Source organism: Anastrepha obliqua, chromosome 4, assembly GCF_027943255.1.
Source record: "Anastrepha obliqua isolate idAnaObli1 chromosome 4, idAnaObli1_1.0, whole genome shotgun sequence".
Classification (NCBI taxonomy): Eukaryota; Metazoa; Arthropoda; class Insecta; order Diptera; family Tephritidae; genus Anastrepha; species Anastrepha obliqua.
The window spans coordinates 26,803,109-26,947,287 of NC_072895.1; the positions used below are offsets into that span (position 1 = coordinate 26,803,109).

At 38.6% G+C, this 144,179-nt stretch overlaps 2 protein-coding genes across 3 annotated transcripts; one reads left to right on the forward strand and one right to left on the reverse strand.

The window, feature by feature from the left end:
• The first annotated feature begins 4,786 nt into the window (after positions 1-4,786).
• LOC129244743 (transient receptor potential cation channel protein painless) lies at positions 4,787-98,256 on the forward strand. 2 transcript variants are annotated; one of them, XM_054882552.1, is made up of 5 exons: positions 4,787-5,177; positions 91,372-91,513; positions 91,597-91,779; positions 93,116-95,083; positions 97,399-98,256. In XM_054882552.1, exons 2-5 carry the CDS (start codon positions 91,454-91,456, stop codon positions 97,966-97,968), a joined length of 2,781 nt encoding a protein of 926 aa, XP_054738527.1. In that variant the 5' UTR covers positions 4,787-5,177; positions 91,372-91,453; the 3' UTR covers positions 97,969-98,256. The 2 variants fall into 2 exon arrangements, with proteins under 2 accessions (XP_054738527.1, XP_054738528.1); XM_054882553.1 differs by lacking the exon at positions 4,787-5,177 and adding an exon at positions 30,503-30,580.
• A 12,289-nt stretch (positions 98,257-110,545) lies between these two features.
• On the reverse strand, positions 110,546-116,657 carry LOC129246306 (ras-related protein Rap-2a-like). The gene is made up of 2 exons (XM_054885008.1): positions 116,259-116,657; positions 110,546-110,890 (listed from the first exon to the last, which is right to left on the reverse strand). The coding sequence occupies exons 1-2, from the start codon at positions 116,655-116,657 to the stop codon at positions 110,546-110,548; spliced, it is 744 nt and encodes a 247-aa protein (XP_054740983.1).
• Positions 116,658-144,179: the final 27,522 nt, after the last annotated feature.

Here is a 144,179-nt window from a genome sequence, read left to right on the forward strand (position 1 = left end):
TCTGCATTCGTTTGCCCACAGGCAGCACACTTTGAGTAATAAAAAACAAAAATAAAAAACAGTCAGCATCAGCACTTTCATGAGAGCAAATCTCGCCGGCTAAAACAACAGCAACGTCTACAAGCGATACAAAAGGAGTTCAAAACAAGTTACTCTGCAAATAAAAATAAGCAAAAAAATATAGTAAAACACGCTTTTAAAGCAATTATCTTGCCACAAACTGCATCCGTATGTATTCGCAATAAAATCACACTGGATTCAAGGAAAAGGCAAAAGCAAGAGTAAAAGCAATAACGAGAGTAAACGCAAAAGCAAGAGCAAAAGCAGAAGCAACAGTAAAATCTAAAGCAATAGCAAAATCAAAAGCAATTCATCCCACAACAAGTGAGCGCACACGAGCGACTCTCATTGCGAGCGCTTGTGTAATGGTGATGATGATCATGAAGATCACTTGTTGCTGCTGTTGATTTGGTTGAAATTGCTTTTGCGTACTCAACACGTGTGCATACCGATATATTTGCTGATGTGCAAATGTATTTGTACGACAACCCACATCCAATTGAGTAGTGTTGATGTGTAAAATGCTTAAACGGTACGAGTACCGATGTGCATTGTTATGATTGCTTTGTGTGCAGTTTATTTATTGTTAACTAGCGGACCCGACACACTTCGTTCTGTCAAATAGATTTTGAATGTGGCAGTTTATATTTCGACGTTAAGACGTTTTTACTCTGCTGACATGGTGACGGTTCTGTTCAGGAGAGTTAAAGAAAAGGGTCAGCTCGGGTGACCTAAGTATCTTCGCTTTCACGAACTTTGACCACCCTTTTGGGACCCACTAAAAACCCCGACTGGGATGTCTGCCAGAGGGATTCAAACTAAGAGGATAATTTAAGGTTCAAACCTGATTGAAAAATAATCTAAAGGCATAGTGGGAACCTAAAGGTGACAAATATTTATAAAATGGGTTCTTTAATGACAAAACATAGAGGTAATTAATTATTTATTATTATTATTATTAACATTAAAGATAATAAACGCTTTTTAACGCGGTTTGTTTGACAGATGCAACGACGTGAAAACTGATGTTTATGCCGCGTTCTGAAACTAAAACAAAAGAAGGAATATTGCGAGGCCAATCAAATCTATAGATCTTACATTTTTTGACTTTTCAATTTGGTCGGGTTCACGATATTATCACTTTTGTGTGAACACATTAAATCCTCCAACGAGAGCACGCACACACCAGAACGCGCAATATTTGTATGGGAAAAAGAAAAGGGCTCTTTTATGGTTTTCCCGGAAATTAATCCAATTTTTCTCGCCATAAAAACCATCCTTGGACTTCAAGGAACATTCCAAAAAAAGAATTGTTAAGATTGGTCCATGCGTTGTTGAGTTATGCGCTTACCAACACATTGGGCGATTCATTTTTATATTATAGATTATTTTAAGACTCTAACCAAATTTTGAGTAGAAATAGAAATATACCTAGTAGAAATAAAAATATTTACACATAAATACAATAAATAAATTCTCGATATTTTTTGAAAAAGTTGGCATTTTTCTACATCAAATCAAGTCAAATACTGCTAGAAATCTACACTTTTTCCAAGCCCATAAGCTCATGAAATTTTCCGGCAGATGCTGCGTACCTTACGCGCTTTGGCTCAATTCCAGAGGCAGCTGAAGTTTAGACGAGAACAGTTTTCGGCTCAATAACATTCTCCTTTCTGAGTTCGACTGTATTTTGTTGGCTTATTCGCTATTGTGTTCATGATTGATTACTATCTTGGCCTTGAAATCCCGTGCAGAAAGCATATTGCAGAAGCAATCAAAGGAATTACTAAACTGGTACCTCGCCAGTAACATAAGTGCGGGGGTAAAGGTGTTCTCTGAGTGACACAGGCCAGACCCAATTATTGGTTAATAGTCGAACCATCTTGATTGGACTATGAATCTGCCTATGTCGTCTATTTTATTTTCTGAAATTTCTTTCAAGTTTACCATCGAGAATTCCCCCAGCATTCAGGGTAGCAGAGAATCCAGATTTGGGCACTCACACAGCTCTTTACTTAGGTTTTTTCTATATCTATCATTGTACGACCATCGCGTCTTCCTGAGATGGTTTCCCAAGGGCCAGTGGCCGAGTATTTTTTGACGTACATCTGAATATATCTACTCATGGCTTTCTTAACAACTCATCAATTTTGGATTTGCTGAAATTGAGCCACATTTGTTTGCTTTTGCAGATTTCCGTGTTAGTCCATCTGTCAACGGCCTGCTTCTGGGATAGCGAGAAAATCTCCCTTTTGCGCACGCCTTGGTGACTGTCTATTTCTATCACTTCGGACTCGTTACAGGATGCCCCCTGTTTTGGTAGTTCATCAGCTTTTTCATTTCTTTGTATGTTGCTATGGCCAGGTACCCAGATGACGTCTGAGTGATGTCTGTTGTGCGTACTAAAGCATTAATTTCTTCTTTGCATTGTCTGACGATTTTTGAATTGGTTATAGGTCACTTTGAAGCAAAGATGGCTGTTTGACTATCTGAAAAAATACATATTTCCGATAGTTTCTAAGATGTTATTTAGCACGCAGTCAGGCTCAGGACCAATGAAGGAAGTATCCACAATCCCCTTCCTTTCGTGCTCATCATGTCCCGGCGCCCACATCAGAGTAGCAAAGTTTCTTGATGCTAGAGTTTCGAGAATTTTAAAATATTCCCGGACTAACCTTGATTGGAATGAGAAGCTATCCAGCGATTTTAGAGCTGCTTGACTGTCCGAAGAATGTTTATATTGACATCTCACGTGCCTCTATGAAGACATTTCCTGGCACAAAGCTCTAAGACGTGCAGCTCCGCCTGAAAACTTGCAATTGCTTTCTTGAAGTGTGGTCCGACAATTCCAGCTCCGGCACTACCGCCTTGCATTTGGGGCCCTTCAGTAAACCACAACTGTGCGCCCTGTTTTAGGCGGATGACCACCTTGAAATTGTTGGAGAATTCTAGTTTTCATCCCATCTTGTCACAGACCGTCAGGCGCGGAGAGTTTAGGATTGAACCCAGAATTCTTTCATGACCTGTATGATTATCTTCTTTAAGATTAAATAAATTAGAAAGCCTTAGGACTGCACTACCTGCCGACCCTTTGGCTGCAAGGTGGAGTGGAACGAGTCTAGTGACCATTCCTAAGCCGTTGTGAGGCAAGTTCGCTTTGCTCCCGTTACGCTCAGTATGCTTTGTTAAGTGCCATATGAGTCTTAAGTTAAGTTAGGTTAGGTAGTGATGGTTGTCCAGAGAGTGGGCCCACTTGGACGAAAGAGTTTGGTTCATCCTTTGAGATACCATTGCAAGAGGGGAAAAGAGGTGAATGAAAAGGACGATAGAACGAAAGGAGTGGGGAGGGTTGCGTGTTTGTGGACTATGAACGGTGACTGGTCTGCGGTTGTGTTAACCTCTCTATACTGCTGATGAAGTTCACCGATTTTTGTTATCAAGACCCGCTATATCAGCAGGCGCAGAAACGAATTGAGATCCAAGATGCTTGAATCTTAGTCCCGCGAGAGCTGGGCAGCTGAGGAGCAGGTGCTGAGAAGATTCCACCTCATCCTCCATACAGCTGACGCAAAAAGGACTCGAAGTGATTCCGATTCCTACTCCTTCCAGGAGTAGAGCGCAGGTTGTCAAGGGGATCCCGATCCTCTCCTTTCGCGGGCAGACCGCCTCACACGTCCGTTGGCTGGCCAGCTCGTCGGCTTCGCAGTTTCCAGCAATGTCACTTTGTCCAGGTACCCAAATTATGTTTATACTGAAGAATTCTGTTGCAATCGAGTTGCATTCCCTGACCAGTTTCGAGTGCACCATAATAGAGCCTAGGTCCCTAATTGCCGCTTGGCTATCGGAGTAAATATTTACCTTCATAACAGTTATTACGCTAGTAAGCAGCCAGTCAGCTGCTTCTTTTATTGCGGCCACCTTAGCTTGGAACACACTGCAGTGATCCGGCACGATGAATTTGAGTTTGATGGGGAGCTCTTTGCAGAAAACTCCTGTTCCAACCCTGCCGTCCAACTTCGAGCCATCCGTGAACATGTTAACCAGGCCCTGTCCCCAAGTTCTACCCCCGGTCCACTCCTCCCTTGATGGAATATGGGTGGAGTCTGAGTCTTAACTTGGTCTACTTTTGGCCATCATACTGAGAAGGCTTAGGTAGTCATTGACACTATTATTGCCTTATAAGACCTCGCCATCATCTTTGGCCGCAGACGCCATGTTTTACAGGTTTTTGTGATTTACGATAAATGATTTTAATTTATCATTATTTTTACTTTTTTTTGCATTCAATTCAAATTCTTTGTTTGCAATAACCGCATCTCACTTTCCATTTTATTTGTTAACAAATCATCGCTATTTCGATATTCTTGTAGTTCTCTCACATATTTCAACACATCTCGGTTCAGTTATGCCAGCATCAGCGCTATTCCCTATCGACAGTCTCGATATACTTAACTATTTATGTTTTTATAAAAAGATTTGACAAATATTGTAGTTTCTGAACGCAATAAGAAATTAATAATTCAATAAAAATTATAAAAAAATGCATACGCCCTTCTGATTCTCAAGAGTTCTGAGTTTTACATGCTACGGCATGCCCACCTTTGCAAACTAAATTGTACCGCCAACGGTACGACTCTAACAGAATTTACATCACTGACTGAAGCCACCAACCAGCGATCGGCATCGGTCGCGCGAAACATTTATGTAGTTCGTATTTTGAGTTGGTGCATTGCGGATCGTTCGTTGGAAAACATTAGCGGAAGCGGATAAACGAAGTGATCACAGCTACATATGTACACACATACATACATATATGTATGTAGTTATAATTGGGGCTCAAGCTGGGGCTCAAAAGCTTATGTGAAAGAGTGAAAAGTGCGCGCGAATAATTGAAATTTGGAAATCAAACATACAAAAGAAATGTCATTGCGTTGTGGTAAAAAGGAAAGAGACAGCAAAAGCAATTGATTTAAATTGAATGTGCAATTACTTGTGCCTGCACACGAAGGAAATTGCAATAAAACAGCAACAACAAAACGAATTATACAGTTCTATAGGGGAAGTGAAGTGAAGTGAAGTAGAGGAAATAAAGGAAGGCTGCCAGGCTCAGTAGAAATGTTAGTATGCAAAAAAAAAAAAAAAATTAAATTAAATAAAAAAACTAAAATGCAAAAATAGAAATTTAATTAATTTCGAAATATTATAAATGAAAATTATTTTACATATTATTTTTGTTATTTCATTTCAACTGCACATTTCTATTGTCAAAAGTGTTAACTTTGTACGGCAGTGAAAATATGAAATGCGCAAAGTTTCAAGCTGTGATTCATGATTGGATTGACAGTTTTGAAAAACAACATTTTAATTGTGTTTGCTATGCGTTTTTTGTTTTGCTGTTTTGCTGGTGAATGACAAGTGCAACAAACCCGCAAATACCAGTTTTGCAAAGCAATGCAAAAATTTTAAATGCTTTGGTCAGCGCCATATTACAACAAAAACGTATTACGAAGTGCTTTTTAAAGCGTCATCAAGTCAAGGCTAATAAAATTTTGCAATGTGGAAATAAAAAAAGTGGAAAAAAATAAAAAAAACGAGAAAAAAAAAATAAAACAAAATAAAAAAACGAGAAAAAAAATAAAACAAAAGACAAAAACGAGAAAAAAAATTAAATAGAGACATGCAGTCATAATTAATCAAAATAATGCGCAAGCGTAAATTTAAATAATTTTTGCTAATGGCTCACAACACTCATTTTTGAACAGTGGCTAGTTTTTGCTTTCACCATCTGTGCGAGCTGTGATTAAAGAATGACTAAAAGCAACAAATTTATAAAAAAGAAGGAATTATGGGGAAATGTGATTAATTTTGTTTGTTTGGTGATCAACTTGAATGTGGGACTGACCCAATGTATGAAAAATTTCGTGTTCTCAAAATTAAGTGGAATGGCTAAAATAACGAAATAATGAAATTTTAGAAAAATCTTAATAATACATAAATAAAATGTATGAAGAAATTCAAAAAAAATATTGAATTACCAGCTACATAAGTTAGAATTGGAATTTTTTGAATGATACAGAAAATAGATTTTAGAATTTAGTAAAAAAAAACAAAATTTTTTTTGCTTTTGTTTTCAATTAAATTCTTTAACCGCCTACACAAACCGAACGAAAAAACTTCTTTTTGGTTTTTTTTTTGGTTTTTGTAAGAAATAAATTTTTTTACCGCCTACTCAACCCGAACGAAAAAAAAATTTTTTTTGTGTTTTTTTTTGTTTTTCTAAGAATTTAATTCTTTAATCGCCTACTCAAACCGATCGAAAAAAATTATTTTGTTTTGTTTTTTATTTTTTTTTTAAACGTCTACTCAAACCGACCAGAAAGTTTTTTTTGGTTTTCTTCTTTTTTTGGTTTTTCTAAGAATTAAATTCTTTAACTGCCTACTCAAACCGACCGAAACATTTTTTTTTTGTTTTTTTAATTAAATCATTTTTTTTTTTAAATTAACTGAATTGTTTTTTGGTTTTCTTTTCATTGATTTTTTAAAAATTAAATTCTTTAACCGACCGAAAATTGGTTTTATTTTTGGTTTTTGGTTTTTCTAAGAACCGCCTACTCAAAGAAAAATCTTAAGAATGCACAAAAAGAGAGAAATAAATAAAATATATAAAGAACGTCGAAAAAAATTGAACTACAGCTAAGCTAGAATTAGAATTTTTTGAGTGATACAAAAAATTTAATTTTTGAATTGAGAAAAAATAAATTCTTTAAACGCCTACTCAATCCGGCTGCATTTTTTTTAATTAACTGATTTGTTTTTGTTTTTCTTTTTTTTTTTGGGGGGTTTTTAAAAACTAAATTCTTTAACCGCCTACTCAAACCGACCGAAAAAAATGTATTTTGTTTTTTAATGAAATTCTTTAGTCGCCTACTCAATCCGACCGGAAAATTGTCACCCTTTTTTGGATTATTTTTTTAAATTAAATTCTTGAACCGCCTATTCAAACCGAGCAAAAATTTTGTTAATTCCATTGAATTAAAAAATAGATCCAATACTACATAAGTACACCCGTTTATGAAAATCAATTGCGTGCCTCAGGCTTGGAGTAACTTCAGAACTGCTTCCCTGATTTGGACCGATTTTTTGTTTTGCTCTACTCGTCCCAATACTGAGCTAATTTTGGCAAAAAAAACTGGAAAATTTATAACTTAAAAATTTTTATTTTGCTTCGAAATTTCGTATGAGAATGAATTCTTCACTTCACATTATCGATCAGAATATTATTTCAATATATTTCATTTATCTAACCACTTTCAATAGACGGCAATTGTGGCGAACAGCGGTACCATGTATACTAGGTTGTTCATCTTTACTAGGTTGCTCAATAAGTTTTACAATTCGATGAGAAAACGCAATTTTATGGTTGGGAATACAATTTATTATTCAGTGTAGTCTCCTTGAACATCAATACGCTTGTTCCAACGTTATTCTTCTTCTTACCATCCTCCTTCTTCTTCTTCTTCCCTTTCTCCTTCTTCATTTTCTCCTTCTTCTTCTTCCCCTTCTCCTTCTCTTCCTTCATTTTCTCCTTCTTCTTCTTAACTTAGCAGTGTGTAGTGAGCCATAGTCATCAAAAATCTTGGCCCAGTTCACTCTCTCTCCTGCCACATTCTTCCAATCACGAAACGTTCATCACTTTCAAATCTGCTTCGACGTCATCAGGCCATCTCCTTCTTGGTCGGCCACAGAGGCCTCCAATTGGACGTATAGAAAACACTTTTTTGTGAATTCTTCCAACGAAATTCCAATTAATGAATTCTATCGCTGAAGTGAGAGTCTCGAAGGGCTGCAAAATACGCTTCCACAGCTGTTATGACCTCATCAATTGATGAAAAACGCTTTCCATGCATGAATTTTCTTAGGTCTAGAAACAGATGGAACTCGCTAGGGGCCAAATCTGGTGAATCCTTTAATTCATGGATTTTAGCCAATGTCAAAAATGCGCTTGTGATACGACAATTGGCTTTATCCTGATGAAAAATAATTTTATTCTTTTGCAAACGGGTTTTTTTTCACGAATTTTTTACCCTTCAGCTGCTCTAAAAGGTTCCAATAATACTTCGGACTTATTGTTTTACTATTTTGCAAGCAATCCTCAAACAAATTTCTCTCTAAAATCAAAAAACTGATGCTACCACCTTCTTGCCCGATTTCAGGACACGAACTCGTTTCGGAGCCGAAGAACTAGGCTCAACCCACTCTTTAGTCTTTTGTTTTGATTTAGGATTATGGCGATGGACTCAAATCTCATCTAGGTGCTGAATCGACGCTCAAAATCCACTTTATCCTTGCGTAAATGCTCTAAATATTGCTGAAGAAGTTGCATTCGAATGTGCTTTTGTTCCATTGTTAGCTTTCTGAAGCCCAATACTTCAGTCATAATATTGGCTACTCTGCCCACCGAGAATCCTAAGGCTTCTACGGAATCGCTTTCAGTCACTCGACGACTTTCCAATATGACGTCCTGCATTTTTTTCTAGAAAGGTAAGAAAATTTAGTCTTGTAACAACGCCCTCTCTTATCAAACCGCAAAACTTAATGAACAGCCTAGTACAATAACCACAAACCTCTGATTTCGATTATCGAATCGAAACAACCTCTGATTCGATTATTCTCACTTTGCGGTTGTGCTCAAGCACTTTACCCTGAATTTGTGAAATTCAATAGCTTTGATATTAGAAATTGCAGCCAGAAATTGTTAAAGTCAGCAGCTCAAAAAACTTTAGAAATTTCGTTCTTAAGAATTTTCTGTGAATTACTGACGAAATGTGCACGCCTAGTGCGCCTAATATTTCCAATCGCAAAGAAATAGTGTTGAGTGATTTATTGGAATTCTTCTAAAGAGTTACAAGCAAATCAAAATTTAGGTTAAATATGAAGTGAACTGGAATATGAAGTGACTAAATACTCGCTTAAGTGTTCGAAATGGTAGAGTAAGAAGTGAAGTCCATCCATATAAATTTGCACAGTTGGCTCAAAGCTTGCTGGCAACATTGACGGCGCTGTATATTCCGAGCATTTGCGGTTCGCTTTTACCATTCGACTCTCTAACAATTTTAGTATATTCCAAGCTGAACTGACGGCGATATTTATAGCCATAACACTGGTACGGTGTGATACGTTACCTGGAGATGATATCCACATTTTCACTGGTAGCCAGCGGCGTTTAAATCCCTCACAAAGCAGCCGCACATATCTCAATGAGTTAGCTGAGTAATTTCGTCCAATATAAATATCTTATAAATATTTTGTGAAAACTTGAAGTGAATCCGACAAATACTTTTCAAGGGGTTGGTGTTGAAATTCTGTATGTACAAAATTCTAAAAACAAAATTCTGCTTTTTAAAATTCTGCTTTCAAAATTCTGTATTACAAAATTCTGTATTAAAATATAATGTTAACAATGTTAAAGAGGTAATGTAATTATTTAATTTATTATTATTATTCGAGATATTAAATAAAAAATAATAATAATAATAATAATAATTTTTTCTTCAGTTTCGATAGAATCCACAGTATTTTTGCGTAGAACTCCTTTTCGCGTGGGCGGCCTTTGGCCGCGCTTCAAAAAAATAAGAATTTTGAAAAAGCAGAATTTTAGAAAGCAGAATTTTAGAAAGCAGAATTTTAAAAAGCAGAATTTTAGAAAGCAGAATTTTAAAAAGCAGAATTTTTTTGTAATTTACAGAATTTTTTCACCCAGAATTTTGTAGTACAGAATAATGACGCGCTCCTCTTTTCAAGTTATTCAACAATTAACAAAGGGCACTCGGGCGTTCCGGAGAGTTCGCGAAACTTTAAATGCGTTTTTCTCAAAACTATGTTTTTTGAGCTGGGTATTACTCTAACTTAAAAACCGTTTGGTAGATTTCAATCGCCGCAAGGGACTTCTAGAGAAACGGGCTCCACACAAACACCGATAATTTTCACAATTATTAATTTTTTGAAGTGAAACTTCTTACGCGTCGATAGACGAGCGAGAATGGAGAGTAAAATTTCAAGGCCATGCAACGTTTTGGGCATTTTCGTTCCTTCTTCTTCTTCTTAATTGGCGCTATAACCGCTTACGCGATTTTGGCCGAGTTTAACAAAGCGCGCCAGTCGTTTCTTTCTCGTGCTAACCGGCGCCAATTGGACACACCAAGTGAAGCCAAGTCCTTCTCCACCTGATCTTTCCAACGCAGAGGAGGCCTTCCTCTTCCTCTACTACCACCAGCTGGTACCGCATCGAATACTTTCAGTGCCGGAGCGTTTGTATCCATTCGGACGACATGACCCAGCCAACGTAGCCGCTGGATCTTTATTCGCTGTGCTATGTCTATGTCGTCGTAAAGCTCATACAGCTCATCGTTCCATCGTCTGCGATATTCGCCGTTGCCAACGTGCAAAGGTCCAAAAATCTTGCGCAGAATCTTTCTCTCAAACACTCCAAGCGTCGCTTCATCGGATGTTGTCATCGTCCAAGCTTCTGCGCCATACGTAAGGACGGGCATGATGAGAGTCTTGTAGAGTGTTAGTTTTGTTCGACGAGAGAGGACTTTACTGCTCAGTTGCCTACTTAGTCCAAAGTAGCACTTGTTGGCAAGAGAGATTCTACGTTGGATTTCAAGGCTGACATTGTTATCGGTGTTAATGCTGGTTCCTAAATAGACGAAGTCTTTTACAACGTCGAAATTATAGCTGTCTACAGTGACGTGGGTGCCGATACGCGAGTGCGCCGACTGTTTGTTTGAAGACAGGAGGTACTTCGTTTTGTCCTCGTTCACCACCAAACCCATTCGCTTTGCCTCTTTATCCAGTTTGGAGAAGGCAGAACTAACAGCGCGGTTGTTAAGGCCGATGATGTCAATATCATCGGCATACGCCAACAATTGTACGCTCTTATAAAAAATTGTGCCTGAGCGATTAAGTTCTGCGGCTCGTACGATGCTCTCCAACATCAGGTTAAAGAAGTCACACGACAGCGAGTCACCCTGTCTGAAACCTCGTTTGGTATCAAACGGCTCGGAGAGGTCCTTCCCAATTCTGACGGCGCTGCTGGTGTTGAGCAACGTCATCTTACATAGCCGTATTAGTTTTGCGGGGATACCAAATTCAGACATCGCGGCATACAGGTAACTCCTTTCCGTACTGTCGAATGCAGCTTTGAAGTCGACGAAAAGATGGTGCGTGTCGATTCTTCTTTCATGGGTCTTTTCCAAGATTTGGCGTATTGTGAATATTTGGTCGATGGTAGACTTTCCAGGTCTGAAGCCACACTGATAAGGTCCAATCAGTTGGTTGACGGTGGGCTTCAGCCTTTCACACAATACGCTCGCTAGAACCTTATAGGCGATATTTAGAAGACTAATCCCGCGGTAATTGGCACAAATTGCAGGATCGCCCTTCTTATGGATTGGGCAGAGCACACTTAAATTCCAATCGGCAGGCATGCTTTCATCCGACCATATTTTGCATAGGAGCTGATGCATGCACCTTACCAGCTCCTCGCCGCCATGTTTGAATAGCTCAGCCGGCAGTCCGTCGGCGCCCGCGGCTTTGTTGTTCTTTAGCCGCGTTATCGCTATTCTCACCTCGTCATGATCGGGTAGCGGAACGACAATTCCGTCGTCAACGATTGGGGTATCGGGATCTTCACTTTCTCGGTGACATGCGCAGCTGTCACTGTTTAATAGGTTCGAGAAGTGTTCCCTCCATAATCTAAGATTGCTCTGTACGTCAGTCACCAGTTCGCCGTCTTTGTTCTTACAGGAAAACGCCCCGGTCTTGAAACCTTCTGTAAGCCGCCGAACTTTCTGGTAGAATTTTCGGGCGTTGTTCCTGTTGGCCAGCATCTCAAGCTCTTCGCACTCACGTATTTCGGCCTCTCGTTTCTTCTTTCGGATAATACGTCTCTCTTCCTTTTTCAGCTCTCTGTAGCGATCCCACATGGCTCGCGTTGCGCCCGATCGCAGTGTGGCTCTATAGGCGGCATCCTTTCTTTCTGCGGCAGCATGACATTCCTCGTCGTACCAATTGTTTTTTCGGGCTCGCCGGAATCCGATTTCTTCTTCGGCGGCGGTACGTAGGGAACGAGAAATGTTGCTCCATTGCTCGCGCATGCCGGGTTGTTGGGCAGTGCTCTCCGAGAGCAGGAGTGAGAGTCGAGTGGCGAATCTTCTGGCTGTCTGTTGTGATTGCAGCTTTTCGATGTCGAACATTCTTTGCGTAGGTAGATGTACGTTTTTTGCTGCACAGAGGCGGGTGCGCAGTTTGGCTGCAACAAGGTAATGATCCGAGTCGATGTTGGGTCCTCGGATCGTACGTACATCTAATACACTAGAAGCGTGTCTTCCATCTATCACAACATGATCGATCTGGTTTCGCGTTTTTCGATCAGGAGACAGCCAGGTGGCTTGGTGAATCTTCTTATGCTGGAATCTGGTGCTGCAGACTACCATGTTTCGGGCCCCGGCGAAGTCGATCAGCCTCTGTCCGTTACCGGATGTTTCGTTGTGCAGGCTGAATTTTCCGACTGTGGGACCAAAAATTCCCTCCTTGCCCACCCTGGCGTTGAAGTCGCCAAGCACGATTTTTATGTCGTGGCGGGGGCAGCGCTCATAGGAACGTTCCAGGCGCTCATAGAAGGAATCTTTGGTCGCATCGTCCTTCTCTTCCGTCGGGGCGTGGGCGCAAATTAGCGATATGTTGAAGAAACGGGCTTTGATGCGGATTGTTGCGAGACGCTCGTCCACCGGAGTGAACGACAGTACTTGGCGACGAAGTCTCTCTCCCACAACAAATCCGACACCGAATTTGCGCTCCTTTACATGGCAGCTGTAGTAGACGTCGCAAGGTCCCATGGTTTTCTTTCCTTGCCCCGTCCATCGCATCTCTTGGATGGCAGTGATGTCAGCCTTTACTCTCACGAGGACATCAACCAGCCGGGCAGAGGCACCTTCCCCATTAAGGGACCGGACATTCCAGGTGCATGCCCTCAAATCATAATCCTTAGTTCGTTTGCAGGGGTCGTCATCAGTATAGGGAGGTCTCATCCGAGGCTTTTTAAAACTTTTCATTGGGGGCGATTTTTAAGTGGCGGGTCCCAAACCCAACGCACAACCAGCTATCCTGGAATGTTTCGCCTTCTCACGTTAGCTCACTCCCGAACGGATGTTCGGAAGCTACCCAGAGGATACGTGGGCTAATCCCGGCCGTTGTGAGCTGCTTGAACCATATGCAGAAGAATCGTCCTGGCCATTCCCAAGTGAATGGCGATCAGTAACTTTCCCCACTTGCGTGGACTTCTACACATGGAACCATCCTCCTCGTTCCGCGAGAGAGAAAAAAGATATAACGTAGAGGAAAAGGAGACAGAAAGAGCTATACCTTATATATATCTTGGATACACTTTAGGCTACTCTTCCTGAATTTTTCCTTGTGGCTGCTAATTTCTAGTGAGAAATAACACTGCCTACTTTTTGGCGCTTGTTTGTTGGTGCAAACTTGTAGGAAATATATTTTTGGTGCCTACCTTTCGGCGTTATATTTCTTTGATGCCTACTGTTTGGGGCGTTTTTTGGTCCCAATTTTTTTGGCTTTTTTTTTATGCCTACTTTTTGGCGTTTATTTGCGTTTCCTGTCTAGTGCTTTTGCGTACTATAGAGGGCTATCCATTCCGGCGTCGGATTTATTGGTATTGTCTTGCGGTAATTTTTACTGTTGCTGCGGTTTGGAATCGCTGCGTTTGTGCGGGTGATAAACGTTCGGAGTAGTGCACATTGTTGCCACGGTTTGTGTTCGGCGTTTACCTACACCGGTCGAGCCTTCTCCGTTTTTTGTAAATTTTGTCTATTTGTATTCTCTGCAAATGTTGTGAATTTATTTAGATATATATTCTTTCTCTCTCTCTCCCTCTTTTTCTCTCTCTCCCTCATTCTCTCTCGGATCTCTCTCTCTCTTTCTTCATCTGCCTTGAGAGTTTCACTTCTGTTATGTGTACTACGCTACACGCACTTTTTTTGTTGAAATTTTACTAAAGTCAAGTCGATACAGGATGTATTAATGCTTTTGTAAAATAAAGCAATTGACCAGCAAAACAAAAATTATTGAAAATCATCATTTTTTCGGGCCTCTGACTACCCTTAACGCCTTAAGAAGGCACTCAGTCACTCCAGCACTTTTCGGTTTAACTCGCGAGTTAAACAACTTCAATGTTGCGTAGGTGCATGGACGGCTGTTATTGCGCATACTTAAATGACTACTGAAGCAAGTTTGCTCGCATTTGATATAAAGGCTGAAAATCATACAAGAGATACGATTATTTTAAAGCTATGCTAAACAGGCTGCAAATTCTTTGACATATCCAAATATCATACTAAAAAAAAACCAAAACATGTATTCCCCGCAATTCTTGTCCGTTACCAACATGACGCCATGCATAGCATGACAATAAAAGAATTTTTAACTGATTATGCGGCTTTTATATTTATTTTACCTTCATGAAAATACTCAAATAAAAACTGTGGGCTTATTATGGCGCTGAAATTTTGAAATATATTCATAAAAAATCGTTGTTCCAACCATTTATGGAATGCCAGCTACCTGTGGGCGCCCTCATACCAAAAAGCATACGAACAGACGAGGAAAACAAACAAGTGTACGTACGTATGTATGTATACATACATATGTACAGGTACGTTTATGCTTGTCTATATTAGCAGACATAAGTCGCGTTATGTGCCTGAAAAAGTGCGTATGCCGACGTACTTACGGCCATATGCAGACACTTATTTGCATAAAACTATTTACTGGCGTACAGATGTACTGTACATTTTACTTGCATAGGTACATGACTATCCGACAAAACGTTTATGGTTCTGGCCATTCTGGTACTTTAATAATCATATGCAAATAAGATTGTGTTTAGTTAATTGATTCGCGAAGGGGCGTCAGCAGAGTTCATTTGTTGCGTATACGCCATGCGTGGCTGGGGAGTCCTAAAGGATATAAGGACTGCAGCTATACGTATGCCTCTGCTGCTAAGTACCTCAACATAACTTTCCGTATGTGTACATACAATTAGGCGACTTAATTGAGAATTTAATTTAATTAAAAAGTTTATTTTACGTATTGAAATCACGCACACAATTTGGGTAGAACATTTTCTTATCGATTTATAAAATATTTAAATGAGTTATTAAGTAAATAAAATATAAATTACTTACAGTACTCATGAAACAAATTTTTTGTAATATCATATAATATAAATTTGTATATATAATATATACATGAATGGCTTTCAATTTCGCTCTCAATGCTGGCTCAGAGCTCTATTTGTGGAACAACATTAAGACGCGCACCACAAATAGGAAGAGGAGTTCGGTCAAATAGCCAAAACGGGTGTAGGTGCCAATTATATATATTTATAATACACTGAGAGGATTTTTTATAAAAATTCTCCGAAAAAAATCCTGATTGCCCACCTGGGAAGAGGCTCTGCCGTGGACGACAGGTACTTTGTTCTGAGTAATTGCGTAAACGGTCCGAACCATCCATGTCATCGTACGGATGGCGCATGATGGAAATAACAGTTTTTTTGAGGGAAACATGGATCAGCGTTCCTGCTCATTAAAGCCTTCAGCAACAGCTGTTCCAAATTTCATGGCCAAACGTTAACAGGTAGTGACTCCAAAATTTTAAATAGCGCTGCTTTTCTAAAGAAAGAAATATTACCTCCCTCCTGTGTGACAAATGCTTGGGGTAGTCAGAATTTTCAAAAAATTAAATTCTTTTTTTTTGATTTTCTTAAAGTATAATATCTTAAAAATATTTTGTGAAAATTTGAAGTGAATCCGACTAATACTTTTCGAGCTATTCAACAGTTAACAAAGGGCGCTCGATAGCAAAACTTTAAATGCGTTTTTCTCAAAACTATAAAATTATTTATACTGCTTTTGAAAAACATAAAAAACTCGTGCCTGATCGAAGGACGTTTTTTTTAAAAATTTAGATTTTTTTAAACAATTAATTATCGGTTTTTTTCTTGAAAATCTGAAAAATATTTCCTGAGGCCGCCATATTGTTGATTTTGAAAAAAACCAAAAAAACTCCAATCAAGCACAAGTTTATCTATTAATAAAACCAATTTCTCTGGTCCGATTGGTTTTAGATGAATCGCCAAAGACTTGTGATTATCACCGCAAGGGACTTCTGGAGAAACGGGATCACACAAACAGCGATAACTTTTACAATTATAAATTTTTTTTTTTTTTTAATTTAACTAAAATCAAGTCAAAATATGTTGAATTAATGTTTCTTTATGTTTTTGTAAAATAAAGTAGTAGACTAGCAAAAAAATTTATTGAAAATCATAATTTTTTCGGTCCTCTGATTACCCCTAACCCTTTAAAGACAGGCAAAATCTGAAGACAAAACCTCGATTAGATCCGCTGCCGCAAGCCCTATCTTTAGGCCTCGGCAATATCTCAGCTCGTTACTGGAAGCCTATCCTAATGAACTTGTACATCTGCAGGTTATATAAAATAGTAGTAGCATTCCAGCTCTGAACCTGTAATTTGCGTAGCTGCCTGCTACCAAAGGTGAGGCGTATCGATCAAGTTTTACAAGGAATCAATCTAAGTAAAGGGAAAGCTAAGTGATGGGGCCGACATTGTGATGGTAGGTAAGTAGGTAAGATGGCAAGACTACCCCAGGTACACTTCAAGTAGCACTTACGTACCGTTTTGATACCATAATGTGGACCACTACCTGTAAAAGGATTTAGGGAGGAGAGAAAACCGTCTACAGCCATCCAGCCGCAGCTTCTGCAATAGGGGTTGTATGGAATTTCAAGCTTCTCCGCATGAGTGCCGATTACCCAGTGGCCAGTGAACACCGCAATGAGCTTGGAAATTGAATGGCGGGGGATTCCCATCACCTTAAGCGGTCTGTGATAGTCCAAAAACTTTAAAACTTGATGCGATCCGGGGCCTGTATGCCGGCAGAAATATATAAACCCGAATGTTGGGGCTGTGCAGCAGAATCAGAGTGCTGATGGACTGCGAATTTTGAGTTCGCTTTGCCAATGAAACCCTTACGAACTGAATACCCATGTGGAAAGTACGCTTATGAATCTGCGTTATGTTATACACTAAGATGGAACGATAGCATATGGAAATTTTTTTATTTTTTTTTTTAATCATAATGAAAAGTTGCCCTTATAAGGATTAATAAGAATTGCAATATATTATCTTCTTAGGAGGTTTCTTTTGAGGTGTCAGCGCCTAATAAAGTTTTGAAAAATAAACGCAATTTTTTTTACTTGTTCTCTCCTCTCGTTAGCGTAGAGCCTCGACAAGACTCTTCCATTGTACACGGTTCTGTGCTGTTGTTTTTGCACCGTCCCATGAGATGTCGGCATCTGACTGATTTGATTTTGTGATCACTTGAGTTGAGCGTAAACTCAACTGATGATATGAGAAGCTTTTGAAACAGATTTGCGTGGTAGACCTTAGCAGCAAACAGTACTTTAAAAACTAACTCAAATTATTTTAAATTATTTATTAATTATTTAAAAATATTTGCCTAAACTTATTGAAAAGCGCAAATACGCAAAAACTCCTCCCATTTCCAGACAAACCAGACCATAAACAGGTGAATTCTCCTCGCCAAACTCACACTTTTAATTATTCCAAATGGCGTAATTCTTTATTTATACCCACAGATCCATATATACATCCGTATTTGCAGTAAAACTACATAAATCTACGTAAAACTGTTTGCGCTAATTTCGCTTATGTACCTCAATCGCTTTTGTGAACTGCATCATTAGTCGGAAATTTCTTGCAAATTCGAATTTGCGTATTTTATGTCAGATACGTCATAAATAACCAGGTATATTTCGACATGTTTGTGCGTAAATTTGTATTACCTGAGCTGCCATTTTGTTTATGAGTAATTCCTGTGTATATTCAAATGTATTTGTTTAAATTTATATACTCGTATTTCTCTACCCAATCCACTGACTGCTACCCAAAAGTACGTGCGAACTTACTACAACAACTAATCTACTGTTGATTTGATTTCTTTTGCACAAAAACAAAATTGCTAACGAAATTCTCAAACATTAAACAAATGAGCGAGTGAACGAGTGAACGCAATAATAAACAGGCTCTACAAAGTCTACTAACACCAGCGTACGTAAAAATGGACGCTACTCTGTAGAAAGAACGAGAAGGTCTCATAAGAGAAGTGGTCGCATACTACTCACTTTTCAAGCGTCAGGTCGCGCTTGTTCGAGCTACTCACTAATTGCTGCGGCATTGCAAGCCTGTTACTCTCACGCAGATGTAAATAATTAAATAAAATATTGGTGATACTGAGCTGATACTTTCATTTTGTCTTAGTGAGATTTTTATAATGAATTTTGTGATAAATTTAGAAGTGGATATCTTGGAAATATGTGATACTGGCGTGTTAATCAAATATTAAAAATAAAGAAGTTTAAGCTTTATGCAGAAGAGAAAGGTTTTATGACCAAAATATTATATTAAAGAAGAGGACAGTGACAAAATCGGCAAATTTTTGCAAAATAACTCTATTGTATCCGCAAAAAATATTAGTTTCGGGGAAAAAGATATCCATTATTTTCGCGGTAGATGGGTATAGTGGTCGATATCTCGTAAAATAACGATCAAATAATTTAAAGTTTATGCTCGTTGTCAAGGTGACTTTTCACACTTTCACCAAAATTACTTTGCAATTCTTTATTCGTTCGATTCCATCGTCAACAAAGATAAAATTCGGTACATTTTACAGTTTTTCTTTGATAAAAGCGAAAATGCAAGCCAGGTAGCTGAAATTGTGAATAGTGTTTATGGTGCCGATACTGTAACAACTCATTACGTGTAAATTTGGGTTTGTCGATTCTGTTCAGACATTTTTCATGTTAAAAATACACCGAAAATGATGAAGAATGTCGAAAATCCCGATAAAATCAAAGAAGTAGTCGAGGTCAACCTGTATATTAGCAGTCGTAGCATCGCCCAGTTGCTCAGTATCGACCACAAAAGAGTTGCATACACCAATTGCGCAAAGCTGGGTTCAAACATAAGCTCGATGTTTACACCAAAAAACGTGATGGATAAAATTTCGATCTGCAAAGCCCAGACCAAATGGAATAGAAGCGACCCATTTCTGAGACGCATGCTGATTGAGGATGAGAAATGTGTCACATGTTGGGCGAAAACGGTCGTGGTCAAAGCGTAATGAAGCAGCTCAAACGGTAACCAAACCAGGACTAATGGCCTGGAAAGCTCTACTGTGTATTTGATGGGACTTGAAAGGAATCATTTATTATGAGTTGCTTCCGTATGGCTAAACACTACACTCAGATCTCTACTGTCAACAACTGGACCATTTGAAGCTAGTGATTGACCAGAAACGACCAGAATTGGCCAACAGAATAGGTGTTGTGTTCTATCAGGACAATGCAAGGCCACACACGTCTGCAGTGACTCGCCAAAAACTCCATGAACTTGCTTGGAAAGCTCTAAGGTATCCACCATATAGTCCGGAACTGGCACGAAGCGATTACCACCTGTTTCGCTAATTGCAAAACTTTCTGAGTGATAAGAATTTGCTATCAAGAGCCGATTATGAAAATCGATTACTAGATTTTTTTGCCAATATGAACCAAGACTGCTATGAGAGAGGCGTTATGAAGCTACCTTTAAAGTGGCAACAAATTTTGTAACAAAACCGTGCGTATTGGACCCAACTCGGATAATCCAAAATTTCTTAAATAAAGTTTTGAATTTTATGCAAAAATCGTAAAAATAATGGATGTCTTTTTTCCCCAGACTTATATTAGGACTAAGAGCACAGTATCTATCCCTATTCTTTCCTATCTCCTTCTCTGATACTTTTCTTTTTCTCTCCTTGACAATCAACCCTCTTTCCAGAGCTCTAAATACAATGGGCTTTTTAGCCTGAGTGTTTGAGGAGCCACCAAATCTCTTGGTGCTCCTTGGCTCGACCTATTAAAATTTCAATTTCAAGAGGACAGTAGCAAAACTGGCAAATGTCTTCAAAATAATTCAGTTGTATTCCTAAAAATACGTTTATTTCTCACATATTCGGGTGCTGAAGAATTCAGTGAAACAATGCATTATTCATTATTATTGCGTACTTTTCTTCTTCCATCAGAAATTTTGTTGATGCCGATTTTTATCAGTTTCGCGCATGAAATGTCAATATACGAAGTGCGTCGAACTTGATGATTCGTTATATAAATAAGTAAAAAATAAAAGTGGAAATATTGCTAGCTTTGCTAGTATCTCGAATGAAATTTTATGCCTAAAGCAGCGACCTGCTCGATTATGACATCAGCAGCGCCATCGCATGCTTTCCCTATGCAGTAATTTTGTTATTGCTTGACTACTCTTGGTCATCTTGACACTATTCCAGAGTAAAAGAGCAGCATTCACGCAAAATAGAAAGCATTTTCTGTGTATGCAGGGCAGGTTGATACTCTTGTGAATAAAGTTAGTTCCGCGCTGCGCTGGAGGTAGTTCGTTTAACAGCTGGGTTATGGGCTTCGTATGTCGCGCTTCGCATGCGAATTTCGTTTTATTTCAGCTACGCTATTGGCGATTGTCTGCTGTTATGATTTTAATATATACCTGTATATATATATGGACATATGTATGCGAGAATAGGTATTAGTTTATTACTCAAGTGAATACAAGTCACTACAGATGTATGAGCATTAGGGTGATCTACATTTCTTTTTTTTATTTTTTAAGTACAATCGTGCGTGATGAATGGTATGAATCTTTCGGGTAGCGGGAATGTCGTCTTTAATACTCATGGATATTATTTTTGACCTATTTTTTAATTTATTTGGCTTTATGAAATGGTAAGCAAAACATAACCGTTTTCAGGGTATTCGATTTTAAAGATTATTTACAAAATTTTTTTTTTTTGCCCTTTCGTTCACTTTGTTTTAAATATTAGTTCAAGTGTTTACTTTTTCTACTGTTTTTAGTTAAAGGCCCTTTCTGTTTTTTTCTTTGTATGACATCAGAATGGATGAATTTGATTATTTGTCTAAGTGGGTCCTCGATTGTGCAGTTATTTATCCTAACCTAACCTAGTTAAAGGCTATGCAAATTAATGAAAATAATTAATAAAATGTGAGCCAAGCCCTGATAGTTCAAAATGGCTGCTTGACAAAATCTCGAATTTACGACTTTCCACTGAGTATTTCATATTTCATGTTATCAAAAAAACATCTTAAGGCCACAGCCGTCATAGCTATAAGCTTATTGTATTTCATAGTTAACTGTAAATACAATTGCCAATAAAAAAAATTATGGAAACTATTTTGCAATTTTTTTGGAAAACTAGTATGTGTTTTTAGCCATCCAAAAAGGGGTATTATTCTAAGAATAATGTTATTAAATAAATTCAGCGGGTAGTCCAACATAATAAAACATCGATTCCAAGTTTAATACTTGGATAATTTAAGTAATCGAAAATGAACGGATATCGGTTTTGTGGTTAGGACACCCTCCACCTGTGCATGATTTCCTGATTTTTAATTGTTCTTTCTTGTTTTTTGTCTGCTCAGAAGGAAGCACAAAGCACTGCGACGTTTTAACATTTTGAGTAGTCAGCTGATTTTCAGCGCAAGCAACTCCCGTGGCAAAGCTTCTCAAGGGGAAGGAAATGTATGTGAAATGAAACGAATGGAAGTGAAATGAAGTTAACTGGGATAATTTGAATTAAAATGAATTGAAATAAAGTGAACTAAATTAACCGAAAATTAAAAAAAAATTAACTAAATAAAATTAAATGAAATCAAATGAAATACAATTAAAATGAAATAAAATTTAAACTAAATTAAATTAAGGGGTTATATATTATATCATACCTTGCGTCGGACTAAAAAATCGAAAAATTTTTTATGGCGTATGCTAAAAGTACATCATCTTAGAAATATAAATTCAAAAAATCATAAAGATCGAAGCACTAGAACGAAAGTTACAGACCGTGGAAGCGCGCGACCTTTATCCATAAATGAAGTGCACGCAAAACTTTAGACGCGATTATCTAGAAGTCGTGTTTTTTGAAAATTCCCGTCGCGGTGATCATTATTTATCAAAAACTATTTGACCGATTTGCATAAACTTTTTTTTTAATTATTCGAAGTTACAACCTAGTGAATCTGAACGTTCACTTTTTGTAAATATTTACATAGTTCGCTGGAATTAATTTTTTTTTTTAATTTTCTACTCCTCAAAAATAATTTTTTTGGTGCAAAGCGGTTTTCATATCGAGAAAATTTTTTTTTTGGGTAAATAAACCGTTCAGATTCACTAAAAAATATTTTTCATAAATACAATAATCATTTAATTTTTGTGAGTTCAGTTGAGCTGCTCATGCATTACCGTGATAACCGAAAGCCTCTTCTAAAAAACTGCGTGTCGGGGAAGGACGATATCAATAATAAATAATAACATTTTTAAAAATAAAAACACCAATTCTTCGAGAGTTACCCTTCAGCATGATATATGCCTCACTTGAATAAAAGTTCTAAAACATATTTAAAAAAATTATGACAATTGTCCATTTTTTCGGGCTCACAAGGTATATATCTAACACCTTAGCTGAAGCAAAATGAAGTGCAACGAAATGAATTGAAATGAATTCAACTTAAAAATTCAAGTAATATGAACTATGAAAAATTAAAAAAAAAGCCCCAACTAAATTAAGTTGAAATGAAATCAACTAAATTAAATGAAACAAAATGAAATTTAAACCACTTTTAACTAACTTAAGTAAAATGAAGTGAAATCAAATTAAATTAAACGAAAATTAAGTAAATTGAAATGAAATGAAATGAACTTTAAACTAAATTAAACTAGCTGAAGAAAAATGAACTGAAATGAATTAAAGCGAACGAAAACTAAACAAAATAAAACAGAATTAAACTAAATGAAATAAAATTAAAATTATATTAAATTAATTAAAACGAACGAGTATTAAAATAAATTAAGTGCAAAAAAATAAAATACTTAATTTAGGTTAAAGTGAAATGAAATAAATGAGCGAAAATTAAAATAAATTATATTAAAATTTAAAATAAAATTAAATGAAACTAACTGAAGTAATATGAAGTGAAATGAAATGGACTGAAATAAAATAAAATTAACTGGAAAAAAGTGAATTAAAATGAAATCAAGTAAAATTAATGAAAATTGAAAGAAAAACTTAATTAAAAAAATTAACTACATTAAAATAAGACAAAATAAAATCAAACTAAATGAAGTGAAATGGAATAAAAGGAGCGAAAAGTAAATAAAATTAATTAAAATAAATTGAATGAAGTGAAATTAAATGAATTTAAATTAACGGCGATTAAAAAAAAATTAAAATGAAATAAATTAAATTGAATTACCTGAAATAAAATGAACTGAAATTAAATAAAATTAAAATGAAATTATTAGGTGCGCAACTAAGTTCTCGCTGTTTGTCAATAGATGTCGCCAGCAGTGTGTGCTAGTCGATTCCAACATAACCTAAACGTTATAAACCAAGCTCAGGCATATGGTAAAGAAACTGCTTCGACATATTAGTGATTTTGCTTTGGTATCACACACTTTTGGTTTAGTGAAAATGTCTGATTTTGTGCCGAATAATCGTCATTTGCGGGAAGTGTTGATTTTCCTCTTTCATTCGAAAAAAATGGCGGCTGAAGCGCATCGAGAGCTACAAAAAATTTATGGAGATGCTGCTTTAAATGAAACAACGTGCCGAGATTGGTTCCGTCGCTTCAAAGACGGTGATTTTAATGTTGACGACCGTCCGCGTGAAGGGAGGCCAAAAACCTTCGAAGACGCTGAATTGGAGGCATTGCTCAATGAGTATCCGTGTCAAACGCAAGAAGAGCTTGCTTCAGTATTCGGAGTTACCCGCCAATCCATTTCCAAGCGATTGCATGCTTTGGGAATGATACAGAAACAGGGGACTTGGGTTTCTTAAGAGTTAAAACCAAGGGATGTTGAACGTCTCTTATTCGCCTGTGAACAACTGATCCAGCGGCAGAAAAGGAAGGGTTCTCTTCATCGTATCGTGACGGGTGATGAAAAATGGATTTATTACGGTAATCCAAAGAAAATAAAGTCATGGGGACTGGCCGGTCATGCTTCTACGTCGTAGGCTCGGCCGAATATTCACGCTGCGAAGGTTATGCTACGCATTTGGTGGGACCAAGTTAGTGTTATTTATTATGAACTGATGAAACCAAGCGAAACGAGCGGTATCGACTTCAATTGATGCGATTGAGCCGAGCACTGCACGAGAAGCAGCCGCAATACGCATTCTACAGCATGACAACGCTCGGACTCATGTTGCCAAGCCCGTTAAAACCCACCTGGAAACCCTCAAATGGGAAATCCTACCCCACCGGGCATATTCTCCAGATATTGCGCCGTCTGATTATCACCTGGCGTATGGTCTAGCTGACCAGCAGTTCGATTCATATGAAGACATCAAAAAATGCCAAAAATCTTGCGCAGAATCTTTCTCTCAAACACTCCAAGCGTCGCTTCATCGGATGTTGTCATCGTCCACGCTTCTGCGCCATACGTTAGGACGGGCAAGATGAGAGTCTTGTAGAGTGTTACTTTTGTTCGTCGAGAGAGGACTTTACTGCTCAGTTGCCTACTTAGTCCAAAGTAGCACTTGTTGGCAAGAGAGATTCTACGTTGGATTTCAAGGCTGGCATTGTTTTCGGTGTTAATGCTGGTTCCTAAATGAACGAAGTCTTTGACAACCTCGAAATTATAAACGTCAACAGGGACGTGGGTGCCGCTACGTGAGTGTGCCGACTGTTTGTTTGATGACAGGAGGTACTTCGTTTTGTCCTCGTTCACCACCAGACCCATTCGCTTTGCCTCTTTAGCCAGTGTGAAAAAGACAGAACTAACAGCGCGGTTGTTAAGGCCGTAGATGTCAATATCATCGGCATACGCCAACACCACATGGGCTGTGTTCTGTAATAATACCGACCATCAACCGAGCGTTTTTACTTCGAAGTTTTAGAAGAAGGTGCGCCAATTTTCCGTTCGAGCTTGTCACAAAACACTTTGCAGCCTACTTTACTTGTTCCTATTTATTCGAAACACATCTGTAAAGGTATGTAAATGTACCTATTTGCTGGTCTCTGGCATCTGGCACAGACTCATTGAGTGCAAAGTGATGTAAATATGTGTACATTTGTATGTCAGCAGCAAAGTGTACACAAGCAGCTGCAATCAAAATTATTTTCACCGTTGTTTATAAAGTACCTATAGAGCTTCGAGCGGCGTGCGATTGATCGAAAAATTCGAAAATTCACAAAAAGCCAATATTCTGGTTGTTTACAAGTAGATATTTGGCTGAAATCTTTGTTTTATTACTCTAAGTTTTTCTGCTGCTTTTGTTTATTGAGAAAACAAAGTAAACATAAAGTACATAATGAAATTTATTACAACAACAACAAACAACATAAATCCAAAACTTTTGGCTACAGACGCTTACTCGTACTCTACCTAAGCACTCAAGTCAATAAATTTGTGTTGGCCGTTTCTCGATTCTTTTCAATTCAGCGCCGCAAATACATAGGCGATTACTGCTGCTATTCGTGCAAGCCGATGGTTGGGTGGCCAGTTCGGTGTATGGGTGAGTGTCTGGGTTTGTGTGCGAATACCTACTTCTTGGCGGAAAATTAGCGCCATAAGCATTTATTTACAAGTGGCTAATAATGAGCCAAATACAATGCAGCGCGAAAGTAGCGAGACATTTTCAATCGTTTCAAATTGATTCAGAGGAGGGGTATTTACATATACATATATTTGTACAGAACTGAGGATAGGCTTTCTTAATTACCCTTGAAATAATAATTATATTGTACCCTAAAGTCACGCAATCCATGATTAATAACCTGGAGAAATACTGCGCTGAATGGAATATGGAAGTAAACCCAAATAAATCGGAGATGATGGCCTTTAGAAGAGGGGAACGGCTTTCCCAGGCAGAAAAATGGTGGTACCAAGATGAAGAAATTAAATTGGTGGCGGAATATAAATATCTTGGTGTCATTCCCACACCCAAAATGGCATTTGGCAAGCACGTAGAAACCAGAAATACTTCAGCAAAAGCTAGTATTAATTGCACATGGAACGATTTTTTAGCGAAACCATTGATTTCATTAAAATCAAAATGGAAGCTGATCCAAGCGGTACGCAGAGCGATACAAACCTACGCAGCACAAGTTTTGGGGTATGCCTTATTCGATGAAGTAAATAAACTTCAACGTTACTTCATTAAAAAAATCCTCCAACTACTCGAGTTCACTCAGAATTATGCAATAACACTAGAACCACATTTATTCTTTAGAGCTACACTGAAGTAAAGGGTGATTTTTTAGCTATTATCTTTTTAAACAGTTGGTTTAAACAGCTGACGCACGTTTCGTGTTTTCTTTCACTGTCAAACATCTTCAGTTTGGTCTATAATTTAACCATGAATCGTCTTACAAACGAACAACCCTTGCAAATCATTGAATTTTATTATAAAAATGCGTGTTCTGTTAAGAAAGTTTATGGGGCGCTTCTTCCATTTTATGGTCAGTTTAATCGACCCACTGAAGCGGCTATTCGAGCTATTGTGACTAAATTTAGAACCAAATTTACATTATTGGACATCAAACCACCAACAGGCTTACGTAGAGTGCGAACTGAAGAAAATATTCGTCGCCGTTCGCAATTGGGGCTCTGTAAATCAAGAACGTGGAAAATTTTGCGAAAGGATTTAGGTGTGAAGCCTTTCAAAATACAGCTGGTGCAAGAATTGAAGTCGAACGACCTACCGCAACGCAGAATTTTTGGTGAATGGGCTCTTGGAAAGTTTGCCGAAGATCCACTTTTTTATCGAAAAATTGTGTTCAGCGACGAAACTCTTTTTGGATCAATGGGTACGTAAAGAAACAGAATTGTCGATTTTGGATTGAAGATCAGCCGGAAGAATTGCAAGAGCTACCAATGTATCCAGAAAAGGTCACAGTTTGGTGCGGTTTATGGGCTGGAGGTATCATTGGACCGAACTTCTTCAAAGATGCTGTGAATCGTAACGTAACTGTGAATGGAGAGCGCTACCGTGAAATGATATCCAATTTTTTTTTGCCCAAAATGCAAGAGCTTGACTTGCATGACAAGTGGTTTCAGCAAGACGGTGCCACATGCCACACAGCACGCGTCACAATGGACTTCTTGAGAGGCGAGTTCGGTGAACATTTTATTTCACGTTCGGGACCTGCCAATTGGCCGCCCAGATCGTGCGATGTAACGCCTTTAAATTATTTTTTGTGGGGCTATGTTAAAGCTCGTGTCTATTCAGACAAGCCTGCTTCAATTAACGCATTGGAAGACAACATTAAAGCATTTATACAGGGTGGGCCATATAGCGTTTGCTTTTTGAACCACATATTTTTTTGAGAATGGTAACACAAATGGCATGTCAAATGAGTTCATAATTCACTTAAAGGTTTGACATTTACGAAATGGGACGCTATACGCTTGAGCAAAATTGGGAAATATTAAAAACCTATTTCCAAAGTGGTGAGTCTTCGTCTTCTTCCGCGGTTAGAGTAAATGGCGACATGCTCAACGAGTTGTTTCCAAAAATTGAAGAGGATGACATGGACGACATTTGGTTTCAACAGGACGGTGCAACTTGTCACACTGCCAAAGTTACACTCGAACTTTTGGCTCCCGTTTTTGAAAACCGAATAATCAGCCGAAATTCCAATATCAATTGGCCGCCTCGGTGCTGTTATTTAAGCCCGTTGGACTATTTTTTGTGGGGAGCCGTTAAGGACAAATGCTATGCGAACCATCCAGAGACGATTGATGCTTTAAAACACGAAATCGAAGTTGCCATTCATGAAATTGGAGCCCAAACAATCGAAAATGTGCTTAAAAATTGGGTTGATCGAATGGCCTACTGTAAAGCCAGTCGTGGCAGTCATTTGAACGATATTATTTTTCATTCATAAATGACAATGTTCAATCTTCAAAATAAGAAAAAAAGTTTGAAAAAATATTGATTCGTTTTTTTTATAGCCGATTCAAAAATCAAATTTTACATGACCCACCCTATATATCCGTGACTTAAGTAAAGGAGGAAAAGTGCTTGGGTTGACATCGTACTAGGGAACAGCTAAAAAGCTCTGTTGGAATCATCCTTTCCCGAGATTCGGGAAACATTTGGCGCTATCAGTTGGATCTTTCCACAGGATAATGCATGCACCTGCACTCACTTCAAGTGTGGCCAACTTTTGCTTCTCAAAATGTTGATACTTTAGCATGTCCACCACATTCCCCAGATCTTAACATTATTAAAAATCTATGACAATGGCTTGCTCGTAAGATTTATGAAAGTGGGCAACGATTTGAGGTCAAACATGTTTTAATTCGAGTCATTAAAAGGGCCTGGTCTGAAATTTCGCTAGGCTCTTTGAAGAATTTGTGCAAATCGATTAATAAACGTATTTACGAAGACATTTATAAACCAGGTGCACAAACTATTAAGCTTTAAAGAGTAAAACTAAAAAAAAAAATTCCTATATTTCCTATTTTTTCTTATTTGGTTAGTGCCTCTTAGCAAGTGAACTAATCAATCAAGCGCAGTATTACAGCTACTGGAGTTTTACTGATGCGAAGTACCCTTAGATGGAATAATATTTTGATGCTTATTAATTTCCGAGCAAAGTACAACGTCCGACGTCCGATGTTTTTTACGTGAGTACCTGCCGGCGACGGCCTAGACGCACGGTTCTCGAAAGCGCACGGATCAAATATGTTATTGATCGGACCCCAAGATATTTATTTGATTTGTTTTTGTATCAATTTATTGATCGAAGTAACTATAGGTCTTGGTACCAATTGGCAGTGTAGCATGGACACCGACTAACCAACTTTGTAAGGCTCAAGTGCCATCTAAACCTTCGCCGTTCTATGGATCCCGGCACCCGATTGCAATGCAATTCCACATCAATCAGAAAAGATTTACCCGCGTTGTAGGTATTAACCACAGACGCCACGAAAACCTTCCCGAAGGGTCGTACCCAAGAACAGGTGAGATCGAACTCTGAAGATTCCTGTTCCGCGTGGCACCGAGATTAAGTCTTCGATCACACCTTGCACCCGAAGACACTACCAGTTGAGCTTCCATACTGCTCAGGGACTGGTAACCCTATATTTAGTCCCCCTTTTGCGACAGGCATACCTTACCTCGGGCGAATTATAATCCTTGTCCCGTTGTTGGGCGGCGAGCAAAGTACACTCTTCACTTGAATTATCAAAAAACCTTGGTTTACTAGATCAAATACGATTGCTTCAATAACCATTTTCTGGCATAAAAATTATTGCCTCTAATCAAGTGAACCGGACTGATAAAATTAAGTTAATTTAATCCATCCGGCCGTCGATACAACGAATTACTCAAGCGAAAATCGAGACAGGGCTAGTTAACTGGAGCGGAACTCGAGTCATTTCGGCACGTAGAACTGAATACCTTGGGAATGTGCTCAATTACAGTCTGAATATTGGAGTAGGTTAAACTTCTATCTGTCCAAAATCGGCCCCGATATTCTCAATATATGTCCGGCATGTGAGGGCACACCGCACGATATTAACCACCTATTGACATGCCCTTTTAAACCCATTCAAATAACACCCCTCTCTCTCTCTCTCTCTCTCTCTCTTTCTCAATATCTCTCTCTCTCTTTTTGTCTCTATCTCTGTCTTTCTCTTTCATTCTCTCTCTCTCTCTTTCTCTCCCTCTCTTTCTCTCTATCTCTCTCTCTTTCTCTCTATCTCTCTCTCTTTCTCTCTCTATCTCTATTTCTCTCTATCTATCTCTCTCTCTCTTTCTCTCTATCTCTCTCTCTCTCTCTTTCTCTCTATCTCTCTATTTCTCTATTTCTCTATCTCTCTTTCTTTCTCTCTCTCTTTCTCTCTATCTCTCTTTCTCTCTCTCTCTCTCTCTTTCTCACTCTGTGGACCCTGTCGAGACAACATGTTTCCTGGTTGAGTTAAGCGATGATGATCGGTGACTGCAACGCAATGGCAGGGGCCTAGTGAGCAACAACAACACGGATTTCTTAGCTTCTAAGAAGCGTCATTCAAATATGTACTCATCCACTGGGTGTAGGAAATATGCACACACACACATACATACACAGATACAGTTGTATGTAAATATTTTGCTTACGAAGCTGCTGAATGAAATGCAGGCAGCCAACGCAAACAACAACAACGCTCTTTGACCAAACAAGAATAATTAAAACACAAACAAGGCAAGAAACGAGTAGTTCCAAAAGTAAACAAAAATAACAAGTGCCGACACTACAAAGCAACGGCGCAGATGCCGAGGTGTATGTAAATATTAAATTTTCATTAAGCAAGTTTTTCTGTGTATAATTCTTTCTTTTTAACTTTCAATTGCGTTTTGAACATAAAATATCGTTAGGCAGAACGCAATCGGCCAAGCGACAATTTAATATATATAGCTCAAAAAACAAAGAAGAAAAAAAGCAACATCAAATAATATTTACACACATAAATACAAAATTCTTTGGATACAATCACATGCACACACACGCACACACACGCACATAAAAAATAATGAGGTGGGTGAGGTTAACGCCATGATTTACCTGGTGGTCATTTTATGAGAGTTGTGGCACAAACTTCTTGCTTTCATATGAAAATACACCGAAACTGGGTCAAACAATTAAATGGACAGTGCAACAAACAGCTCAACTGCCACGGCGTAGGTGGAGACCTTCGATTTATTTTTCCCACGCTATTGTCGAAAATTAAGCTGAGCGATATGACGTGCAGCACTGCTACGCAGTCCAGCTCAGTAACTCAACGGAGCGTTGGCCTTTGGCGGGTCACGTCGCGCGCATAAAATTTGTCAAAAAATGCCAAAAAAAATATTTATCTATTTTGCATTAGTTGTGTTGGTGCGTCTGTATGTATGTATGTACGAGCAAAACTTATTTCTAGTTAAAATCCATGGCTCAGCATTTTCTTTTTGCTTAGCTTAGATTAAAAGGTTGGCCACCTGAGGATTCATAAATTTCAGATTAAAACTTTTTACCATCCCACTTTTGGAAGAGCTCGTAAAGATTCAAAGTGGACAGATGTGCAGGTATGGATTGGTTCATTGAAACAAAAAAAATTAAATCAGTGTCTTTTATTATTCTAAAGAATTTTTGGTACTCTTTTCTAACTTCGCTGTTTGCTATTTAGACTGTTGTGCACTGTCTGTTCACTTTCTTGCACATTTAGAGCCGATTTTTTGACTAAGCTCTAACTCGCTTTAGCAAGACTCTGAAAATCGCATTCAACTTTCAGGTCTGGATATTTAAGGCAATCGATTTTTCTTTATGTTGAACTACCTTCTGAGTTTATTCAATTACTTTCTTCTAAAAAAGTTGATTAGAAAGTATCTAAATTCTTGTTGTTGCTCATTTTCCGGAAAATTCTTTTGCCCCAGGTTGTAAGGATGACACGAGTCGGCAGTTGAGGTTCCCAGAGGTTTCCTCGGCGTTTATCTCCATCTTTCCATCTCTCTATCTCAAATTATCTCCATCTCAGCACGCCTAGCTGAAAGTGAAGCCTACCAAAATAGCCTTACATGAGTTAGTAGAGACTGTAGAAAAATTTCTTGAGAGAAACCATTCACTTTGTCGGCCTTTATAGACATAGAGGGCGCTTTCACTTTGAGGTAGATTTCTCCTTCCTTCTCTGTACTTCATACAGATCCCTCCATCCGCAAACTGTGTTTAGAGGGTTTTGCTAGGGCTATCTTTCCAAGCTGACTGGATTGGAAGGAGAGGAGAGTCTATGCGGACATAGGTATCTTTGTTTCCACCGACGGAGGCAGGATAGAATCTAGAGTGGGAGGGGAGGTTTTCTCTAAAGCAGCAAATATTTCAGTAGCTTTTAAACTACCAAAAACTAGTGATGCTTTTCAAGCAGAGGTCTTCGGGATCCTGCAGGCATGCAAAATGCTAAGAAATCGCTTTTGAGCGGGAGACATGGATATCTTTTCGGATAGACAAGATGCGCTCAAGGCCCCGTCGGCGCCATGTTGCAGCTCTCTTTAGGTCAACTGGTGATCAAACGTCTCGAATGTGTGGGAAATTTTTTTCTCATCTGAGTTTCAGTGCATAGGAACATAGGGGCGAATGAAATTACCGACGAGCTTGCTAGGAAGGGGTCGACAGAACCGGTTTCAGTTGTTCCCATGTCAGACATCGGTGTCCTCTTGAGATATTGTTAACCCTCCGTTAGACAGCTTTTTCGGTTAGGCACCCGGGTCTGACCTTTTTCCGTCCTGTTCGAGTATCCATTTCAAATGGCAGCTCAAGGCCGTTAGCTATAATAGAAATATGTTAAATTCACGCCCAAAGTCGAAAAAGCCAGTCTGGCCAAACCCGGGTGCCCAATGGAGAGTTAAAGAGCAACTGGACAATTTCTTTCTTAAAAAAGCGCACGAAGCCAGATTGAAGCCAAAAACACTTTATGCTGGAGATACAACGTCATTCAATTCCCAAACTCATAGCGGTGTGCACCGGTAACTGGGTGATCAGAACTCATGCGGAGAAGCTTGGACTTCCGTGCAACCCTCATTGCAGAAGCTGTAGGGATCCTGCAGAGAAAGCGACTGTTCAACATCTTCTTTGCAAATGTCCGTGTTTGGCGGCTTGAGGTTCCTTAGTGCGCCTTTTGGGTATAGCCTGCGGCAGTTCTCCAACAGAGATCCCTTTTTTCTCCTCCACTACAGTAACAGCATTGGATGGCTGTAGCTGGTTCCTCTTCCATTAAGTTTTGCAATCTTTCGCAGGTAGTGGTCTACATTACGATATCAAAATGAGACTTTAGTGCTACTTGTAGTATATCCGTGATACTTTTGCTATATAACCAACCTCCCTACCTACGAATCGGTTTTAGGGAGCAGTGGTAATTTTTAGCGCCCTGCCTAAAGTTTAGTATATTGGTATGGGAATAAAGTTTCGTCCTTTCTTTGCCAAAGTTACGAATTATTTACATAATTAAATAATACCTGGTATTATGTGAAGTATGTCTCATTGGAAGCTACAACTTTACTCCATCTTTCAGTCAGAATACGGATTCCTCTGACGAAACATTCCAGTTCTTTTGACTTGAGAAATTCATTGAGCCAGTTCGCGATGCTATCGTAAGAAGTAAACCGCCCTCCAATAAGGGCTGACTGCATTGATGGGAACAGATGGTAATCCGTAATGAATGCTACAATGTCTGGGGAATACGGCGGATGAGGCAAGATTTCCTAATTCAGACCCTCTAAATATTTCTGGACCGCAGCAAAATCAGTTTGTCATGTCTACCGCCCCATTCTGACCGCTTTTCTTTGAGAGCTCGATTCAAACGCATTAACTGCAATCGGTGACGATCGCCAGTGATGGTGTCAGATGGTTTAAGGAGTTCATAATAGATGACATCCTTCTAATCCCACCAGATGCAGAACATAACCTTTCAAGCATGAATATTTGTTTTCGCTGTAGATGGACCTCGTTCACCTGGCAGACTCCAACATTTTCAACGCTTTTTTCTTTTTTTTTTCTTGTTCACTCCTCTCGGGGGCATAGGGCCTCGACAAGACTCAGTCTTGCGGTGGTTTCGTTAATCTATTTTCATTTCTGACAAGCTAGTTGGGGTGCCCACCTGTCTTTGCTTATTAACAACGCCTTCTTATTACTTTGAGTGCCATCTGTGTGTCACACTTTTCTACCAGAAGGATCACACATAGATGATTGAGGACTTCGCTAAAGTGGTGTGTCTGCGCTATTACCGTGATCGCCCGTTTCCTCTTCCTGACGCCACTGATGCATTGTGTAACTGTGTGTTTTCCTTTGTTTTTTGCTTGTTTTAGCAGCCACAATTTTTAGAAACAAGGAAAGTAGGTAAATTTGGAAAAGTGCGAGCACCGTTGCTTTACGTGGGATTCGAACCCACAACCTCTGGGATGACAGGCTAGTGCACTTACGCTGGACTATCGAGGCCGCTAAGGGTTAGGGTTATCATAATAGATACAATTTTTCATCGCCAGTGACGATGCGATGCAGAAAACCTTTTCTTTTCTGCCGTTCAAGAAGCATCTCACACGTCACCAAACTTCTCTCGATATCTCGTCGGGTGCCTCCTTTAATTGATGAAGCACCAAGTTACCTATTTTCTGGAGCATTCCCAACGCGTGCAGACGTTTACCGACGGTTGATCTGTCAACATCCAACTCCTTAGACATATCATCAAGAGTTCGACATGCGTCTTCACCCAATAATTGTTATAGTTGAGTATCTTCGAATTTGTTCGGTACCCCTTCGCGATCTTTATCACTCACGTCGAAATCGCCACTTTGGAAGCGTCGAAACCCTTCTTTATAAGTTGCATTTGATGGAGCGTGATTGCCGTAAATATTGATCAATGTAGGACACAAAAATAGTAACAGTAGCGACACCTCTTTTACGAGGGCGGACACTTATTCGCATACCCAATATAAACTGTGATTCTTTACACGAATTTGCTATTTATGTGGCAATCTAATACATCACAGTTGAAATTTTCTTCAATAAAAAGTGCAATTGACACAAAGAATATTGCCGACAGACCATTCACTTCGTTTGGAATACGGCCAAACAGTCGCTCGAATGGTTGACACTGAACCCAATTTTTGGAAGCAAATTTTAATGACTTGCGACGCACATTTTAACCTCTCTGGCAGCGGGAATAAACAAAATTGCCGCATTTGGGGAACTGAGCATCCACACGAGATCCATGAAACGCCATTGCAAGACCGGAAAGTAACTGTTTAGGCCGGCATTTGCGCCAAAACCATCATTGGGCCATATTTTTACCGAGAAAACGAAACGGTCGATGGAAACCGATATCGATGGATGTTGGCCCATTATGTCTACCCACTAATGCGTGAGAAAGCTTAGACGGTTACTGGTTTCAACACCAGCCATGCCGCACTGCGAATGCAACAATTGAATTTCTGCAACGAAAATTCCCGGAACGTCTAGTGTCAAAAAGAGGCGACATCGACTGGCCCCCCAGATCACCTGACTTCTTTTTGTGCGGTTATCTGAAAAGTAAGTTTTATGCCAATAAACCGGAGACTATTGACCAGCTTAAGGCAAACATTCGTGCCGAAATCGACGCTATAAAACCCGAAATGCTTGACAAGGTGATGGCAAACGCAGAAAAACGATCTCAGTTTGTGATTGTATTCAAAAATAGTTTTAATAAATTGTAAATAACCAAACCAAATAAAATTACCTCACTTATACAAATCAGTTTTTTCTTTTTCAAAGTTATTCAATGTTTTCATACCGGCATAAAAGATAGCGCACCCTTTAAACTGGCACATAAATAAATAATTTACTTCTCTCTAGAATATATTTCGAATTTTATTTTAGAATAATTTTTTTATCTCTTAGTTTATCAAGCAAATCCAATTCGACGAGCTGGAAGCGCGGAAAAATAGATATTAAATGAGTAATGTATAATTTCTCTATATTATTTCTGTATTCATTTAAAAATGATTCACTAAATGCGCACCGATACTTCGAATATTTCATGCACGTCCAGCTATCATTGCATTTTACCTTCAATTTTTATGGTGTGTCATATCCATATGCGCGCCGATATGATGAAACCATCTAAAATATTTATTGTACGAATACTGCGCGTATATAAATTTAATACTCATTCTTTATACTTCACATTTACTGTTCAACGTTTCAATTTATGCGCACTTTGCGTGTTTGCCTCCCTACAACAACAGCATCCACTGATTTGCGCTTGCCAACAAAGACGCACCTACCCACTCCACCAGCCAGCCGCAACACAAAAGGTGTGCTCCAGCGTTGAATGTATGTGCGCAGGTTTGTGTGTGTGTGTGTGTGTGTCCATACGCCAGATCGCATGCTGTGCCAGAGGAGTTTGCTGTTGTTCTATTCTATGTGCTCGTATGAGCGGAAAAAGTTCTACATACATATATTTTGTGGTCACTCTGGTTGTGCTGACTTCTTTATTTTACTGTTTGCTGTTTACTGTTTTTCATTCTGTTGCCTCCTTTTCACTTAATCCCCTGTTTTGCAACACAACACAATACGGTTTATTGTAGCCATATTTGTACGTGTGGCATATGAATTGCAAAAAACCGCAAATCTACTCGCGAATACGTCGGCTTGCCAACATCAGCTCGACTGGCTTGACTGCACCTTAGCCACAGGCGGAAAGAAAGAAATGTCTGAAACCCTTTTAAATGCCATGCAACAGCAAATGCCCGTATTGCGCGTTCAGAAATGTGGCTTAAATGCTGGATTTACTTAACATTCATAGACACACGTACATACATACATACATACATACTTTCACTTAGCTGTGCACAAGCGAACAGATGTATGCAGGTTGGTTAAAGAGCGTGCGGATGCGATTGAATGCAGCTTTCGAGTGCTTGAGTTTAGTGCGAAAACTCATTTTGATTCAACTAAAACTTAAACAAGTCTTTGCCTTCTTTGTTGTGGTAAGGTAATACCAGGAGCTGACACAATCTGTTCGCCGCTTCTGACTACTGTGACTAGTGAATCACCGAGAACGTCTTTGGTCACACCAGCAAAGCCAGCTTCTGCTCCGAAAGTGATTGGGAAAGCTGTACTTTTAAGATGCAGCCAGACGAGTCAAGGAAAATTAATTTTCAAATCATTTTGCTGGCAGAAATGCACTTTCGCTTGCCAACATCCGAAAATTAGTGTGGCAAAGCTCTTATCCACATTTCGGCAATCAATTTTGAAAACTAAACTTGCATAGTCTGTTGTTGTTGTTGTTGAAGTAGAAGAGTATGTCTACTGAAATAATCATAATTAGCGACTAGCGACGTTTTACTACCACTGTTCTCGTATGATGTCCCGTTCTTGGAATTTCTTTTTTTTTTTTTTGAGTCACATCCATTCCGTGAGACCCAAGTAGTGCAGCAAACTTTTGATCTCTATGTCTGAGATTTCATAAATTTGCTGTAAGAAAGGTTTACTGGAACAGCGAAAACTGGCTCTCGCTAGACCTGGATATTCGCGTAAATAGTGGAAAAGACTTACTCTCACCCCCTCCGCTTGACAGCTTCTGCAGCTGGGATTAAAAAGAAGGTTAACTCTGGCTGCATGATCCCCTGTCTTGCAGTGATCTGTAAGGGTTGTAGTGTTAAGTGAGATGTTTGGGGCAGAGCATCCTAGGTGTTGAATGAGGTAGCAACTGCCCCCGCCTCCATTATGTCTAGTGCCGAACCTGTTCTTGCTAGCTCAACTGCTATCTTATTCCCTCTATATTTCTATGACCGCGAACTCATATCAGAGTAATTTGAAGTCAAATGCCAAGCAATTCTAGTTCCTCTCTGCACTGTAAAACAAGTTTGGGTGAAATGGAATTGGAATCTAAGGCCTTGGTGGCTGTTTGACTGTCTGAAAGGGTAGGCACTCTTGCATTAATTTCTTTGTAGTGTTTTAGTGCTGCTTCTCTGATTGCTAATAGTTCTGCCTGGAACACCCTGCCATAGTCAGGAAGTCGAATGGATTTGGATAAGTTGAGCGGCTCCGAATAGAGGCCAGCTCCCACCCCACTGTTCATCTTAGAACCATGCATAGACTGACTGAAACTATCTGTTACTCGATTACTGTATTGATGAATTGATTTGTAATAATAATTTTTTTTTTTTTATTCCTTGATATCTCTTGCCAAATTAACAATAAATAGTTTGTACATAAAATTATTTATACAGTTATATGAAGAAATACCGCTCTTAATCAGAGCTTAGGGCGGATCAAACTCAGACCAACGTGAGCGATCTTGTGCAATTTTTCGAATTTCATGCCAGGAACACCTGGATTGGTATTCAGCGTGTTTTGATCGCATCCAAGTTGTTCGTGGTCGTCCTCTTCTTCTGGAGCCTTGTGGATTTTAGGGCCATCTTTGCGCTGTCATTGTCTTCTTTGCGTAAGGTGTGCCCAATCCAACGCCATTTCTTTCTTTGATATCAGCTGCGATGGGCTTGCACATTGAAATATTTGAAAGATTTTCGTTGGCGATAACTCTTGGCCAAAATATGCGGTGAATAATGCGCAGACATCTGTTGATACATCGTTGTAGGCTATTGCATATGGTATCTGTGACTTTCCATGTTTCGCACGCATAAAGTAACACTGGTTTGATGCTTGCATTGAAAATTCGCAATTTTGTTTTTGTGCTGATATGCCTTGATGACCAGATTTGATTCATCCTGTGGAAAGCGTGGCGAGCTTTGTTTATGCGGGAACTTACATCAGCTTCCGCTCTACCATTTTTTGACCCTATGCTGCCAAGGTAGCAGAAGTTTTCGATGTCCTCAATTGTAACCAGCGCACCACCCACTTCAAGCGTTTTTTTCGTTTTTTTGAAGTTGACTCGCAATCCAACTTGCCTTGCATATCGTATTAAGGCAGTAAGTTTAGCGTTAGCTTCAGACAATTTGTGTGTCAAAAAGTCTATATCATCGGCATAATTCGCAGAGCTTCTGATATGGGCGCCAATGAATGCCCGATGGAATCTCGATATTTGTTTTTCTTATAATGTCATCAAGTACAGTGATAAGTGTTTGTTGACCAGATTTGAAGTTAGAGGAGACGGAGTAGTGGGGTTATTTCATCAGTACCGAGTTTCATTTAATAACTCAGGTGGTATACCATCCGAGCCATAATAATAAAATATCGCTTAAACTATCAAAAATTATATTAGGTTAGGGAATTAGTTCATTTAAACCAAAAACAATAATTATGGCAATAAGTTCATCAATTATATATTCGTCGTTGCTGTTTACAATCTCTTCCCACCTCTCGACTAATTTGTTGGTGCCGTACCGCCAAAAATCGCCTGGTCGGTTGTCAAAGAAGTTGTTGAAGCAGTTTTTAAAGACCTCTTTGTTATCGAACATAACGCCCTTCATATGGTTTGACAGGGAGCGGAAAAGATGGTAGACGGCCGGTACAAGCTGGGAGAATACGGTAGATGCTGAATGACCTCAAATTCGAGCTCTTAGAGTGCAGCTTTGACAACTTGTGCAACATGTGGCCTGCCGTTGTCGTGAAGGAGTATGATTTGACCATGGCGATCAGGTCTTTTCAGTCGAATAGTCTCATTCACGCAGTGTAGCAGCAATGTACAGCTCCTTTTTCACCGTGGCATTCTTTTCGAGCATTTCCCAGTGCACCATGCCCTGCCAGAGTCATCAAACACATATCTTGATCTTCTTTGGATGGAGATTCGGCTTGACTCTCGGCTTTTGAGTATCTCCTGGAGCCACCCACTAATGTCTTTGCTTCATATTGATGTATGGGTACCATTTCTCATCTCCCGTGACGATTCAGTACAAAAAGCGCTGTTTATGACCTCGTGTTGCTCGACGACGGATGAGATGCTGAGAAGCAATTTGAAGGCGACTTTCTTTGTTTTGCTGCGTTGAGCTCGTGAGGCGCCCAGGCTCCCAAGCTCCCAATTTTTCGGTAAATCCCATTGACTGAAGGTGGTGGAGAATCGTTTTAAGATTGCAGTTCATTTCATCCGCCAATTCACAACTGGTTGGCCACCATTTTCTTTCAAAAGGGATTTGAGACGTTCTTCATCGAATTCAGAAGGCATTCCGCTACAGGACGTGTCGCCGACGTTAAAGTTGCCATTTTTTAACTTCGCAAAGCATTTCCGTGCTGTAGACTCGCCTATGACACCTTTTCCATACACGTCGCAAATGTCCCGGGCTGCGTCGGCAGTTTTTTACCTCGATGAAAAGCAAAGAAGAGGAGGTGTCAAAACAATTGTTTTTGCTTCCTGGGTATTCCATTTCTTAGCCTCGAAACTAATAAAGAATTAAATAACTCAAAAATATAATTAAGCTAGTTTTGTAGAGCAGAAAGAGTTCTAACGAATGAATACTTACCTTTTGCCAAATAACCACAAACAAATCTTTGAAAAATAAAAGAAAATAAAAACGCTATGGACTTATTCCCCAACCCAATATTAACAATTTTTTTTATTTAATGATTTATATAAAATTTATCAATGATGTAAAGGGCTTTCTTTGTCGGTTGCCTACTTTTTGCTGGTAATCAACAGTACGCGGGCCACCTGAGGAAGCGAACAAGTCGTTCATTTTCAGGAGCAATGGATGAAGAAATACGAAGGGCGTCCCCTTGAGCTCAGCAAAGTCTTACGAATATGCGGCTCTTCAGTCGAATATTAATCAAGCGTTAAATATTGGTCATGCAACCACCTGATTCAATGTCCTGTAGGATGTCATGAAGAAAAGCAAATGGATAAACGTTTCACTTAACTGCGTATCCCAACCTCAGCGACTTTTTCTTTGGGTGGAACTTATTGGCAGAAAATCCATAACCATTATTTTTAATACGATTACTTGCGTCGCTATAAATAAATACAGTCTGGAAAAAATTTTGTCTGGCTACAGCATTCGGACATAGCTCAATAGGAAAGAGGAGTTCAGGTTGCACACACTATATTACATGACTCCGTACTTTAATTGGGAAAGAAGGTTTCGTACTACAATTGGAGAGGAGGGATGGCACAAAGGCATGAAGCCTGGCCGTAGGACTTCTCACATCTACACAGACGGCTCTAAAACTTTGGACAGAGTGCGAGCGGGTATTTCCTGCTCAAAACTAGGGATAAACCAGCCTATCAAGCTACCAGACCAGAGCAGTATTTTCCAAGCGGTAGTTTTTGCTGTGGGGAAAGCCGCGGAGCTGGCCTACACAAGAACAAGAAAGAACTCAACAATTAATATATACGTGGATAGTCAAGCAGCAATAAGAGCAATAAGTTCATATTTTATTAAGTCCAAAAATGTTCGACGGAGTAGGGAGGCCATAGAAAGGCTAGCCGCAATCAGTAGGCTGCATATCTACTGGGTACCTGGTCACAGATAGCAAAAAGTGCTGTTAGACTACCATTTGAACAAGGGAATGACATACTAAAACCGCCAAATGCAATATAAAACGAAATGGACGACTACATGAAAAATCGAGTGGAAGCTAGGTGGACTAATCTGACCAAAACAGCAAAAGTTATGTGTAGAACTAACGACAAAAAACTGACTCAATTCGTACTTACCCTCTAGCGAAAGGACTGCAGAACTATCACGGGTATGCAATCCCTATTGGCTGCACATGCGTACAAGATAGGGATTGCTAACACGGACAAATACAGGAAATGCAGTGAGGAGGTTTAGGGAACTTTAGAACTTTTAGGGAACTTTAGAAACGTCCCCAGTCGCCAAAAGCGCTGACCTCCTACATAATGTCTCTTTTCAGTATTCATAAAGGTCGGTCCCATCTGGTATCGCTAGGGACCAAAAGGTCTATGCGTGGCTTATTGCCAACCAAGCTAACCTAACCTAACCTATAAGTAAATATATTTTTACTTACACACATTCAAATATAAAAATGGAAAAGATTTAAAATTCCAAATGTCTAAGACATGTGTCAAATAGTTTAGAAGCCAATAGTCAAATGTGTGCTTAAAAGTCAATCCATTGAGTTCGTGTAAGTCGTGTCATTTGTGTCGATCGCCTGACATGTTTGGACATTTAAATAATTGGGAAGCGACGACGCGCCAGTCAGTCGGCTTCTCCAATACTTTGGGAGCTAGTACAATTAACTGATATTTAAATATGTTCGTTGTGAAATAAGTTTAAATATGTTGTAGTTGTTACAAGCCACCAGCAACACAGCCGAGTTCCTGCACTTATTAACAAAAAACGTGCGTGTATCATTAATTTTGCCTATACCTATGCCCTGTGTACGGGCATGAAATATGTTGATGTGAGTGAAGCTATACTTCCAACTCGCTTCTGCCTAAATGCGGTCATTACTTTTCAATTTTACGGCACTTCATTGGTTATTTTTATTTTCAACGCTGAAAAGCAATTAAGGCTCGCGCTCCTGTCACCATTTGTGGCTGCGGCCCTGCTGTGCTGCCGAATGGCAAATTATGTTAAACAAAATCATGACAAATGTTAAGCAGAATCGCGTCACTTCTAAAATAGGAAAAAAAAATAAAAAATATAAAATTGAAAATACTTTAAATCAGTTTTGTATTATATGTCAATATGTCTTACCCTCGTTGCTCTCACTGTTTATTATTTCACTGTTTTTATATAATTTAGTTTTGCTGTTTTGGCATACTTTTTTGAGTTTTATGCCATTTCATTTTAGTAAATTTTTTTATTCGCCTCCTGGTTACAATAAATACACATTTCTCGCATTAATTTTAAAACTAAGCTTAAAAATTGAATGTGCGCCGATGCCTAACAGCGCACAAGAGAGAGTGTCCCATTACCCTTTTGGCTGAGTCACTGTGGTGAGTACCCAGTATTAAGCCAAGAATGATAGAAACATCGGAGAGTGCTTGAGGTCGCATTAGCTGAATTGTGCAGTATTGCCAACCATTTGCTCTTTGCAATGAATTTAGTGCTTTTTTATACCCAAAATGAGACATTTTTTAAGGTTGGTGTTTGTTTCCTTTTGTTTTTAATTTAAAGCTACCGAAACTGTAAGTAAAAAAAACTGTATTATTAAACAAAAGAAGGTTAAAAAAGCTATATCTAAATTTAATGAAAGCGGATTAAAATCATAAAGGTGTAATCGTTTCTTCCGGTCCTCAATCCTAAGTGGGACATAGGGAATCAAGAGGTGTACTATATTCATGGTAAAAATAAGCAACAAAATACTACTGAAGAAACTATAATGCCATTTTTCAAAAATAGTACCTTATCTTGTTACATAACCTCAAATATAGCAAAAAAGTCGTTCTCTTGACAAAATAGTTTCTCTCAACAAAAAACTAATAAATTAAATTGTGCATAACCATAACACATTTATTTAAAAAAACGCACATTCGTCGCGCATACAAAGTCCTGTAAGTAATTCAATAAAAATTTGGTATTTTATTTTTTTTAAATGGGCGTTTTTATATCCAAAGTTAGGCAACACTGCAGTAGCGATAGAGAGATTTGACTGCTAAAAGGAGAAGAACATCAACAATACCCTCAATCGCGGGCAATGTGACCAGATGTTAAAAAAAGGGAAGCTAAATAAAACTGAGTGAATTATTGAACTAATTTTAAAAAAATGTTTAATTTATAAAATTTTAAACATTACATTTTAATTAGAAAAAATACATGAAGAAAGAACTAAAACTCCGGGACTAAATAACAAAAAAAAAATGCTAAATCAAGTTCCAAAAATGGTAATCTGGCCATACTGGTGCTAATACAACGTCACTCATTGTCAAATTTGCTGAGAGTGGTTAATTTGCATGCTGTGAGTGGTTCAATATAAAATTCTTCCTGGTAGACAGTGAAAAGACTAGAAACAAATCAATTCTCGTAGCCCTTACTTTAAGCGCTTCGGAGTTGAATTTGAGGAAAAAAAAATGTTTGCGACAACTGTATGACTTGGTGAAAATGAATATTTCAGTTCAAGGCTTGATGTTGTCTACAACTGGGAATTGAAACAAACTATACCAGATACTAACTATTGCTTGGTTTCCATAAATTCCTTTGCACTCACAAAATATGTTGGAAAACTAAAGAGATTAAATCACTCTTTACAGTAGGTACCAAACGGTTGTTTTCAATGGATGTAATGGCTGTGCGATTTTAAACGGTGTTGAGGCGGAAGTCTTTCGATGATGAAATGTCAATTAATACTGAAAAAAGTATGTATTTAGTTGGACAATAGTCAGGCGTTATCTGTCAAAAAACCCTAATGGGAAAAAGTACCTCCAATCTGATCGCTCTTTACTTTTGGCCAAGACGTAGCCGTACACAGCATTAAATAACTAAGGCAACGCAGTTTTGACAATTTGTTTTTCTTTATTTTCATTTTATTTTTTATGAAAATATTTAGTCTAAATCGCCTCATAATAATAATAAAATGCGAATCTTTTGTATTCTCCTACAAAACCCATATAAATCTAAATTGCGTACTGTGAGCAAATTAAAAAAAAATCAACAAGTTGCCAGCAGAATTTCATAGTTTTTAATCAGAACTTTTCGAAAAATTTCAGTATGCAGTTTGACAGCCCATTCAATTTTACTGCAATAAAGTAGAAGCTCCAGGCTTAAAAATTGCATTGAGCTTTGACAATTCAATAAACGACAATCCAATAAATGGTTGGCAAAACGAAAACAGCTAAAATTGCTGGGAGAGTAAATTTCAAAACCATGTTTATGCACAAACACAGCCGTAGTTATTTCGAAAAAACAGAGCACTAAAAGTGTTCAGTTGCGTTGGATTAATAGGAAAAACAACGGTAAATTGCGCTGAATCAACAAACAGAAAAAATAAAAAATATAAAATTTTTCAGGAAACTTTATTTGTGCACTTAAATGCACTTAATGCGCACAATAAAACTAAAAACCACAATAATATGCAGTTGTGTGCAAAATAATAGGAGTGACCTCCACATAAAACAAAAAGTTCTATTTGTTGAAAAAAAAAATTTAATTTTATGCAGTATTTTTTTTTACCACAAATTGTTCATTCCTTACAGTCTCTTCATACATTTAAATATTTTTTATTAATATAAGGAAAAATAAGGAAAATATTTGAATACGAAAACTCAATAATTCACTCTTCAAAATGATAGGAGTGTAACTCATTGACCCAATAAATTATTATTACTTACTTGCATTGGGTTAGGTTAGGTTAACCTGGTTGGCATTAAGCAACGCATAGACTTTTTGGTCCCTCGCGATACCAGATGGAGACCGACCTCTATGAATACTGAAAGTAGAGACATCATATAGGATATCAGCGCTTTTGGCGAATCTAAGCAGAGCTGGGAGATCCGCTTTTGAGACGTGCTCCAGATCCTCAAGCAATGGAGCTCCCAGGCATTTTTATTTGCATCATTTTTCCTAATATTTAGTTGAATAACCACAAATTTTTATTACTGCTGCGCATCTGAGTGGCATGGAATCGATGAGATCACGACACCTTTTCAATAGGATTTGCTTCCATCCCTCTAGGACTATCTTCCATATGTGAATTTTGATGGTCTGCGATGGCAAGGCAGTTGAATCGCTTCAAAGCCAATTTGAGGCAAAAACAATTATCTTTTACCAGTACAACACACCGGCATGTAAAACCACAAGCGTCAAGATAAAATTGCAATACATGAACTCGGTTACGATTTGCTTCCTCAGCCAGTTATTCCATGATAATCCCCTGTTTCCAAATGCGAAAAATTTACGCGAAGGTAAGATACAGTGGATACAGTGGCTAATGCAGTGAGAATCAATGGAAGAAGTGCCCTTTTTAAGACCCTCAATAAACGCTATTATATGCAAGGCATCACAAATTTGAAGAAACTTTGGGTGAAGAGTATCGCGTAATCGATTTAGAGGACTAAATTTAATTAAAGAACCTCATTTAGACGAATACTTTTTTACATTTTATATCGTAATAAACTACTAATACCACGAACTGGAAGCTTAGAAGGTCGGTGGTGCACAAAAAATCCTAAAAATCTGTCCAGGAATTGTATCCCCGACTTTAATGGGTATCGGTGGTCTAGAGTTCGAAAATTTAGGGTATTTTCAGGAAATTTTTTTTCAATAAAAAAAATGAAAAACGACATTTAATTTGTTTAGGTTTTTTATTTAACTTCTTTTACATACAAAAATAAAAAAAAAATAAAAATTTTTAATATTAATAATTTTAAAAATAGCGCTGAAGTTGATCCTCTCGAAAAATTGGACATGGACGTTGTTGTCCATTTTGGCTCTTCTATTTATCTGAAACACAAAAACCAAAAAAATTATTAATCAGTTTAACTGTAGCTATGTCCCGTATTAGAATAATAAAAAAAATACAAAATGGCGCGGCTTTGAATTTGACACTCTAAAAATCGTTTTTTTTTTTCAGTTGTTTGATCAAAAAAATACGAAATAATTGAAATAATAAATAATATGATTCTAGTACGGGCGATAGCCCTTGATGCTGTGAACAACATATTAAATTTCAAACGATTCAGTTGAATAGTTGTTTTTTTTTTTGTGACAACACCAGGCCGAAAAAAGTCGTTTCGAGATGAATAAGTTTAAAGTTTGAGGTACAGCAGCGTGAGGATCGCTCTCTGCCTAGTTAATGGGCTGTAGAGGCTACAATATTGGGGATTTCCGCATGAAAATTTCACAGTATATTCTCAAGATACCAAACTTTCGAAATATCGAAAAAACAAAAAATCGATTTTGTGAAATGTCTAGGCCACCGGGGGTTCCCTAAATGGGTTAATAAAATTTCGTATGAAGTTGAGTCAAAAAGGTTTGTATAAAGTTGCGCAACGCAGCAGTAAAAATCAGATTATCGGGAATGGTGTAATTGGAGCAGGAAAACGACAAATTCGTAGTTGTAGTAGTGAGTAAAAAAACATAAACAATAGACAATTCAACAATGAAAAGTGACACTTGTTTTGAGAGTGCAGTATTTATGTGTTTACACGCATACTAACGTGCAAATGTATGTATGTATGTATGTACAAGTATATGTACAGTGGCGAGCATAACTGAGTGCATGATGGCTTTTTCTTTTAATATTTAAAAAAACTTTTTGTTTGATTTAGTGGTCCCAGACTCTCTTCTGTAATTATCATAGAAAGAGGAAAGACATACTGTGCCTTTGCGGAGCCTCCGCTTTGATGATCGTCCAATCGGGCATCGGCACCGAGCGATTATGCACCTGAAGGTAGGGGATTAATTGATTGGCTTCAAACTCCATGTTTGATACCCAGATACGCCCCTCGACCTTCGTGGAATCTCGCTAACCGGAATTAGCTTGAGTTTTAAGCCTTCCCAGCTGTTCTGGATTTTACCGATCACGTTTGTCAGAAAATGCAGTGAGAACTGGTCGTCGCATTTAATGAGACGGTAATCGCGGACTACCCCCACCGAGTCGAAACCTGGTGTTTGGCCCTCCGGGTTCGCCATGACATGGTCAATGACTATGCGAGACAACCTTGCCTCAATCTCTAACTACTTGTCAAGCACTGGTTTCCGTGGTTTCTCACTAAATCACTTGGTAGGCTTGGAGGCAACTGAACCCTGATCCGATATCTTGTGCTTCTTTGTTACCTTCCCAGTTTCGTCACGCGAGCGGTTTCGTTTTTCGGCATCTGTCTTGTGGGCGCCTTGGAATGCTAAGTATTCGTCAACCACCTTTTGACATCTTGCCTTGTCGGTCTCATCTTTGGGATGAACTTTACCTTCGGTATCGTTTTTTCGAATCCTGCTAAGGACAGCGAGAGAGCTCTGGTAGAGTTTATACCTCGAGAGACCTTTATTATCACACTTTTGCCCCATGGCTTTAGCGGATGTTATTGGTTGATTTATAGTTGTTGGCGTTCTGTGGCTCACAGCTTTGCCCTCAACTGTTTCTTGGCTGGAGGCCAAGAGCTCATCCCCTGAGGGTCACCCAGTCATCCTCAGTTCGTCCTTGCTCGTACGTCTTGTCCATTTGTCTGACTGTTTTTTTTAAGTGCGTCCGTCCCTTTCTCCTGTCTATCTGTTTGCTTGTCCTGTGGTTCTGTCCGCGTTTTCGTTTTTTATCAGTCCGTGCTGTCGATGCGTCCGTATGTTTTCCAGTCATTTTGTCCATTTGTTTCGTGTTTGTTTTTCCGTCATCCAAATGGTTATTTTTTTGTTTGAACATTTTATCTGGTTCGTACGGTCACCTGCCCCGCCACTCGCGGTGACCATAGAGGATAAAGGGGACATATCCGGTCGACCATGGCAGCGCGCCATACCATGGCAAGGCCACCGTTACAACCTGAGACGGCCTGATCCTCCTGATATCAGGAGGTCTCCGTTCGAAGACACCCTTATTTAGTCCCCCGGCTGCCAAACCCACCCAATAGGCACGGGTCGCATCACACCTTGGGTTGAGGGAGTTTTTTTAACGAAGTTTATGTCTTCGACCTGTGTGGTTTGCGGGAGACCTACTCTCCTACCTTCCATATCTGGGAGGTGTTCCCCTATCCACCACCTGGGGACGCGGCCTGTAAGGATAACAGGTTCCCGAAAGGGATAAAAAATGTAGTTTATTACATTTTTTGTTTCTTTTTTTTTTGGTCTCGCTCAGTTGTCTTATGTTATTCCCCGATCTGCACAGTTTCCATCCTTTAATTTTGGTAATTAGGATCTCTCTACTGGAGGCACCTTAGGTGGAGTTTTAACTTTGAAGCCCTCATCCCAGACTGATGTGGACGGCCATTCGGTACGCACTGGCGAATACATCTTAAGGCAACCAGTTCTACCTAACATGTCACATTTTTTTACAGCGACCCGCCTGCTTCAAGTCACAGATACCTGCTTTCGACTGCATCTCACCTGATGAATCAGACGTCGAGGAAAGTTAGTTTTTTCATAAAGTTTACAGCTCCGGCCTTCAGAGAAAGCATTGAATTTTTTTAAATTTTTAAAAAGGTTTGAAAGTTTGATTAATATAGGGTGGGCTAAAGAATGAAAAATATTAAAAAAAATACCAAAAAAATTTTTAACTCGAAAAACATTGTAAATATTAAGACACAATCAAAATCATTGTGAACTCACTTATGTTCGCCATTGTATGTGCCACTTACTTTTTTTATGATAACATTTAAGTAAATGTTTTTTTTATTACATACACACACACATAATAGTACAAGCATACATCTCCATATACAACTCTGTGGCATTTGCGCGCACTCAATTCTAAATTGCGGTTTGCGTCGCTTTGACAATTGACAATAGTCGGTGGTCACCATACGTGGAAAACAGGCAGTCTAACATTTTGTCCATCGCAGTTCATGCAACTATGCGTGGTCATTTCCAGGTATGAATCGGTGCTATTGTCGTTAAATTTTTTTTTTTTTTTTTATTTTATTTTATTTTTTTTTTATTTATAATATATTACTTTTTTTATTTTTTCATTTTTTTTTTTTTTTTTTTTTTTTTGAACACAAGAATCGTGAACATTTATATCGTGAAAACTATTCGGCTTCTTTTATTTTGCGCCCGCCTCTCTTCGTTGCGCTACAATTAAATTACTACACCTGAATTACTCGACGTCCATATCCGCTGTGTCATTTAAACCGTAGTAACGAACTAATTACTCTGCGCTTACCAAAACACACACGTCTACTCATGTGTTTACGTGTGTGTGTAGGTACAGTAAATTACAGCGAAATTCGTACAATTGCAAAGTGCTTGAAAATTTCGGGTTTAAGTAGTGCAAGTAGATTATTCGAACTTGTTTTTAGGAACCTCTAAAGCTGTATTTGCATTAATTTATTTTTAAATTGTATTTTTCCTGCTGAAATACTCGAAATAAAGAGACAAAAAGACTAAATCGGTATTGAGTTAGGCGAACCAGAAACTTTACATTTTCAAAATCAACAAAATAGTTTTTCCCAAGAAGCTGAAATTTTTACTGTTCAGCAGCTAAGCTCTGAGTGTCACACAAAGTGACTCACAAAACAAAAAATCTCAGTAGCAATTGGAGTAGTAATTGGACTGAGAATAGGGGACTCTGAATAAACCCCGATAAAACTGAACTCATTCTCTTTACAAGGAAACATAGACTGCCTACTGTCTCGGCGCTAATTTTCAAGGGCGCGGAGATTCCTTTGAAAGAGAACGTTAAATACTTTGGACTGATATTAGACAGGCAACTTACGTTCAAACCAAATATTGAAAATAGGGTTCAGAAGGCCAACATTGCATCGCTCACATGCAAAAAAGCGGTCGAAGTTAAATGGGGACTAACACTTCGTATTACACTTGACTTAACACTCCGGTAGTTCGGCCTATTTTGATATGTGGAATACTTGTACGGTGGCCATCTGCTCAAAAGGCAATTTATACCAAACTACTGAGCTTTGGGCCTTGGAACTGTATTTTTTATGTATCACCGGCGCTTTAAGGACCACCCTAAATAAAGCGGCAGCTGATACCAAGGTACGGGCGTACGTTTACGTTGGTGAGTGTGAGCACAATAACAGCGAATTACGTGCAATTTTGATTTCGTGGATGCCGTCAATTCGGTTCGGGTATGGGGATAATCAAAGTTGACCGTTATTTTAGTAGTCGTAGCATTGCCCAGAAGCTAAGATTGATTGTAAAATAGTTTTAAGCCATTTGTGCAAAATAAAAAATAAAAATAATGGATTTCGTTTGCTCCAACTAAATATAAAAAGGAAGGCTGCTTGTGTATTTTGGAGGAGATTTCACTATGACTATGAATACTCGTAATAAAATTTTTAATTTTTTTCTTTATTTCGCAAAAAATCAAATTATAAAATAGCTTTTTTTTTTAATTACTCATAAGTATTATAAAAATAAAATATGTACAATTTTTGTGCGAAATACCAATTGTTAGTTATTACAAGAAAATTTAGATATAATATTTTTGATTTTTTGCTCGCCGTACGATTTTCGCTTTGAGACACTGTATTTAAGCCAAAATAGGTAAAAACTAGCGGTCAGTCGTTGGCTTATTGCCATGAATCGGCTTGCCACTTGATTACAATGCATGTTGCTCGTTTGCTGGAAGAACGTCATAACTCAAAAATTCGAAAAAATATTCTTTAAAGTTTTCAATTTTCTACCCTACCTTAAACGGAATAAATACAAAGACACATTTTCATGAATAGCTGAACAGATATCGCCAGCATTTTTTTGCACAATATTTTTCTACAACAAGAGAAGAGCCGGTGGTGATTTCTACTTATTAAGAAAAATTCGAATTATGATACTTTTACAGCTAATGAGTTGTGCTCTGTATGCGAGTGGCCACTGTGTGAGAGCGTTCATTTTGTGTGCTTGTGTGCATGCGGCAGTGAGGGTACGTGACATCCGTTCCAGTGTGGAAGTGAGTGCTTGGAAATGGTCTAATAGAGCATCTGTTGTTCCCTTTTTACTTATCCAAAACTTACGCACTGACAGCGACAATTGGCAGGTAAATAAACAAAGTTCAGCCTATTTGGTGGTAAACAGTTACCGTTTATGTTTACATAAAAATCGAAAGCTACTTACATACATACCTACATATTTACACACACAATTCAATTAAATTCTTTTTTTGTTCCTACATAAAAGGAAGAATCGGCCACTAAATACTTTAAGGCGATATTACAAATGAACTGCTTGTTGCGAATGTTTTTACGTCTTATGTATAGTATTTGTACATATGTATGTATATATATATGCAGGGGTATATGTTTATATTCATTATACCAACAAAGTATCACTCCAACAAATACCCAGTCAGGTATGGGGTATCTCTTAAAGGCCTATTTTGAAATTATCGCCGTTTTTTTGTGTCGTTTGTGCAGCAAAGTTGTTCGGCAGCTTCCATACGAGAGATAACTGAGCTATAATGATAAAGAATTATGCTGACGAACACGCTACAAATTGTGAAAATCCGCGACCAAAATGGTGAGAATTCTGTAGAGATGTAAAATTACAATAGGCAATGATACAAGGTGGCGCAAAAGTAACCATGCGATGTTTTTTGGCTGTAATTAAAAAAAAAATGAAAAACTTTGATTCTTCTTGTGGATTATTTTTATTTGGTGTTTTAATTTTTTTTTACATCAAGTCGAGAATATGATGTCATGTAAATGGCCGCCGCCACAGTTGATTGCCATTTGAGTCCTTTTTATGGCATTTTCCATCACTTTGGCCAAAACTTCCGGCGATAGGTCCTCACATTCTTGACGGATATTGTCTTTAAGAGCTGCAAGAGTCTGAGGCTTGTTGACATAAACCCGCGACTTCAAAAAGCTCCACAAAAAGTAGTCTGGAGCGGTCAAATCAGGCGATCTTGCTGGCCAGTGCAAATCGCCAAAACGGGAGATTAAGCTCCAAGAAACTGTATATGTTAATACGGTCATATAATGAGAATACCATAGGTAAGAGGGTGAAAAGAGGGCCGGGCGACCATCAAAAACCTGGAAAAACAAGATGGAAAATGGCATGCGATTCAGAAACGTTCACGAAGTGACGACTCAGGACCCTGGACGTGGAGATTTCGCATAAGAAGAGCCGACCCGCAATAGGAGAGCCGACTCCAACAGGCAAATATCTACAGCCAGCCAGAGCTATGGATGTTATGGAGAATATTTATGAGATTTAGGTTAGCAAACTTCGCCTGGCTGTCGAAGAAAGGAGCACTTGAGCACTGACTTTAATCGTGTAGCTACCAAGCCCGGACATTTACAGAGAAAATGGACAACAGTTTCCTACTCTGAAAGGTCCACACAGCTTCTGCAATAGGGATTAAATGGTACACCTAGCTTTTCCACCTGTGAGCCAATTGTCCAATGACTAGACCGGTAAATACAGCCATGAGTTTGAAAATTGAATGGCGTGGAGTGCATAGGACTTTCGGAGTCCTTTGTCTATTGTACTGGGGTCAGCCAAAGGGTTTTCGAATTAGCACATGAAGAAATGGAGTTCTATGTGACCTTTTTGTTTTTTTTTTTGTCGGGACAGACAAGCAAGTACAGCACTCAGACACAATTAAATCCATTGTACTGCACGAATCCTTTTTGATTTTCTTTAAATCTACTACACCTCCGAAGAAATCTGAGTAGATCTTGTGGGGCCAAGGAGCGAAGATAGTCGTTTCTTAACACGTCAGTGCCAAAGGCCTCAAGCCTGATACAAGCGGGGCAGACGCACAGAAAGTGGTACGCCGTCTCATCCTCCTCTGCACTTTCCTACAGTCCCCTCTACTTAGTGACAGGAGGAATGGCGACAGTGGGTCGGACATGAAAGCGAAACCTCTGAAACTCCTCAAACCTCAAACTCCAGTTAGCCGAGAGAGATTTGTATGAAGTTCAGAGAAATACGGTGTTAAGTGCCCAAAAATGCGGCCATGTCCCTTGAGAGATTGCCTCCAGAGGCCAACCTCTTTAACCTGATTGCACTTGGAGCAGCGATAGGAATAACGTAAAAGTCGGTGGTCAGCCCTGGGGCGAATTATACATGCTTCGGTGATGCCAATACACGCGATCCTTTGCACCCTCCCCAATTTGGTGGTATTGTAGCCCTTCCGAAGAACTTCTCATTCAACCAGGCATCCATACGTTATAATTTGCAGAACCACTGAGTTGTGCATCCAAAGCACGCTCTGTGCTATACAGACCTTCTTTACCCGATTTTCAATGTGTAGCTGCCAATGGAGTTCGGAGTCTAGTTTTTTGTTTTTTCCTTGTTCACTCCTCTCGGAGCATAGGGCCTCAACAAGACTCAGTCTAGCGTCGGTTTCATTAATCTGTTTTTGACTTCTGACAGGGTAGGTGATTAGCCTGCCGCTACCAGTCCTAAGTAGTGGGAACGACCACCTGTCGTTGCTTAGGAACAACGCCTTCTTACTGATTGGAGCGCCATCTGTGTCTCACATTTTTCTGGCAAAAGGATCGCACAGATGGCTGAGGACTTCGGAAAAATTTCGTGTGTCTGAGCTATTACTGCGGTCGCCCGCTTTCTCTTGCTGGCGGCACTAATGCGGTGTGTAACTGTATTTTTCTTTCTTTTTTTTGCTTGTTTTAGCAAGAACTGACCAAATACCATAGACAATTTTATTGTAAAGACCAAGGGCGATCCCATGTCAAGTGGTACCAAATATTTTGGACATAGTCTTCAATGCTTCTGAAAATTAGTTTATTTGTAGGCTTGAGAAGTGTAGAAGTTTCTTTTTATTTAATAATTTTTTTATATTTGCAATGCTTAAAATTTGGTATGGGGTATTTTTAAAAGCAAATATCTTAGATTTTTTTTAAAAGATTTTTATAATATTTATTTCATTTCTAAGATGAAATATACTAAAATTTTTTTTTCACTTATTTATTTCATTTAATTTTTTTTCGTTCTACCTTTTTTTATTTATTTTTTTTTTTAATTTTTATAATATTTATTTTATTTCTGAGATAAAATATTGATTTATTTTTTTTATTTTGTTTTTTTTTTTTTTGGTATTGTTCCAACTTTTGTTTTTAAATTTTTATAATATTTATTTTATTACTTAGATAAAATAAAATAATTTTTTTTTTTTACTTTATTTATTTTAATTTTTTTTTGTTCAACTTTTTTTATTATTTTTTTTTTATTTTTAAAATATTTATTTTATTCCTAATATAAAATATACTCTATACATTTTTATTTATTTATTTATTTTATTATTAGTTTTTTTTTTTAGGCCCTAACTTTTTTATTTGTTTTTTAATTTTTATAATATTTATTTCATTTCTCAGAAAAAATATACTCAAAATTTTTTTTTATTTATTTATTTAATTTTTTTTTGTTCTACCTTTTTTCTTTTTTGTTAGTTCTTATAATATTTATTTTATTTCTAAGAAACAATATACAAACATTTTTTTTTAATTTATTTATTTTTGTTTTTTTTTTTGTTCTAACCTTTTTTTATTCTAATAATTTTTCTTCTGTCATGTGTGAACCAAATTCCCCTCAAATTGTTCACTTATTTTCTTCATTATTGTTTATTACAATAAAAACGCTTCCCTTTAAGATGGACCTTTTTCGTGCCACCACCATCAAATAACGAATCGATTAATCATTTACGGCCGATTTAGCCAGTGATGTCCTGGATTTTGAAAAACTGTCCCATTGATATAAATTTCTGCAATTCATCATTTTGTCGAACCTTTTTTGCTAACAACTTTAATGGCTGATACATCGGATGTTGGCTCGCACAACATCAAAACTCTTGCGCCCCACAAGAACGGGGATATGCTGAGGGACTTGAACTTGTGCACTCTGGTTTTGTTCATGTGCCGATGGCTTTAGTCAATTCAGAGCTACGTACACTTGTTGGTAAGAGTGATGCTTAATTCAATACTTCCGAACTGGCGTTGATATCGAGGTTGTTATTAGTCGCTGAGTAATGAAAATCCTCTACTTTTTAAAGTTATAAATTTAAACAGTAACTGTAACTCATCCATTACGCCTCTCACTTCAAGCTTTTTGGTGCGCGCGCTCTGGCCAGAAGTGAAAAAAGAACCACTTCTCTACCTCCATTCGACCTCAGCCTTTGCCTCCGCACCCTAACTGTGATGCAATTTGTAAAGGTATTTATTTATTTATTTGAGATAAAAACGCATTAAAATTTTGTTTATATTTTCTTGCCTTGAATTTTGTCTGGCATTTGTTTTTATTAGTTTTCTCTTTCCACTTTTGGTGCTGGTCAGATGATTTTAGGAAGAGCGCTTCCTCCTATAGAGGTAATCAAATTTTGAATAACCACCACACGACGTGAAGTGCCACTAAAGCCAGAGCCTCATTCCAGTGCTTGTCATTATCCATAGGTGCTCAGTAATACAAATTCTGAATTTGAAAATAAATAAGCGTCATTTAGCGGGTAAATTTTTTGTGTATGCAAACCTGTACACACGCACGTTTTTCCATACAGGTCACGCATTCACTCTTTCAAAATAATTTGATCCAAGCAACACCAATCAGAGAATTTTTTGGAAAATTTTTTGTTTAAGCTAAGAAAGCATATTTTGATAATAAGCCGTATCAGACCATAAACTGTATTTTTAGAAATATTTTGGCGCCAACGCCTCCCGGAAAGTAATATTTGTAGGAAAAAACGAACTTAAATATAACCATCCCAGCAACTCCTTCCACCTATCAAAGAAAATTACATCCGTTTCGCAGATTAAGGTGTTCAAACGGCCAAACAGCCAGACAAAGTTATTAAAAGCAATCTTCTTCTAGTCACTCACACTCCCTACATCATCCACAAGAATTCTTTTTTATGTTATTTTCAACGGGACTGTCATGACTGCTCTACATTTTTATTACACGAATTTTATATGCAGTCATAATTTTTGTACATCCACAAGCATTTACGTGGCCATCGCACATCACATACGATTTACCCCTGATTTGACCCTCATACCCCTATGTGTTAGGAGCAATGGATCATAGAGCACTCGTGTCACGCATTCATGAGTACACTTGTATGTATAATATTTGTTAAATTGTGAGCTCTCAAACGAAAAAACTTGCAATTAATCACTAATTTACTCCAATTAATTTTCAACGCTGTTGAAAGAATTTTCTTCACTCATCCACCCGGCGGACGATGCGCACAATTACGAAGAGAATTGTCCATTCGTACGTGCGGGTGTGTGTGTATATGTCTTCTCTTGCTTAATTACAAGGCAAATTGCCGCGTATAGTTGATGAAGAAATATAGTAAATGGCCAAGTATGCAAAAACGTAATATCTGAACTGAAAAAAAATACTTTAAAAAATGTAAAAAAATTGTAAATCCATAGTGGCTTAACTGTAACTGGAAATATTATATTTTATATATGGTTTAACGCATACACTAGTGGGATCCAATAGCCAAAATTGTATTTCTTTTCAAACATAGCTAAATTTTTCATTAATAAAATGAAACTATCATCCTAGGTAGGCTAGATGAAAAGAGTAGCATAATGCAGACCACTACCTACGAAAAATTATAAAACTTAAAGGAAGAAAACCCATCTACAGCCGTCCAGTGTTGTTGATGTAGTGGATAAGAGAAAAGGGATCTGAGCTGGCGAACTGCCTAGGGCTATCCCCAAAAGGCACACTAAGAAACCTGAAGCGGCTAACCGCTATACCCGGAGATTTGCATAGAAAGTTTTTCAACAGTCTCTTTTCTCTGCAGGATCCCTAAAGCTTCTAAAGGGTGGTTAAGTTTCAAGGGCCGGTATTGATTTTGAATAAAATACAATTTTTTTAGGAAATTATTGTAATTTCTCTTTATTATTAATATTATAAAGATTGGCCAAAAAGTCTTGCGGTATTTCCGCAAGCTTGTCTTAGCAAGCGCCTAGTTCTAGTTTTATTCGTCGCATCGGTTCACGCTAGAGCTTTTTGGAAAGCTCTTTTCACGTGCGAACACGTGTTTGATTAATTGTTGTTTGCTTTTAGTCGTTCGTGAGTTATAGCGTCGCAAACATGGAGCAAAATAAAGGGAAAATACGGCATATTTTACAGTACTACTACGATAAAGGCAAAAATGCATCTCATGCTGCCAATAAAATTTGTGCAGTTTATGGACCCGATACAGTTTCCATTTCCACCGCACAACGATGGTTTCAACGTTTTCGTTCTGATGCAGAGGTGATCGAAGATGCGCCACGGTCCGGAAGGCCTGTCGTCGAAAGTTGCGATAAAATTGCTGAATTGATCGAAAGAGACCGGCATAGTAGCAGCCGTAGCATCGGCCAAGAGCTGGGCATAAGTCATCAAACCGTTATAAACCATTTGAAGAAGCTTGGATTCAAAAAGAAGCTCGATGTATGGGTGCCACACGACTTGACGCAAAAAAACATTTTTGCCCGTATGGATGCATGCGAATCGCTTCTGAATCGCAACAAAATCGACCCGTTTTTGAAGCGGATGGTGACTGGCGATGAAAAGTGGGTCACTTACGACAACGTGAAGCGCAAACGGTCGTGGTCGAAAACCGGTGAAGCTGCCCAGACGGTGGCCAAGCCTGGATTGACGGCCAGGAAGGTACTTCTGTGTGTTTGGTGGGATTGGCAGGGAACCATCCACTATGAGCTGCTCCCCTATGGCCAAACGCTCAATTCGGACCTCTACTGCCAACAACTGGACCGCTTGAATGCAGCACTCATGCAGAAGAGGCTATCTTTGATCAACAGAGGCCGAATTGTCTTCCATCAGGAGAACGTCAGGCCACACACATCTTTGGTGACGCGCCAGAAGCTCCGGGAGCTCGGATGGGAGGTTCTTTTGCATCCACCGTATAGTCCGAATCTCGCACCAAGTGATTACCACCTATTTCTGTCCATGGCGAACGAGCTTGGTAGTCGGAAGTTGTCCACAAGAGAGTCCTGTGAAAATTGGCTCTCCGAGTTTTTTGACAATAGGGAAGCGAGCTTCTATAAGAGGGGCATTATGAAGTTGGCATCTCGTTGGGAACTCGTCATCGAACAAAACGGGGCATATGTGACTTAAATCGCATTATTATAACCAATTTTATGAACAATTGAAAATTCAATAAAGAATACCGCAAGACTATTTTGACAACCTTTATTATGATAATATTGATATGGCTCAATTACGTATGGAATAAAATATCGGCCAAATGGCCACCGTGACCTCGGCGGAACACCTCCATCCGATGGTTCAAATTTTCGATGACGCTGAGGCATAATTGAGGTTCTATGCCGTTATCGACGTACACCTTTTCTTTCAAATAACCCCAAAGAAAGAAGTCCAATGGTGTCAAATCACATAATCTTGGCGGCCAATTGACATCGCCGCGACGTGAGATTATTCGGTCATCAAATTTTTCGCGCGAAAGTGCCATTGTTTCGTTAGCTGTGTGACAAGTGGCACCGTCGTGTTGAAACCACATATCGTCCACATCCATATCTTCCAATTCGGTCCATAAAAAGTTCGTTATCATCTCACGATAGCGAACACTATTCACAGTAACTGCCTGACCGGCCTCATTTTGGAAAAAGTACGGCCCAATGAGGCCGCCGGCCCATAAACCGCACTAAACAGTTACTCTTTGTGGGTAATTGTAATGAAAAAATCCCGAAATCTCAACTAACGGCACTACTATTTCTAACTTTCAATAATCCCGGAATATCATTCTATTTGAAAAACCCGAAATCGTAAAATCCCGAAATCTTAAAGTCTCGAAGTCCCGCATATCGAAACTATCATTTCAAATTTACAATCATCCCGGAATATCATTGTGAAAAAAATACCGAAACCGTAAAATCCCGAAATCCCGACTAACGGCACCAACATTTCAAACGCCCAGTAATCGCGGAATATCGTGATAGTAATTTAAAAATCCCGAAATCCCGATCATTCCTAAGTGATTCGGGATTAAATGCGTCATCATCCAAATTTATTCTAAAATTGGCTGGTTCACTTCAAGACGAACCATTAGTAAAATTAAAAGCAATCGTGGATGCCCATTGAGGTTGAATTAAATGCTCGCGCATTGCTGCCATTGTGGCATGTGGCGTGAAATATTTGTCGATTATTTCGATTGGAGATTGCCGGTTTTGTGCTCGACTCTGCTTACACATAATTGAACATTAATGGTGTGTTGGCTTTGCGCCATTGAAAATTACTCAATTGCGAGCAGAACGCACGACTTTCATTTTAATCCACATGTATGTGTGGGTATAAGTGCACTAATTGCATGTGTGTGTATGTATGTATGTATGTGTGTGTATGTTTGTTTGTATGTGTGTTTGTATGTATGTGTATGTATGTATGTATGTATGTATGTATGATTAATTCCACTTGTAGCCCCTAGCAGCAGCATCTGGCTACCGCAGCGCGCTTCTGCAGTTAGCCGAATGGTAAATATCGTTAATTTATAAAGTGATGATTATTCACATTAACTCTATCATTTGACCTAAGCCGTTGCCGACCAGGTGTTGCGCCAAGGGCAATTACGCGTAATTACTAACAAAAAAGCAAAAATCTCTAAGTAATGAGCAGCTGTCATGAGAGGCAAATTCTTCTTGGTGTTGTTGAGTTGTTGAATCACATTTTCTTCTCATTTTCTAATGAGCTCTGTCCCTTGGCCAGTTTACATTCTACTTAAACACAAATACAAAAACAAAAAACGAAACATTTATATTATTTATAAAAATCAGCAAGTAATTTGGTAAGCTCCGAATTTTACATATTTTGAGAAATTTATGAGTTTTTAAATGCCGCCTTTTAATTTGTGGAACGTGCTGATGCCGCCGACAAATGGCACAACCAAACGAAAAACAAAAAAATCGAACACAACAGCATTTAACACAAAGTTTGCATTAATAAATTTGTACGCAAGCGAATTGACGAAATTGTGAAGAAAAAGCGGCATACGAGTATTCGAAGCGTCACAAACGAAAAGCGCCGAACTAAAATTATGCAAATGCCATTGATATCATAAATTTTTATTTGTAAACTTATACGCTGCTAATTGTTGCGCTTTGTTTTGCTGATCGATTAGCCTACCATAGATTCGGTAGGAGGGACAGCTGCGTTGATTTCGAAGTGTCTGTGAAATAAAACTAAAAAAAATGCTAAACAATAAAAGCGTAATATAAAATTGGCGGCTTCTTTTTTGTAGTGTTATTTCGGACACCTCTTTGAGATGCCAAGACGCCGCAAAGCGCAGCAGCCTCAATGAGCCATCACTAACAGCAGCCAAATCAAGAGCAATCAATACTGAAGCAATTAATACCGAATCCAGTGGCTTACGAATGCTTTTTATGTTAGAAAATAAAAGCACAAATTAAACATCAAATTTATTTATTGCCACGCCCAATCATTAGCAGTTTAATTCAACTTTACTGTAGAAAAAAAATTGACTTTGCTCATAGCAAATTTGAAATTCCAATTCCCGTCGCGCATAAAAATCGTGTGAAAATCGCTTATCTCTCGACGCTCATCGGCGAACTTGAACAAAAATCACTTTTTAATTAATTCGTATTTGTGTTTTGCGCTTCCTCGTTTATGCCCGCAAAAATTTTTGGTAACTGACCTTTTAACTTGAAATCAAATGAGGATTCTCACGCATGTCGGCCGACATTTACAAATTTATATGGGAAACTAATTCGTTGCTGTTTCTCTGCTTCTTTTGTTTCATTCTTTGAGTTGCTACAACCCTTTATTCTTTTTGTTATTGTAGATTAATTGATTGTATATTAATTTGGCCTTAGTGGCCGAGGCGGAATCCGAATTTTGATTGTCTATGTCCATGAATTTGTGAAGCGATTTTTAACAATTGAAACTAGAAACGCCGAACGCAAGATCGTCCTCTACGTCGACGATGAGTTTGCTTAAATGCACAGAGACTTAACTATTATGAGAAATATCTAATAAAATTATTCACATTTATTATACCATATTTAAAAAAAAACATATTTTTCCTTCAACTTATACGCAGCTACGAGTATTTTCAGTGAGAAAAAGGGTTTACTCTTCTATGTGTACAGGGTTTGATTGAAAAGTAATGAGCCTTCCCGCGCGGAGCGTCTGCCAAGCGATCAACCGCATTGGCTGGTGGGGGAAAATGATCTTTGGACCTTCCCCTTCCACTAGAAACCGCTCCCAGTTCACTGGCAACAGCGGTGCAGTCAACATCGCACCGCGCGTGAAAGCTGTTTTAAAAGTGTGTTAGGAAAATGCAGCGATCGTTGGGCAAAACTATGCTGATCATCTTTTTCGACTCTCGAGGCTTCGTCCACAAGGATTTTGTACCTCCAGGAAGCACTGTAAATGCGGCATTTTACAAAGAAGTGCTCCTTCGGCTGAAAAACCGCGTCGCCCGGTTCGGCCCGACCTCGTCAACAATTGGACCCTTCATCACGACAATGCGCTGGCCCACACCGGCTTCTTCTGCACCTCTGCATTAGCCAAGATGGGGGTTCCGGTGCTTCCCCACCCTCCCTACAGCCCAGACCTGTCCCCTCCGGACTTCTTCTTGTTCCCACGCCTGAAAAGAAAGCTGAAGGGGGGGGCGTTTCGATTCCATCGAGGCGATCCAAAAAACTGAGGCAGCCGAATTGAACGCGATTCCGGCGGATGAGTTTAAAAAATGTTTCCTGCAGTGGAGGGACCGCTACCAGCGGTGTATTGACGCTCAAGGGTCCTATTTTGAACAATATTAGTTGTATAAGCCAAAAAGTTTAATAAAACTGCTTAAAAAAAATAAGGCTCATAACTTTTCAATCAAACTCTGTATGTAGGTATTAAGGCGTGTCGTACAGGAGGCAAAGTTGAGACTCCTCTACGGTGACTCAAAAGAATTAAAACTAAATGAAAATAAAAAAAGGCCAGCCGCCCTATGTGTGCGTATTTGAAGTGAAACTTCTTAATTTCTGGATTAAATTTAAATATTTTAATGAGGATTGAAATGATTTTTTTTATAAAATTACATACAATAATAGTGGTTAAGTACAGCAAAGTTAACCCATCAGGACAAAAGCCCCACTTTCCATAAAATAACACTCGGAGCCAAACCACTACCTTTATACGGTTACGCATTGGGCACATCCTCTTGACACACGAACACCTCCTCACAGGGAAACCCAAAAACACATGTCGGATCACTTTCCACGGTCGACCACTTACTAGATGAATGCCCCAATCTCCGAAGCCACAGGATCAAAATATTTGGCGACATTAAACCCTCCGCACTTCTTGAAAAAACTTCCTCTGAAAACATTCATAAAATATATAACTTTCTGAAACAATGTAAGTCAATAAAGATTATTTAAACTCCATAATTAGAACTAAATCAACATAGGTATTATATACTTAAAGAAAGAGTCGTAAGCCGTGGCAGCTAGTACTCCCTAATAAATAATAATAATAATAATAATAGTGGTTAATATTATTATTCATTTATTTCTGAAATTTTTACATTAGTCGGTGCTTCAATAGCCTGAACATTTTGTATTGATGGTGCAATAGCAGCAGTGGATACAATCGGTTGTGGTAACTGGAATAGGATATATAAGGTTGTCAAAAAAGTCTTGCGGTATTTCCGCAAGCTTGTCTTTGCAAGCGCGTAGTTCTAGTTGTATTCGTCGCATCGGTTCACGCTAGAACTTTTTGGAAAGGTCTTTTCACGTGCGAACACGCGTTTGATTAATTATTGTTTGCTTTTAGTCGTTCGTGAGTTATAGCGTCGCAAACATGGAGCAAAATAAAGAGAAAATACGGCATATTTTACAGTACTACTATGATAAAGGCAAAAATGCATCTCATGCTGCCAATAAAATTTGTGCAGTTTATGGACCCGATACAGTTTCCATTTCCACCGCACAACGATGGTTTCAACGTTTTCGTTCTGGTGCAGAGGTGATCGAAGATGCGCCACGGTCCGGAAGGCCTGTCGTCGAAAATTGCGATAAAATCGCTGAATTGATCGAAAGAGACCGGCATAGTAGCAGCCGTAGCATCGGCCAAGAGCTGGGCATGAGTCATCAAACCGTTATAAACCATTTGAAGAAGCTTGGATTCAAACAGAAGCTCGATGTATGGGTGCCACACGACTTGACGCAAAAAAACATTTTTGCCCGTATGGATGCATGCGAATCGCTTCAATCGCAACAAAATCTACCCGTGTTTGAAGCGGATGGTGACTGGCGATGAAAAGTCGGTCACTTACGGCAACGTGAAACGCAAACGGTCGTGGTCGAAAAGCGGTGAAGCTGCGCAGACGTTGGCCAAGCCTGGATTGACGGCCAGGAAGGTACTTCTGTGTGTTTGGTGGGATTGGCAGGGAACCATCCACTATGAGCTGCTCCCCTATGGCCAAACGCTCAATTCGGACCTCTACTGCCAACAACTGGACCGCTTGAATGCAGCACTCATGCAGAAGAGGCTATCTTTGATCAACAGAGGCCGAATTGTCTTCCATCAGGAGAACGTCAGGCCACACACATCTTTGGTGACGCGCCAGAAGCTCCGGGAGCTCGGATGGGAGGTTCTTTTGCATCCACCGTATAGTCCGAATCTCGCACCAAGTGATTACCACCTATTTCTGTCCATGGCGAACGAGCTTGGTAGTCGGAAGTTGTCCACAAGAGAGTCCTGTGAAAATTGGCTCTCCGAGTTTTTTGACAATAGGGAAGCGAGCTTCTATAAGAGGGGCATTATGAAGTTGGCATCTCGTTAGGAACTCGTCATCGAACAAAACGGCGCATATTTGACTTAAATCGCATTACTATAACCAATTCTATGAACAATTGAAAATTCAATAAAAATACCGCAATACTTTTTTGACAACCTATATATTCTTGACTCGATTGTGTCGATATAGCGAGAAAATACGGCATCTATAGTTTTTCCTGATTTTGTTGTTGAAATATAGCGGTCATTACTCATTTGTAAATTCAGTTGATGTTCCAAAAATTCTATTAATTTCATGGAAATTTACGTTTAAATTCGCTGAACCAACATCTAACTACGATCATAGATGGCGAAGCGTCCCCATAGACAGCATCCAACTTTGCTTTTACCTCCTCGCATTTTTCCCATCCAAAAATAAAAAGCGATTTGCCGAACGATACTCCTCTTTTACCATCTTAGCGAAAGTCACGAAAGCCGTCTTACTCGAATAGCTGCCAAATCCAAACTAACCTATCAATCAATCTGTAATTTGTTTCGCCGTCGTTTGATAGATGGCAGCACACGATGCTAACACCAACTTCCTTCAGGAACGCCTCCTGCCATCAAACACGGGCACTTATTGAATCACCCTCGTATGTATGCCAGCAGGGAAGTCAAAATTTTGATTTCTTTTTGAACGAGTATACTTAATTAAGCTTTACTACTTCTTCTTGAGCTCTACTAAAATATGTTAAATTGTCTTTAGAAGTGGCTGTGCTCAATGGTAATCAATTATTTTTTCTTTTTGTTTTCGAAAGTGCACTTTCTTTGCAACTTTTCCAATAAAATTAGGATTAACAAAGTTTCAGACTGCAGGTAAGTTTTACATGCAGTCGAAATGGATGCCACCTGTACGAATATCATAAAAGCAAACTTTGTTGACGAAGTACTCGAAACTTCTGCTTTTGTCATCTTAATCTCTATCAATGGATTCCACGCGTAAGAATTTGTGTGTGTACACGAAAATCAATTGCATTAAAGAAAATTTTCTGATAGTTAGGGAGCAAAGCTTTTTCCATATCGATCACCATTTCTAGTAGCTAATCATTAAAAGGTGTTTAGCTTTTGTTCTCTGAAAAAATATACAAACATGGAATATTTATGTATGTAGCAATCATGCAGCTGAATTTAGTTGTGATAATAAGACTTCGAAAATATTTTTGATTAACGGGAAGTCTGCATCATTCGCGCGAAACTTCGAATAATCGGAATCTTTCTGTGCTTAGATTAGCTAAAATGATTGCGCCACAAGGAGGAGAACTCACTTGAACGGTAACTTCAACCCGAGTGAGCAATGAACAGAAAAGAGGCGAAGAGGCAAGGAGAGGAACAGGAAGTGAAGGAATAATTGCTTGGTTAAGAGAATTGAGAAGGTGAGGCCAATAAGCGAAGGTTATCCGGCTCTTAACGCATTTTACTTTGAATCAACTGATAGTCTGACGTAGCTGGGGTTATGAATCGGTTTGTTTACGAAAACACTCAGAATGTGTGCTAGTGATAATCGAAAAAAAATCAACACAATGTCACTTCATTGCCATCTGATCGCCCTACAAGACAGCTGACTATCTATAAGCACTCATATTATCCTCATCACAATCCTCGTTGGATACACATTTTCGTTCTAGCCATGGGAAAGTTCTGATAGTTTCCACTTGTCTGTGGGATATTACATCTTTTTTTTACCAATAGCAATTTCTTATTGCTGAAAAATATAACTTCTGTGGTCTAAAGGCAAGGCAACTAATCATTTTTATTCTTACAATGTAATAACTGCTGACAACTAAACTCCTCATTGTCGTCATCACAAACTTCTCAGCACTAACAATCATACTGCACTGATTGGCCAAACTACTCATTTTCGTTATCAAAAAGTAATCAGCACAAACTCCTCATTTTCCTAAACCGTAATCAGACTGATGACGAAAACTCCTCATTTTCATTATCTTTATAAATTTAGAAATATATAAAATTTATATTTTTTTTGTTTTCATTAGAAAACTTTTACATGTTAATTCGGTGTTTCATCCACGGAGATTCGAACTCACGAATTTTCAAGTTTTAGCCAAGCATTTACTCATTCGGCTATGGCGACCATGCAACAAACACAGCCAAACTTCACTAGAGCTTCTTTCAGAGCAGCAACACTAGAAGCATGCAAATGAGTTGCCTTGGCGTTTAAGGTACAGCAGATATATTTTTCACTTATATGAAATTGCTATTGGTAAAAGAGAGATAGAATTCACACCGAACAGGGGAAAAGAATATCAAATTAAAAATGTTCCCAGCAAGAAGAGTGGTGGTCATGTTACCCTGCACATGACCTGCACGCGTGGTCGTTAAACTGTCACTAGCCCCGCCCCTTTACAATCACTTTGTTAAGGCCGTTGGGAAAATTGTGCCAAATTTTTTGTGTACGTGTGATTTTTTATCCCTTTCATACATATGGATTCGTTTGCCAGTGCCAGTTTCATATAAACGTAACGACGAACAAAATAACTTTTAGGCCAGCGGCGACAGCACAGCGCGATAGCCCAGCGGCTAGCAATGTGGGCTTCCGATCCGAAATCCTTGGTTCGAATCACAAAAAAATTTTTTTTTTTTTATACATTTATTTCATTTTGTTTTATGATATGTTTATGAGCAGATTTTTTTCATGGTAGAAATACACTCGGTGTTTTGCCATTGCCTGCTGATGGGCGACCGCTATTAAAAAATGTTTTTATTAATTTTGCTTTCACCGAGATTCGAACTGACGTTTTCTCTGTGAATTCTGAATAGCAGTCACGCACCAACCCACTCGGCTACGGTGTTTGTTTACTTTGACTGATTTAAAAATGAGGAAAAATATATGAATGAAATTTGCTTACTGCTTACATATTTGCCAAAGGTTGACAATTTGATTCTCGGCCTACTTTGATATCAAAAAGAGAGAAAAGATATCTTTTTGACTTATTGCTTTGACAGCCACTTGCCGTTTTTTTGTTTTTTTTTTCTATTGATGCAAAAATGAGAAAAAATATTGGAATGAAGTTTGCTTACTGCTTACACCTTTTCCAAAGGGGACGGAGCATCAAAAAAAAAGTCGATTTCCAAAGAAATACGAGTGCATATGTGTTAGTAACATACAAAAAAGTGTAATTGTGTTAGTGTTTCGGTCACGCAGGTTTTGCTGGGTTGTATATGTCATTCTGATAATGCGCATGTATTAGAGACTATTAAAATACTTGTAAATGTGTAGGAATTTTTGTCGAAAGTGCTCAGCACTGCCTTGTAGGGCAACGACTGGTTGGACGAGTGTGTGTGAATACGTTTGAAATGAGCGGGCAGAATTCGGCTGCGGAGTCCCCGGTGACGTGGCAGCCGAAGTTCCTCTCACAATTTTGTTTTTCATATGTAGTTATCGATAAAACCTTGTAAATCAATCAGCCTTGGAATGATTGATGCTACAAACACTACGGACTGATAAGAGAATTCGATCAATATATAAATCAATTAACACTTGCTTAATAAAAAATCTCAGCCGATCCAAAGCAGGTCAACTGGGAAATAGTTGCTTGTTCCTACGACAATCGGTTCTCCATTTCTTGGCTATTTTGGTTTTACGGCTGGGCTACCAACCTTACACAACGTCACGTACGTTAGTGGGGAAAGCACAGATGAATACATCTTAAGGCATCCGGTTATGCCTGTCATAACATATTTTTATAGCGAATCGCTTGCGACCGCATCTCACAAGAGAAGTCAGACGTGGAGGAGAGTTAGTTCTTTTAACGAAGTTTACATTTTTGTCCTAAGAGATATTTAATTTTTCTCCTACCACTCATATCTGGGAGGTATTCTCCGATCCGCTACTGGGAAACGCACTCTCTAGGCATAACAGGCTCCCCAACGGGGGGAAATAATGCCAAGGAAATAAAAAAGGGCTACCACTACAGCAGTATCCCCCAAACTTGTATGTAAACTATGCTCATCATCCTCCAAACGGTTGTCGCAAACGAACTCGCAGTAAATTTAGATCTCTTTGCATGGACACCCATCGGGCGGTGTATCGTTAAGCTACTTCCATCAAACAAGATTAACTTCTCTGCTATCCTTTGACGCTTTATCGAATAACCTCGATTCATAAGTGGCTGGATAAAAGCCGCACAATCTTGTAAATAAGTTGTATTTCTCATCTAGGGCTCACTTAGTGGAGTTCAAGCTCACTTATGCAAGCGTAGCATAGTGAACATATTTCCTCTCTTTGCACGACGGAAGATCCTCACGGGTGGCTTACGTATCCAATTCATTAGTTACAAAATTTCTTTCAACGTCCATCCAAGTGATCTATGTACGCTCAATAGCAAAGTATTCAGATGTAACAGAAAGAGAAGTCAGGAATTTGAGCTCATCATCGAGTGAGGGATTTATTCTCTTGTTGATCGTCTCCTTAAATTTTGTCACACCAGTGAAACACAGAGAGAACACAGCAATGATTTATTAGTTTAAGCTTGAATTTAATGAAGAGTTTCTCGTAGAAGACTCTTCCATCAACTTTTCCGTGCAGCTTCAAACGATCCATGAAAAGTTGCACAGAGTCCTGTTGCACTACATCAATTCCTAACTTGAGGTTATGTGGATTGATAGGATCCATTTGGATCACTCTGATCAATTAGATAGAGATGAATTCGAAATATCTAATCAATCAGTGACCAATTCGACGCAAAGAATAACTGTCATATTGTCCGTGTAGGTTAAAAAATAATTTAGTTTCTTCTTCTTCTTAATTGGCGCAATAACCGCTTGCGCGAGTTTTACAAAGAGAGTTTAACAAAGCGCGCCAGTTGTTGCTTACCCGTGCTAACCGGCGCCAGTTGGACACGCCAAGACCTTCTCCTGATGTTTCCAACGCAAATGAGGCTTTCCTCTTCCTCTGTTACCACCAGCAGGTACCGCATCGAATACTTTCAAAGCCGGAGCGTTTGTATCCATTCGGACGACATGATGCAGCCAACGTACCCGCTGGATCTTTATTCGCTGCGCTATGTCTATGTCGTCGTAAAGCTCATACAACTCATCGTTCCATCGCCTCCTTTCGCCTAGAGTTGTTTTATGGCTATTTAATACTATTTTAAAGCCAATCTTGTTATATGGAGTCATAGTCTGGTGGAACTCACTAGAGAAGGCGACATTGGTGACGAAGCTGGAGAGAGTTCAGAGGTCGGCAATCATAGCAATCAGTGGGGCCCTTCGAATGACTCCTACTCTGGCGCTCAACGCAATGTTAAATGTGGTACCCGTAGGCATCGCAGGCAGAATTGCCGCTACACGTACCGCAATCAGACCGAAAGGCTGGAGCTATAAGCTCATCCTCACTTATGGGCACTCAAGCATCCTTAGAAACTTCGAGTTCATCCCTCTGTCAACAGATCAGTGTATAGCCTCGTTTAGTCCAACCGGAACATTCTCCACTCACATCCCGTCAAGGGAAGAGTGGACGGAGGACTAAACTTGGGGGCAGGGCCTGGTGAACTTGTTCACGGATGGATCGAAGTTGGAAGGAAAGGTTGGCGGAGGACTCTTTTCTGAAGAGCTCCCCATCAGACTCAAATTCAGGTTACCGGACCACTGCAGTGTATTCGAGGCTGCTCAAATGCGTACTAACAGTCAAGAAAGTAAATATTTACTCCGGCAGCCAAGCGGCAATAAGGGCCCTCGGGTCTATGACGGTGCATTCGGAATTAGTCAAGGAATGCTTGACCGCACTTTTGACTGCGTCCGAATTCTTTGACATCAGCCTCATCTGGGTGGGTTCCTGGTCACAGCGACATTGCAGGAAACTGTGAGGCGGATGAGCTGGCCAGACAAGGGACATGTGAGGTAATTTCCCCACGAAGGGAGAGAATTGGGATCCCCTGACTACCTACGGTCTGCTCGTGGAAAGATGGGCATCGCGCCAACTCAGCGATCGCTAGGCAAGTACACAAACGTGTAAGGTCGCGAAATCCTTCTGGCCACGTGTGGACCGGAGGCACTCGGTCGAGCTTCTGAGGCTGACAAAATATCAGCTCTCTAATCTAGTGGGTTCTCTCACAGGACACAATGCGCAAGGAATGCATGCTGTGAGACTTGGAATAACCTCGAGTCCTTTTTGCGCTGGATGTATGGAGGATGAGGTGGAATCATCTCAGCACCTTCTCCTTCGCTGCTCTGCTCAGGCGGAGCTTAGATCCAGTCATCTTGGCTCTTACTTCTTAGCCACGCCTGCTGATAAAGCTGGCGCTGACATTAAAAATCTGATGAATTTCATCAGCGGCATAAAGCGGTTGACGCAAACATAGTCATCGTTCGTAATCCGCACGCTCCTAACCATCCCATCACCACCTCTCCCCGCCCTCTCCCTGCATCCCATCGGTTTTTCCCTTTCACCTCACCCCCTTCATAATGGTATCACAAAGGACGAATCTTTCTTCGCCCAAGTCTGCTCACTCCTTGGGCAACCATACCAACCTAACCTAACCCAATCTCCATCGCCTGCAATATTCGCCGTTGCCAACGTGCAAAGGTCCAAAAATCTGGCGCAAAATCTTTCTCTCAGACACTCCAAGCGTCGCTTCATCGGAAAATAATTTAGTTTAGCCTTTAAAGAAAAATATATTGCTTAATTTCAAAGAGATTTTATAATAACAAAGACGCTTCAATAAAAAATTATCCATTAATCTTTACTTATTAAATTCCATTCAATAAAAGTGGTGCCCAAATTTCTTTAATGGAGTGAATCCAATGCAATTATTTAAAACAAAACAATTTTTTGAAAATTCTAGTATGTTTTATTTTCTATTATATAAAAAATTGTCTTCACATATAACTAAAATTTTACAGCGTAAAAGCTACTTTACCACGAAATTTTTCTCAAAAAGTTTGGTTCGAAATATTTTAATATCTTTTTATTTACTTTTCACCATCAAATTTAAATGCACAAAAAACGTCTATCTTGAAAAGTCAACTCGGAATATTCCGAATAAAATAGTTCATAGTTCAAGTTGCTGCATCAACAACAACTTCTTTGAATTGCCACGCAGGCTGAGCTACTTGACATAAGAGCCTGTCTGCTGCGTTTAGTATTAAATTTCGTAATACTTGTGAAACTGGAAGTAATTCTAAATTTACCAGCTTAAGCTGGGATTTTTTTTAATTTTATTGAGGTGTCCATTTGTATGACCACTAACTTTCTACTTTGTTGTATAACTGAAATTACCTATGTACGACTAGTCGCATGAGTTTTAGGTAAAAAACGATTCTCAGGCTAAAATAGCAGCCACATAAAATGGTAAAAGCGGTCGGTGGGAAAAAATTAAAACAAGAAAAATGTTTATGAATTATATCTGCTGTAGAGACAAAATAAAAGCAGCAAATGATTTATAATTAAAGCTTAAAAAATGACTATCATTTATTTTTAAATATTTTTGTTATTTAGCTCTTCTTTAGTTTTCTTCACTTGAGATGTGCGAACTTAAGCTGAGTTACTAGTTTAACGACCCAAATTTGTATGTTTAGACTAAAACTTTCCCTGCCGGGAAATGTCAACCAACTCAGCAAACATTGATTGATATTTGATGCGAGAAGACATACTGAGGCCAGAGTGTCTAAAAATGTAGCAGTTATTAAAGGGACCAATTAGAAGTGAATACTTATTCTTCTGCTACTATAAAGAGTAGATAGGTAGTGTATAGGGTGTATATGCAAAGTACAGTGGTTGCCAATTGACACACCTAGGCCTGCTGTAGGCCCATTGTGATACGACCAGAGCTGCCCCCGCTCCCAGCTCCTCGCTCTTGACTGGCCTCATTGTGGCTCAACCTGTGGCTTTAATGTATCTACCAATCTTTGTTAGTTTTAAACTGGCTACTTCTGCCAAGTTCTTCAAAAAACGTTTTCCTTCAATATTGAGCCTTCTTCTACCCAGACCCATGCACCCGCATAGAAAATGTTCGACAGTCTCTTCTTCTTCAATGTCGTTGCACCTGCTGCAGCAGTCGTTATGGGATTCTCCCCATTTATTATTTATTATTTTATTTTATTAGTAATATTTTTTTAATTTAATTCACTTAATCAGTATTAGAAACTGGAAATTTCCAAAACAAATATTTTTTGTTTTCATTTTTAAAATATATGAGTTTCCTAATTTAATTCACTTAGGTAGCGTTTAAAATTAGAAATGTCCAAAAGAATTTTTTTCTCATTTTTCAATTTCATTCACTTAGTCAGTATTTCAAACTTGAAATATCCACAGCAAATACTTTCGTTTTTGTTTTTTTTTTTTTTTTTTTTTTAGAAAACTTCAGAAGATTTAAAAGCTTAAGACCTGAAATATAAAATAAACAAATTTTAAATTTTAAAAGATTAAAAAATTACTTGAACTTCTACACTTTCAAATTTCATGCGTTATTTCGACTAAAATTAGAATCAGTTTTTATTTAAATCTTTTTTTGCATCTTCCTATCAGCAAAGTTCGCCGCCAGCGAGTATGGTTATATCTCTTGAAACTGGTATAACTCACTATTTCATTTCCAATGCTGCCAACTCCCTTTCAAGAAAGCTTCATTAGATCGCGTACATACAGGTAAAACAACAAAAGTTTTCTCTGTATGAACGCGGCCTTATAAATACTCATTAAGTGCTTCGAAATGTAATTTTTGCCAGCACTTTCCCAATGCTACCAACATATGTTTACTTATACCAGTTGCTTCATCTGTTCGCCACTCGTTAACGAATGAAGATAATCACAATTTATTATTCAGAAAGCTTTTATTTTAACACCAATTGGAGGAAGAAAAAGAGGACGCCCACGAAAGCGATGGTTAGATGACGTCGAATCAGATCTTAAGCAAATGAACGTACACAACTGGAGAGATGTAGCCATGGATAGAATAAAGTGGAGAAAAATTGTTGATGAAGCTATGGTCCACCACGGACTGTGAGGCTAAGAAGAAGAATTATTCAGTGTAGTCTCCCTGAAAATCAATACGGTTGTTCCAACGATATTCTTCTTCTTCTTCTTCTTCTTAACTTCACAGTCTGTTGTGGACCATTGCTTCATCAAAAATCTTGTTCCAGTTCACTCTCTCTCCTGCTACATTTTTCCATCAGGCCATCTCCTTCTTGGTTGGCCTCTCCTCCTTCCTCCTATTGGACGTAAGGTAAACACCTTTTCTGAATTCTTCCAACGAGATTCCAATTTATGAATTCCATCCCTAGAGTGAGAATCTCGAAGGCCTGCAAAAAAACGCTTCCCCAGCTATTATGACCTCATCATTTGATGAAAAACGCTTTCCATGCATGCATTTTTTTAGGTCTAGAAACAGATGAAAGTCGCTGGGAGCCAAATCTGGTAAATGCTCTTGATGGACGGTGGATGCTCCAACAATTCTCGAACTTTAATTCACTGATTGTAGTCATTACCAAAATGCTCTTGTGACACGACAACTCGCTGTATCCTGATGAAAAATAATTTTTTCTTTTACAAACTGCTTATTTTTTCAAGAATTTTTATCCTTCAGCTGCTCTAAAAGGTGCTAATAATATTTAGAAATTATTGTTTTACTAGCTTGGAAGTAATCTTCAAACAAAATTTCTCTCAAACCTCAAAAAACTGGTGGTAACACCATCTTGTCCGATTTCTGGACACGAACTCGTTTCGGAGCCGAAAAACCAGGCTCACACCACTCTTTAATCTCTTGTTTTGATTTAGTATCACGTTGATAGACCCAAGTCTCATCCATAGCGTTGAATCGGGGCACAAAATCCGCTTTATCCTTTTCAGAAGGCCCTATAAGTATGTTGCTCAGTCACTCTAATGTCGCATTCGAATGTGTTTTTGTTCCATTGTTAGCGAATGCGTCACCCATTGTGCACACAGCTTTCTGAAGCCCAATACTTCAATCAAAATATTGACTAAACTGCCCAATGGGACGTCTATGGTTTTTACTAAATCTCTTTCAGTCACTCGACAATTTTTCAATACGATGTCCTATATTTTTTCTACGATTTCTGATGTTGTTGCTGCTCAACAAAGTCCAAACTAAAACGTCGAATAAATTTATAAAATTATTTTTTGGAATTATAAAAATCTTGCCTCCACACAGAAGCTCATCTATCAACTATCTCGCCTCGAAACTCATATAATTTAAATTTTTGGGTGTGGCACAACTATCTACGCTATTAGTACGACATTTAGACTGTCATATCACACAAATGTTTCAAGCGATCCACTCAAGGTGGCATTACCCTACCACCTTCAACGTTAAGCGAATGAAGACTAGACGAATGGAATTGTTGATAGAGGCAATCAACTCCTTTTGTGTCCAGTATAGACATTTCATAGAAACTATAGCAACTGGCATTGACAAGAGATAGAAGATAAGCTCTTCAGCTACAAAGTAAGCTGATAGTAACGTAGTTCCGTGCCAGTAGACTTGCCTGCAGGGCTACTTGCAGAGTCACTGTCTGATAGAGTAACAAAAGTAACAACAAAAAGTAGCATCCGCAAAACCAGCAGCAAGCAGTGAAATCATTTTGAGGAAAGAGCTGTCAAGTGACAAATGTTTTCATCGGTGTGGCCGAAAAAAATGTGTCAACACATTTCTACACAAATATACGCATTCCAGTTCCTTAAAAATGCAGCGAAGTATTAACTTCTTTGGAAAGCTGGGGCAAAACGCGAAAACCCAACAAAATTGAATAAAAGAAAAATAAACATCTGGCGTTTTGTTGCTTTTGAGAGCGTTAATAGGCTTTGAGGGCAGTCAAAGAGACTACACAGTTATTAAGTACGTACTTACTTTGGTAGCGACGAGCAGGCTTTTAAATATTTCTCAAGAATTTTGCAAACAAAACAAACGAAAACATTTTAAGCTAATAAATTTTAACATATAAAGGCATTTTTTGTTCAGAAGCAAAAAAAACAAAAACCTACAAAAAAATCTGGAAAAATGCGTAAGCGCAACATTTTGCTGCTACTAACCTTTCTCTGCTACTCACATTTTGCTGCTACTAACATTTTGCCGTGGTTGTACAAGTATAAGTACAGGAGGAAAAATGCGTAAGCGCCATATTTTGCTGCTACTAACCTTTCTCTGCTACTCACATTTTGCTGCTACTAACATTTTGCCATGGTTGTACAAGCATAAGTGTTCGTATGCTTGTGCTATACACACACACCTTTACATAAAAGTAGAAGCGCAGTTAAGCTCAGCTCTCGGTGTCACAGCTGGAGAGCGCGATATGTAGAGTATGTAGAGTGAAATAAGCAAAACAACTGCGTGCGAGTGAGTAATGTGCATGACAAAAGACGCGTTTGACATGGGGTCAAAATAACAGCCGAAACAATTTACTATTTCACAGACACATACCAACAGACATACATTTACATTAGTTGTCCATCTGTTCATTCAGCTTGTCCGGTTGCGGTACGCATTATTCTCTCACTCACACTACTCCTCCCTAAATAGTTGTACATTTGATTTATAGTTTTTTGAATGTTTATTGCATTTTTTGTTTTTTGTTTTTGTTCACTGGCCCACGTCGAACTTCAACTGAGAATCACTTCACATTTATCTGTGTTCGAAAAAAACTCCACATTAGTATATATGTACATGCATACATTCGTCCAGTGTCCCATACTGACAGTGACGGCAAACGCAGCAGCCACTCACTCTGTCAGTCAATTACTCTGTCTGGCTGTGTGTCTGTAATGCCAGTTCGTAATTAAGTTTCACCCAAAAAAAATGTTTTCTGAAATTTGCCGAATTCGGAACTCTGAAATTGAGCCTGCAACTTTTAGTTAATATTTTGTTTGGTTTGTTTTTTTTTTTTTTTGTGGTGTATATTGTTTGTTTTTGTTCTTGGGTGTATTTTTTCTATTTTTTTTTCGTCACTTATCACATCATCGCTGAGTTCATCCATTTGAAATGCTGGAATCATTTATTTACTCGACCACTTCACACCAATTGCAATGGCAATGTGTGAGTTGCTTCTGTTGTTTAGCTGGACTGTTGATTGGTGGGCGTTTAAAGTGTATGGGAAGCTGCATTCATGCATACTAAATGTATGTACAGTAAACTCCTGGTAGTGGGAACCTAATATTTGGGTCGTCTGTTTATAAGGAGCAAAGTGCTCATATTTTCAAGCTGCATATTTTTACAATGGGTTGGCTAAATCAGTAATGGCGGGAGAGCCGATGACTACGAGGCTACTCGAACGCCCTCCGAAACGCTGGAATGAGTGTTGCACATCCAGCTCTATCGATAACTAACATTTTTTTACATACAATACAGGGTTTGATTGAAAAGTAATGAGCCTTATTTTTTTAAGCAGTTTTATTAAACCTTTTGGCTTATACAACTAACATTCTTCAAAATAGGATTCTTGAGAGTAAATACACCGCTGGTAGCGGTCCTTCCACTGCAGGAAACATCTTTTAAACTCATCCGCCGGAATCGCGTTCAATACGGCTGTCACAGTTTTTTCGATCGCCTCGATGGAATCGAAACGCTTCCCCTTCAGCTTTCTTTTCAGGCGCGGGAACAAGAAGAAGTCCGGAGGGGACAGGTCTGGGCTGTAGGGAAGGTGGGGACACACTGGAACAGGATTTAGTCCTATAGGGATTATATAACTTTGTTCACACTTCGTCGAACGGAGAGAAAGAGATTTACCATGGCATAAGATTTGTCTGCGGCTACGATAACCCCACCGAAATTTTGGTTCATTTTGAAAATTAGCATCGGACATTTATCCCGTCCACTTTCTAATAATGGTCATTTTCCAAATTACAAAATCTACGACATTTTTGTCATTATTAAATTTATTGTGCTATTTACCAGTTTTACAAGTTTTGGTACGAAAATCGCTGGAGCAAAACTAGTAATAATTTGAACATTTTTGTTTTTTTTAGTGGGTGAGGAGGTTTCAAAATGCCCTCGCACTTACAGCGATCGTCATGTACTGGATTTCCCACTAAAACAACTTCTTCGGGAGTGCCAAGAACGGCATCCATAAAGGACCAATTCTATTCACCCCAGTCGGGACCCACCATATTTGTAGCCTGCTTTCATGCTATAGGCTCGTCTTCTTGTGTGTCTCTCTCTCTCTGTGAGGCTTCGCTTTGTTGCACTGTGTCGAGATCTATCTTTTTCCCCGTAGTACGTCCTCGATGTATCACTTTATTGCGTTGGAACAGTTTGTTGATTATGTTGCTCGGCCCAATGTCGCCAATCTGCTTCTCCTCAGAGCATCTAGTTCGGCGAGCCATCTGTCACAACTAACCATCTGTTCAGCGTCATCGCATCTGTCCCATTTGCCTCTTAATGGAATGAGTTTCGCCGTCTATCTGTTACTCAGTGCTTTAGTGCCCATTGGCTTAGCCACCGCAGCATAGTTTGGCAGATCCGTTCCGCGATGCTATTGATGATGTGTTTCTTTTTGGAGTCCCACGCATCCCTTCGTTCACGGTTCAATCTTCTTTTCAGCGTATGCACAAGGGGGGGTGCTATAGCTTTGGCCAATACTGTATATTTATACATTGATTCTGAACTTGTAAATATTGAGGCATCTTAGCTTTCCATACTTTTATTTCTTCGATGAAAATTGCTCGTTATTATCTTCATGCTGTGCTAGTTGCAATATCAAAACGCTATTATGTTTATGCTTTAAGACACATAAGTAAAAAAAAATTAAATAAATAAGAAGAAATATTAAAACAAAACAAAATTCAAAAATAAAAAGTGCAAAGAATAAAAAAATTAAAAAAATTATGAAAGGTCCAACCGTTCGTTAGGAGTTATGAACTTTCAGTTTTTTGTGCACATTTTCGCAAATAAGTTTCATCAATCAAAAATTTTTCGAACTCACAAAGAAATGTCTGGGAAAACGAAACAAACATAATTCTACAGCTGACGACCAGTCTGTTATAATACTAAAATATATGTATACATATACATATACATATACATATACATATACATATACATATACATATACATATACATACATACATACATACATACATACATACATACATACCTACAAATATGATTGACAGCTATTTGGTTATGATTTATACCTTTTCAACAAATTTACCGTAGCCCAAATAAAATAAAATTAAATTAAAACTAAAATTAAATTAAATTAAATTCATTCCAGCGTTGTGCTGAAGTTATCCTATGTTCACAGCGCTCGAGTTCATTGTACCTTTGAATAGTTTTATAAGGTTAAATATACAGCGGAAAAGGGGTAATAATCATCTCAGCAGTACTCAAGTAGGTAGGTAATCACCTACTCTAACACCTACACCTTCTCTACCTTCTCCTAATTCGTACTTCTCCGATTACTTCTCATAAGCATCCCGTTGCAAACACACCCCAAGGTGCTGAGGCCAACTTTTAGTGCATGCAACCGTCCTACCGAACGCATCGGCCCACCATTGGCAAAATTGTAAATAATTTTACATTATTAGATGATACTCAACCGATTAGACCAGTTACAGCCCAAAGTGAAGAGAAGATTGCGGCTGTAAACGAGAGTTTTGCCGAAGATGTGGAAGCATCGATTCGGCGCCGATCTCAACAGCTTGACCTATCTTATGGCACTACTTGGGCGATTTTTCGAAAAGATCTTGGTTTCAAAGTAGATAAAATACAGCTAGTCCAAGGTTTGAAAAACTCGCCGAAGAACCGAATTTTGGGATGCGAATTTTGTTCAGCGATGAGACCAATTTTTGGATACCGAAAATTGAAGCCCGTGTTATTCACTACATTTGGTGCCAACAAGTCGACGGACGGCGCTACTTAGCATACAGCCCGTGAAGCAATGGATTTGCTACGTCGTCGTTTCGGTGAGCAATCTATCTCTCGTCTTGGACCAGTCGATTAGCCTCCTTTGGACTTTTATTTGTTGGAATTGGTAAAGTTTAAATGATTTGTGGTTAAACCCGTCTCGATTGAGGCCGCCTCGAATGAAGCCAACTTTACTAAAGTTATTCACGAGATACCGACAGACCGACCGAAGTCCTCCAGCGAATCGCGTAGTCATTCAAAATTGGTGTGTACGGATGGCCGAATTGCGGTTCAGTTGCGCAATTGCGACCAACATTTGAAAGGGATTATCTTAAAAAAAATGTCATGAATGATTCTAAACAAAAATAATCAATTTGAATTTTCGTTGTTTTCTTGCAATTTAAAACCCGATACCTCTAAATTAATCACCCTTTTTACGTAGGTATCTATGTATGCCCCATATAACCAAAAGTGCATATTTTTCTTGCTTCATAGAGCTTAGCTGCTGCTTCATTTCACTTTGAATTGTTTACAAACAATAGAAATACCAACGAATCTTTTGTATCTTAGATGATTTCATTGAATTTCTCCTCAATTTGTATCTGTTCTCTGTACACCCACACATACAAACATACATACAAGCATACGCAGACGTTTGTATATTCACTTTAATTACTTAAACAATGCTTCCGAATTCTTTTCAAGTGATTGACTCTTGACTTCTGCCACTACGCAAATGCCAAATGTGGCACACTACAACAACACATATAGGTCTTTGTTGCACGTAACTGTGACCCGCAAGAAGTGACTTCTTCAAGGAATTATTTTATTTGTTAAGTGTCCGTAGCATTTACAAGGCTACTAAAAATTATGCGGTTCCGTTTCCTTAGTTACTTGTGGCTCAGTTACGCAGAGCTTACATAAATGCAAAGTCATTTAAGTCAGAGTTTATTTTTTATATGGGTAAGACTCCGTCAGAAAATATGAGATTTGCAAGTGGTCTTTCGATTTCTTTGAAACTTTGGGAAATATTAGTTCTAGGTAAGATACATTCAAGCCTAAAAGGATTTTGAAAAATTTTCAAAATTGAGTCATCTACGCCATGTTGAATATCGGGACCGTGTTTTTTCAAAAATCAATATTTCTTGAACCGGTGGATGGATTTCAATGCAATTTACAGACAATATAGAAACAAATAAGTAGTTTAAATTAGTATTATGTAAAAAAAAAATTTCGAAATTTTGACCAAAAAAAAGTCAAAAAATTTTTTTGAATCAATTTTTAGTTGATTTGGCCACTTTTTTAGATTTTCTGTTATACACGTAACGATTCCTTATGATTTAACCTTTATTTTGAAAAAAAAAAATTTTATGGTGTCTATAATAGTTCTCGAGATATTGCGATTTTAGTGGAAGCGAACACCGTGAATTTCGCGGTTACGCAGCGCAGGAGTAGAAAAACGCGCACAGACCTGCAGCAGTCTGCTCCAGTCACTTCATACAGGAACACATAACGCAGCGCGAACCGTGCGTGCGTACGCGAAAGTGCGTGCGCGCTTCCACTAAAATCGCAATATCTCGAGAACTATTATAGACACCATAAAATTTTTTTTTTCAAAATAAAGGTTAAATCATAAGGAATCGTTACGTGTATAACAGAAAATCTAAAAAAGTGGCCAAATCAACTAAAAATTGATTCAAAAAAATTTTTTGACTTTTTTTTGGTCAAAATTTCGAAATTTTTTTTTTACATAATACTAATTTAAACTACTTATTTGTTTCTATATTGTCTGTAAATTGCATTGAAATCCATCCACCGGTTCAAGAAATATTGATTTTTGAAAAAACACGGTCCCGATATTCAACATGGCGTAGATGACTCAATTTTGAAAATTTTTCAAAATCCTTTTAGGCTTGAATGTATCTTACCTAGAACTAATATTTCCCAAAGTTTCAAAGAAATCGAAAGACCACTTGCAAATCTCATATTTTCTGACGGAGTCTTACCCATATTCGAAATAAAATTAATTAAAACCATACTTATTTTAAATAGGAATTCAGTTACTACTTGCTGGCTGATGAATATTCAATAAAGGGTAGGCAATTTTTTGAATAATAAAAAATATTGTTTGGTATTCCAAATCTGCCACGCATTCAGGCTTACAGATGTGGTTTCTTTTGGTGAAATTTTCGATGGCTCTTAAACATAATTGGAGTGCTCTAACTCAGCTTATTCTACTTTTTAATGCTCTGGTTTGTCCACTTATCTCTATCTTTGTGTTGGTTCTACAGGCACCAAGCGCGGATGTTTCTGTTGGTCAAATTTGTTGTTGCCAAAAATCGTGCGGTTATTATTTCCAGGAATTTCGTCTGCAATGAATTCATTGTTTCTTTACTCTCTGCGAAGCATTTGGCATCATATTTTTTAACAACATCTCTGGTTATTTATTTTTATTTAATTTATTTATTTCGATGTATTCAGTCTATGACATGAACATCTTACGGACCAGGATTATACAATTTTACCTAAATAAAAACTTCCCTAAAAGGGCAATCGAAACTATCGGGACAGCTCGTCAATGGCACATTTAAAACTAGGTGTTGGAGTTGAAAAGTCATTAATTACATTTAATAGAATTTACATATCGTAAATATCCATACCATCAGCACTAAGAGAAAGAAATTCCTACAAGTGAATCATTGAAAGTATTGCCCATCCCTGGCTACTACTTTTCCCATCTTTCTGGTAGATCTCGTATACCGTCGGGGTAAAACTGTTCATCTTTTGAGACTATCAACGGATCAAGCCTATTTTTGATGTCTTCATATGAATGGAACTGCTGGTCAGCTGGACTATGTGCCATCGATCGGAAAGGTGATAATCGCACGACGCAATATCTGGAGAATATGGCGGGTGGGCTAGGATTTCCCATTTCAGTGTTTCCAGGTGGGTTTTAACGGGTTTGGCGACGTGAGGTCGAACGTTGTCATGCTGTAGAATCACTTTTTCATGCCTCTCCGCGTATTTCGGCCGCTTCTCGCGAAGCGCTCGGCTCAATTGAAGTCGATACCGATCCCCAGTGTTGGTTTCGCTTGGTTTTAACAGTTCATAATAAATAACACCAACTTGGTCCAACCAAATACATAGCATAACCTTCGCAGGGTGATTATTCGGCCGAGCCTACGACGTAGAAGCATGACCGGGCAGTCCTCATGACGTTCTTTTCTTTGGATTGCTATAATGAATCCATTTTTCGTCACCCGTCACAATGCAATGCAGAAAACCCTTCCTTGTTTGCCGCTGGAGCAGTTGTTCACAGGCGAATAAGAGACGTTCAACATCCCTTGGTTTTAACTCATAAGGAACCCAAGTCCCATGTTTCTAAATTATTCCCCAATCATGCAATCGCTTGGGAATGGATTGGCGGGTTACTCTTAATATTGAAGCAAGCTTTTCTTGCGTTTGACACGGATCCTCATTGAGCAATGCCTCCAATTCAACGAAGGTTCGGCCTTCCTTCACGCGGACGGACGTCAACATTAAAATCACCGTAGTTGAAGCGACGGAGCTATACTCGGCACGTTGTTTCACTTAAAGCAGCTTCTCCATAAACTTTTTGTAGCTCTCGATGCGCTTCAGCCGCCGTTTTTTTCGAATGAAAGTGGAAAATCAACACTATTTGGCACAAAATCAGACATTTTCACAAAACCAAAAGTGTAAGATATCAAAACACAATCACTAATGTGTCGAAGCAGTTTGTTTACCATATGTCTAAGCTTGGTTTATAACGTTGAGGTTATGTTAGAATCGACTAGCACACACTGCTGGCGACATCTATTGACAAACAGCGGGAACTTAGTTGCGCACCTCGATAACGCAATCCGCATAAACGCATTTCAAATTGTAATTTGAATGAATGATATTTTCAATTGAGCCGATCGACTCGAATTGTTCGATTAATTTTCTTACCCGATCTCAACGGAATTTTGTAAATTTGAGAATATGTGTTTTAAGGCTGCGTCATTTTCGTAGATGGAGAGTCACCAGCGAACTATGACAGGGGGTAGGCAGGTAGGTGAAATGGCTGAAGTACCATTATGATGCCATTATGAGATCTCCAACAGGCAGATATCTACAGCCAGCCAGAGGTGTCTATGTTATGAAGAGGATTGATGGGATTTAGGTCGATGAAAGGAGTACCCACTGACCTTAACCGTGTAGCTACCAAGCCCGGACATTTACAGATAAAGTGCTCCATAGTCTACTTCTCTGAAAGCTCCGCACAGCTTCTGTAATAGAGGTTAATTGGTAACCCTAGCTTTTCCGCGTATATTCCGATCGTCCAATGACCGCTAAACACAGCTACGAGTATAGAAAATGAATGGCGTGGAGTCCCTAGGACTTTCTGAGCTCTCCGTCTACTGTACTGGGTCCAAAGGGTTTTCGAAATAGCATATGAAGAAATTGAGCTCCATCTTTTCTGCCCCTTCCTGAGAAATAAGTTTTGCAATTCCACTTTAACAACAGTCGAGGGGATGCCGATGAACGGGGAGGAGGTCTCTGAAACCAATTCAGTCACCTTTCTGACAAGCTCATCAGCAATCTCATTTCTCTCCCATGTTCCCATGTCCTGGAATCCAGATCAGACAAATCTTACCTGGACATCCAAGAGGTTTGATCTTCTCATTAGAGGATCTGCACCATGGCGTCGTTAGTGCCTTGATGGGGGCATGACTATCGGAAAAAATGTTAATATCTCCCTCGCTCCCTCGTTCTCTATGCATTTTGCACGCCTCCAGAATCGCAAACACTTCTACCTGAAAAACACTGCCTATGGCGGTTGTCAATACAGAAATCTACTAATAAAAAGACTCGAACTTGAAAGTCTCTAAAACTGGACTTTTACTTAACAGAAGCTCACTCGATCGAATTCCCTTCCGGGCTTAATAGGAATTATTATTTTCTTATTGGTCACTCATCAAGTCCAAGACAGCGAAATTAGTATTCATTCGTAGTGTAATAAAATATTTTTTATTATTATTATTATTTACATGAGAACTAATAATAAATAATTAATCCACTAAAGATAAGCGCCGACTACCAAGGCCTTCGGGGCTAAAAGTATAGCAAAATCTTGTATGAGTATTCTCTTAGAAGATGCTCTCTTTAGCCTCCCAAACGTAGGCTGTATATTCGAAATAGTTTGAAACAACAATTTCAGGTAATTTATTGCTGCGCACGTCAAGCCATATAAATATTCTCAAATAAAGAAATGATTGATTTTGTCTGAGTGTTTGTACGGTAATTGAGTAAGAAAGCTGAAAACTTGATCAAGAGCTCTTAAGCTTTTTGTTATTACTTGTGTAGGAATAAACTCTCGTAAATGTCTATGGCAAAAACAAAATTAGGCCACACTCATTAAGCACTTAGAGCGCACGTATAGTCGCATGTTATGTGTACTCGTGTGTGTGTGTGCTCGTATATGTAACCGCGTGTGTTTAATTGCGTTGAGAGTATTTAGCAATCATTGACAATATCGGTTATCCCGAACATTTCGAATAGGTATGCATATATGGGGTGGTTTTTAAGAACTTTGGTATGGAAAATGATAATGCAAAACAGAAATATTTTTGGAATGATTTTTTTTTTATTAGAAGCTTTAATAATAATCTAAATATAAAAACAAGCCTGGAAGAGCTCATAAGCCCGGACGCATATAGAGAAGCCATATACACAAGAAGACTACGAAGAACAAAGCCTGGAGACTCAGTGGCCAACGCGTCAGAGTTATGTTGTAAAATTTTAATTAAAAAAATATTAGTTGTTTGCTTTGCTAGGTGCAATACTATGAAATTTTAAGCTATTTTAAGCTTGTTAAGTTTCAAAAAAAAAAAATTACAATATTATCTGATACAAATTTTTTAACAATTTTTGACTTTTTCCAATAAATTTGGCTGCATGGTGTCAATGGTGGCTTGAGGTATTGGCTTCCACTGCTTCAAGAGTTGCTCGTTTGCCGACATAAAACATAAATTATTTAACATAGGTCCGTAAAACGTAATCCAGCGGCGTTAAATCGCACGAACGAGTGAGCCCGTGACAAAAGAAACAAAAAATTGCTCACCAGGTCGATTATTTTGACCGTGAAATAGACGAAGTGCTCTATGAACTTCGCGGAAAGAGTAATTTTAATAAGTAAATTTAACCAATTTCGCAGGGTTGTTCTGACGTTAAGGGGACAGATACCTGTAAACGGCTATATTTTCCCTGATTTTCATTAAAATTATTTAAAATGAAGAAGTTAATATATTTTTTTCAAAATTCGCATACAGTTTATTTATACATTAAAATAATATAAAAATTTTTTTTAATCATTTAAAATGGCGGATGTACGATCAATTATTCCAGGAAGGTCGCAGCGAGGCTTCTGAATACAAAAAACCAATTTTTGTTTGTTTATTAATGTCATAATTTCTATATGAATTAAACAAAAATGAAAAAAAAAATTGCGGAATAAAATGCTTAAAAAACAATGAATTTTGGGCCGAATTTTCCTACTATTTTTGCTTGGAAAAAATTATTTTTTCGAAAAATTTTCGAAATTGTTTATGTGAATTTAATCATGTGTAATCATTTAATGTAATCATTTAATATAATCATTTAATGTGAAGTACTATCATAAAAAAGAAATGTGCAAAATTTCAGGAAGATCGCTCAATAACTTTTCGAGCTATCGTTTACGCCAATTCGAAAAATATAGTTTTGAGAAAAACGCGTCTAAAGTTTGAATACATGAAAATTCCTCTCCCAGCTCTCGAACGCAAAGAATAGAGTCGTCACGATTGACGATCTATAATATAAGACATACTTAAATTTACGTTCTAAAATTTTTTTTTTTACATATTCTTAAAGGATAATAAAGGGTGTTTTTTTTAGAGGTTAGGTTTTCAAGATGAAATAAAACGTATATAATTTAATGTTATGGCCAAGAATTTAGCTTTATTATAAAGATAAGGGTTTGCCATTATGTTTTAAAAATGATTTCGGGCAAGTGGCCGCCGCGGCTGGCTCGAATAAATTCCCGTCGAGAGGCCCAATTTTCGACCACTTTTTGCAGCAATTGGGGCCGTATGTCAGCAATAACGCGCCGAATATTCTCTTCCAAGACGTCAATCGTCTCGGGCCTATCTGCGTAGACAAGCGACTTCACATAGCCCCACAAGAAATAGTCCAGCGGTGTTATATCGCACGATCTTGGAGGCCACGCCACAGGTCCACGGCGCGAGATAATGCGCTCACCAAAAGTTTCCTTCAATAAATCGATTGTTGCGTTGGCTGTATGGCATGTAGCGCCGTCTTGTTGGAACCAAAGGTCGTCCACATCAACATCGTCCAATTCAGGCACGAAAAAGTCATTAATCATGGCTCTATAGCGCTCTCCATTGACTGTGACATTATGGCCGGCTTCATTTTTAAAGAAATATGGACCAATGATTCCCTCTGCCCATAGAGCACACCAAACAGTGACTTTTTGAGGATGTAACGGCGTCTCAGCAATGGCTTGTGGATTATGTTCACTCCAAATGCGCCAATTTTGCTTATTGACATACCCATTCAACCAAAAGTGAGCTTCATCGCTGAACAAAATTTTCTTGTGATGCGTCGCGCGAACCGAACCATTATTTTCGTAATAAATTTGCACGATTTGCAAACGTTGTTCAGGTGTAAGTCTATTCATTATGAAATGGCAAACCAAACTGAGCATAAATCAAGTGACAGCTGTCAAAAAGACCATCTACGAAAAAAGTAGTGCCAACTTGAAAACCTAACCTCTAAAAAAAACACCCTTTATTAACATTTTATGAAAAAAAAATGAAAATTTTTTTTTTCGAAATTTTCCCCTTAAGCGATTCATGATGACTTGTGAATCCTTACTGAGCAGAAATGTCATAGTTGTGGATATCGATAGTTCTCATGCCGCTAAAAAACACACCCGATACTTGCCCTAACCCTATTCCTACGATTTTTTCTCATATTTATTTAAAAAAATTTTAGTATTTAAAAAAAATTTAAGTTTGAACTACAACAAAAAATATGAAGCGCAAATTTGAAACCTTGTACATTTTTTAAAACTTTTAACTTTCTAACCAGAATTTTCAAAAATTTTCTGGGTATACAATTTTTTAGCCCATTGCATAACCCAATTTTTAGCCCATAGCAGACTATTGATTTTCGACGATTTGTTGATGATTTTTCGGTGAGGTATCACGCCTATTCTTCCATGTCAAGTAGATGCTCGAATGTTTTATATGGGCGAAAAGGTTTAGCACCGTCAATAAAATCAAAATTGATAGTTTTTTTTTTTAATTTGGTTAGCTCAAAATCGATTTTAGGGCAATGCCTTGGACTTGGACTCCATTTTTTTTTTAATAATTTCACGTAGAATCCGGGTCTGCTAGGAACGGTGTGGAATAATGTGTATTTATGCATATTTATGCGTTGCTTTTTTGTTTTATAAATTTGTATCATCCCTACTAAGTGCACACTTGTTTCTGCTTCTATGCGCATTAATTGCAAACTTTTTTGATTGGCCTCAAATTCTTACTTTGCAAATTATTATTTCTCTTTTTTCGCGAGCCTCATTAATTAAGCCACAAATAATTGGAAGTGACTGTGCTGGACAACTCATATGAATACTCATTTAAATTGAGTAGTTGCTACTCCGATTCATATAATTTGACGTACATATTTAAGTACGCAATTGTGACTGCTTTCATATAATTGACCAACTCAAGCACACGAGGATGGATGAGTAAGCCTCTGAAAATTGAAATATGGAGGGCCAAAAAGTGTTTTAATTTTTTTACTTTAATTTTTTTTAATTTATATTTTCATTTTTCTCGCTTTGTTCTTCATTCACCGTTTCTAAAATTTGTTTTGCCTTCCAAATACTACGATTTTCCGAGGCGCTCAAAACAGGCATTTGTTTCATCGACGACGACCCCATTCAATCTTTATCGCTAAGCAAATTCTTCATATCCGAAAAGAGGATATGATCACTTGACATAAATATTTTATCAGTAGACTTAATTTTGCATGGAAGCTGTAAAAATGAAGTGTCTGCTAATGAAATAGTTTACACGCCCTAATGAGTGAATAAATTCTATGAATGACTTGCAATGCATGCATACATACATACATACATATACATATCTATAATCGTATGCAAATTAATGTAATTGCACTTAAAAAACTTTCAGCTAATAAATGTATAGGTCAAGCCGATTATCTTTTATGTACTTACATTTTTTTATTAACAAATAGCAAACGCGAAAATTTTATTTCAATGAAGATTTCGGGGTATGTCGACAATATTTGGCCGATTCTAAATAAAGGCAAAGGATGGGTTTGTGTTTAAATTCGTTATAAATTAATTTATTTCAATAAAGTGCCTCTGTGTTTAAGTGGAGTGTGTTGAGCAGACGATTGGGAAAAATTAGTCATCAAATTTTGCTTTTGAATAACTGTTTTATAACAGGGTCCGGCACTCCAAGTGTAACCAATTAAAAAGGCCTTAAATTTGGAAAATTACTTTTATTCAATTCAAAGTAAAAAATGTGTGAAAATAATACAAAATTAAGAATCAAATTACTTTTGCTCGATATGACCACATTTTGCCTCGACTATAGCCTTGTTGTTATTGTTGAAGTAGTTGAGTATTTCCCCTGAAATAATCTTAATTAATGACCAGCACCATTTTACCACTGTCTCGCGTGATGATGTCTTTTTTTGTTTTTTTGTTTGCTTCCAAGTCAGATCAATTTATTGAGATCCAAGCATAACAGCAAATTCTTTATGTCGATGTCTGAAATCTCACTTATTTGCTGCAAGAAAGGCTTACTGAAGGTGCTGCCTCCTGGTGGCCAATCGATGACTCAAATTCTCGTATAAACGGTCGGTCAAATAAACCCTTTGGTTTTAGGAATTTAGGAATTGCTCGATTTGAAAAATTGTCTCGTCAGAAAACACATTCAGAAATTGACCGCTTTCGTCCAAGCGAAGCAACTCCTTCACTCTCTCAAATCTGACTTGTTGCTGCTTTGGTGTGAGATCATGCGCCTTTTGGATCTTGTAAGGCTTGGTTTTGAGAACCTTTTTTCAGTATGCGGCGGATGCTAAGGTCAGATATTTTCAGTTCTTTCGCCATTTGATTGGCACTTCGTCGGGGATTTCGCTCAAGTCGCTTCTTCACTTTTCGAACCATTTCACGTGACGTTGCAGTCTTTTGATTATCACCTCCATGACGTTTCGCTATGCTACCAGTGTCATAGCAACGAGTAATGGTGCGATAATCAAAAATTCATTTACTTTGAGGTGCTCGAGCTCACGAACAATCGCTGGTTCTGATTTACCAGCCAAATGTAATGCAATCGCACTATTGCGTTTGAAATCCATTACAGATTTTCTTTTTTCGCGTTTACTCTCAGCGAAATGCTTTCGCACGCTTGTAAACAATACTCTGGACTGTCATTTAGCCAACCAACAGTCAGCCGATGCCCGTGCATCAGCTGCGAGAGCGGTCTGAAGTTGGTTACACTTTGAGTGCCGGACCCTGTTTTTAGTCCTGCCATAAGTTCTGTTACAAGTGAAGCCCGCTATAGATATGAAATTCTAATATAATACGTTTTTTTAATGAAGTTAGTTTCATGTAATCATGTAAATATAATATTAAAAAAAAACAAAAAAAATTTAAATTTTCATTCAAAATGCGCACCATTTGCTTTTGCACAAGTCTTCAAACGATTAGGCCATTCAGCTAGTGCAGCACGCACAGTTTCCATAGATATTGACGATGTTGCTCAAGCCAAAGATTGTTTGAAATTCTCCAAATTTCTGTGAGGCTTTCGACAGGTCATGCCCTCCAATTCTGACCACAAACTATAGTCCAATGGATCCAAATCTGGACTTACAGACGGCCACTCATCTGCAGCTATGAAACCAAGAATATTGTTTTTTAGTCACTGCAGGGTTGCTTTTCCTCATAGGCTGGAGCGCCGAATCTTGCTGACAAATTGCACGCTCTCCATTGAAGAGATTACTACTCAACTGCTTCCCCACGCCTTCTAAGACATCCTCCTGGAAGAGATGCAACGGCTTTGCAAGGCACTCGCTACCAAAGCATTACGGAGGCTGGATGGTGGCCACGCTGAACCCTTGCAACCACATTTTTTGCGTCTTTAGAAGTTTTAGCATAGATTTTGTCCTTTTGCTTATTAAAAATTTCTTCAACAGTGAACATTTTCTCATCTATGAAGAGTACATTTTCATGGCCGTTGACTGCGTACCACAAGAGAAGCGGCTGGCATCTGTCGAGTCTAATTTTCTTCAAGCGATGACCAGTCGAGCGACGGAAGGCTTTCATTTGGAGATCATCTCAAACTTTTTTTTGTTTTGTGTTTTTTTTTTTGTCTGAACAACTCGGAAGTACAGCACTCAGACACATTTAAGTCCATTCTACTGCACTCGCATTCCCTCTTAATTTTCTTTAAATATACCCGACCTTCGAAGAAATCTGAGTACATCTTGTGGTGCCCAGGAGCCAAGGTGATCGCTATCTTTAATTAGTCTTGACATGGATCTTATCGATACATTCATTACCCTGAACATGATTTTCTGCTTTCTAAAGGGATTTTTGCGAATTATTTCTCGAACGCCTTTTTTAGCTGCTTTGGTTCGAACCAGGCAAGGACGACCACTTCTTTTTCTGTCTGGCACTTCAGACGTTTAGGAAGAAAAACGATTGCGGTAAACAAACATTCTCGAAATATTGCATTTTTTCAGCAATTCGTAAATCTCACTTGCACTTTTACCGCACTTTTGTAATGCAATCACTGCAGGTTTTCCTTGACTCCCCAATCCATTGCTAACAAGCGAAATTTGCCACGAAACTGAGTATAATTTATGAGTAGACTGTTCATACGAATAAAAGCAAAAATAACGGAGCTTTTTTCTACAAATTTGCTCCCGCCGTAAGCATTGTAAAATTTGTCACAGAATTTATGGCAAGACTCAGTAAATGCCCTGTATGCAGTTATAATAAATTATTTCCATAGCCAGAAGCTAAAGCTCTATTAGCACATGGCAAATGTATGAGAAAACCTTGTTTGTCTTTTGTTTTTTATGAAGTTGAAAATTTACATATCAAATTATAATCTCCATTACGGCGAACATATTTCTTCCAACTGCTATAGTTTATAGAAACACCATTTTTTTATTATTTTCTATTTCACTTTAATGTAGTAATTAAAGCGTATAATAACAAAAATAAATGATTTGAAGTAAACAAAAAAAAAAAATGAGTAAACAGACATATGTCTGTACGTGCTATAGATTTAATCTGTGTCAGATTGGCATTACATTATTTTGCCATGGAAGCAATTTAATATTAGTAATGACAAGCAAAATACCTTTATCAATGCTGTCCAATGATCTCACACTGTGCCTAATCCGCTTACCATTCCAGATTGCGAGTAACATTGTGCTGACAGCTGAAAACTTGTGGGAATCAAAGCAAGTGCCACCCGAGACGCAAAGCACAAAGCAAAATGTCCAATAAACCATACAGTTCGATTAGTATAACCAATTGCGGTTTAGATGACCCACAGGTAATTGACACATGATCGATTACAAAGTACAATCACGAATAATCGCCAATTGCTCTATACACACACACACCTATGTTTTACAGAGTGAGCTGGGTGCCGCCTTTGCCAACAACAACATAAGCGACTTTCGTATTGCGCTCGATAAGGGCGCGAACCCAACAACAGCCGATGACAAACACATGAGCGTATATGAACTGGCCCTCAAGACACATGGACGTGCTGCTTTTGTCGAGGAGTGTTTGAGGCGTGGTTGCAGTCCAAATCATGTGAGTGATGTGAAGTTCAAGTACAAAGTGACATAATTCTGAAGGTTTGAGAAAAATTAGTAGATGTAAGCAAAGTGTTTAGTTCTGTCTTTCTTCCCCATGAAACGTAAAGCTTCAGGTTCTTTCGTCAAAGCAAAGAACTTATGGATGCCCAAGTTCATTTCTTCGTCTAAAAAATACAGTGCGATTTATTAAATGAATGAATAAACTTATTATTTTTCTCGATTGGCGCATTAACCGCCTACGTGGTTAACAAACCCAGTCGTTTCTTTCTCGTGCTACTCGGGGTCAGTTGGTCACACCAAGTGAAACCAAGTCCTTATCTATCTGATCTTGCCCACGCAGGGGAGGCTTTCCTCTTCCTCTGCTACCGCCAACTGGCTGCGCATCGAATACTTTCAGCGCCGGACTGTTTGTATCCATTCGGATGACATGACCCAGTCAACGAAGCTGCTGGATCTTTATGCGCTGCGCTATGTCTATGTCGTCGTAAGGCTTATACAGCTAATCGTTCCATCGCCTGCGATATTCGCCGTTGCCAACGTGCAAAGGTCCAAAAACCTTCTGCAGAATCTTTCTCTCAAGGGACTCCCCACCGGATGTTGTCATCATCCAAGCTTCTGCGCTATACGTTAGGACGGGCATGATGAGAGCCTTGTAGAGTGTTATTTCCGTTCGTTGAGAGAGGACTTTAATACTCAACTGCCTATATGAAAAAAAAAAATAAATAACTAATTGGCACGTACACTTCTGTTAGGTGTTTGGCCGAGCTCTTCCTTCTATTTGTGGTGTGCGTCTTGCTGTTGTTTGGAGGGACCTACAATCTCAAGACGACTCCGAAAAGCAGATATCTTTTCATGAGGAGCTTTATCATGACAGAAATACACTCGGAAGTTTGTCATTGCCTGCCGAGGGGCGACCGCTATTAGGAAAAAACTTTTTCTATTATTTGATATTGGTTCACGGAGATTCGAACCTACGCACTTCCGAATAGTATACACGCCATTCGGCTACGGCGCCGCCTACTTAGACCAAAGTAGCACTTGTTGGCAAGAGGAGTTTCCGTTCGATTTAAAGCTGACATTGTTATCGGTGTTGATGCTGGCTCCTAGCTAAATGGAGTCTCTTCCAACCTCGAAGTCAAAATTATCAACATTAACGTGGGTGCCGTAGCGCGAGTGCGCCGACTGTTTGTTTCATGACAGAAGTTACTTGGTTTGTTTCCCTATCGAGTTTGGACAAGACAGAACTAACACCGCGATCCACTTCGCACCAGGTTCATTTAGTTCTACTTTCAATTCATCATTTAAACTTTTGCTTCTTTTTTCCATTTCAGTTGAATCAACACTGGAAGAAATCAGCCATCAGTTTCGCCGCCGATTCGCGTGACCCAGAAATCCTAACCGTACTCTTATGTAATAAAGGCATAGAAGTGGACCGACCCTATGCAAAACTTACGCCACTCAATGCACTCGCCAAAAATTTGACTGCCGACAATCAGAGCGATGTTAGCGCTTGCATTAAATTGCTGCTTGAGTATGGCGCCTCGCCCAACAAACCCGACGACCGCGAAATGACACCACTCAATTATGTTTTGAAGAATCGTAAGATCGATGCGCAGACGAAGCGCGATCTCCTTCAGTTTTTCACCTCGCTGCAAGACATAGACGTGGATAGTTTTCGTGATGGTGAGGTACGCGAATTGCTGCGTCGCAATTACCCCGAAGTGTTGTTACCACCGCCGCAAGCGAGTGGCGCCGAAGTGAACTTTGATAAGCTGATTTCGCATTTACGCAACGGCGATGAAGAGAAGTTCGTGCAGCAGTTCCAGTTGTATCAGCGTAGCACTTCAGAAAGGGGCAACAATGAGAATGAAGAGCAAAAGCTGCAACTATTCATGGAGTCGATTAAGCGAGGCGCACACGACGCATTCGATACGCTTTTGAATCACGATGTCAATATTAACAGCGTCAAAGATGGCCAAACACCCATACAGATTGCCACCATTTGGGGTAATTGGCGTGCACTCAAAGCCCTACTGGCGCTTGAAAATCTAAAATTACGCCGACAGGATCAATTATTAATAACTGTAATCGGTCACTTGGGTGACGAGCCTTTGTATGATTTTGTCAACTTCCAGAAATGTTTTTACATACTTTTGAATTCGGAACGCATCGATGTCAATGAATCCGATCCCAGCGGTTCCACGCCGCTTCACTATGCCGTCAAGTATCGCAATCGTTTGGTCATACAAGAACTACTGCGTCATGGCGCCTATATTGGTATGCGTAGCGCGTTTTCCGATCTACCTATCGACGGCATGCACCCCGAAGTGCTGGAGGAACATTTTGATAGTTGCATCAGCACAAATGGCCGCAAGCCCGGTGATAATGACTTTGAAATACTGATCAATTTCAAGAATCTCATACCGCATCCGTCCTCAAGTCATGCCAAGAAGTTGCGTGCACAAAATTTCCGTGAAGAGATGCCACCTATCGCATTTATAGCCGAGTCAAAAGAGCACCGTCATCTACTTCAGCATCCACTAATCACCAGCTTTCTGTTCCTCAAATGGCATCGACTCTCTGTCATTTTCTACATCAACTTTCTGCTCTACTTCTTCTTTGCCCTGAGCATAATCACGCACACGATTCTCAAATTCCGTGAGAGTGAACATGAAGCCATTACTGTATTGTTCGGCCTCTTCTCCTGGATCGGTATTATTTATCTGCTCTTGCGCGAGATAACTCAGTTTGTTTTGGCGCCACTAAAATATTTCCGCTCGCCCACCAATTACATGGAAGTTGCGCTCATCATACTCTCCATCATGACCTGTACCGAGCCGAGTTACACGCGCGAAACGCAACGCGTAATCGCAGTTTTTACGATATTACTCGTGGCTTTGGAACTTTGCCTGCTGGTCGGCTCACTGCCCGTACTCTCCATATCTACGCACATGCTAATGCTGCGCGCCGTCTCGAAGAGCTTCATCAAGAGTTTTGCGCTCTATTCGATCTTTGTCATCACATTCAGTTTGTGCTTCTACATTCTGTTCGGCAAACCATCGGAAGGAAGTGAGGGAGCGAATGCTGCAGATGCAGCGAACTATGGTGGTGAATTCAATAAGTTTGCCAACCCCTTCACGGCCGTCATCAAAACGATTGTGATGCTAACCGGAGAGTTCGATGCTGGTGATATTGAGTTCGACACTCTCTACAGCTATTTGATTTTCTTGATGTTCGTGGTATTCATGTCGATTGTGCTGTTCAATTTGCTCAATGGCCTGGCCGTTAGTGACACACAGGTGAGTAAAAGGCGGTCAAGTATAGTATAGTCGTTGTTCACTTAACAACGAATAACGTGAAACTAAAATCGGAAGAGGATAGAAAAATGTCCGAGGCTGGGGCACAAAAAAATGCTAAATTAAGTTACAAATATTGTAATCTGGTCACGCTGATCACCCTTGTACTATGATGACGTCACGAAAATCAGCTGATATTGTAAAATTTGTGGAGAGTAAAGTAACGAAGGCACAATAAGCGTCACCCCATTATTCTCTCCATTGAGGAGTTATATGTAGTTTCATTGGTCTCCTCTGATTGCTCCAACTTTCTTGAGGATTATGTAACAACTGGCTAACGCAATGTGTGCCTACAAATTATATGGGGAATCTCTGATTTCGGCAAATAGCCACGAAATTAGTACAGTGACGTTCAAAATAAACAAGACTGAACTAAAATAGAATTTACAGGAGCTTTGTTCTAATAACTTCGAGTTTATCTATTCAAAATAGTTCCCTCTGGCCTCAATAAACTGTTTTGCGCGATCTAAAAGCTTTTCGAAAGAGTGTTTCAGGTCATTGATCGAAATTTCCTTCAGGATGTCGGTACAAACCTTTTGGATGACCTCTACGAACGCAAAACGTTTTCCTGTCATGGCCAAATGCAATTTACCGAATAGGTAGAAGTCCCACGGAGCCATATCTGGCGAATACGATGGGTTATTGATGGTTAAAATGCGATTTCTAGTCAAAAAATCAGTCACAAGAGTGGATCGATGAGATGGTGCATTATCATGCAATAAGCGCCAACTTCCTCCCGCGCGGTATTCAGGGTGAATTCGCTTCAAAACGCCAAGATAGAAAATTGCATTGACAGTTTGGTCCGTTGGCAGGAACTCCTTGTGGACAATTCCCTTCGAATCGTAAAAACAAATGAGCATCGACCTGATTTTTCACTTCTTCAAACGCGCTTTTTTGGGTGGTAGCTCGTCTGGGGCCTTCCATGCGGCACTTTCACGCTTAGTTTCAGGTTCATGTTGGAAACGACAACGTTTCATCACCAGTTGCAATGTTGTAAAGGAAATTCTCGTCTTTTCTCACCTCTTTGATGAGGTCTTTCGCATGTTGACTTCTGAGCAATTTTTGGTCCTCAGTTAACTTGTGCGGAATGAAACGTACACGGACCTTTAATAAGGCCAAATGATCAGTTAAAATGCGATAAATCGATGTTTTGGAGATATTCAACTCCGATTCCATGAATTTCAACGATGATTGCGGTTCATTTTTCCTAAATTAACGAACAATTTTGATGGCGTTTTCGGTCATTACTGATTCTGGGCGGCGGCCCGTATGTTCATTATCATTTATGTCCTTACAACTATCTCTGAAACGTGTAAACCACTCATGAACTCTGGTGCGCGATAGACAATCATCGCCATAAACTTTTTCATCAATTCAAAGTTTTCGGTAAACCTAATTTATCGGTTTTAAATTTATCAAATATCAAATTTTTAAAATTTAAAACAAAATTTGATATTAGCTCTTTGTTCGAAACTAATTTTTGTACCGATGACAGAAACATACTGACCCTTTAGACGCAATAACTTCGCTTCCACTGGACCGAATGTCACCAAGCTTTCACTGGAAATCAGCTAGGGAAGTAACTTCCAACGCAATAACCCATTAAAAAGATGGCGCCATCAAAAACATTTTTATGACGCCAGTCTTGTTTATTTTGCACTTCACCTTGTAGTTAGCTCACAAACATATCCCTCTCTTTTATATTCTCATTCACGTCTCGCTCTCTTATCTACCTCTCTTGCTCTTGAAAGCAGACTCAAAGCTCCTTCCCCCTTAAAAGCATTGATGCAATCAGCCGGATTGTCGCTAAATGTGTCGGTGCTTGCCCTCAATGCCGTGCACAAGAATTGGAAATCGGAAAAGAATAGAAAAGATGTGTTTGAAAGAGCACATGCTTGGCGTCACGGCCCCAAGGATATCATATACCATAAATAATATTTAATACCGAAGAAATTTTGAAAATTTATTTGATTGTACTTCGATCTGGAACATGAAGCCTACCCTTCAATATTTCCGCAGCTTAGTTCTTTAAAAAGAAATAATAAAACATCCAATTTTGTTTTTCAACCTTTTGATGGAAATCTTTATCTGGACCGCACAGCGCTCCATTGCTTTTGTGTTTGCATACCCCAGTGGACAACTGGGGTCACAAGTGTCAAGCGTGAATGACGTATGAGGCCATTTGCAAAAATTATAAATCTTCCAATGCAATAACTTTAATAATTTTGTCTTTCTTTCCTTTTGCTCTCCACCCGCAGGCCATTAAAGCACAAGCCGAACTGAACGGCTCCATTTGTCGCACCATTCTGCTCACGCGCTACGAACAAGTCCTCACAGGACGCTCCGGACACGCCAGTTTCATCGTAACACATGAACCGTTTCGCACCATATGCCGTCGTCTGATGAATCTGGATTCCAATTATATTGTTGGCCGACAAATTGCTATTCTGCCGAATGATAACAACAAAGTACTGGTCGGTGTGCCCAGGAGCAATGGAGCTGTGGAATTGCAAAATGATCTGTCGCGTACAAATGGGGTGCGCAACTCGAAATCAACATTCCTGCCATTGAGCGAAGAGGATAGTGATCAAGAGAAGAAGCTGCTCGATGCGCCCGTCTCATTCTTACCCTGCTGCTGCACCTGCATTACGGGCAAGTGCTCGGAAATGGATAGTCGCACAGTGAAGCTGGCGATAGCAGTGATCGAACGCACGGCAACGGCCCAGCATGACAAAATGCGGGTTGAGAATACGGATCGAAGGTTGAAGAATATCGAAGAACGGCTGGCGGAGATGGCGCAGCTGCTACATAAACTGGCGGCAGAGTAATGGAGGCGAGGAGGCCAAACACTTGTTTACAGTATAAAAATCAAATGCAATTTTTGTATGTTATATCATTTTTTTTTTAATTATAATACGCATTTCACGTGGCCTTAATGTAATTTATTTAATTTTATATTTTAACACTTTGAAATTTACAATTCAATAAAAAATGCAAAGCGCTAAAAAGAGTTTTCACTACTGTTTGTATGTATGTATGTTATTTAATAAAAATAAAATCGAAGAACTAACCAGCTTTATAAAATTTTCATCTAAATTATGCCCATAACTCAAAAACATTTTCTTTTTATTTAGCAAAAAAGTTATTCAAAAAACTGGATAATTAGTTTTGCGCCACCTTTTATATTTAAAATTTTTATTTATCGAATCGATGAAATCTAATTTCTTACAGACTATTTGATCATTACAAATCTTCGTATTCACACATAAAATATTAGGTTGGGGAAAAAGTTCGTAGCATTTTTATAGTTTCTTTTATTTTACAATGATTTCTTTGCAAAGAGGAAGTATTCATTCGATAGAACTCCTCTGCTCTACAAAACTATATTAATTGCACTTCTGAATTATTTAATTTTTTATTAGTTTTGAGGCTTAGAAATGGAATACCCAGGAGACAAAAAACAAAATTTTCAGCACTTGGTCTTCTTTGCATTTCATCCAGGTCAAAAAGCTGCTGGAGCTGCCCGGAACATTTGCAACGTGTGTGGAGAAGGAGTCATAGGCAAGTCTACAGCACGTTTGGCTTGGTTTGCAAAGCACAAAAGTGGCGACTTTCCCCCGTCCACTACGTCCCGCAGTGGAAGACCTTCTGAATTCGATAAAGAACGTCTCAAATCAATTTTGAAGGAGAACGTGGCCAAACCAGTCAAGAATTGGCAGACAAAATGAACTGCGATAATGAAGCGATTCTCCGTTACCTTCATTCAATGGGATTTACCGAAATATTTGGAGTCTGGTTGCCTCCCGAGCTCAACAAAACAAAACAAAAAAAGTCACCTTCAAATTGCTTCTCAGCATCTCGCCCGCCAACGAGCAACACGCGGTCATAAACGACGCTTTTCTACCGAATTATGCGGGAGATGAGAAATGTTGCCTTTACATCAAAGCAAAAGAAGCAAAACAAAGGAATGGGTGGCTCCAGCAGATACGCCAAAGCCGAGAGTCAAGCCGAATCTTCATCCAAAGAAGATCAAGACATGTGTTTTGTGGGACTGGGAGGGCATGGTGCACTGGGACGTGCTCGAAAAGTACAACACGGTCAACAAGGAGCTCTATATTGCCCAACTACACCGCGTTAATGAGGCTATTCGGCTATTCGACTGAAAAAACCTGATCGACATCGTCAAACTAGAAGCATACTCCTTCGCGACAACGCCAGGTAACAATCGTTACCTTATATAGCAAACAGGTCCTTAAAAACTGGCTCACAACTGCTTTGACCCCAGACCAGGCGATCTTTGGCGGAACGGCATCAACAAATTGGTCGAGAGGTGAGAAGAGGTTGTAAACAGCAACGGCGAATATATAATTGATTAAATTTTTGATACAATTATTGTTTTTTGTTTAAATAAAAGTCTTCGGTAAAAACGCTACTAACTTATTCCCCAACGGAATATAGGTATTCTCAATGAATTTGGCTATACTGAGATCAAAGGTTGCACAGGCATATCGGACAGCCTTAAATTATATTTATTTATTTATTAAGCCATTGAATATAATAGATTCTTATAGGCTAAGTGGACATATTTTAAGGTTAATAGGCAATAAAAGAAAAGAAAGTACAATTTTTAAACTGTTCATAACAAATATTCAAAGATTTTAATAGGTGATCTCTTGAAAATGAAAAATCAATCTCAACAAATTTAGAGATTTTATTAAACTCAATTAAGGTTCTGCATTCTAAGCATAAAGGGACCTTGAAAAACCAACATAGAAGAACTCCGACCAACGCAGAGCTCTGGCCGGAATACTCGTATTAAAGAAAATCCTCTCAAGAAGCATCGGACAGTCAACAGCCCCACGGACTAAGTCAACAATTAAAGATAAAAATAGGATTATTCTCCTGCTTTGCAAAGACTTTAAGTTGATCAATAAGCATCGCGCTTGATATGTAGGAATAGGATCCGAAACGCGTAAATTACGCAATGCGAAATGTAAGAATACTTTCTGGATCCATTCAATTCTAGCAGCATGACACGAATAATACAGAGACCAAATGAAAGATGCATGCCCCAGTTTGGAACCGCCGTGTACAAAAGCTTCAGCGTATAAGGGTCGGAGAAATCGGAGCTATGACGCCTAACAAAAGCAAGCATGGCGTAAGATTTGGCAATAATTAAATTTATATGACTAGTAAAAGTAAGTCTCGAATCAAATATTACACCACCCAAGTCTTTAATTTTACTTACACGTGACAGGAGTGTTCCCAAAATGTGATAAGAGGAGTCAATAACAGTGGCACGCTTGGAAAAGTTAATTTGGAAGCACTTATTTATGTTGAGCGATAGACGATTATTGATACAACAGTTGCTCAAATTATCAATTCAGAATCGAGGGAGCTAGTAAGCAGAGTACAAACAAAAAGAAGCGGGCCCAGAATACTACCTTGCGGAACGCCGGAGCAAGTAAGAGGTCAACTTTATTTGCTTTCCGGGGCAGAGAGATATTGCAAGAAATTGTAAAGCCAATGAGCTAGCCAGGAAACATATTATTCTTCAAGTGCCTAGTGATAGAGGTGCTATTGGCATACCTATGGCCACGAACAAACTAATAATCAAAAACAACATTATCCAAGAGGCCAATAGACGGTGGAGAGAAGAAGGCACGTACGTAATAGATAGTCTGCTGCGGCCGGAAATAATTAAGAAAAAGATAAAGTAACTGATTAGCCTCTCAAAGGGAGAATATCTCGAAGGTCGTGGCTTGTATAACCGGTCATTGACAATTTGGCAGGTATTCCTTGAGACTACCACTTGTCTTCCACGAATATTGTGGAAGTTGTTCCTTTGCAATTGTCTAGCCTTAGTTAAAATCGAGATTGTACCAATCCTGCGCTTCAAAAATGCCACAAAATGGTTTCTCAAAGACAAAATAAATGAGGTTCCCGTATCGCACATTGGTATCTCAATTGGACTGTAAGGTTTAAGTATGGGCTCTAAGGCCAACTTTTTTGGCCCGAAGTCCATTCTGGCACTCTTTTCTGCAGCCATCAAAGCCACGGTTAGCAAACGGGTTACTCTAACCCACAAGCAAGCTTGGCAGGCTGACAGATGGACAAAACTGATGATGCCTGACTGTCGCAATTCCTCCTGTTACTAAGCAGAGGGAACTGTAGGAGGCTGGTTGGACTGATGACAGGCCAGTTTCTAGGGGCAAAGCACATGGAAAAGGTGGGCATCTCAGACAGGCAACTCTACCCAGCATTTGGAGAGGAAGACGAGACTGCGGACCACTTTCCGTGCGACTGCCTCGCCTTCGCTCGAATCAGGCTTAAGGCCTTTGGCACTGATGTGTTAAGAAACAACCACCCTGGCTCCTTGGCACCATAAGACACAAGAATCAGATTTACTCGAAGGTCGGGTAGATTTAAAGAAAATTATAAAGGGAATCCGAGTGCAGTACAATGGATTTAATTGCGTATGAGTGCTGCACTTGTTAGTCTGTCCTGACAAAAACAACAAAAAAAAGATGTAAGTGAGTTGATCGTACAGGCCGACTACCACCATAACCTAACCTAATGCGATCACGTATATGATAATACCGCGTCCTGCGAAGTGCAGCCGTAATCCGAAGTATGAATTTTTCATCTATGGCGAGTTTGTGACGATTTGAGCCCTTGTCTATATTTACTTAGGTTCAGCAGCAACAACATATAAATTAATACTTTACCTGCGCCATCCGTTACGTAAAGCTATTCCTCATGGTTTAGCATTAAAAGACTTGGTTTTATATTTAATTATTTTTTTGCACATTTATTACAACGCAATACGTCTCATAAATAGGTTTCTTTTTTATAAATTTTATACACAATAAATTCTGTTTATATCAATTATTGTATTATTGGAGTTTTCTTACAAAAAGCAAATACGTATAATAATATAATTTCTCTTAAACCATTTGATTTCATTTCATTCAATAAATATAAAAATGGCTTTTGAGCATTTGCTTATAAATTTATTTCTTAATTCTGCTTTTTTTAATTCTTTCCCATATCTGCACTTATTTCAACTCTTTTGCAAGTATCAATAAGACTTCCAAAATTACTTTACCTTCATAATTTCCATGTTTTTCAATAAATATTTTTACAAACAACAACATTTTTTCAAGCAATTTATAAAATTGCACTGGCTCCTTTTTTTCTAAAATAGCAAATATGCTGCTATTTTTTCTTAATAAATATGAATCAAACTTTGTAACAACAACCTGCAATGATTTTCACATTCTCTGACTCATCCAATGCGGCTCAAAATTTTTGAGCATCAAATTTCTACGACTTTCTCCGCACTATGACGCGTTTCTTAAAACTTTGCAGGAAATCTTCTTTGTAAAAGTTTGCTACAAATACAAATTCAAAGTTCGCTCAAAATTACATGACACTATTGAAAGTTTCTCATGCATCTGCATATGTAAATATATCTGTGTATGTATGTGTTTATATCAGCTGCTTTAATCTATGCCTCTCTATGCAGTAACATTTATTTGTTCGATTCGTTCAATCTCTATTAAATAAGTAATACTAAAACTGCATATAAAACTGTACGTTATTGGATTATTTTATTTTATTTTATTTCGCATGCACATCGGTACGTACACACAACTGTGCGTTTGTTTTCTAATACATCTAAATGCAAATACATTTATAAATTTTTGTGTTAATTATTTTAATAGTTTCTGTAAATATTTTTGATGTTCAAAAATGCTTTTCTAAAAATACCTTAAGCTCTGGGCATGAAATATTTGCACAATTAGCTTACCAAAAATTTTCTTTGTAGATGAAAATTTGTTTTTCTTTCTGCATTTGATAGAAACCTCAAAATTCTGCATCTCCATATGGTAGCGTTTTATTGTTGGAATGCAGTTGTTTCCAAAATTTATTCCACATTATTGCCTTATGCCTGGGTAAGCTATCATTTCTATTAATGCATTCAAGGATCTGTTTGCATTTTCACCGCATATCATTAAACAAAAATGGCAATCAATTAATGAAGAAAATAGTCGAAATAAAAGCGTTGGGAATTTATCTCATTTATGGGCTGATTATTCACGACCTCAAATACTTTCATTTTTGATATACTTTTTTTTACATTTTCTGTAAAGTCGCATAAAAGAGTACTTAAATTTTTCAAATACTTAAATTTTTCAAATACTTTTTTTTGAATTTTCTGTTGTTAGATATAAAAATTACAATTAAAATTGAACTTTGCGCTAAAAATTACAAATAATTTTTACATTATGAATAAAAAGTAGTTAAATATGAATAAATAATATAAAAATAATATAATATAATTTATCAAGGAATAAAAAACAGAGTTATTATTAAATAAAATGAATATTAAATTAAAAAAAAAAATCCACAAAAATAATGGATTTATTTTCCCCCAAACTGGTATATTAAGCGGCACCCGTTGTCCTATGTATGTAGCCTTTTGATCCACAAAGTGGGCACTAAATAATAAATAATAAAAAAAACTTTATTCTAATTACTTAAAAGTGTTCACAGCTTAGAAAGCAATACAAAATTTTACGTGAAAAAAAAACTATTAACTTAAACCTGGGCTTACACGTGACGCATACCTCAAATTTGTGAGAGCTTTGTAGCCAGTTTTACGTCGCGTCGGTGGTCACTGGCATATGCGTTAAATTTTACTCTCTTTAACCAACTGTTTATGGAATGTGAAAATGTGCCTGCTTAGGTAGGTAGGGAGGTAGGTAGGATGGCTGTCACAACGACACACTTAGATTTTTCGCAGGTCCATTGTGGTACCACTAGTGCGTATCCTTACCCTATGGCTTCCTTTTCAAACCATCTGGTAGCTTTAATAAACGAGCAAAGCTTCGTTAGTTTTAGATGCGCTTCGTCCGCTGCATCGGTTAAAAATGCTGTATCAAGAGTGCGCAGCCTCCTTATAGCTAAGATTTCATACTCCCATAAAAGCTGTCTAACTGTTTCCTCTTCTTCTGTATTAAGAAAGCTTCTACAGAAATCGAAGTAAGGGAGTGATAACCTTCTAGCGTGGCTGCCTCTTAAACAATGACCAGTTAAAACCCCTATCATTTTTCTTATAGCTTCTCTGTTAAATCTTAACAAGCTTTTTGATCGACCACTGTTCCATTTCGGCCATGTCTGTCTGCTTAGTTCGCATGTTGCGAGGTTTTGCCAACTTGTATTTACCTTGTTGTTGGTTTCCCTATCTGTAAATAGTTAACAAGTGGCTACAGGCATAGGTATCAGCGTCATATCTACTTGGAGATCAAGCGTTGTACCGGTGCGAGCAAGTTCGTCTTCCTTGCAGCTCCCTGCTATGTTCCTGTGGCCTAATACCCAAATAAGGTGTACTTTGTAGTATTTTGATACGTCATTTAGAAGTTTAAAACATTCTATGACTGTTTTTGACGAGTGTGTTATAGATTCTAGCGCTTTTATTGCCGCTTGACTGTCCGAGTATGTGAAGACTTCACTGTGCAATGATCAGGTAGGTGAAATGATTGGCTACCTCCGAGTTTATCGGAGTAAACCCCTCCATCTACTCTGTTTTCTAGTTTTGAGCCCTCTGTATGGATATTTATACTCGCATCATTTTCTCTAACAATAAGTCCGTTATCAGATTTCTCTTTGGAAGGAAATACTGTGACGAAGGATTTATTTAAGTTGATATCCTTGGTCTTACAGAAACCCGGAACGTAGAGGAATGTTACTAAAATTACTCTCTGGTTCGTTCTGAGTAGCCCGATTTCAGTTAATCTGAAAGCTGTTTGCTTACCGAATTGCTCCATTGGTAATAGGTTAAGCATAATATTTAGTGCCTCTGTGGCTTTGCCTGCTTATTCGATATTGAAATTATAATTCGAAAATAATAAAAAGTCTTCAGCAGGTTTCAAATCGTACGAGTAGTTATCCAGCGAATGAATCATAGCCCTAACATCTAAGTGGGTTCTTTCCCTTCATATGAACATACGTGAAGTTTCATTTCAATCTGTCCGTTCATTCTTTGCCATTTAGTAACGCCATGTCACAGTATTTTATACAGTGGAAAAAATCAAATATCGCGCAGTGATTGAATTTTTATTTTTGGCGGCTTTAAACCTTGCAAAGGCAATTTATGAACGAATATTGAAAGTGTGGACTCTTCGCCATGAATTAGTACGATAAAAATATGAGTTTCTTAATTTAAACGTGGTCGTACAAACCTTGAAGGCGATCCATGGTAAGGGAGTCAAAAAACAGCAACAACACCAGAAATAAAAAATACAATTGATCTTATTAGAAATTTGTGAAATGACTGAAAGGGAACTATTAGAAGTCCTAACCATCTCATTGGGCAGTGTAAATAATAGTTTGACTGAAGTATTGACAGAAACCTGTGTGGACAATGGGACCCGCATTCGCTAACAATGGAACAAAAGCACATTCGAATGCGACTAAGCGACTTTCTCAGCAATATTTAGAGCGTATTCGAAAAGATAAAAGGATAGATTTCGTGTGTTGCTTCATCACTATGGATGAGCCTCGGGTCTATCAGCGTGATACTAAGTCAAAAAAAGGGGCAAAAGAGTGATGTGAGCCTGATTCTTCGGCTTCGAAACGAGTTCGTGTCCAGAAATCGGGCATGAAGGTGTTAGCATCAGTTTTTCCGTCAAATTTTGTGCACAACTAAAATGAAGAAGTGAAGTGAAGTAAATTTTTATTATTTGGAATACCAAATCTAATTACGGGTGCCGTTTCCAAACATTTTTATTTAAATATATTAAATAAAATAAGTCGAAATTAGAGAAATAAATTTAAAAAATTGAGTTTGAAGCAAGGCGAGTCTAGTAAAGGTGGTCTCGGTAAATCAGCTGGTTTGTTTTTTTTTTTCTTTCGCCGCGTCCATGTGGCTGTCAACACAGAATGAATCGAGGCGAATTCGTTATTTGTTTTCTGCATTACCAATACTTTTCTTTGACAATCAAACGCACAAAACATTGTTGTTGGTCTAGCGCCACCACCTTTAATAAATGCGCCTTGGTTGGAAGAATTAAATGGCTTAAGTTTGTGAAAAATTAAATTTGAAAACTGGATTCGCTTACTTTTCATGCTTATTAAACAAATTTTTTTATATTACTCATCTACGAGTATTCTGTACATATACGAGGTGGCGCAAAATTAATCACCCTATCGGAAGATTTATAATTTTTGCTAATGACGTCGTGCGCCAATTATATTTGACACTTGTCAAGTAGGCCGCTGCCGTATACAAACGGACAAGTAATGGAGCGCATAAGGGGTTATATACAGTCAGAATTTTCAAAAACTTAATTTTTTATTTATGTATTATTGTTTTTATTATTTTCTTAATGCGCACATATTTAAGAATACACACAGAAAATTTAATATCGTTCCGGTGAATATTTTCGAAGTTACACGCAAATTTGAAAAGGCGTTTCAGACTTAGACTCGGTGCTTTTCAAACTTTAAACGCGTTTTTCTCCAAATGGTGTTTTCAAAGTCGGTGACCAACATTACTCGAAAACGGCTAAACCGATTAGTCTCAAATTTTAACACGATCTTTTTGAATAATTTTTTTAGTAATTAATCGAAGACTTTTTCTCACCGATATTTTGTTTTTTTGTATAACCTATTTAAGGGCGAAATTTTGGTCAAAAATCGATTTTCTTTCTTTTTTGAGAAACCGCCATTTTGTCAAAAATATTTATTGTGCTTATTTCTTCGATTAATTACTATATTTAACATTGCTTTAACGAAATCTGTTTGGGTTTCTAATTTCAGAAATCTCAGAGGCTCCAGTGCAGAGATATAGTGGTCACCGCAAAACGTCTTTTTTGAGAGTAGCACCCGGAGATCAGCTGTAGCTCCTTTCCAAGCAAATATTATACTAATACGGAGACTTAAAAAACAGTTAAAAGATAACATAGTGTGTGCACAAATTTTTAGATCCATAAGTTTAAAAGTTTTCTATTAGTAATTTTTTCATTTTAATTTTTTTAGTAAAAAATTTATTCAAAAACGAATTCGTTGATTAATTTTGCGCCTCCTATATGTACGTTTTCAATTATTTTCGTACCTTCTAAAATGTATGCACGAATTATATACTAAAACATCTAAAACTACTTATTTGTATGCGTGGATATGTCCGTATTTACATTCGGTCCAACTTCTACCCGGAAGTTTGAAATGAAACAGCGAAATTTGGCCAGATTTTTTTCCAATAGTCTATGCAATGGCACAAAAATGGTGCAGTGCTACCAGAAGTTTAAAATATTACAATGGCTGGGAAAGATGATGATTACAGTTTTTTGGGATTCGAAAGGTATTATGAGTTTGGGGAAAAAGAAATCCATTATTTTCCCGACAGATGGCTGTAGTGATCGAAATCTCGTGAAGTATCTATCAAACAATTTAAAGTTTATGCTCGTTGTCCAGGTATAAACCATTCGCGCAAAATATTTTTTTTTTTACATTTTGATGATATTTTTAATTTTATTATTAGCCAATTATAAAGAAAACCGTGTGACTATTAAATGAGTACATCCCACTAGGCTTTTATAAAAATTAAAAGATGTCTTTGCGGATCTGCTTCGTTTGCAAGACTGCGCTCGACGGCTGACCTATTTAACTGCGCTTTGTAATCTAAATTAAGCTTCTTCATTTAGTTATTGATTTGCAAAAATGAAAAATAGGCAATCGAGCGAAAAAGTGTTCTGCAGATAACGAAGTGGTGTCCATTATTTTGCAGGCCCAGTGCAACATTTAAATTTTTTTTTTTTTTTTGTTAAGGATACACTTTACGAAAATTGTACTAGGCTTAAGGGATTAAGCAGCACACACAAATAAAATTTTTATTTTTTTTTTGTTTTTTTGCAACTAGACCAACGTCAGCGGCAATAGCATCAGCTTTGAAATAGGCAGGTGAGTAGTAAAGTCCACTTTCGGCGCGCACTACACTTTAGGAGAGTAGGAGAAGCTTTGGCGCTAACAACACGTGATGCAGTGGCCCTTAGATGGATCAACCTCTTTAATTTCATCGAGGACAAAAAGCTGCCGAAGCAGCCCGAAACATTTGCGACGTGTACGGAGAAGAGGTCATAGGCGATTCTACAGCATGGAAATAGTTTGCAAAGTTCACAAATTATGGCTTTGACGTCGATGACACGTCCCGCAGTGAAAGACCTTCTGAATTCGATGAAGAACGTCTCAAATCACTTTTGAAGGAGAACAGTCGTCAAACCATCGTGAAATGGCGGATAAAATGAACTGCTATCATTAAATGATTCTCAATCACCTTCATTCAGCGACCATTCATTTACCGAAATATTTGGAGCCTGGGTGCTTCACGAGCTCAACGAAAAACAGAAGAAAGTCGTATTCAAACTGCTTTTCAGCATGTCGCCCGCCAACGAGCAACTCGCAGTCTTAAACAGCGCTTTATGTACCGAATCGTCACGGGAAATAAGAAATGGTGCCTATTCTTCAATATGAAGCAAAGAAAGGAGTGGGTGCCTCCAGCAGATATGCCAAAGCCGAGAGTCAAGCCGAATCCTTATGCAAAGAAGATCTTGATATGTGTTTGGTGGGACTGACTACCATCTTTACCGCTCCCTGACAAACCATATAAAGGGCATTACCTTCGATAACAAAGAGGCTCTTAAAAACTGGCTTTGCAACTGCTTTGATTCCAGACCAGGCGATTTTTGCGGCACGGCATCAACAAATTGGTTGAGAGGTGGGAAGAGGTTGTAAACAGCAATGGCGCATATATAATTGATGAAGTTATTGATATTATTATTGTTTTTTGTTTAAATAAAAGTCTTTGGTAAAAACACTACGAACTTATTCCCCAACCCAATATATGTTTACGATCCTTTTTCACCATTCACACAAATTCTTTGACATCTTCTCGTTTACGATATGTAAATTTCTACTCTAAAGACCAACGCGATTTCTCCTCGATTCTAGTAGCTGGTTCCCTCTGAAGTTTCCCTTCGGATAGCTGGTGCATTTAAAATTTATGCGAAATGATCTCATCTGGTAAAGCGAATGATTAGGGGGTTTAGGATCGGAACGACTTTAATCTATTCTCAAGCTTTAAATGGGTAAGAACCTCCCGTTTCTTGATATGAAAGTTGAGGTTATGATATAATGCGCCCAGTGGGCCACTTTTGGTAAGCAGAACTGGCGCTGTGGGATGAACCAAACGTAATGTACGGTGCAGAGTTTATAAATTTTTTCGTGCAATGCCGGCTCTGGCTCTCTAGAGGCATGAGTAAGTAATAATTCTCGTATTTATTGACTGTTTGCTTTGCCGGCATCACAAAAGCGGATGCCGAATTCCTGGTAGAAGTTCAACTAAATGTAAATAAAGTCATTTTTTATTACGCTAAAGTGACTACAAATCGCAGCGCAGAATCTATGATTATATTTATAACCAACTTAAAAATAGACTATTACAAATATTCATATATATAAAAAATTCAAGTCTACACGTATTTACTAAATTGTATGCTTAGTATACTACAAAACGATACTCCCACGCGTATCCTATCAAAATGGGATATTTTTAAACTTTACTTGGTTAGACAACTCCTTGACTAAATATGTATGTATGTATGTGTGTATGTATGTGTAAATTTATGACTTTCGAAAACCCGCCCGTATTTGTCCTTAAATTGCTCCAAAATTGTTGACTTAATAAATATATAAAAAATTAATATCAGTTCTGTGAAAAATACTTTGACTGTCTGCGTTTTTCGTTTATCTTTCATAATTTTGGCGTTTTTTTTATGCTTCTTATGTGAGTTTCAAAGACATATATTACAATTCTACGAATTATTTTTTCATTCATTATTCATTTTTTATAATTATTTTCTCGTTGCCTCTAACCTCAACACAGCCTTATCCAAATGCAACCACATCAAACAAACAAAAAGCAAAAATTAAAAAAAAAAAATTAAGCGCGTTTATATTGACGATGTCACAGAAATTTGCGCTACGGTTAACGTCATCGTCGGTGAAATGAAAATACACAGAACAAGCCCAAAGACGTTGATAGCAGCCTTCCAAATGACACCTGCCACATCGCTCAATGGCGCCCACCTGCTCTTGCCTTCGACTGTACGTCAACGTACACAACCTTCGCACCGCGCTTAAATAACATTTGATCATTGACAGCTCGCCGCAAATAAATGACACAACCTTTAGCTGTATTGACACACCACCTGTTCACACCCGCCCTATGCTTGTTTTTATCTTGTTCTTCTTGTTTTGTTTTCAAATAAAATCAGTGCAGCTCCTTATATGTATTCAAGGAATTCTCATCACCTTTGCTTCCATGACATCCGTTCATGCCCTTCATGTCATGGTGCATGAGTGACGTTTCAATGTGTATTTGTGTGATGGGCTCTTGCTGGCGCGTGCTGCACCTGCTGCTGCGCTGCTGTAGGAGGGTAGTGACTGCCTGCGCCGCCTCACAGCCGGACTGAGATTGTAGCGAATGTTTGCTTGTGCCAGCAACTCTTTGAAGATCTCCACAATGCCAACATTGTCTTTCGCCGAGCATTCGATGTAGCCGCATTTCCAATCTTCGCACACAATCATTTCGGTCACTTCCTGCTGCACCTGTCGTTCGGCTTCATTTAAGTCCACCTTATTACCAACAATGACGATGGGCACTTTGAGGCCACGGGCCGCAATTATCTGGAGCGAAAAGTAAAGAGAATAAGGTGATGAATGCGAGACAGTTGAGGTGATGCAATTCAGATTCAGTAGATAATATGAATGGATGGATGGATGTATGTATGTATGTTTGTATGTTTTTATAAATGCCACACCCTTTACTTAATTACTATCCACATGGCCTATAAAATTATATTGAATTACAATGGAATTTGAGCGACTGACATTGGTAGAAATGTGTAAGGTCGAGGTCAACACAAATCAAGCATAATAATTATCGCACATTTCATAATAGTACACTTCGAACACTAGGAATTAAACCAATAAGTAGAATTTTCATTTGGTAAAAACATTCAATTTTGTAAGCAGCTCAAATTTTGCGGACAGTGCAAAGCTGGTCACTTATGCCATACCCTCACATTCTTGTTATAAATTCCTACTTTGTACAAAAACCTGATAAACAGAGAGAGTACACTAAAATTTAAAATTAAAGAAGGATATTGACCACTAATCAAATGCAAAGGGTGTATGAAAATATTATATTTTATATATTGTTATGAATACTGCGAGATCGAAAGGATTATTTCTAACAGGTACGGCGGCCGCCGTAGCCTAATGGGTTGGTGCGTGATTACCATTCGGAATTCACAGAGAGGTCGTTGGTTCGAATCTCGGTGAAAGCAAAATTAATAAAAACATTTTTCTAATAGCGGTCGCCTCTCGGCAGGCAATGGCAAACCTCCGAGTGTATTTCTGCCATGAAAAAGCTCCTCATAAAAATATCTGCCATTCGGAATCGGCTTGAAACTGTAGGTCCCTCCATTTGTGGAACAACGTCAAGACGCACACCACAAATAGGAGGAGGAGCTCGGCCAAACACCTAACAGAAGTGTACGCGCCAATTATTATTTTTTTTTTACTTATTTAATCAATTTTCATGCATTTTAATTTTAGCAAAAGATTGTTTCTAACGGTCTAAAAGAAAAATTGATATAACCATCGGTCAATAAGTCCCCGGCTTGACCTCTAGATGGCACCACTAATAGCATATCGATTTTGTTATTTAGTAGTGCTAACCTCTAAAGGTATACTGGTAAAACTGGAGCCTGCTTTAGAGGCTTCAAAACATCGATTTTTTCGTGGATTTTTTTGGGAAGGAAAGAAATATTCGATTGAAACGAAACTTTCAGCTTTTATTTTTATATATTTCAACAGTTTTCTCAAATTTTTTCATTAAAATATATGTCCTATTATGCCTGGTACAAGCATTTTGCTGAGGCGCCTCGAGTGTGATGTGTCGTGCGGCCGGAAAGCAATTTTCATCAGAACCCAAAAAAATTTTATTTTAGTATAGTATAGCTTCTAGTTAAACCAAGAAAATTAAACAAAAAGTGAGAAATTCAACAATTTTTCGCTAATTAAAAAAAAAATTCATTTTTTTGGAAAAACAAATTCACTTTAGATTGTTTAAAAAGTGGGTCAATCATTACTTTCTTAAGGTTTTTTAGGTTCAACTAGAAGAGAATTAAATTCCGAATACAATCAATGTTATCTCGTTTTGATAGGACGTTTAACTTATTCCCTATCTTTCCCTCCAATTAGGAAAAATCGTAAAAATAAAAAACCGAGAAATCGCACTTGGAGCGATCCGACAGCTCGTATACCTGCTCGAGGCTTTCTCACAATTTCTTCTGTAACTCCGAAAATATTTTGAATTTGCTTCTGAAATTTTGAGGAGACATTCTGGGATAGTTTGGGAAGACATTTATGCAAAAATAAAGTCGATTTTTGAAGAATCTAAAGCAGGATACCCCCTTAAGTGACGCTACATTTGCTATTTTTAAAAACAATGAATTCAAAGCAATTTCGGGTGTTGATTTATCATTGCTTGCTTTTGAAAAAAAAATTAATGGCTGAAGCAAATCAATGGCTCGATAAACGTTATCCGGACTCTGCTTCATCGGATAACATCTACTGGCTTTAAACGTGGCCGTACAGACACCGATGATGCTGAACGTCCTAGTCGTCCAAATGAGGCAGTTATTCCAGAAAATATTGAAAAAACCCTCAAAATCTTCATTGGCAATCGCAAGAGTTAGCTGACATCCTGAAGATATCAAAGCGTGCGTTCACTATTTTGCACGAACGGAACAAAAACAACAACGAATTGATGATTCAAATCGCTGTTTGGACATTATTAAGCGGGATAAGTCTGAGTTTTTGCATCGATATGTAACAATGGATGAAACATGGATCCACCACTACACACCAAAGTCGAAACGGTAGTCATCTGAGTGAACTGGGCCGGGTGAAAGCCGTCCAAAGCGACCAAAGACGCAACAGTCAGCTGGAAAGGGTATGGCGTCGATTCGAATGGTATATTTTTTATTAATTATTTGGAAAAAGGCAAAACAATTAATTCTGATTATTACTGGTAATTATTGGATCAATTGAAGGAGAAAATCGCAGAAAAACGGTCCCATATGAAGAAGGAAAAAGTCCTTTTTCACCAAGACAATGCACCGTGTCACAAATCGATGAAAACGATGGTCAAATTGAACGAACTACATTTCGAATTGCTTCCCCGACCAACGTATAGTAAAGATCTGGCCCCCAGCGACTACTGGCTGTTTTAGACCTCAAAAAAATGCTTCGAGGAATGAAATTTCAATCAAATGACGAAGTTATCGCTAAAACTGAAGCGTATTTTGAGGTCAAACATAAATGCTTCTACAAAACAGGCATAGGAAAGCTACAAACTCATGATTGCATCATCACCAAAGGGGACTGCTTTGATGAATAAAGAAGAATTTTTGAAAAAAAATGTTATTTTCTTATCCAGGGCCGGGACTTATTAAAAGTGGCCATAATTGTGGAAGTGGTCTAAGTCATATATTTCTTTGTTAATGAATTGCGTTCGAAAGAGTTACAAAATATTTTTATATTATGCGACATTATAATTTATAATTTGGTTAGCTTTGATTAATGGAAATTTATTACCAATATAAATTTTTTATGAATTTCATACGAAAATGTTCATTGTGTCCATTGTGTTTGGTCTTCCTCTTGTAGGTAAAGACCCAAAACGTGGAATTTAGAATCATCTAAAGAAGTTTTGCAGAACTATAAAATGTACTTTTTCCAAGAAACGCATCTATTGAGTTTTCAGCCAAAAGCAGAATCGCCCGCGGTATTTTTTTATTCATTTTGTTATTGATTCTTCTAGTGACTTCGTCAAAATAAAATCCGGCTGCGATATTCCTTTTACCGAAAATGGCTTTCCCTTCTACAGGGTACGCCAAATTTTATGTCGGTATGAAAACATTGAATAACTTTGAACAAAAAAAACAACGGATTTGTATAAGTGAGGTATTTTTATTTCATTTGGTTGTTTACAATTTACTAAAACTATTTTTTGAATACAATATCAATCAAGTGGCCACCTTCTGCGATCTTTTTTCTGCGTTTGTCATCACCTTGTCAAGCATTTCGGGTTTTACAGCGTCGATTTCGGCACGAATGTTTGCCTTAAGCTGGTCAATAGTCTGCGGTTTGTTGGCGTAGCCCTTACTTTTCAGATAATCCCACAAAAAGAAGTACGGGGGGTTAAGTCAGGTGATCTGGGGGGTCAGTCGATGTCACCTCTTTTTGACACTAGACGTCCTGGGAATTTTCGTTGCAGAAACTCAATTGTTGCATTCGCAGTGTGGCCTGGCGCACCGTCTTGTTGAAAGCAGTAACCGTCTAAACCTTTCTCACGCATTTACAGGTAGATATAAGAAGCCAACATCCATCGATATCGGTTTCCATCGACCGTTTCGTTTTCTCGGTAAAAATATGGCCCAATGATGGTTTTGGCGCAAATGCCGGCCTAAACAGTTACTTTCCGGTCATGCAATGGCGTTTCATGGATCTCGTGTGGATGTTCAGTTCCCCAAATGCGGCAATTTTGTTTATTCACGCTGCCAGAGAGATTAAAGTGTGCCTCGTCAGTCATTAAAATTTGCTTCCAAAAATTGAGTTCAGTGTCAACCATTCGAGCGACCGTTTGGCCGTATTCCAAGCGACGTGAATGGCCTGTCGACAATAATCTTTGTGTCAATTGCACTTTATACGGAAACAAATTTAAATCATCCTTTAAAATGCGCCTCATTGTGGTTTCACTGACGCCAAAATGCTGAGCGCGACGACGATACGACACTGTTGGCTCCTGGACAACGCTCTCCCTCACTGCTACACCAAGTTCATTGGAAGTTTTGACCTGAACATGCATCACTGTAAGCTATTGCGTGTTTTTGAGTAGTTATAATATCCTCTATATGCGCTAAAATGCATGATACTACTTCTTGTGCACCTCTTGATGATGCAGTTTCATCCCATTCATACATCTTAACATTGGCATTATGGAAATTATGGAAGGCCAAGTTGTAAACGTACATATTTCGCTTATAATAGGCTAACAAAACAGATAGTTTAGGGTACGGAAGTGCCTTTTGTAAAGCAAATGAAAATCTATAGTATTCGCTGGAAGTTTCGTTGGCCTTTTTCTAGTCCTCTACAAGGCTGTTCCTAGCTCTTTCGGTATTTTGTAAATGTAAGAATAGAATGAATGTAATGAGAAAACTTTCACACGCCCACTCTCCATGTGACCGTAATTATTCAAAATACTAAAAGAATATATATATCAACAAACAGGGTTAGGTTACGTTAAAGCGGTTGCCCATTGCGAGTCGGAGTGTATGCTCTTAGCCTATGGTGATGCCGCGTGGGGAACTGGTCCTTATCTCTCCTAAAACCTTGATTTCCACAGTACTGTGATCTTCCAATTCATTAAAAAATTGTCTATTTAAAATAGTAAATTTATACCTGGATAGAGCAGGAAATTCAGGAAAAAAAGCCTTAAGTGCATCTAAGATATATATTAGCTATAGCTCTCACTCTCTCCTTTTCCTCTACGTTATATCTTTTTTCTCTCTCGCGGAACGAAAATGCCCAAAACGTTGCATGGCCTTGAAATTTTACTCTCCATTCTCGCTCGTCCATCGACGCCTAAGAGGTTTCACTTCAAAAATATTTGACGAACTATTTCACCGTTTAAATTCAAAGATTTGTAGAGGCGCTATTTTTGGCCAGAAATTGTCAGATTAAATACTCTGGTAATTGGCTACTAACCCGTCAAGGAAATCAGTAAAAATTCACTTAATCATTAGACCTAAGTGTATAAATACAATAGGCCAGTTCATGCTTGCTCATCCAGCGAGGAATGGAAATTTGATGGAATTGGAAATTAAAAGCAATGAAAACAAAAATTAAATATATTTTCTTCAATATTCATATACCTACGCCCGCACAATTACTTCGCTTTCACTTCAGCTCATCACTCACTCACCTGATTCCTTAGCCGTTCCACCTCGTACCATGATTGCTTGTCATCCACAGCATAGACCAGTATGAAAGCGCCCGCTGTTGATATCGACAGGGTACGCATGGCTGGGAATTCATACGAACCGGATGTGTCTAAAATATCCAGCGTTAATGCTGAGCCATCGGGCAGCTCATATTCGCCACGATGCAATTCCTCCACCGTCTGTTTGTAACGCGTTTGAAATTTATCATAAAGGAACTGTGAAATGATGCAAGTCTTGCCGACACGTGCTGCGCCCATCATGACGACACGCCGCTGCTCCTTGCGTATCGTCGAGGCGGTATAGTCGGTGGTAGAAGCGCGTGTGGCGCGCATCATCGCCGTCAGGGAGGGCAAACGGAGACGCTGGCAAGACCCTGGCATGGCCGCGGCTGTGCTTAAACGACCACTCGCTGCCACTGCGCCGCTTAACAGTTGCTGCAGCTCCTGCTGAATACACCAATCACTTGTCTCCCCCGACTATTCGGCTCTGTTTGATGTTGTTGATGGTATTGGCGTTTTCGTTGCACTTGTTCGCTTGTGCTTTTGTGTGTTTGGGTGTTCGAGTGTTACAAATTGTGCTTTTATGCAATGGATGCAATGATAAATAAGCTTGGCGTCTGCGGCACTGTGAGACTCACTCTTGTGTCGTAAAATGTGTCTGCATCAATTATTTCGCTTCGATTTATTTTAATTGAACTGCTGTGAGTCGTGCAGAGCTTTGCTGTATGGGAGTCGATTTTTTTCTTTTTCAATTATTACTGGCCAGAAAAACTACCATCAGCCTTGGTTTTTAATTCAATTAACACAATCTTTTTGCATCATCCATCCAGCTTTTCACTCAACAGAATTACGCAATGTACTTTATTTCCTTTCTTCCGGTGTACATGGAACGCGTGTTCTGGTGTATTTTAAATCCTTAAGTTTGTTATGAAAATTTCTGTGGAAAAATAAAAGGAAAGAAAATTGGATTTATATAATTTGTATGTAAATGTAAATGTATGTGCATATATCTTCAGGCTGAACTTAGTAAGCTGTACTCTTTATGTGAACTATTTTGAATGTCTTTTAATATTAAGAAATGCCATCAAATAACTAAATCTGTAGGTCTATTCAGACATCATATCATGTTTTTAATTCATATTTAGATTTGTTGAACGAGGCATTGAAGGCTCTTAAAAGTTTTTTCGGCTTACAGTTTACCGTTGAAACAAATATAAGCTGCATTTTCTCAAGGTTGTATTCCGGGCCTACATTTTTTCGACGAACTCAGCCACGATTTTAATGGTCTATATACCTTTAAAACTCTATATTCCATTAGTATCGAGTACAACTTGAAGCATGCAACGTTTATATGGAGGCCTTATCATGAATTTCGAAATAGTAGGTTGGAATCGGTTCAGAAATCGTTTATTCCGGTTGCCTTAGGATAGGATGGGATAAATGGCTGACCACGCGAGCAGACCGACTTAGGGAAAGAATCTAAATTCGTCCATTGTGATACAATAGGGGAAAATACCACACAGGGGGGAAAAAACAGAGAGGCGTGCTTCTTAATATTGTTCCACAAATGGAGGGACCTACAGTTTTAAGCCGACTAGACGGTAGATTTTTTTTTTTTATGTGGAGTTTTTTCATGGAGGCTTGCCATTGCCTGCCGAAGGGCGACCGCTATTAGAAAAAACTTTTTCTTTCTTTATTTGGAACTTTCACCGAGATTCGTACCAACGTTCACTCTGAATTCCGAATGGTAGTCACGCACCAATAGACGGGTGTCCGGTGGAATTAGACGAAAGCTTCTGCTACTTCGGCTGCACTATCACGATAGACGGCGGGGCAGATGAAGATGTCAACTACAAAGCAAGGGCAGCGTTCGGGCGAAAGCATGCAGTATGGACGGAAATCAAACATGGTTAGTCTCCAACTCCATCACACAGAGGCTACAATCTTTCGTCAACAAATGCATCTGCGTCATCTGTAAAACACCAACAGCAACGACGCGCTGTGAAGAACAACGAATGAGGAACCCATCCTATGACAAATCAAACGCAAAAATGCCGATGGATACGTCACACACTTAGACAATCACCAGATAGCATCTCTGGAAACGGAACCCGCAAGGAAGTAGAGATCGCGACCGGCCAAAGAATACTTGGAGAAGGTCGATGTTGAACGAGCGAGTGGATGCTGACATCACATGGGACGACGCAAAAACAGTAGTTCAGAACCATATACGATGGAAGAGCCTTGTCGAGGCTCTATGCTTCCGAGCAGAGTGCACAAGGAAATTATAACTACAGGATGGCGCAAAATTAATCACCCTATCCGAAGATTTATAATTTATGCAAATAGCGTCATAAATTATTGACGTAAGTGACACTTGTTAACTTAACAGCTGTAGTATACAAACAGACAAGCAATGGAGCGCGTAAGGGTCAAAATACAGATTCCCACACTCAAAAAAATTTTTTTTTGTTATTTAGTAAAAAAGTTATTCAAAAAAATAATAGAAAATAAAATGTGCTTCCTTCACTCCGCCAATTGTATAATAATATTATGAATATTAATAATAAAGGGTTTTCCAATAAGAGGTGTTATTTTGATATTCAAAGAAATATACAATTTTTTAATAGGACTATGAATAAGTTCGTGCGGTTTTGAAACTTTATTGACGTAAAATGGTTACAAATTTAATATTCATAGTATTGTCCATCGCTTACTACTACTTTTTCCCATCTTTCTGGCAATTCACGGATTCCCTTTGTGAAAAATTCGGTCGGTTTTGCCGCAATCCACGAATCGATCCATTTTTTGACTTCATCGTAATTACGGAAGTGCTGGTCAGCCAGGCCATGTTGCATCGATCGGAAGAGATAGTAATCGGATGGCGCAAGGTCTGGACTATACGGCGGGTGGGGTAGGACATCCCATTTGAGCGTTTCTAAGTATGTTTTGACCACTTGTGCAACATGTGGCCGAGCATTGTCATGTTGCAAAATAACTTTGTCGTGTCTATCGGCGTATTGCGGCCGTTTTTCTCGCAGTGCTCGGCTCAAACGCATCAATTGTCGTCGGTAGACATCCCCCGTAATCGTTTCATTCGGTTTCAGTAGCTCATAATACACAACACCCAGCTGGTCCCACCAGATACACAGCATAACCTTCAGGCCATGAATATTCTGCGCCGACGTCGATGTTGAAGCATAGCCAGGGTATCCATACGTTGCCCGACGTTTTGGATTGTCGTAATGGACCCACTTTTCATCGCCAGTCACAATTCGATGCAAAAAACCCTTTCTTTTGTGCCGTTGAAGCAGTTGTTCGCATGCCATAAAACGGCGTTCAACGTCTCTTGGCTTCAATTCATACGGCACCCAATGGCCTACCTTTCGGATCATTCCCATGGCTTTTAAACGTTTGGAAATGGTTGATTGATCAACTCCCAAAGTTTTTGCAACCTCTTCTTGCGTTTGAGCCGGATCTTGATCGAGCAATTCCTCCAATTCGGTATCCATGAACTTTGGCGGCGCACCCTCGCGTTCTTCGTCTTCCAAGCCAAAATCACCACTTTTAAAGTGTGCAAACCACTTCTGGCACGTTCGCTCAGCTAGAGCATGCTCACCATAAACTTCCACCAAGATACGATGACTTTCGGCTGCTTTTTTCTTCATATTAAAGAATTCCCCGCAAAAACACATTATTTGGCACGAAATTCGACATTTTCAAGTGTGGTAAAAATATTGTTGTTTACGCTTCAAATAAAAAACTTATACTGACGTTTGTGCCTTACGACAGTAGCTCTCCAATGAATGTTTGGAAATGTGGATCGATGGAATAATAATCAAGTTACGCCATCTGTTGTAAAACCGCAAGGAACTTATTCATAGTCCTATTAATATAAATGCTAGGATGTTTATTTCATTATAAAGAGGAAGATATGCCGTTAATAGTGAAAAATAACATCAGACGAAAGACCACCACGACCACGCTTACAGGACATAATCCTTTTCATGAAATTTTTCATAACCGAATTGCAAAGTGGCTGCCCTATATCCTCGATAGCCTCCCGAATTCCATCTTTGAGGTCTTAAATCGACCCTGGGCTGTTGGCGTAGACCTTCTCTTTCACGTGGCCCCAAAGAAATAGGTCACAAGGTGTTAAATCACAAGATCTCGGAGGCCAATTGTGATCACCTCTTCGAGAGAGAACACGGTCCGGAAACTTGTCCCGTAAAATATCAATGGTTTCGTTGCTTGTGTGGCACGTAGCGCCGCCTTGTTGAAAATAAACGTAGTCCAGATCAATACCATCCAATTCCGGCCATAAAAAATCATTAATCATCTTTCGGTAGCGCAATCCATTCACCAATAACACCTGTTATTGGAAAACCCTTTATAAATACGAAGAATTTGTTAAAATAACTGCAGCATTCCATCACTACTAGTAAGCGATTTCTCTACTGTCGAACCCAAATCCTCATCACACATTAAAATATTCTAATAAGACCACGCCAAAACCAATTAGTTCTGCAAATAGCTGAACTGCGTGGCAAAATAACTTGCCGTCCATTAGCAAACCAATGCTTCTATTTACTCGTCTGACTTTTGAGTTTGTTTAGAATTTCCTGCTTCCTTTTCGGAATTTCCTAACCTTGGTTTTTTTCGGTTTTATATGCAAAAGATAAAAGGCCAAACGGTAGCATTTGGTTGTTAATTGGCTTGTTTAGTAACGTAGGTGGCTCATTAAAGTGACTTGGTTTAGTAAACACAAAAAATGGGCCTATTCAAATAAGCAGAGTAGTAAACAAAGAACTTGACAATAAGTGGGGATAAGTGAAGATTTTACGATTCAAGAATTTGCGTGGTTGAAGGATAATAATTATTTTTTTCATAAATTCAAGAAATATTAAAAAAGAATGCAAAGAAATCTACACCCATCCTCTTCACCTTAATATGCGCTACCAATTTGAACTTCAGCGGCTTCATATGTAACAAAAATGTGCGTTTTGTTGGCGCATGCAGGCAATGTTGACGTTGTTCGTCCCACCAGCAGAGTTTTCTGCAAGTCAGAGGGAGACAAAATAAGGAGATAAAGTACCAGCTGGCAAGCCGCAAAGAAGATGTCTCTGTTGGTCAATACAACCTTGAAATTATCTACAGAAGAGCAAGCCTAAATATCACACACAATTTCTTCCTTGCAAATCGGCTAAGAATAACTCTTGAAAATAGATATTTGATGTGCAATCGAAATTTAGAACTCTTATCTCTCGACAAACTGTACGAACTAGGCTGTAAAAGTTTCTCATCATGTTCGTCGCTTATATTGCTCAGAGGCCAGAGAAGCAGAAACACTACAACCTTTCGATGGAAAAATTCTACGCAAAATTCATAGAGACGCTCAGAAGAGATGGGGCAAGCTAACAGACTCGGCGCGCTCAGAGTAGCATGTGCGTTCAGAACAGTATCGGATGATGCAATCTGCGCTATAGCGGGAAAAGTCCCCTTTGTATACATACGAGCAGAGGAACTTAAATGACTGTATCACTCACGGGGACATAAACCAATGCCGGAAAAAAAGTTAATCAAGCGTGCATGTTCGGGTGATGTCCTTTCGCCCCTACTTTGGCTAGTTGCTATTGACGAAATTCTGATAATGCTAAATATGGGTGAGATTAAGGCATACGCCGATGACTTGGTCCTGATCGTGTCGGGACCGTTTCCCTCAGTCATGGCTGAGATTTTAGAAAGGTCACTGGCTGTACTCAGGCGCTGGGCTGCCACTTGCGGTCTCCGAGTCAACTCTGAGAAAATTAAGCTGGTGCTATTTACCAGAAAATATAAACCTCCACCCTTTGGACTTCCCAAATTAAACAACCACGTTCTGCCGGTATCGGTCATCGGAAGTTAGGTATCTTGGAGTGATACTTGACTCCAAGCCCCATTGGAAGCTACACATTGAAAATCGGGTAAAGAAGACCAGTATAGCCTTCTACTCTTGCAAATCTCGGTAAAAAATGGGGACTCAAGCCGCAGGACGTGCTGTGCCGCAGTGCTTTTGTCAATTGTAATGTATGGATGCCTGATTTAGTGGGAAGCTCTTCGGAAGTTCTATAATTACACTAAACTGGGGAGGGTGCAAAGGACCCCGTACATTGGCATCACCGGAGCATGTAAAACTTGCCCCAGTGCTGCCCTGAATGTCCTTTTGCACTTACTTCCCATCGACTTTGCCGTCATTTCCATCGCAGCTCAAAGCGCCATCAGATTAAAGGAGGTTGGCCTCTGGAGGCAATCTCTCAAGGGATAGGGTAGCATTTTCGGTCAGTTAACACTGTATTTCTCCGAACTTCGAACAGACCTGTCTATCCGCCAACTAGAGTTTAAACGTCGCATCGTGCTAGGGCAATCTTTCCAAATAGGCAGGATTGGATCGAGGAAAAAATCTTCACCGAAGCTTGCACCTCTGTCTTCACTAACGGTTCCAAGAAGGAATCGGGAGTCGGGTTTTCCCTACATCAGCCAATTTATCTATCTCCTTTAGTGTTTTTCGAGCAGAAGTTTTTGCGATCCTGTAGGCGGGAGCGAGGGAGATATTAACATTTTCTCCGATAGTGAAGCCGCGATTAAGGCTCTGACGACGCCATGGTGCAGGACGAAATTAGTAAACTCCTGTAAAGAGGAGAACAAATCTCTTGGGTGTGTAGGTAACATTTCTCTGATCTGGGTTCTGGGATATAGGAACATAGAGGGAAATGAAATTGCTGATGAGCTTACCAGGAAAGGGGACTGAATTGGCCTCAGAGACCTCCTACCCGGTCATCGGCATCCCCCCGACAGTTGTTAAAGGGGAACTGCATAAATGATTTCTCAGGAAAGCGCAGAAAAGATGGAGTTCCCTCTCTTCATATGCTATTTCAACCCTTTGGCCCCAATACGATAAAGGAAGGACTCAGAAAGTCCTTTGGACTACTCGCCATTCAATTTCCAAGCTCGTAGCTGCGTTTAGCTGTCATTGGACGATTGGCACACACGCAGAAAAGCTAAGCTTACCATTTAACTCCCATTACAGAAGCTGTGCGGAGCTTTCAGAGGAGGAGACTATTGAGCACTTTCTCTGTAAATGTCCGGGCTTGGCAGCTAGACGACTAAGGTCACTGGGCGCTCCTTTCCCCGACAGGCTGGGGCAGTGCGCCAACCTAAATACAAACAATCTCCTCCATTATATCAACAGTTCTGGTTATAGATATCTGCCTGTTGGAGGTCTCATAATGGTATCAAAACGGCGCTTTAGTGCTACTTGAGGGGTGCCAGACCGGCACTTCAACCATTTCACCTACCTGCGCATGTTCGATAGCAAAGTGGCAAGACAAAAGGGGCACCCTTCCCTCTGGGCTTATAAGTAGATTCCCAAACTAGATGAATGGCTAAGTAGAAAACATGACGAAACAGATTTCTATCTTACCCAGATTCTCAGCGAGCATGGAAGGTCTCTTGCGTAACTCCACCGTTTTAATCTACCAAGATGAGAGTGCAGAACTCATGACTTTTTACTGCGCTGGATTTTGCGAAGAGCGCTTCGAGCTCGATGCCAGATAATCTGTATGGGTGACTGTTTTTACGGACAAACCTGAGGTAAGCCTCAAGACGAACCCAAACAGACACCTGGTGTGTCTAAAACACACAAACGCGGCTCCACCTTGATGAAATGCTTTTGGTAGTCTCAGTGAAAAAGAATGTAAAAATAAAATATTAGCTTATATAGATGGGGTTACTAAATGAACAAACTTAAATTAAATAAAAACAAACATAAAAATACAAAAACTAACATTAACGCGACATTTGATTTACAAATAAACAACAAAATCAATACAATCAAATATCTATGAGTAATTATTGACAAAGAATCAAAATTTATGGATCATAACGAATAGATATATCAGCACGAAGGTTGTTGAAAAATTAGCACACTTTAGAAGAATTCTCTATAGAGTAGATATACAAAATGACATAAAATAATTTAATAATATAATAAAATAAAATAAAAAATAATTTTGAAATTTATTCAATGCTCAAAATTTTGGTGGTGCATTTTTCAGAATCAAATATCTCCGTCCCTTTCTATATTTTATATTTCATTTTAATTTTTATAATTTTTTTATCTTTTCCTTTATGAATTTGATTACACTCGCATATTACGATTAATCTTTTTATGGGTATGAGGACAGCCCAGATTTGAACAACCGAAAGCGTGCGTGTGCGGAAAAGTGTATTTTCCACATAAAAGCCGCACCAAATTGACGAGATTGAGCTTTAAGCAATAAATTGCTGCCATTGGCAATCGTTGACGTTTTTTTCTTTTTTGTTTTGTGTTTGGCGCATGTGTATACGAACATAGACATACAAACATATACATGCAGATCAAGGCGCATTTAATAAAGGTGGTGGCACTAGACCAACAACAACGTTTGATTGTCAAAGCAAAGTATTGGGTAAGTAGAAAACAAAAAATTATTTCGCCTTGTTTTATTCTGTGCTCACAGCCACATGGACACAGCGAAAGAAAAAAAAACAAGCAGCTCTATTTTTTATAATATTTTTGGCAACGAAACGATTTGAATGGGAGGGAATGCGGATTTTAGAATGAAAAAAATATATATATTTATTAAATAAACAAAACCAAAATGACAACTTTAACTTTTCCAATTATTTACTTGTATTATTGTTTTTTTTTTTTTGTTAATAAAAAAGGAACATTAAAAAATTCAATTAAAAATAAAAACAAAGTAAGCAAAGAGGTGCGTTGCTGCACTTTATATGTATATCCAACGTATTTTTTTGCTAAAATGTAAAAATAAACAATTGGCGCGTACACTTCCGTTAGGTGTTTTGCCGAGCTTCTCCTCTTATTTGTGGCGTGCGTCTTGATGTTGTTACACAATTGGAAAATCGATTTTTTTTGTTCGATATTTCAAAAGCATAGAATATACTGTAAAATTTGTATGCGGAAATTCCCAATGTTATACAGGGTGGGTCATATAGCGTTTGCTTTTTGAACCACCTATTTTTTGGAGAATGGTAACACAAATGACATGTCAAATGTGTTCATAATCTACCTAAAGGTTTGACATTTACGAAATGGGGCGCTATACGCTTGAACAAAATTGGGAAATATTGAAAACCTATTTCCAAAGTGGTGAGTTTTCTTCTTCTTTTCTGATGAAGCTCATTTTCACATCGGTGGCTACGTCAATAAGCAAAATTGTCGGATTTGGGGCTCAGAAAATCCACACGTTACTGTAGAGAAGCAAATTCATCCACAACGAGTCACTGTTTGGTGCGGTTTTTAGTCTGGCAGCATCATCGGGCCATTTTTTTTCGAAAATGAGCGAGGAGCCGCGGTTACAGTAAATGGCGAGCGTTAACGTGACATGCTCAACGAGTTTTTGTTTCCAAAAGTTGAAGAGGATGACATGGACGACATTTGGCTTCAACAGGACGGTGCAACCTGCCACACTGCCAAAGTTACACTCGAACTTTTGGCTACCGTTTTTAAAAACCGAATAATCAGCCGAAATTCCGATATCAATTGGCCGCCTCGGAGCCGTGATTTAAGCTCGTTGGACTATTTTTTGTGGGGAGCCGTTAAGGACAAATGCTATGCGAACCATCCAGAGACGATTGATGCTTTAAAACACGAAATCGAAGTTGCCATTCATGAAATTGGAGCCCAAACAATCGAAAATGTGCTTAAAAATTGGGTTGATCGAATGGCCTACTGGCAGTCATTTGAACGATATTATTTTTCATTCATAAATGACAATGTTCAATCTTCCAAATAAAAAAAAAGTTTGAAAAAATATTGATTAGTGTTTTTTATAGCCGATTCAAAAAGCAAATTTTACATGGCTCACCCTATAGCTTTTACAGCCCATTAACTAGGAAGAGAGCGTCCGCGCGTTCCTGTACTTCAAACTTTAAACTCGTTTTTCTCGAAACTGCTTTTTCCGGTACCGTCTGCATGATAGCTTATACAGTTTTTTATATATTTTGATGAAATATTCGAAAATGTTTTCTGTATAGATTTGATTTCTGATATTTTTATTAAAAAAAATTTATAAGCATAATTTAAGTGTGACATTTATGGCGTAAAACGCTTACTTTTTTTTAAAATAACGTAAATGGCAAAATTTTTCAAAATTCAAAAAATTCAAAAAATTCGGCTCGACAAACTACAACTACAAATTTTTTTTTTACAAGATTTTTTTTTACTTTTTACAGATCCATTAACATTTCAAGCAGAAATGATGCAGATCGTGGAGCAACTTTTTTTTCATTGTACTTTGGGTCACGTGATTTTTTATATACTAATTTTTGTAAAGAAAAATTAAAATAAACTTTTTTGTAAAGTTAAAGTACTAATAAGCAATGTATGCAATTTTTTTATATTTATTTCTATTTTTATCCCTTCTAAAAACAGTTTTTCTTTCAGCGCATGGCGCTGCTGGGCGTATGTAACCCCTTAAGCCCACTGCGAACGGCAAATGGTCTTTTATGAGGAGCTTTTTCAGGACAGAAATAGGAGGGATAATCGCATATAAAGATGACGTTTATAACCTTAAGGCTCATTTGTTCATCAAACCAACCAACATGGTGAAATTTATTAAAAGTGCCAATAATCTATTCTCAACTTTGAAGCGCTCTTAGCCTCTTTTAATTTTCCTACCGCCTTTCACTTTCTTACACGCTTAAGTCGACAAATGAGAAAGAAACTTTATTTTATTTGATAATTTCAAAATGTACTTAAATAGGAGTAGAAAGGACAAGTTACAACCTTTTTGCGAAAAGCAGCTTACTTGGCATTTAAACGGGACAGACAATAGATAAATAAATAAATAAACTCTCTCACTGCCTTCATCACCGGTTACGATTTTTCGAAGGCAGTAAATTTGGCAAATAATTTGACGTAACGGGCCAATTCGGCGACGTTTCGCTGTAATTCGCGTAAAAATCTAAGCCAGAGCAAGAGGTTTGTACGAAATAGTATTAGCAGCAGTTGCTTAAAAGTGAATTATACGGAGCAGTAGAAATAGGCTGTCACCAAGGAGTGCGCAAAAGGCAGATCTTCTCGCTATTGCAGAATTAGCCCATTGTAAGGTTATGCTAGGTTAGCCTAGTTGGCAATAAGCCACGCATACACCTTTTGGTCCCTAGCGATACCAGATGGAGACCGACCTCTATGAATACCTAAAGTAGAATCTAAGCAGAGCTGGGAGATCCGCTTTTGAGACGTCCTGCAGTTGTCCGTGTTAGCAATCCCTATCTTGTACGCATGTGCAGCCAATATATTATGACCCGTTAGCATACCTATGATAGTTCTGCAGTCCTTTCGCGAGAGCGTAAGTACGAATTGAGTAATTTTTTTGTCGTTAGCTCTACACATAACTTTTGCTGTTTTGGTCAAATTAGTCCACCTAGCTTCCACTCGATTTTTCATGTAGTCGTTTTAGTATGTCGTTTTCTTGTTCAAATGGTAGTCTAACAGCACTTGTTGATGTCTCATCTACTATTTCGTTCCCCATAATGCCTTTGCGACCAGGTACCCAGTAGATATGCAGCCAACTGTTTGCGGCTAGCCTTTCTATGGCCTCCCTGCTCCCTCGAACATTTTTGGACTTAATACAATATGAGCTTATTGCTTTTATTGCTGCTTGACTGTCCACGTATATATTAATTGTTAGTCCATTGTAAAATAACTAAACAAACCTGGCCCGATTTCAACAAATACAGAACTGACGAGTGGTTAAGAAAGCAACGAGTAGATATATTCAGAATTACGTCAACAATAACCGGTCACTGGCCTTTGGGAGACCATGACGGGAAGATGAGGTGGCCGTACAATGCTAGATGCAGAAGCTGCAATGAAGAAGAATCTAAAAAAACAATCTTTCACTAGCTGTGTAAGTGCCCAATGCACTGGAGATGCTCTACTGCACAGAATGCTAAAGGAATTCTTGATGGCTAATTTGAAAGGATTTGCAGAAAAAAAGTAGACGACATAGACAGATTCATAGTCATATGTAGTTAGTCGTTCGACTAATAAAAAGCGTTGTTGTCACAAGTGGTGTATCAAAATGGGTCTGGGTTGTGTCACTCAGACAACATCTCCACCACCACCACCACCATCTTTTTTTTCAGGGAAAGTTAAAATCGAAAGTGTCAGAAACATCATCAAAGGTTCCGTCATACTAGTGGTAAGTGGGGCATGCTCCCACTAACCCTATAACATTTCTCCCCTCTTGGCTGATTCCAACCTGGGACTGCTAAAAGCAATTCCATCAAGTTGAAGCCGCCTTTTTTATGCCTTTTAGACACACCAGCTGCCTACGTCCAGGTTTCTCTCTTAATTGCGTATTGGCATTATACGCTATCGATTGGGGCATCGGAAAACTGCAGTATCGTTACTCGATATCGACTTGTCGTCTGTTTGGGTTCGTCTTGAGGCTTTACTTCACGCGTTCGAGCTTGTCATCTGTTCGTGAATCCAGTCATCCCCACAGTGGATCTGTTTCAAAATGGCTTCTTTGGGCGACACATCTGAGCATCTGTTGGGTATTCTATATCGGTCGCATTCGCTTTGCTTCCGCTTTGCGATCCCATTCTAAGTTTCGCAGATTCATTAATATCCTCGCTACAAAGTGTTTTACTGCATCCCATTTCTCTTTCGAGTTCAGCATTTGCGTTACAAAGTTATCTGGTGTGGGGACGATGCCGAGGACTTTTGTGAGCTCGAGGCGCTCTTCATAAAATCTGGCGCAGTGAAAAGTCATGTGTTCTGCACTCTCATCTTCACTGTTGGACTCTGGGCGGGTCGAATTATCTGCTAGATTAAAACGGTGGAGGTACGCAAGAAACCCACCATGTCCGCTAAGGATTTGGGTTAGATAGTAATCCGTTTCGCCGTGCTTTCTGCTTATCCATTCATCTAGTTTGAGGATCACCTTGTACGTCCATCGTCCTTTGGAGGAGTAATCACATCTATTTTGCCACTTTCCTATCATACGTTCGCGCTCGATTATTTTATCTTCAAATATTGTTGTTTTCAGATGTCCAGCACCATAGCTGTCTAAACGCCTTATAGCCTACACTAACAATTTTTCTACTTTTTGACCGCCAATACCTATTTTCAATCGTCTTCAAAGTATTGTCTTGGGCACATCGAAATTTAAAAATGAGCGACTCTAACGAATTTCAATCGAATACGTTACGTTTTTAAAAACTTCACTGTCATGTTGAATTTTCCAAGTCTTATTTCCGATTCACAATCAGCTACCCCAAAATCTCTACTATGGCGGAAAGTGCAGTTGCTCGTTACACTTAAGTCTGCTCAGTTGGACCCATAAGCGGGTAGGAATTACAGGTATAGCGAAAGTAGCAAATAACAAATTTTCTAAGTATATTCTTAATACTTCCCTCAATGGGTATTGAGAAAGCTAAGAAATCACAACCGCAAAGCAATGAGTCTATTCAGTTGACCGCAGGTATGCGAGTATTGCGTGAAACTCGTAGCAACTGTTGCTAATAAATGGAAATGTGCCTCCCAAGCAACCCATCTTATCGTGGGCCACTGTTTTATGGCATTTGTTTGAAGTAATATTGGCAGATATGTCTGTGCGTATATCAGAATACATTGAATGGCCGTACTCTTTTATGTTGCTTCCGAGTGACGACTGGTTTTTATGGGGCATTCTTTCGTGCTTAAGCTTAAAGGCTCGGCATTGCCTCTCACGGCACAAGTGCGATGAGAAACTCTTGCAATTTTGTTCAATTCGACGTTTTATAGCCGTAACAGGCTTCGAAATCCTTTCCCAGTGTGGATATTGCAAGCGCACAACACCGCTACTTCGGTCAATTTCCGTTTTTATTAAAAAAAATCTTCTCTAGTCCTTTTTATTGTTTTTGTTGTTTTTTATGTGATCCATTTACTGCTGAATAAAATATTTTTCTTGGCTTCCAAAAAACTAAAAAATATTATTTGTATACGATTTTTGTCTTAAATTGCACTCATGGGATTAGTTGAGTAATCCAGTGAGGTAGGAAATTTAACCAAAAGTTCCTGTTGCATCTCTACTTATATATGTAAAAACTTTACATTCCAGTATTGTTGTGTATGTATGTGCGTATGTACAAGGTGAAGTCCAAAACAAGTGCGTTGGAAGTCACATCCCTAGCTGACTTCCAGTGAAAGCTTAGTGACATGCAGTTCAGTGGAAGCGAAGTTATTGCGTCTAAGGTGTCGTATATTTGGGTCATCGGTACAAAAATGAGTTCCGAACAAAGAGCTAATATCAAATTTTGTTTTAAAATCGGTAAAACGTTTACCGAAACATTTGAATTGATGAAACAAGTTTATGGCGATGATTGTCTATCTCGTTCCAGAGTTCATGAGTGGCTTACAAGTTTCAGAGATGGTTGTGTCCTATAAATGGCCATGGGGCCACCCAAAATCAGTAATTACCGAAAACTCCATAGAAATTTTATCACAAATGAAACCGAAATCATCGTCGAAATTCATTGAATCGGAGTTGAATATCCCCTAAACATTGATTTGGGCTTACAAAAGGTCCGTGCACGTTTCATTCCGCACAAGTTAACTGAGGACCAAAAATTGCTCAGAATTTAACTTTTAAAAGACCTCACTAAAGAGAAAGGGCGAGAACTTCCTTTACAACATTGTAACTGGTGATGAAACGTGCTGTTTCCAACATGAACCTGAAATTGAGCGTCAAAGTACGAGGCACAACAAAAAATCGCGTTGGAGAAGTCAAAAATCAAGTCGATGCTCATTTGTTTTTACGATTCCAAGCGGATTGTCCACAAGGAGTTCGTGCCAACGGGCCAAACAGTCAATGCAATTTTCTATTTTGGTGTTTTGAGGCGTTTGTTGAATCGCATTCGTCGAATTCGCCCTAAATACCGCGAAGGAGGAAGCTGGTGCTTATTGCATGATAATGCACCATCTCATCAATCCACTCTTGTGACTGATTTTTTGACTAGAAATTGCATTTTAACCATCAATCACTCATCGTATTCGCCTGATGTGCCTCCCTGTGAATCCTACCTATTCGAAAAATTGTATTTGGTCATGAAAGGAAAACGGTTTGGGTCCGTAGAGGCCATCCAAAAGGCTTGTACCGACATCTTGAAGGGCATCCCGGTCAACGACCTGTAACACTCTTTCGAATAGCTTTTAGTTCGCGCAAAATAGTGTATCGAGGCCAGAGGGGACTATTTTGAATAAATAAACTCGAAGTTATCAGAGCAAAGCTGCTATCGTTCCTATTTTAGCTCAGTCTCGTTTATTTTGGACTTCACCTTGTATGTAGAGCTCTGCTAACCCACTCAAAAAAAAATTGCTGATCCTAAGTTTGTTTACAAATATTTGGACACAGACTTACAAACTTACAAACTTTTTGATGAGCTTTCAAAGAAAAACTGCATTAGTATGATTACTCACGCATTTACTTGTGCTCACATAATTCACAACATTTCTCATGCTTAAGTTTTGTCATTAATTTGTTATAAAAATATAATCCATTGTATTACAAGATTGGCAAAAATGTAACTTCTTCTTTTTCCTAACCGTTTCCTATTTCTGGCCGGCTCTCTTTGTGCGATATCGACAGGTTAGGTTTAGGTTAGGTTTGGCAGCCGCATCGCACATAGAGACAGCGATGCCAATTAGACCACGAAATGGGTCCGTTGTGAGCCGCAGGGGCTGGTCTACATTTCTCTTTCCATATTGAACCATCCTGAGCTTTTGACAAAGCGTGAAAGGTTGTTGATACCTAAAGCGCGTAGATCATGCATATTTAGTAAAAAGTAAGGCCTTAAGTATCGGTTCCAGCTTCTGGCTAGACTCGGGCATGTGTAGAAAAGATGTTAAATTGTTTCCAACTCCTCCTCATTTCTGCAGCTACGATAGAAGTCATGTATGTAAACACCTAATCTCCTTACAAGATTTCTTTTGAGACAATGTCTTGCAAGGTCTAATCAACTCCTAAGGTCCTAATCAACTCAATTTTACAATATTCTTGTACAGACGTAGATTTAGCCTTGGCCATGTTTGCCTAGCAATTTCACAGGTATTGACGCTAATCCATCTTTGATTTGTAGAACTGATTAGTGCATCCTAAATGAGAAGATTACAAGTTGAGAGAGGTATCTCCACAAAATTACTTATGTTTGGCGTACCGGTACCTTCTCTTGCAAGTTGGTTAGCCCTACAGTTCCCTGGTATATGTCTGTGGCCTGAAACCCAGCATAAGAAAATCTCATTAAGAGATTGGCGACAATGTAAGACACTCCTTAATGTTATCATATTTGGAATGCATCCAGGGCCCGTAGGCCAGCTTGGCTGTCTGATATTCGGTTTATCTCTAACCATTTTAAAGCTTCATGAATAGCGTTTATTTCCGCTTGAAAAGCACTACAGTTCTCCGGTGCTTTAAAGGATTCACTGATAAATAATTATTCGCAATATAACCCTGATTCTACACCGGTATCCGTTTTAGCTCCGTCCGTGTGGATTTTAACGGGTGTATTGGGTGTTGGATCTTCTTCAAGCCATTCCAGTCTAGAAGGGATTTTCATTAGGAAATTCCTTTCGAAGCAAAGAATGGCAGGGTGATGGTCACAATCACTGGGTATATCCATATAGGAGTCTAAGATGGTTGAGTGTCCATGTGTGACAGTCTTCAATTGTGAACTCGCACTGGGCCTTACAGCGGAACAGCCCGCTGAGTATTTGCAGAAGAGATCTTGGGATGACAGATGTAATATGATATCCACAGCCATGGGTGGCGTAATTTTCATGACGCCACATATTGAATCAATATCATCAATAAATTAGAATAGGTTTTTTTTGCATAACGCATCACGAGACAATATTTCCATATATATTAGAAGATCCGGTCTGATGACAGCAGTATAAAGCCAATGGGCAACTTTAGGTTTAACTCCCCAGGTCTTGCCTAAACCTCTCTTACAGGCATAAAAAGCTAGGTTCGCTTTCCTGACCCTTTCTAAGGTGTTTGACTTCCAAGTCAGTTTCCTATCTATGTTTAGTCCCAAGTACTTGGTTTCTTCCGAAATCCCCCCTTCCGAGCTTACCCCTAGAGCATGATTGGACTTGTGCATGATTGGGAGTGAGGGATTCTGTGTTTCCTAGTGAACAATATGAGTTGTGTTTTACCTGGGTTGTCTCCTAGACCACACTTTTCTGCCCACCTAGAAAGTATATTTAGAGCATTTTGTATTAGGTCTCTTAATGTACATTTAAATATACCAGAGACAGTAATAACAACATCATCGGCGTAAGCTATCACCTTACAGCCCACCGATTCCAGTATTAACAGAAGTTTATTTACAACTGCGTTCCATAAAAACGTTGAGAAGACTCCAGCTTGCGATGTACCTTTATTCACTAGCCTCCTGAGTATCGATTCTCCTAGATTCGCTTCAATGATTCTGCTATGTAGCATTTTGTCAATCAGTGAGTGCTGCAGTGATTTAGCAACGTGTGGCCTGATGTTGTCATGCAGCAAAATCAGTTTGTCATGTCCACCGTCCCATTCCGACCGCTTTTCTTTAAGAGCTCGATTCAAACGCATTAGCTGCAGTCGGTAACTATCGCCAGTGATAGTTTCACATGGTTTAAGGAGTTCATAATAGATGACACCCTTCTGATCCCAGCAAATGCATAACATAACCTTTGAAGCATGAATATTTTTTTTCGCGGTCGATGGACCTGGTTCACTTGGTTCACCTGGCAGGCTCCAACATTTTCGACGCTTACATTTGTCATAATAGATCCATTTTTGATCGCCAGTGACGATGCAGATTACCTTTTTTTTGCCGTTCAAGAAGCATCTCACACGTCACCAAACGTCTCACGATATCTCCTCCGGTGCCTCCTTCAATTGATGTGGCACCCAGTTACCTGCTTTCTGGACCATTCCCATTACGAGCAAACGCTTACCGACGACTGATCTCTCAACATCCAGCTCTTTAGACATATCATCAAGGGTTCGACATGCCTCTTCATCCAATAATTGTTGTAGTAGAGTATCTTCGAATTTTTTCGATGCCCCTTCACGATCTTTATCGCTCACGTCGAAATTGCCACTTTGGAAGCGTGGAAACCAGAAAGCACTCTTTACAAGTTGTATTTGATGGAGCGTGATTACCGTAAATATTGAGGAAAATACGACGCGTTTCAGCTACATTTTTCTTCAAAAAGGCAATAACAAAGCATGACTTCCCGCAAATGCTGTTTTTTTTTTGGACGAACGTAGACATTTTTGACGTCAGATAAAAAAGGATCTTTGCACTTCAAACGAATGCCAACTATTGCGATCGAGACCTCACATATACACCTTCAAGTCACCAGTATACTACTAGAGCGGACACAAAAATAGTATCAGCAGCGATACCTCGTTTACGACGGCGGAAACTTATTGCCATACCCAGTATTAAAAATTTCTTTCGTTGACTTGTCATGCGAGAAATGTTATAAAAATATCAACGAGAATTTTTAGCGACTTGAAACTTGCTTTCCGTTATTTAATGAGTTCTGATTAAAATTTTTTTTTGAAAATCGAATTATGGAAATATTTGATATAGATATTTTTATAAAAAAAATAACTGAAATTAAAAAATTAACAAGAAAATTGTAATAGTAATAAACTTGTCTCAATAATAATTTCGGAGGCGCATGTATGTAGATTTGTTGACCCCTCTGAGTGTCTGGAGCTTCCGATGTCAAACATTTTATGTCCTAATTGCAATGGGATGCTTCATATCTCAAGTCGTAAATGAGCTTACGACTTTCACTTTGTTTTCTAATATACCCAGTTATCCCGCTGGTATTAATACTTTTTTAATACGCCTTGCCGCATTATGAATCAAAATTAGCTGCTATTTTATATGAATATGTATGTAAAGCTTTAGCAGCAGCATAAATATATATCCGTGTACATATGTATGCGTATGTTGTACGTGTATGCGCTTGTATCATAAATAACATTTTGATAACCGAATATTTGATTGTTCTTGTTGTATGTGCGGCAATGTAATAACTAATTTGCATATTCACTCTCATACATACATACATTTATTTGTACATGCATACATGCGTAAGTCTATAAATACAATCGTTCGATTACTGTCAGGTTATTATACATAACCGCCTAAGATAATAAAACAATTTTCTGCGACAACAATTAACTGGCGATACTTCCAGCTAAGGCGAGAAATTTTGGTTCATTTTCATTTCCGAATATCTATTTTTTAAAAAATTTATATATTTTTTGACAATATTTTTCGCTACAGTTGTGGTGCCCAACAGTTGTGGTATCATAACTCCTCTAATTTCCGGGTGTACACACACCTCGCTTTCGCCTTCGGCCCAGCTACGGCCACATCTGTCTTGAAATATCGCTAAACTCCGCTAACTTCTACTCATTCGCTATATTTTCCGAAAAATAGTTTATGTAGCAGTTTGAAATGGTATGCGCAATACTAATGAGCTCTTTTCCAATTAGAGCCTGCTTGGTCATATTTTGCCTTGTAAGCTCACCTCCCATAAGGCTTTTCTCAATGTCACTACGAACCCAGGTGAATTGGTTTATGTTGTGCTTTTTTTCTCCTGCAATACTCTGTAATAGTGCAGCACAAGTTTGTAATTGAGAGTGAAAGAACCCAAAGATTTACGAGAAATTGTCGCCTGAAGGTCGCTCAATAATAAGGCATCTCTTTCTAAAGTTTCGGTTGCGATCTATTCCGCAGCCTGCATGGTGGCTAGCACTAGGCTGAAGTGATCGAGTAGTCGAAAAGAGAAAACCTGCCGTCATGCTCAGAGTAGTACAAGCTCTGGAGTATATGTTAAAGAAATTCACTAAATTAAATCAACAGTTAACTAAAGTTAATTCAATGCAAAAATAGATTACATTTATTTTAAACTTTTTTTTTTTTGAAAGTCCTTTTATCGACACTCATCGCCTGTAATAAAGAAGTTTTTCGTACGTGCAATTATTTCAGCTATTAAGAGGCTTTATCCCAGATAGTTGGAAACTCGTCTTCATACCAAAAATAGGTAGGAGGGAACATGAATCAGCGAAGGACTTCAGGCCAATCAGTTTTTCGTCTTTCCTGTTAAAATCCTTTGAAAGACTTTTGGATATACACCTCAGAAGCTCTTTGGAGGGCTCTGGTATATCAACTGCACAACAACATGCGTACCTCAAAGGCAAATCTACGAAGACAGCGCTTCACGAAGTAATCCGAACAAATATTATACCATGGCGGCATTCTGAGATATAGAAGGCGCCTTTAACAATGTTAGTACAGATGCCATCTAATGGGCGTTGATAGACTTAGAGGTGCACAATTGCATTGGTAATTGGGTCATCTCTATGCTAGAAACCAGGATCATCTCAACTAATATGGGTAATATCAACATAACCAAGAAGGTCAACTTCTTTGGTTATGTGTTATTAGCAAAATCTTAATAAAACTTAATAGAGGTGGGGTAAAAGCGATGGCGTAAACTACGTACTACGTAAACTTGCTGAGGAAATGGTGCGTAAAACTGCTAACTGGATTAAAAAGTGGCTTAATCTCGCTAAAAGCACAAATATGGACGCAATAGCAGAGTTCGATCCCGCAACGCTAAAATCTTTTATACCCGAGTAGTTGAATCGCTTTGTTAAAAAGAATTTGAATTGTATGAGGAAGGAGAAAGAAAGTCACTTGGCCTGAGCCATATCCAATTTGTAATCGGTCAAATATAGACTATTTTGGTGGCAACTTCTCTGCATATCATAAAAGCCTCATATTTCGTTCAAGAGGTAGTCTTTCAAATCTAAATGTAAGTGAATATATCAAATAAAGAATATTACACTAAGACAACTACAGTCGGCGTGCTTTGTATTCTAAGAGAATAAGAATATTTATATTCCTTTTCCTGATTAAATTCATATATTTGAAAGATCTGAAAAACAACTGAAAAAATAATTCAAACTGCACTGCACTGCACATCATTTCATGCCGACTGATTTTAATACTGAAGGCAGACGTCATCCAATGGATGGCGAAACCAACCGTCAGCTGGTCCATTAGCGGTGAGTACATACGTGGGATGCTGCGAAACGTGTCGAAAAAAAATGTTTAACAACTCATTTAATACCGGCTGAAATTTTCTTCATGTATTGTTGACATTTAGTAGAATAAAAAAAAATTGTCAGCTGCGCGGTAGAGGGGGGAAAACACGCCAGCTGAACAGGTGAACTTGTAAAAAAATTGAAAAGTAAAACTACTTTATTCCGATTGAAACTTTTTTACATAATTTTGGACACATATGAAAATATAATAATGATGGTCAGCTGCGTTTATAGCGGTGGGAAGACCGTCAGACGAAGCAAGAATGTATCATTGCGTTCAGCTGACGTATTTTCCCCCCTCTACGGCGCAGCTGACTATTTTTTTTTATTCTACTAAATGTCAACATACATGAACAAAATTTTAGCCGGTAAAAAAGGAGTTGGTAGAAACTTTTTTTCGACACGTTTCATACCCTTCCACAATCACACCCACCGCGGGTGCGCCAGCTGACGTTCACTTTCGTTGTTCATGAAAGCTAATCACAAGCATAGAGAGAATTTAACGGTATAAAAACGCAGTCCAGGGCATGACGCAAGGCATGAATAGAAAGACAATTCATACTTCCTTGGACAATGTCATGTAAAATCCACCAACTAATTCTATGGTAAAGAAAAAAAACTCATTCAAAGGCCACCAGTTCTAGCAGCTGGATTTCCCTGCAGGGTATTGTGGAAAGGTTATGCGGATACTGAAATGAACGGCTATGCTTATGTACTCGTATGTCGCAAGTATACTCGCACTCGTATCAAACAAGCATATCTGGGAATTTATGATAGCTTTATGGAGTATGTAGGACAAGTCCGGTTCAATTATCTACTTCATATCATTGACAAATGCAGGTGTTTGCATACACAAACATACACAATTAGACATGCACTGTGGTAAACATTTACATGACTGAATTGCTTATCTAATATTTGCACAGGTAGTTCACACATGTTGATGAAGTTTAAGCCCAGTATCCGAATAATGATTTAATAGAATAATTCTTTATCCACATTTTTTTAAGCAAATAAAAAAGTGCATATAAATCATAAAATCATTTTTTATTTTTAAGTAAAAAAGATAATTCACATATAGATATTAGAGTCTGGCTATAGAAGCTGGTGTGCCATAACTTACTAGGTTATTAAATAAGTTTTGCGGTTCGATAAGAGAGCCAATTTTTTTTTTTGCTACCCTGGTACACTTTTCATCTGAATCTATGTTAAGTTTCATTTCAATCTGTCCTTTCATTCTTTTCCATTTAGAATTCTCGTGTCATAGTATATATTTTTTACAATGGAAAAAATCAAGTATCGCGCACTGATTAAATTTTTATTTTTGAAAGGTTTAAAAGCAAAGGAAATTTATGAACGAATGTTGAAAGTGTGTAAGGACTTTTCGCCATTGATTAGTGCAGTAGAAAAATGGGTTGCTGAATTGAAACGAGTTCGGACAAGCCTTGAAGACGATCCACGGCAAGAACGTCGAAAAACAGCAACAACACCCGAAATCGTAGAAAAAATACAGTTTACCGCATTGGAAAATCTTCGAGCGAGTAGAAGTTCTAGGCATCTGCGCAATATTTTCACTAAAGTATTAGGTTTCTGATGGATGTGTACACAATGGATGCCACATTCGCTAACAATGGAACAAAAACTCATTCAAATGCGACTTTCTCAGCAACATTTAGAGCGTTTACGAAAGGATAATAGGATGGATTTCGTGCGTCGATTGTATTTTTAGTGTATAAAAAATGTGTTTACCGTAATTTCCTGTATCGTAAAACAGAGCGACTCACACTCTACGTCTGTCTTTAATCTTATTCTTCAGAAAGAAGTGAAATGAAGTCAAGTTTGGAAACCTTCATAGTCGCTAGGGAATAACAATCGCGGACGATATCGCAATAGTGGCGAAGTGTCTCTTTGAAGCCTGTTGTGAGATTCAAAGTCGTGCAAAAGCGGTAGACCTTAGAATAAATGAAGGCAAAACTTAATATCTGAAGATCTCGCATAGCAAAGAGCGACGAAATCCTGAAAACATCAAAATCGGGGTATTTATCTTTTAGGTTCTTCAACACTTCAAATATTTGGGTGTATTAATAAAAAATGGCAAAATATTGGTAGCAAAAAAAGTATATTACGCCTACACAAAATGACTGAAGTCTAAACAGCTAGCACGCGAATATAAACTCCGTCCCTACCAGTCAATAATACTACCGGTGCTGTCGAACGGCTGCGAGTGCTGGGCAATGACAAGCAAAGATGAAAGAAGCTTAAGAGAGTTCGAGCAAAAAGTGATTCGCAGGGTGTTTCACACCATGCGCTACTACGATAAGTTGCTGAACTTGTGCCGGGGAGAAGATGTCCTTAAGCACAATAAATCCCAACGGATTCGATGGTTAGGACACGCTATGCGCATGGAAGACAGTCGCCCTCAAAACTTAAGCAAACTCCCTAACGACCGGCGTCCAAAGACGACCAAGGTTAACCTGGTTTGACCAAGTCACAGCCGACCTGAAAAAGCTACGAGTTAGAAGCTGGAAGTCTATTGCTATGAACTGTGCAAATAGGAAGCGGATTGCGGACGAAGCTAAAGCTCACCCTGAGCTGTAATCGCTACATGATGATGATGATGATGTTTATCGTAGAAAAAAACCGAAAATGCATTTGGTTCACAGGCATTAAAAAAAATTGTGCATTCGCCATTTTCTTTTATAATATTTTCTCAAATTAATGTACGCATTTCATTATTTGCACAATCAAAAACTTTTCTCAGAATTTAAATTTATTTAATTGTCCCACTGAAAAAAATGCTCAAACTTTGCTTAGTTTTCAGAGGTGATTCTTCCAGAATCCAACTAGCGTTTCCGCACCATTTTGTTGCCACATGCTCATAACCAACTTGTTTAACGGTTATTTACAGCAAGACTATATCCAGTCTGGGTGGTTTAAGAACCGTATCAGGTTGTTGACGTCTAAGCCAGACAGTTGTTCGAGACTCTTGAACAGCGGTTTACTCAGAGTTAACATTCTGTCCTTCCATAGGGCAGGGCATTCACAGAGGAAATGGAAGATTGTTTCATTTTTCTCTGGTTGTTTACAACTGTGCAGTTGTGAGGGATGCCCATTTTGGCTGATTGTTCTCCGATCGACCAAAAGCTGGTGAGTCTCTCATTGCCCTTAGTCTTCAGGCATCCCGTCGTTTCATGCTTATTAATGTCGACGATTGCTTGAGATTGTAGGTAGGCCATAACGTTCTACTGATTCTGCATTTCGTCTGGTCTTTTTATCTACAATCCGCTATTCGGAGGTATTTTTGGGAGACTATATTCTTGACTGCACCTAATGGTGTGAACACCGGTTCTGCAAGAGCATTATTCATGGCAGATACCCCTCTTGCCAGTTCATCTACTTTTTCGTTACATTCAATGTTCCGATGTACCGGGACCCAGATTAAGGTTACTTTATGGTTTTCACTCAAGGTGGTGAGGCTGTTCCTACTTTGTTCCACTACTTTGGAGGTTGTTGTGGCCGAACCCAGTGCCTGGATTGCAGCTTGGCTATCCGAAAGAATAGCCCTGGAAGACACTGTTGGTAGTAGGGAGACGCACTGATTTCTCACTACTGACGTCTTACTCAATTAATCGATGTAAAATTTTCTCTACATTCCTTAAAAATAAAATAAAAATTCCTTTATCTGTGTTAGTGAAATTCCTATTAATTCATTTATATTCTATTTCTATGTCAAGTACAGTTTTTTGTTGAAGAAAATTGTAATCAAATCCAAAGTTGTGCATTTCTAAATTAGTTTGTTGCAAAACTATTTGACTATAAAAGCGAATGACGATAATAATAGAGCAAATGGGCCATTTGAAACTTTGAAGTGCTTCCAGCGCGTGGCCAACTTCTATAGATTTTACTGCATTTATATTTGTAATTGAAATCGTTGACGCAAAGCAACTCTAGAACGGGTGCAGTTACAGGCATTCAAAACAATAATAAATAAAATACAAGAAATGTGAAAAAAGTAAAACAGCTATGGTCTACCACAGACTGTGAAGCTAAGAAGAAGAAGAAGACAAGCAAAGTCAAACTTTTTTATTCCAAAAGATCATCAACCGCTGGAAGTAAGGCTTGAAGTTTAGGCCTATTTTCAGGTATACAAACCAAAGTAAATCTGTTTAGCCACATTTACAACTATGCAAGCGGGATCTTGTAAATCTTTATGTCAATGTGACTTCATATACGGGCGCACACGCAACTATTAGCCGCTGCAAGCTCACGTGTTTACCTTTCACCTTCACCTTGTGAAAATGTTACGTCCACGCCCTGGAGATATGTGGATGATTAAAATTTTAATTAGACACTCAAACCAGGCGATTGCTTGGCATCAAGTTAATTAGAAAATAAGAGTGAAAGATAAGCAATAAAAGTGAGCTGAGAAACTGGGAAACTGATATGGCTTAGTGAGCAGAAAGGCACAAAAAAAAAACAAGAAAAAACGAGGGAAAGAGTATCTAGAAAATCTGCACATGCCTGTAAGCGTGTATGTACCTCCATATTTTATATATAAATATATGTAAATTATTGTATACTCGTCATATGCATATGAGCTGAGCAATTCGTATAACTTTGGACAAGTAATGAAAGAGTAGAATTAATTAGCGTAAAATAATGTTGGCTTACGTCAAAGATTAATTTCTTCATTCTTGCGGCTTTTCGTTATACAGCCTGCGAGTTTGGTTCATTTGTTTTAAATTTCGTTTTGTATACTCATACATACGTATGTATGTGTGCAGCTTATTCGCTCAACAAAAAATATGTTTTGATATTCAACCTGCAGACACAGCCAGTGAAGGACTGACTTTAGTCTACATGCAGCAGTATATTTTATTATTTCTCAGAAGGTTTGTAATGATTGAAAAAAAAACTGTTGATGTAGCTTTTTCTCGGAATTCATATTTATTCATAAATTTACAAAAATTAAATGATTTCACTTGCTTTATAACAAAAAAAATGAATAAAGCCACAAAAAAGTGGTGTGACATAAGTTTACGTACAAAGTCGCTTGGATTCACTCAAGCAAAGCAAGCATGGAAAAGTAACTGTAAAGTACCGTTATTCAAAAATTTCAGTTAATAAATCGTCGTTGCCATATGTATACATACATACATATGATAATTCGTATGAAAAAAAAGCGAACCGCCCGCCAAGGGAAGCTACCCAGAAGAGATGTAAGCTCCATTTTGAGAGAATTCGACCGAAATCCGGGAATTAGTGCGCCAAAATTGGTCCAACATATCGTCGGGCATCCGGAAAAAGTATCATTCCAGGAACTATTAAGATAGATTAATAATAGCGGGTATTTCAGCTGGTCGCCAGCCTCTGGTTTTAGAAAAAAGCGTCGCCTGCGGCCTGGGCTTCCACAGGCGCATATTGACAAGGGAATGGATTTCTGGTTAAAATTTTCTTGTATTTATTTATTGAAAAGAGTAATAATTAAAAAGGTAAGAAAAAAAGAACAAGCACTGGCTGCTAAGGCCTTCAGCTCTTGTCTTAAATGGTTAATAATATAGATAAAAAGAAAAAATGAAATAAACATATTATACTAAGTTTACTAGATGCTATCTGCAAGATTATAATATATTATACCTATATTGGAGAAAAGATGAAGACAGTACCATCGAGGGAATGTGGATGTTACCACTACTATATATACCTGTACCAGATAACTTAGAAGCCTATGAAGCTAAATTTTTAATTTACAGCGAGAAACAAATCGATTTATGATACTAATATTATAGTCCGTTGTCTGCTTCAAAACTTCAGATGGTTTGTTACTTTTAAACACCGATGATGTAATATTTTGGATTCCAGAACATATTTCCATGATGTGAGATACGGTGAACTCGCTGAATCCACAAAACGGGCACGGGGGTTTCGGCAAGCCATTTAGCAAATACGAGTGGGTTGAAATTGTATGGCCAATTCTCAGAGAAACAACGGCATGAAGAATTTGATGAGTATTGGTTTTTCGATCTCGAGAGATTGAAGGATTCGTAGTGATGTTGGTACTGGTTCCATTTGTTCAGGGAACTTTCATAATTGGTACTCCTTATCAGTTTTTTTATATCTTTTGGAAGTGTGTATTCGAACATGTACAATGGTTCTTTGGTTGCCTCCTTAGCTCTACTATCGACCTGTTCATTACCTTTGATGCTACTGTGACCCGGAACCCACATAAGTTTGATTGAACCTTTTTGTTGTGTGAGCATGTTGCACATTTTTGTGATAACTGGTGAGTTATTAGCTGGGTTCAGAATAGCCTCGATTGTTGATTTGCTGTCACTCCATATTATATATTGATGGTTTTATTTGAAAGCGAAGTGTACCGCTTCAAGTAACGCAGCAGCTTCGGCTTTGAAAATTGAGCAGTAACTTGCTAAAACTCCAACGGTTATAGTGGTACCTATTGCGTTTGTTACGGCAAATGAAGTACAGGTATTGGTTTTAGATCAGTCAGTAAATAACAGGTCCCAGTCTGATTTCAAAGGAGAAACAGTTTCAAGATATAATTGCTTGAATTCATCGGGGCCAGTCGAATTTTTTTGATAATGTAGTTAATTATTTATGACTAAATAGCTGGGTACGACCCATTCTGGATGAGACGGTTTTTCTACGAGAATAGGTTATATAAGTATGT

Coding starts and splice junctions, on each gene's coding strand:
- LOC129244743 (XM_054882552.1), top strand. CDS start 91,454: ATGTCCAATAAACCATACAGTTCGATTAGTATAACCAATTGCGGTTTA. Junction 91,514..91,596: donor GCGGTTTAGATGACCCACAG/GTAATTGACACA, acceptor TATGTTTTACAG/AGTGAGCTGGGTGCCGCCTT. Junction 91,780..93,115: donor GTGGTTGCAGTCCAAATCAT/GTGAGTGATGTG, acceptor TTTCCATTTCAG/TTGAATCAACACTGGAAGAA.
- LOC129246306 (XM_054885008.1), bottom strand. CDS start 116,657: ATGCCAGGGTCTTGCCAGCGTCTCCGTTTGCCCTCCCTGACGGCGATG. Junction 110,891..116,258: donor TGGAACGGCTAAGGAATCAG/GTGAGTGAGTGA, acceptor TTTTCGCTCCAG/ATAATTGCGGCCCGTGGCCT.